Source organism: Micrasema longulum, unplaced genomic scaffold (assembly GCF_059751315.1).
Source record: "Micrasema longulum isolate JH-2025_06_02 unplaced genomic scaffold, ASM5975131v1 h1tg000212l, whole genome shotgun sequence".
Lineage (NCBI taxonomy): Eukaryota > Metazoa > Arthropoda > Insecta > Trichoptera > Brachycentridae > Micrasema > Micrasema longulum.
In genome coordinates this window covers 237,968-351,001 of record NW_028277417.1, presented here as the reverse complement: position 1 = coordinate 351,001, position 113,034 = coordinate 237,968, and the positions used below count along the sequence as shown (strand labels likewise).

The window sequence follows — 113,034 nt, the reverse complement described above, 5'->3', positions numbered from 1 at the left end:
CAGGACTCCATTGTGAACTGCCAATTTTTCCTCCTGCGACAAACATTTATTTGCCAATGTTTCGTGAATATTTAATTGTAAATCAATCCCGAGAGCATATAAGCAAAATCCACTGACTGAGTTTTAAATGCGACCTCTGATTGATCGAAAAACTGTCAAAGTGGGCTTTGCCACGAACTAGAACTCCGAGGGTAAAATTTGTGTGCGCGCTCTTACGGTGGATTTAGTCTAATAACAATAACTGCCACGGTGGATACCACGATGCCGCCCCTGAGTAGCGCCTTCTAACGCCGCTTAGCGAAAACATCCTCGTTTTTGTTACTGTATCTCGGCTTCGCCATTAATTTCCTTGCTATCACGCGGTCTCTTCTTGGTAGAGATGCAATAACCACGTAAAGAGTAATGAATTGACCAATCAGAAGTCGCATTCAAAACTCAACTCGTAGATTTCGCTCATATGCAACCCAGGACCCATATTCGAAAAATACCCGACGCGTTACCTGCTAGAGATGTTTCGGAGTCCACCCAAAGTTAGACGTTTCGGATGGAGATACCTGATGCGTTATCAACCCCAGTAATAACCGAAAACGACAAAATTCTTTAATGTGACATTTATGGCGTAGCTGAAATACTAGAGTAAAAAACGAGAATGCTTGTTTAGCGACCTTAGCAGGCGCTATTCAGGGGTTATTTTGTGGCGTTATGAAATTGAGCAGTGCTAATTAATAACGAGCACCCGAGTGATTCCGAAACATCCCGAATGGGAGACGTATTTCAGAGTGATACAGAAGCATCCCAACTGGATAACGCGTCGGGTATTTACGAATATGCACCCGTGCGTTTTACATGAAGGTGTCCAAACGTGTCAATACTTTGAAGCAGATAAACAATAGCTTGAAATTTTTAACAATCAAAAGTTTATATCCATTACTTGTTTAAATAACCTTGTTCGTACTCTGTTGTTTACATTTCGTAATATTTGTGGTAATATTATACTTTGATAATTTATTTTAAGTAGTAAAATAATATTTAACTTCAATTTCCCAGAAATACGATACACTACATTAAAATATACCTAATTAAAATTCTGAGAATGTAATTCATACTCTCCCATAGTCAGCCATTTGCCAATTTAATTGCGTTTCATTAATTTACTCGATATATACTATTTTAAATCATTGATTATTCACAGCTAATGTAATTTAAACCATTAAAAAACAGTTATTATTATTATAACCATGGAAAATTTATAAGGCGCCATTAAAAAAAATCACATCAATGTCATCGTATAATCAATATGCCGACAAATTTTGCGGCTACAGAGCACATGGACTGTTTAGATTCTAGTTACTTGATTTATTATGTTACTAATATTACAGCACGTCTTGCAGCTACACAGCGCATGGACGGTAATAAATCTAGCTCCGTTTACATTTAGATTTTTTTATTTATGACAAAATACAAGGTTTTTAAATTTTACATATTACATTACATTACATATTTTATTTGTACAAAATATTCCCAATCAGCAAAAGTGCTGGTATTAGGGGATATTTTATATAATAATACAAAAGTTTCGATAAAATAACCTCACATATCACTCGTCACACGGGCTTATTAATTAATTTTTTTATTGACCATGATGTGTTTTTATTTTTAAAATATCATTTACAAATGTGAGCTATTATAGATTACAACGCAACAGTTGGGATTCTGGATAGTGATGAAACGGATAGTGATTTGGCCGGATACCGGATACCGGATATACGGCGAGCCCCTAAGCCGGGTAGTCGGATATTCGCTCCCCGTATACCGAATTTCTCTCATTATTATAAAAAGGGTTTAAAATATTTTTATTATGTTCTGTACCACTGCCACAGAACGCCAGTTGCTAAGTTGCTTTCGATGCTTCGCCGAGGGTGGTTCGTTTGCTCGCGTTGTGAGCGTTAGCAAATGTTTTTTTAAAATGTTTTTTTACGATTATGTGTAAAATATTATCACTTTTAACTTCAAATCTAGTATATTATCACTTTGTATCCCGGAGCCGTGTAAACACGTAATTATATAACCACGCGTTGGGTTCCGGTTCCGTGTTTCCACGTGTTTTACCAGCTGTCTAAAAAAGTGCATTTTATTGACATCTAGTGACTTTTATTAGTATTTTTTCGCTGCTGGTAAACCACGTGAAAACACGGGACCGGGACACAACGCATGGTTATTTTAATCGTGTGTTTACACGGCTCCAGGATACAAAAAAAGCACAATAAAGGGAATGAGACCCTGTATATGTGCGAACATTGCAATGTGGCTCTCCATAAAGGCCAATGTTGGCAGTTGTTTCTACCTTGAGCGATCTGGGTGTTTTATTCGATTCAAAATTATTATTTCAAGAGCACATTATTAAAATATCTAACAAAGCTGTAAAATTATTAGGATTTATACTTAGAACCGGAAAAGATTTTGATAATATAAACACATTAAAATATCTTTACACATCTCTAGTTAGAAGCCAACTAGATTATAATTCTCCAATATGGTCACCTTATCAAATCACTTTTTCAGATTCTCTCCCTCAGGTGAGAAAATTTTAAGATGGGTTTTTCTACTAATCAATTAAATTGTAACAAAATTTTAGACTCTTTAAAATTAACTAAATTGCAAGAACGAAGAACATCGACCGATCTTACGACTTTATATAAAATAATAAAACCAATGTTTGATACCCCTGATCTACTGAAATTGATTTCATTCTATGTACCACCTAGGTTAAGCAGAACATCTACAATATTTTATTGCCAAAATTCTCGAACGGTAGCTCAATATAACTCACCTTTTAGTAGATTACAGAATACCGGGAATGAATATGCATCACATTTTGATATATTTAGTTTATCTCTGCCTAACTTAAAAAATAAAGTGACCAACATATTTTTTTTAAAAAGAGCAAATCATCTTCGGAAGATTGGGTTGGAATAGTTATAATTTAATTGATTAATGTATTTTGTCATTGTATAATTTCTTTAAAATATATATGTATTTCAGTAATTAATGGTTCGGCGGTGGTTCGGTCATGTGGAGCGAATGAATGATGAAAGAACGGCTAAAAAGATTTATGATGCGAATGTGTCTGGTTGTAGAAGTCGAGGAAGGCCGAGAAAGACATGGCATGATCAAGTACAACAAATTCTTGAAAGTGGTCATGTGAAAAGTCGGAATAATCGACGTGCGTGCATTAGAAGATGTATGAATGTGAAGGAAGCAAAGGAAGTGTGCCAGGACAGAGTGGTGTGGCGTTCTATCCTCTCTGCCTACCCCTCTGGGGAAATGGCGTGATGGTTAGTTAGTTAGTTAGTTAGTAATTAATAATGTGTACAGTACGAGTATTTTAATATTTCATACTCGATTTTTTAAATATTTTTATTTTTAAGCACTCTTTATACCACATATATGTAAATGGCAGAAATGCCGTATATAAATAAACAAATAAAAAAAAACTATCATACAAAAATGACTTATTAAGTTGTTTCAAATAAATATGAGAAGTTTCGATTGATTTTTCGATTGATTTTTGTATAATTATGACACTTTTAAGAAACCCCTCACAAAGCATAAAATTTCATAAAAATGGGCCGGGCACAGGGTAAATTCTATGTGTATTTCGCCGGTGCCAAAGTGTTAAAGGAGTTGCCTACAATTTTTTTTATTTTAATCTCTCATTTTTGCATGTGTAATGACTACACAGTACTGAAACGCTTAGATTTTATTAGCACGGAAAGGAAAGAGGGACGCCTTAATATGTAAAATCACATTTTTGATTGTTATGTAAGAGTTAATACAACTACGTATGTTTTTTTTTTTAGTTTGTTTTATTAATAATAAATCATAAATCGTTATGTGTACCTACACCGCAAGACAAATAAAATTACGAGTTTACCTGCTACCGCGCCCCTTGACTTTACTGAACCCTTTTTCTAAGAAATCCTTTATCGATACCTCTTTCTTTTGTTTAATAAATTAAGGACACTATGTGTCACCTTTCTACAATATTTACATTTTAAAATGTCTCAACAGTCTTGTTTTACCCGCGTTTGAGTGAACATAACACAACAATCATGGAAAGTGCAAAGCAAATGTCGATTGCGATAAAATCCAAAATAATCACATTGTCGCAAGAAAACATATCTAATTGTGAAATATCTCGTCGAGTTGGGTATTCAGAAGGTGCAGTGAGGTTTTTATTTAAAAAAATCCAAGAAACTGGATCCATAGAACGGAAAAAAGGAAGCGGACGGGGGCGCGTGACATCTGCCCGAGATGATCGCTTAATAAAAAAAATTGTTATGCGCGATCGATTTTTAACGGCACCTGAAATACACGCAGAGGTGCAGTCTACCAGCACATCAACATTTTCAGTAAAAACAGTGTCCAGGCGGCTGTTGGAGCATGGTTTCCAAGCACGGAGTCCCGCAAAGAAACCATTACTCACGGACAAAATGAAGAAGGCTAGACTGGATTGGGCGAAAGAGCACCAGAATTGGACCTTGGAAGATTGGCAAAATGTTGTTTTCTCTGATGAATCAAAATTCAACCTTTTTGGTCCAGACGGCAGAAAGATAGTTCGACGAAAACGTGGGGAAAGATATCATCCGTCGTGCGTCACTCGAACCGTTAAACATTCACCCTACGTGATGATTTGGGGGTGCATGACAGCATACGGTTTAGGACCTCTAAATTTTGTACAGGGTACGATGAATGCCATTCAGTACAAAAAAGTGTTAAAAAAACATATTATTCCAACAATCGAGGACATTACGCAGTATACCGCGGACCCAATTTTTCAGGACGATTCTGCGCCGTGCCATAGAGCCCGCACTGTGAGTACAAATATATATATTTTTAAATGCATTTTGTGACCACATGATAAATAATTTATTGTTTTTTTATAGATCAATGAATTCAAGGAGAAAATTGGCTTAAAATCGTTGACGTGGCCCGGGAATAGCCCTGATTTGAACCCGATAGAAAATTTATGGGCGATTATGAAAAAAAAAGTCGGGAAAAAAAAATCAAAAAACATTGAGGAATTAAAAAAAAACTTAATTCAAGTTTGGGAAGAAGAAATAACATCAGAAATTTTAGATTCGCTTTACGCTTCTCTAAATAATAGAATTTTACATGTTATAAAAAATAAAGGTGAATTCACTAAGTACTAAATATTTTTAAATGTTATAAATATGTTTAAATGTAAAATACTTTAATTTAAAATAAAGCGATAAGAACCTACTTCTTAAATATGAATTAAAAAATAACATGTCTTTTATTATTCCATCACAAACACTCGACCATAAATGAACCGTTATGGGTCTCTAAGGTTCGGGTAATCTGATACCTGATATATAATGGCAATTTCTAAGTACAATTCATGAGTAAGATTTTTTATTTTAACCTTGAAATAACGAGTAGTCATCACATATGTCAAACTATTGTGTAAAAAAACTAATTAAATATCAAGAATAATTCATTATATGTCAATTTTAGTTTTTTTTGAGAACTCGTAAATTTATTTGTCTTGCGGTGTACTTAAGAAACATTTTTGCGATGAATCGATGCTTTCAATATTTACCAACAAACACTTTTCGATAACACAATCAGGCAGATCTTTTAATATTAGATTCAAAGAACATAAAAGTGCGTTTATTAAACAAAAACCTTAAAAATCCCAATTTGCAAAACACCTCATAAATAAAAAACATAATTTGACAAACAAAAATAAACCTGAACCATTACACATAGAAAATAAAGGCTATAGACTCAATCTGTTAGAACAGCTAGAAATAATAAAAAATGACGATAACCCTGCTAATATACTTATAAATGAACAGTTACACCTAGTTAATTCATATTTACTTAATATTTTCAAAAAATAAAAACTTAATTATTTATAATTGTAATCTTGTAATTGTAAATTTGTTATTCCATACTATGTACGAGTATAATATTTTTTTAAATTATATACCCACTAAATATATAAATACTTGTCATGTTCCCAATAAATGAAATTAAAATGAAATAATATTATAAAATCTGAATGTATTTTTACCTTAGTTGACATTAAACATGAATGAAAGCCGTGTAAAACACCGATGTAGAGTTTCAACAATAATTTTCAAAATAAACCTGTATAAATGAAATCAATATTTTTATAATTATTATATTAATTTAAAAGTCATACCCTTACAAATATAATGGAAGGTTTTTCCCCAATATAACCAAAATATTCCTCAAATATACTCAGTATACCCTAATTTAATTTTAATAACTCTACTTATTTTGGCTTGTATAGAAATCCACAAACATAAAATAGCAATAATTTTTAGTATATAAAGAAACTTAGTAAATATTTAAATTAGTTTGTTTGAAAATGTCCTAACAAGACGAAACGCGTCACAATATACCCTTTGTTTATTTTATAAAAAATAAAGTAGAATCATAATCCAATAAACTTGTTTTATTTTGGATACATTACCAAATTAAACATTGTAAAACATCGATGATATTATTTCAATAAAATATTTTATTAGTTTACTAGAAAACTTTTCCGTTTTTGAAAAAAACGTTACGTCAAATAGTGTTTTATATTATTTTGAAAGTGCCAGAACCTCTGGAGTACCTACATATGTATTCATCTACCCTCTCGTTAAGGGGTTTGAAATATCAGCCTTCAGCCCGCGGGCTCAAAAAACACACATAGTAAAAAAATATGTCTTCCTTCCTTTAAAACGCTTCTTGACATTCTTCTGTTTGTCTTCCTGTCAACATTCCGTGCATCTGTGCGTACTCGTATAATATGTTCCAACTCTGAAAATATTCATACTATTTGCTGAAAATAGATTTCCCGTCGTAATTTCGAGATTTCAGTGTCTTGTTATCTGCACACCGTGATAGTTTAATGTATCTGTGTTGTGTCACTGTAAGGTATTTTTAGTTTTTTTTCCTACATCATTATGTAAACTTTATTTCTATGTATTTGTATTCGACCGTGTCTGATTTTATTTGTTTTTTTTCTCATAAAATACGTTTTTCAACTGCGAAGATTTCAACGTTATGTTTTTTTGTTCTACGTGCTGTATGTTAAGTTTATTTATGTTTGATTTACATTGTAAAAGACTTCTCTCGTACTTGTTTAGTTTTGGAAGGGATGCACGGTGAATAAATCATCCCTTTTAGAATGTGGTTGAATGACAAAAAGTATTTTTTTTTGTATAATTTCTTTGAGTTTTAGCTTTCATTTGTAATGTCGTGGTTTATACTGGTTCCGTATTTGACGCCGGTAAAATCATCATCATCATTCCCTTTCCGCACTTAATGGTGCATAGGGCACTGCATCGGTACACCAATCGCAGTGTATCTTGATATTTTTTTTGTTACGTGAGGGTAAAATGACCAGTCTTACGCTTCAAGTGCCAGTCCAAGGACTGTGGAATATTATTTATTCATATTTTTCGCTTACAAACTATAATTAATAATAAAAATAATGTGACCTCACTGGGGTTACCCGTGCCGAGGACACTTAACAATATACTTTTTTGAAATTACATTTAAAAATAAACAAAGAAGACTAACTTAAAAAATAAAGATAATTAACAAATATTCAGACAGTTTTAAAAACGAGGTATTTATTTACATCTACATTATTTATATTACACACAATGAAAATAACTAAAACCTAACATAAGCTATACACTTGTGGAGCAGTTGATTCAATGTTGGTATGGGCGAATGAGATAATCCATTTTACTTCTACCTAGCTCCACTATCCATTTTTTTATAGCCTTTTTAAATATTTTCTCGCTACTAATTGTTTTAATTATAGTGTGAAAACACCCTTTTAAATAAATATTTCATATCAACCATGTCGGGAATCGAACCCGAGACCTCTTGCATGGCAGGCAAACACGCTGACCATCTCACCACGAGGCCGACTAAGATCAGCGATAGTAATATAAAATTCATTACTCCATGTCCGCTCCCTAGTTGGAGCAAATGGTGTCGACGAAGACACTCCAAGCATCTATGTCGGCTGCCAGCCCCCGAGCATCATCCCAAGCCAGGTTCGCGTCCCGCAGTTCTGACTCGAACTGTCGACACACAGTCCGCAGTGGACGTCCAGGACGTCGAGAACCTGATGCCTTGTAAAGTAAGCAAGCGTGGTTAAGGCTCTCAGGAGGCATCTGTAGTACACGACCAAGCCAACCGTATCGCCTCCGCTTGATGACAGTTGTCCCTGGAGTTTGTTTGCTTCCCTTCTCGTATTACTTCATTATTTACCAAGTCAAACCACCGCACACTCAAGATTTTTCCGAGACATTTATTCTCGAAGCTCAGAATTTTGCCGTTTTGCCGTAGAGGAGAATAGGTTTTATGCAGGTATATAAAACTACGAAGTCGAAAATTTGGGAAGATTTGTTGACCTTTTTTACTGATTAGTCATTTGATATTTTATGTACCTACCTACCGGGCGCGAGCGGTGACTATAACTAAACTAATGCCCGTATTTAGAGACATAGCTGATGTCTAACTAGTACCAATGAATTTGTTGTCCTTCGAAAAGATTTTGCAAGTAGGTTTCTAATCTATGGATGTCTTCCCTTTTCAGAGCCGGGAGAGCTTGTCGTCCCATAACAGCGGCGGGGGCAGCGATGGCGACGCGGACGGCGACTGCGAGTGCGACAGCAGCGGGTCGGGCACGCCCGTCTCGGGGTCGGAGCGCGCGCCGTGCGACATCGGCCTCCTGGAGCGCCTGCTGAGAACACACCCCGTGTGGTTCCTGCCCGGCATACAGAGGGCGGGCGCCTTCCACCTGCTGCAGGGAAAAGAAGAAGGGGTAGGCATACAAAAAATTATATTATTCTACAAAATGTAGTGCAACTTAAAAATTACAAGAATGGATAATTTGAATGTAAAAAAAACAGACCTGCATTTTAGCTTCTAGAATATTTCTTTGCCATTTAGTATAATCGTGAAGTCCGCATTTTCATTAGTTTTTTTTAATGCCTAATAGTATCTAGTAAACTAATTTTCAAGGCACTCTCTTAATACCCATCCACAATTCCTATTTCTTCTCTAACTCATATTATAGTGTCCATCCATCAATTTCAGTTAGTCGTTTGTCATTAATTTATGTAAGCGGCTATTTTGTGCCATTTTTTTCTATATTCAAAATTGATTAAATTACCTTTTCTTTCATTAAGTGTAAATAAGTTTGTGTTTGTCCATTTAGTCAACATAGTGAGGTCTTTGTTTATGTCATTGTTAGTTAAAACGCCATTTTGATTTTTATAGAATAGTCAAATATTGTCGGCTTACTTTTTACTCACTTTGATGTCAATTCGCATGTTTTTATTTTTCCATATTATCTACCCAAACAAAACATTGTAGATTATCAAAACCTACCAAATTTTCTGGACAAGATTCTCATTTTATCATAATTTTATACTTCTCTTGTTCCAATACTGATTTGTTAATTTGATTTCAGAATTTCGTTGTTCGTCAATCGAGCCAAACAGACACGATGGCTCTCAGCGTGCGATTGCCCCTTCACGCAGGACCGTACATCGAACATTATCTCATTCACGCTTCCAGTGGAAGGATAGGCTTGGAGACCTCTCAAAATAAGTTCGACAACATACCTGACCTCGTGGCTCATTACTCCCAGTGCTGGTACGTACCAACATTCTCATCGAGGAAATTTAGAGGTTTAAAAAAAAAATTGTTAGCCTATTAAACGAGCCAAAGTTAAAAAAATAAATATTATGTATCGTATTATCATAGCTATGATTTTTCAAAGTTTTGTAATTTTGAAATTACTCCGCCCGTGACGTCACAACGCTGCCCTAGTTCTTGTATGTTCAATAGACCATTTTACAAAAGACATTTTATTTGTCTTTAAAGTCAAATAAGTCAAATCAGTAAGTGGAGATTGGCACTCAAAAAATTCTGAAAATATTATTTACTAAGGGAAAGAAGAATTATTATGTAGCTACATGGACGCGTAATAAGATAATGAAATAATAACTAAATTTTCTAAAAATAATCTATTGAACATACAAGAACTAGGGCAGCGACAAGTTGTCGTCGGTGAGTTGTGCTGCCATTTAAAAGTAAAGCCCCGTAGCTGTCAAAATACTCTAAACACTGAAAACAATCGATACCAAACCAGAAATCTATCACAACACATAACAAAGTTATAATTGATTGGTTGATTCACAAAAACCTGTCACGTAGTTCAAAATAGTTTATTTAATTATTTTTTTTCATATTTTTGAGAAACTTCGCCGTACAATTGAATGCTCTAATTTTCACTGCGTGTAAGATAATATTTTTATACTAAATTTCACGCAGCACTGAACTTCCTCATTCCTCAATGAAGAAGTTTAATTCTGAAATCTATCACAACAGATAGGGAAACATTAAAAAAAGGGAACCAGGGCCCGATTACAATGGGAACTATCGACTACCTATAAAGAAAAACCGATATTTGTGTACGAAAATGAGTACGTTTGCCTGAAAATTTTAAGTATTTTCGTCGGTAACCTATAATTGGACATGTTTAGAAGAAAAAGTAATATGGATATTCTGCTTTTCATACAGAAAACTTTATTTTACTTTGTAGATAAAATTAAAGATAAATGTTAACTTCCCATTGAAATCGGAGCCCTGGAAGTCTAGATATTTACAGGACTTATGAACTGCCATTGGCTGGTTTAAGTGGCCTCTTTACATACTGTGTAACATTCGCCATTCTTCGCCATTCTGCCTGCGTTTAAACATCCACATTTCCTAAACTATCTGTTGACTTTTGTGAAGTTAAAGAGCTGAAACCTTTATTGAACTTTATTTCACATACTAGGCCAGGGGTTGGTAAACTCATTAGTCAATATAGCCAAAGATCAGCATTACGACGATTAAGATTTCTTTAGGGAGCCAAATTTGTTTTCGTTAAACTGTTTCCTCTTCAAAGCCAACAAACCTTATTATGCAGTGAAAATCTCCGTATTTTCTCTCTGTTATCGAGTAAAAAAAAATTTTATTAGCGATGTATAGGATATTTTACGACAATTGTGTTGACAATCTTGATCACCAAATCCATTTCATTTGAAATTTTTCGCCTCTTGATGAATGGTGCAATGGTAAAAAAGTATCTCGTGATTAATTTTCGCTTCGAAAATAGAAAAAAGCCGTTCTCACTTCGGTCATAATTTTAGCTCCATATGTTTAAATTGAAATTATTTCATCAAGTTTAATATGACGCTTCTCCATGCATTCGATTACAGTATTTGCAATATCCTCAATAATTCAAAAGGCAATAGTTCTAGAAGTTCTTTTATAGAACCTGCAGAATAAATCATTTGAACAAAAAGTGTAACTTGCTCTAAATTTTCTTTCTATACCGGGTTTAAGATAGTAGTGTATTATTTATAAAAGCACATTAGAAACGGTTGCTTGCCAATAATCAAACCAACTTACTTTTTCCAATAAAGAATGTTCAGTAAATCGGGTGTAGATCAAAATTCGTTATTGCTTTTTCAATTAAATTCAATTCACTTTATTTAAAAAAATAACATGTACATAACAAACTAAAATATAAAGCTTACATATTATAACAAGAAAAAAAAATTCATTAAAGAGACTTCTGTCAAAGTAGTAGGAGAATGCTGCTCCGGAAAACCCTTATGGATACATGGAACAGATCAACATCCAGAGCGATGTTGCTCAGCATAGCTGTAGCCCTTCCAACAGGCATAACTATCGGCAGGTTATTAGGTAATTATCAGGAACATAAAAACCAATGCTTCTCATAATCTCAGGATTATCGACCATACCGCGCAACAATCGATAAAAATTTGTAGTCAAATACACATTCCTTCTAGTCTCTAAACTGTTGTAGCCAACCATATCCTGGAGAAACTCGGTCGGGTAGAGCCAAAGATAATACCTGCACTCACTCATGTAGAGATATCTCACAAGCTTAAGCTTACAAGAGTCTGAAATATTTTGAATTGCCTGTTTCAGTGACGAGCTTCCTGTACAACTTGTCTTGCCTCGAGCACTGAGGGAAGCTAAAAACAGGCAGCAGCTGTCATCCTTGGCACTTCTCGGTCAGGAGTTCTGGAGATACCCCATGGCCAACCCCAAGCCCAATGGATTGATGCCCGAGACTCCTGGACAGAGTAAGGTGGTTCCAACTAATCAGCTCTGTGCACCAACCCCTATGTCACAGACTCCATCAGACACCAGCTCTAGTTTCAGCAGCTTCAGTGCAGGTAAGCAAAACTACAATTTACAATTTATTACATAATACAATTTCTCTAAAATTTATATATATTGTGTATATACCTAAGACAATTTGAACCTTATTGAGGTGGTTTAGCATTAAATATGAATAAATTTCGCTACCGGTGACATCAACGCCCTTACGAGAGTTTCCCCAATGCTACGTATTGTGTCTACCTACCTAAGACAATTTGAACGTTATTAAAGTGATTTAGCATTGAATATTAATAAATTTCGCTAACGGTGACATCAACGTCCTCATTGCGAGAAAACTTAAATCTATATTTAATGTTTTTAAATTAATTTAGATTTGAACAAAAATAGAATAGAAAATATTTCGTGTCCAGGCGGTTGAAGAATACAGTTCTGAGTGTGAAGTAAAACCAGAACCTTGGACGACCGTTTTCTACTCGATAGCTTCTCTCAATTTAAAATCCTGAAAATTAAATCTAGTGGAGATTAGTCCGCCTCGTGGTGTAGTGGATGGCGCTTTCGCCTACCAAGCTTGAGGTTCCAGGTTTGATTCCCGGGAAGGTCAATGAAATATGTATCAATTTAGAAGGTCTGCAATATTTCATGTTCCCTGGATGCCTACCGTACGTATTAGACTAATCACTTAAGCTGCATGTAGACAGGCGTCGTGGCGCAGTTGGTTAGACGGCTGACTGTGAAACTGGCGTCGCGGGTTCAATTCCCGCCACTTGCAAGAAAAAAAAATCCATGAAAGATTTTTTCCTCAATTGGTCTGGGTGCTGTGGTGAATTTTTCATTACCTCCTTCCATATCCCCTCTTTCCCATCTGCTGACCAGCCTCTAAATTAGAGGCTTATCGGGTTATTCCTTTTTAAAAAAAAGAACATCAATGTACGCTGTATTAAGTATACAAATGCAGTGCCCTATGCACCATCAGGTGTGTACAGGGGTATTATGATGATGATATTATTTTAGTTACTTACAATAAGTACATTATAAAGTATGTATTATGCAATTTCTAAGTCTATTTATACCAGTGAATTAATATGTGTTGGTATTCCAACTGTGTTTTATTATTTTGTGTACAAATTGTTTTATTTTGAGAAGAAACCAAAAAATATATAATAAACACTAAAATATATTCCTACCTGCTAGTTAAACGATTAGAAATAAACAAAAAGAATTCAAAATAGTTTTTTTTTTTTTATTGAAAATTAGATATAACCAAAGAATTATGAACAGTCCAGAAGGAGCGAAATATCACATTTAAGTACATCGGACTGTGTCCAAAATCCGCCCGCTTTGCTCCACTTTCGCCGGACGCGTTCGTGAAGTCGCCGCGTAATGTTGCCAGATAGAAAATAATATAATCATAACACAAATGTAAGGTAAAAAAAAAGCAATTAGTTAATTTCTCTTAAATTTTATTGTGCACCCGGAAACATTGATTGACACAACGGAGTAGATAAGTAACGGGACATTTAATAAGAGTAATTTAATTCATTAACTTCGAACTTAAAATATAAAACAATTATTTTTTTTACATAAAACGGATATTTTTGTATCATGTTAAATAATATTTTATGTTTTAAAGATAATGTCGGTCAAATGTCCACCACGGCGTTGTTTTAATCCGTGGTCCAATTTTCATTAGTTCTCTGATTAGATGAGCAAAGTAGGGTAAAAAAAAATACTACCCTAGCAACACTTAAGAAATGTCCATTTTGTTTTCTTTGGCAATCTGGCAGATGGAAGAATAATTCAATTTTTAAGTAATGCATGTGCTACTTACATATGCATTTGCTAATTACACTTGAAATGTGATACCATCCTGTTTCTTCAAGAAACCAGCAGTATTTCTACACTTTAAAACGACACAACACGGCATAGTTGAATTTAAATCGGGAGTTGCGTACTGAGCGACGTTTACAAAGAAACTAATGGGTCAAAACGTAAACCTACTCTTTTGAGAGTAGTTTAGTCGTCCTCTGTTTGATGCGCGTATGTGGCTTCTGGACTATTCTTAATTCTATGGATAAAACACTCAAATGTCTATTAAAATTGGCTATTTGAATTTCAAACTGACCAGCTTGTAATTTGTGATTCCTTTCCTTCCAAAGGTGTTCCAAGGACGCCTCACTTGGCAGATGGCGGCGATTCAAACATTGTACTTAACCTCACTCCTGTGGACAACTCATGCGGCAATCAGACAGGAGGGTGTGTCATGTCGACCTTCAAAGGAAACTCTTCACCACCGAATCTGTCCGTGTCCCGGGTCATGGGATCCGCCCACAACGATGGAAGTGCTTTCGTCCGAGCTCCGAGACCCACACCGCCTAACACTCTCAATCTCCTGTCAAGCACGGTAAGACGGCATTTTGTTAATAATTGCTTTAAAAATTAACTTACCCGCTTATTTTTGTTTGATATATTTTTGCACATATTCTTGGATATTTTTTAGTGCGCTATCCATAACACTGAATTCCTTAACTAGATGACTTCCTTTATGATAATTGGATATGAAAATTTTATGCTAAACTGAATTTTCAAATGATATTGCTTATTTGAAGTACCCATAAAATCAAAGCCAATGAAGAAGTTCAATTTTTTAAATTATTTTTTTTATTTGTTGTCATTTAATCATCGCTACGATTTTTGAAAGTTTTGTAATTTTTAAATTACTCCGCGCCTGACGTCACTAGTTGTCTTCTGTGAGTTGTCCTGATTGGTGGGTTGGCTTCCCGGAAATCGGAAATCCATCAAAACACTCCATCATGGTTGATTCAAAAGAACTAGTGATTTTATTTAAAATAGTTAATTTTTATACATTTTTTCACACAGTTTAGAGAAACCTGTAAAATTAAATGCTTTAATTTTTACCGCGTGTAAGAAAACATTTTTAATATCAAATTTCCTGTACCACTGAACTTCTTCATTGCACGAATAGGGTATTCTCACAAATCGGGAATTACATTGAAAATATGTTAAATATTTTATTCATGATTTTTGGGTGTGAAACCAACACATGCAAAACAGCTCGCAGTTGGCGTCACATCACTTTGACGTCACGCGTCATGCCCGCCGAGCGCGTCTATAACAAACGTTGCGTACACGTATGGCGAGGAAACGTAATACGTGGCCGCGTAATTTTGCCAAACCGCGAAAAATATATTATCATAACAAATATAAGATAATTTTTATATTATGTTACGTTTTACCACAAAAAAATATTTTGCTGACTGTATTATTTAAAAAATTAGATAGTTTTATTAGGCAAACGTAAAAAAAATATAAAGTCATTATTTAGTCATTTAAATTAATTATTCATTTTAATTTATCAATTTAATTAATCATTTAGCGATTAAATTAGTTAAAAAAAACAGCTGCTATTTTTTTATATTTTAACATATTCATCATACACTTCCAGGCACCCTGAAGTTGATGAGAGATAACAGTTCTGGGCAAGCCTATATTGAATTTACAATTCTGAATAAGTTTAATAAGTCTAAAATTTTTCTTCGATCGTTAAGTTTTAACATATTTAATGTTTTTAAGAAATAATCGTAGTTCAAAAACAAATGATTAATTCCAAGTTTAAAATAGTAAATAGTAATAGGTTAGTACCTATTTCAAAAGATTTCATGTAACCTACTAACAACTAAGCATGATCAATGATCATATAAAACATTCAAGCACCTTGTTTAATACCATGGCACTTGCTTTCCAACAAACTAGCAAAATACAAGGATCTAATCAAATTTTGAGTTCAATAATTATTAGTTTTTTTGTACATAATAAACATTACTTTAATCTGTTTATCGCATGTTCCATGTTGTATGAATAATCTTTTATCAATATTTCTTCTTTCACATCGCGTCAGTGCAAACTTCGCTTTTAATGTTATCTTTTGATGTTTTAACGCTGCTTTGTTGCTTCCAGGCTCACATAACACATCAGTCAAGTTCTGGCTTTCCTCAAACCCCTCTTCTTTCTTCTCAAAGTGGCAAAAATCTTCCTCCACCACCACCTCCACGGTGGGCCAAACCACCTTTCAATAACAATAACACCCCATGTAACGAAATACAAGCATTCAGTCCGACGGGGGGTAAGACCCAGATGTCTGCGGGGGCAAATATAACAGTTACCACAACTGTGACATTTAGTGTACATAACCAAAACAATCCACCTCTTGAGGACCTTCTATCTCCTAATAATGAGAGCGTCAAAAGTGACAGTTCCACTAACAACAATAACAGCTTTGACGATGGACATAACAGCGTATCTAGTCATCTTGGACAGGTGATTATCTCATTACCATTTATTTGTATGGGGAATAAACAGCATGCATCAATATTTAATATTAATAATTTATCATATAATACAATTATTGTATATTCCACGTGTAATAGTTTTACTAAAAATATTACAACTGATATTTTAAAGGTGAAGTAAACTCATTGCTTACACAACATTTTTGTAACCAGTATAATCCAAAATTATTTTTTTCCTGATTATTGATGTACAAAACAACCATGTTTAAATTACGAAAATAGCTCACAGGCTTAAAACATCCGATACAAAAGTTTGTATATTTTGTCAGTTAGTTCACTTTATCTGAAATGATCTCATTTTTCTGTTTAACGTATTGACATTTTAATTATAATAACAAAAATACTTATGTTGTTTTATTCCACTTTTTTTGTAATTTTTACCAGTGACCGGGTTTCGTCGTGACCGACATCGTTAGACTGGTGGGAGACTAATAAAATTTGCATTGTATGTATTATGGGAATGAAAGAGTTTAAATTCAAAAAACTCTCTTATTCTCATAATTATATAAAATCATGTTTTTACAACCCCTGCTTGCACTTGTGTATAACGTAGAAATTTGTTTAGTCTCACACGGGTTTCGTCGTGACCGACATCGTTAGACTGGTGGGAGACTAATAAAATTTGCATTGTATGTATTATGGGAATGAAAGAGTTTAAATTTAAAAAACTCTCTTATTCTCATAATTATATAAAATCATGTTTTTACAACCCCTGCTTGCACTTGTGTATAACGTAGAAATTTGTTTAGTCTCACGACGAAACCCAAACCCGGTCGCTGGTTAAAATTATAAACAAAAGTGCCATAAACCTACATATTTATTTTTAATAATGATAATTGAAATGCAGTTCCACCAAGAAATGTCAGTAGAAAAACTGGTTTTATTAGTATCGACATTTATTTAAATTTCAGATCAAAATTTTAATGTGAGATGAAATATTCAATTTAATAAAACAATTTAACAGCATCTTATTGTGTATAATTTTGGGATTAACTATCTAACCGACAATTAATTAGAACTAATTGAGTACTCTTGTTGTCTTTATTAACCATTGATAGTTGTGCCGTGTGATTGTAAAATTAAATCCCCTTTTCAGACATCCAAGAGGCTGTCTCCAGAAGGCGAGTGTATTAACATCGTACCTTCTCCACTCCAAAGTAGTTTAAGAAGACGACAGAATCAAGAACTATCGGCGCCATTGATTTCTCCGAGTCCTCAAACGACTCCGTTTTCTCCAGAGCCTATATTAAGCAGTTTCAATTCAAAGGGGGTGTTTTCCCCTACAAATCAAGTCGCTTCACCGAATGGTTCAAACTCAGTCACAAGTGGAATATTTTCTCCTAGTCAAATAAATTCTCCACTCTCGAATGCGACCATCTCGTCGAAGAGCGGAATGTTCTCTCCAAGTCAAGTTACGAGTCCCGCTTTGAATAAGAGTGAACTATTTTCTCCAATGAGCCGAAGTTCTCCGATATCGGGGAAAAGTTCTGTTTTCTCTCCCGTCTCCAACCAAACCAGTTTCACAAATAATTCCGCTTTTAATTCTCCTTTAATGGGAAAGGAGAGAGACTCTAGAATTTTATCCCCAAATACAAATACTGTCAGTACCACTACGTCAGGAAGATCCAGAAAGAGCAAACATTCCCACAGAAAGGAATCCAGACACTATCAGGTCAGTGTTATGACGAGATGTGTTAGTTATTTTCATATGTTATCTCCTCGCATGTTCTAATTTTGTGATGTGTTTGGTAAACTAACAAGTTTTGCTAATTTAATCAACCATCCACTTCAATTTTTAATATATATTTTATTTTTCTACTCTATTCATAAAGTAAAGCCTTATGGAAATACATATCTATTATTAAAAATACAATGAGAAAGATCAGTGATTTTTTTTATTTGTTAATAAACTATCGAACTAAGCCAAAAAAAATATTTCTATGTAGCATATTATCATATATTACAATAGAGATGAAGAACATTTAAAAGAAAGTAATATAGAAGTCTAGGCATCTACAGGGCTTATGACCTGTCGATAGCTGGTTTAAGTTGCCACTTTACACACTGTGTAACAATCACCATTTTGCCCATATTTTAATATCTATATTCCTTCAATTCTTTCATCTGTTGATGTTTGTAAAGTTGAAGAGCTGAAACCTTTATTTATGCGGGTGAGATTTATCTAATAGTATTTTTTCACCTACATACTAGGCAACGCCTGAAAATCTTATTTTTTAAATTTCTATACTTCTTCATGGACCAGGTGGATTTATTAACATTATTTCTACATTACACAACTTCTATATTACCTTCTCTCAAATGTTCTTCATCTCTGCTGTAATATGTTAATATAAACAGCTCCCCAGGGAATTGAATCCAGTCCTTGTCTACAAAAATTTGGACAAACTCAAAATATCATAATTTTTTTTATTTATTTTTTATAAAAAAATATATATTAGCACTCTTATAATTTGCCCAAATATTTCAATTTTCAACGAGTTGTAAATAACTCACTATTAGAGGTAGAGTGGGGCTCGAACCTCGGACCTCTGATCCCGTGAGTCCACAACGCTAGCCACGGGACCACAACCCGACTCTATTGTTATTGCTGTGATTTTTTTAAAGTTTTGTAAATTTTTCAATACTCCGCGTGTGACTAGCTCTCTTTGGTGTGTTGACTTCCTAGAAACCGGAAATCTATAATTGGTTGATTTAGAAGAACATGTGACGTCACTTAAAGTAGTTGATTTTTGTTAATTTTTTCATACAATTTCAAGAAACTTCGCCGAACAATTTAATGCTCTAATTATTGTTACCATGCGTAAGAAAACATTTCCCGTAGCACTGAAAATCCTCATTTTTCATTCCCTTTAATTGAATAAATGTTATTTCTGCATCATTATGATCATAAACACGTGTTTAACATCAAAACTCCTGTAAAACAAATGAAGCTGTGTTATATAAACCATCATAAAAACAACCGTATTGCCATTTCAGTGATGAAAACACCCAAGTAAAAAATAACTAATATGTACATAATAATTTATTATGTAAGGAACTTTTTCTTCTGAAATTTGTGATATATCTTATCATTAATTAACTACAGGTTTCATATACCTAGCTAAATAAATGCTGTTATTACAGCGAAAATATGTATTTTTTGTTTTACAGTCAACCTAAGTTATTTTTTATAAAGTTTATATTTAAGGTACTAACTTTGTGGTTATTCATTATAATAAAATAAATAAAACAACTTTGTTTTTAACCACTAATTTTTATTTTTCACCGACCGGTTTCAAAGCAAGCAAGCTTCTTTGTCAAGGTTTACGTAACTAATGAATTGATTCCTTTTTATTTTATTTCTATCATGTTCACTAAATACTACATGTGGACCCAATAAATCAAGTGTTTTTTTTCCTTACACGGGTGGTAATCTGATATCATTATTTTCGAAGTAAGACAGAAGAGGACTAAAAGAAATATTTTTTATTTCGTTATTAATTATTGTTTTTTTTATTATGAATCGCTTTTTTAATTTCTAAGATTTAAATTAAGTTGTCTAAACACTTGATTTATTGGGTCCACGTGTAGTATTTAGTGAACATGATGGAAATAAAATAAAAAGGAATCAATTCATTAGTTACGTAAACCTTGACAAAGAACCTTGTTTGCTTTGAAACCGGTCGGTGAAAAATAAAAATTAGTGGTTAAAAACAAAGTTGTTTTATTTATTTTTATAAGTTATTTTTATTTCAACTACGATATTGTGGCTCAGTGCTTTTCACCACTAAGATTACGATATGTTGTCTTTATTTTAGTTTCAAAAGAAAATGTTTGTCATTGTAGGAGAGTGATATTTTGGAGTCCCCCGGAGTCTACTATCGGAGTTCTCTCGGAGACAAGGTGTCCGATTACGAAGACATTTGGGGACCAGAACATGGGGCCCCTCAGACTGGTACCGCTACCAACAGGTCAACCTTCAGACCAAACAGAGATGCCTTGGGAAGTGGAATGCTTATAAGCAAGAGACCAGACCTTCTACCAGATACTCTGCGTGAGTTACATTCATATTCCATAATTATTCTAACAAATTGAATCGGCGTTTCTTTCTCGGATAGAATACTGAGAAAAAATTACATTCTGCGTTATTATTATTTACTATCAGCAATATCTATATCATTAACCCTCTTATTAACGCAGGCCCTGTTATTGTCCACAATTATGTCACATATTTAAATGGTCCGTTTTTTGTATGTATTCTTCCAGTATCAACTTTTATTTGCTGATTCCAGATTTCTTACTTTCTCCCTAAAATACTTTCAGTTGCTTACAACTAACTGTTATTATTTTAAATTACAGATTCTTAATTTTATCCATATGTTTTCTGAGGTTTCCATAGCACAATTTTAAGTAAAAGATTATTTTTTATTACATTTTAATTGCTCCGAACAAAAAAAATTGTGAGGCCCGATAAGGCCAAATTTCTAGGTGCCTGAGATCCTATTCAACCGAGGGCCTATAAAACGAGGCCCGAGGGGGCAAATTTCCTAGTAACTAAGAATTATTTATTTATCCTAAATATATGCACATAAAACTACTACAAAAATGATTTGACTATCTTATTATGGTTAGTAACCCTGTTCAAAGACAGTCAAAAATATGTATTAACCAAATAGTAACATTTAATGTATCTTACCTTAGTTAGACAGTCAAAATAACATTATGTTAATGTGATAATTTCATGTAAATATATAATATATGTATGTAAGTAATTAGAAAAAGGTGGTTACATAATAAAACTAATAAAGAACTTCAAAAATTAATTAAAAAATAAATTACAATTCGAAAAAGAATATGTTTTGGCCATTTTATCAGCTATCATCAACCTTCCGAACTCTCCGCCACCAATTTCACTAAAGAAAGCATTCTCTCTTCTCTTTTGCTTGAAAAAACATTTCCACGTTCTGGCATTATATTATATATCTTTTCTCATATGTTAAAGTATCGTCCTTGTGTCAAAGAAGTTCTAAAAATTTAGCTCTTGTATCTAGCTATTCTAAATACTATTTATTATGCTTCCCATATAATAAATTGTTATACTATGGTGAAACATTAATTTCTTGATTACAGCTAAAGTCACATCACTCAATAGCAACGTACTCAGTCCCAGTTCACCTACAACGACCGACAATGACTCGGATAAGGAACACAATCAATTCATGGCCCTAAAGTTGGCTGCTCAGCAAAAACTTTCCCAAGGATCGACGGAACAAGTCAACATCATCATCGCCACTACTAACAGCAAAGGAGAACCAGTGCCTAAACGTCCTGATAAATTAAACCTTCTCAAAAATGCAAATGAACAGATGACCAACGATACAATTGAAAGACTGAAACAAAATGAATTCGAAGTAATTGTCCAGACGGACGAGGAAATAGAGAGAGAGAATCTTAATAAAAATATTATCACCGACGAGTGTTTGCTGTTGACTAGTGATTTTTGCAACAGTACAGATGAAGACTTACTGCCTGATAAACAAAACAGCCCTTTCTATGCCGATCCCGTAGATGCAATCAAAGAAGTATGTAGAATTTTAATTATTTGGGTTACTAACAATGAAAAATATTATTTAAAAAAAAAAAGAATTACTACAAAAACAAGATATTACAACTTTTTCATCAAAAACAAACTTTTTAAAAACAGATAAAAATATAAAATAATGTACTTCCATGTGTTTAAGAAAATTAATAATGTTGATAGTGAGGAAGTTCAGTGAAATTGGATATATTATTTTTTCTTACACGCGGTAAAAATTAAATTATTCAATTGTATACTGCAGTTTCTCAAAAATGTATGAAAATGATTTTAATAAAAACGGACTACTTTGACCAACCTCACTAGTTCTTCCGAATCAACCGATGATAGTTGTGATAGATTTTCAGTTTCCGGAAGCCAACTCACCAATCAGGAAAACTCTCCAAAGAGAACTAGTGGCGTCACATCCGGAGTAATTGAAAACTGATAAAACTTTAGAAAATCGTAACAATGATAATGTGATTATATAAAAATATTAATATTTTGGCTTAGTTTGATAATCTATTAAAAATATTTTTTTTATTTACATTACTCAAACCTCAACACTCTGCTGTCAATAATGTCAACATCCGTAATTTCAATACTATTCTATGATCTGTACATTCCTGAGATCGGATTTAAAAAACATACATTATTATTGAACAAATCTATGTGAAACATTTTTGGGTTCCTAAAATTATGGCCATTAGAACACTTATTTTGATATTACTCTTAACAGTGAGAGGTTTTTAATATACCGTTAAGATTGTATACATGTATAAAAGGTCATTTAATTTTCTTTTAGTCTAGAAATGAAGATACAGAAGTGTTTAACAATTGGTTAATCAAATTTCTGTGCTTCTCGGCAAAGGAAACAGTGAATAAATAACTGCTTGTAAAGCTTTTTCTCATTAAAAATACCTGTTTGCATTCACACATTGACATATAAAACATTTATTGTTTCAGCTGATTGTGCAAAAATTATCTGACCTCATTTTACTCAACTTCCTAGAATGTTCATTGTCGGTTTACGAAACATGTTAATCATTATTTGCACCAGCATTTTTAATAATGTCACATCAAGTTTCCAGAGTCAATTCTGTGTTTTCTGGAAAAATTTCTAATGGCTGAAGTTAGTTTTTTCTACTTTTGTTGTGTGCTTTTAGGCGGTTGCTCCTTTGGTACAACGGAGAAGAGTTGTACGTGGAATGCCAGGGATTGGTCCATCTCAGAGATATAGTGAGCCACCAACTCATGGACATCCATACTTGCCATTGCGAGATATGCATAGCATCGAGGAACTGTCACGTGAGTACATTTTCTCCTTTATATTGCTGACAAAAATATTAGGAGCGGTGGCAATTCATTATTTGCAAAACTCTGGCCTAACAAATATTGATATTTTGTCAGCTTTACATAATTTAAATCTCATTTTAAGTTAATGAACTACGTATAATTATTTAAGCATCCTTTTTTTTATGCCTTGAAACCAAGATTTTTTTAAATTTTTTATTTACATACATAAGTTTATTGTACATTATTTAAGAGATAAGTCCCAACTCCATGGGACTTAAAGCTTTGTTGAGGATGGGACGAGCAATTAGTTGACACAGACACATGAGTATATCACCACAAATATAGGATCAGAAACATAAAAAATAATTTTAAAAAAACATATATATGGCACATCAATATGGTAAACAGTAAACTCAAACATTCGTATAATCATCAAGTAGTTTCCTACTCAAATCCCTCCCACTAAGGTAAATCCAGTCCTTAACTCCTTTCTTGGAAGTGGTTTTTGTCCTTGAGAGCTTAATACGCTCTTCCAAAATATTGTAAGATGTAGAAAATGTAGTGTATATGTCGCCGCCAAAAATGAAATCAGCCACTAAATTGGGCAGCTGGGCTCTTTATAAAATGGCGGTATTCAATTATATGGCTAGGCCGTTTGATGAAAGCATTAAGATAACATAAATTTCGGCGTGTTAAATGACTGAAAGCTAGTCCTTTGGAATTGGCCAAACCAAAAACCACCGAGTTAGGTTAAGATAGGTTGGGTTAAGTCTAATAATTTTAAAAAAAAATATTTTTACTTAACTCATTAAGTTTACCTATCCTTACCTAACCTTACTTCACATACTTACTTCACGATTGTTTTTTTTGTATTCAAATTAAAGAGGCTAAGCAACGTTCAGCACTTTTATTAAATGTTGCTTTTATCATTTTGGCTAAGCGTCCCTTAGCCATTTAACTGAATGCCGCCGATTGAGTGGCCGATTTAACTATTTGGGGGTGACATATACATATTATATAGTTCTGGAGAATTTTTTGAAACAACTGTGTTTGTTTACAATATTTATGGGTCGTTTAAATTAATATTAAATATTAGGTAGGAATATAATTTTTTTACAGTTCAATATAGGTCTCTGATGAAATCAAACAATTGAAAAATGTCACCTTCTCAAATATTTTTTTTTTTCATAGTTTTAAATAATGTAGGCACCTACTGCATTTTTATATCTCAACTTACCCCGTCAATACATAATATTGAAAAAAAATCTAAATTTGAAAATTGAACAAAACAAAAAGCTATCATTTATTTCATATTTGATTCTAATGAATTCAGAGAATTCAGCTTTTAGCATGTGGTGTAAAAATGTAATTTACTGTTTATGTTACATCGAGTTAATTCAACAGTAATTTCATATTTTATTAAAATCTTTCAATGTTTCGTATTGCAGTAGTTATGAAGATAATAAAGGTGCATTTGTTTTAATGTTTGTGTTTGTTTATAGCATCATCCCCCAATACATCAAGTTCAGTTGATAATCTGGTGGGATTGAAGTCTGGTCGGCCTCGCGGTAAAGCGGTTCAACCTCCAAGGATAAAACCTGTTCCTGTCAAACAAGATCAAACGTGGACTGTCGACTCCAGCTGGGAGTTCATAAGTATGTAACCATAATATTTTTCAAGTAAATATATAATTATTTTTAATTCATATAACTTTTTATTTTATTAGAATTTTAACCAACTGGTTTTGGCCTCACTTGATTAGACAGATAAATAAGAATCCTCTGCTGAACTGCATACTTTCAATTCACATTTAAAAGTTTTTTTAACAAATACATTTTAAAAAAAAGTTCTTGAGAATCGAACATGGTATGCATGGGAGCCAATCGGTAATTTATCATTCAACACATTTGTATCTCTTATTTAGGAAATTATGACTATTGCCATCAGTTTATTAGACATTAGTAGTGAAAAGTCGACTATCTAGTAGGGGCAAATTATCCTTATAATCGATTATTATCGCAGCTTACCATTATATTTGACTATCAATAATAATGTTTTAAAGTAGTTTTAAGTATGGGAAAATAAATAAATAAATTTTTATTTATTATAAATTAATGTCACCATCATATAATTAAGAATAGTCCAGAAACCGCATATGAGCATCAAGCAGAAAGCGACTAAACTACTCTAAAAGAGTAGTTTTACGTTTTGACCCATTAGTTTCTTTGTAGACGTCGCTCAGTACGCAACTTCTGATTCGAATTCAACTATGCCATGCTGGGTCGTTTTAAAGTGTAGAAATACTGCTATGATCTTAAAGAAATAGGATGGGATCACATTTTATTCGTAATTAGCAAATGAATGTGTAAGCAGCAAATACATTATAATACGTCGAAGAAAAGAAAATGGACATTTCGTTAGTGTTGCCAGGATAGTAATTTTTTTTACCCTACTTTGCTCACCTAACAAGAGATCTAATGAAAATTGGACCTCGGATTCTGTGGTGGACATTTGACCGACATTATCTTTAAAACATCAAATATTATTTAACATGATATAAATGTATCCGTTGTATGTAAAATATAATTTGTTTTATATTTTAAGTTCAAAGTTCAATAATCTACTCTTATTAAATGAGCCTTTACTTATATACTCTGTTGTGTTGAATCAATATTTCCGCATGCACAATAAAATTTTAGAGAAATTAACAGATTGGTTTTTTTTACCTTACATTTGTGTTATGATTATATGTTTCCCACTGTGCAACATTACGCGGCGACATGACGAATGCGCGCGGCGAAAGTAGGGCATAGTGGGGGGATTTTTAGCACAGTCCGATGTATTCAAATATGATTCTACGCTCCTTCTGGACTATTCTTAATTCTATGGTCACCATTTATATCTTCCTCAAAAAATAAATATAAACATCTATAAGACGCTCAGCGCTCAGCCCGTTTATTTTTTCATGTCTTCTGTACGTATTTCTATTCTAGGCAAACAAGGTGATGGAACGCCCATCCAAGACAGCAGATGTCGAGAGGAGGCTGTGAATGGTAGCTCTAACTTAGTGGGAGGTGCGTTCCCCTCATTGGCTGAACAGTTGTCAAGACTGGACTGTGCTGTGCCTTCTACTGGAGACACTCTAACCATACATCAGGTTCTAGCCCAAAGGTAACTATTCCATTACAAATTTTAAGAATAAACTGCATCCAATGAATATTGCACACACAGCCAATTTAAAAGTACTCTTGCAAGTGCCCATCCGTACGCCCACAGAAGAAGTTTTAACAAGGTTCAGCGTAATGATAAAAAAACCCTTTTAAAAGTCACTGTTTCAAATCTTAAAAGATAAAACAAAACATACGCATACGCTAATGAAAATGAGGTTTTCGCGTCAAGATCTATTCAAAACAAACCTTCTCGCCGTTTCGCTGTAGGGGTAGGGAATGAGAGGATAGAACGCCTATCACTCTATCTCTGCATACAGACCTCGCTTCCTCTGCATTCATACATCTTCTCATGCACGCACGCCGATTATTCCTACTTTTGACATGTCCATCTTCAAGTATTTGATGGACTTGATCGTGCCATGTCTTTCTCGGCCTTCCTCGTTTTCTGCATCCATCAACATTTGCATCAAGATCCTTTTAGCCGTTCTTTCGCTGTCCATTCGCTCTACATGTCCAAACCAACGCAGCACCCCTTTCTTGATTCTGTCGATAATGCATATCTCAGCCTTACACAGTTCACGGATCTCGACATTTGTGCACCTGTTATACATCGTTTTACCACACATTTGCCTGAGGGATCGCATTTCGGCAGCATTTAATCTACTTTCATCATCATTTTTCCAATTCTGAGTACGGAAAATTCCTAACGGTGTACGGATAGCGAAGTCACATGTTCTTAGAACTGAGAGTTTTCAACGGCTTTCCGCAGAAGCTCAGGGAATCAAAAAATAAAAAACAGAAATGAAAAGGTGGATTATTGGAGCAGTTAATGGAAAACTTTATTTATAATATCGTCGCTGTCAAGGCAAAAATCAAGGAAAAATCTAATTTTGTACGTTTCGGAGGTTTTATGTACACAACATAGTTCATTCATGTCTTTTTAATAAATTCCATTAGTAACTTTTTCCTTCTGATACGTTAAAAAATATCTAGAAGGTTTTTAATGAGGCAAGATGGGTAAAATTTGGTTATGTGATTTTTGTTTGTTCTTAATCTGGACAATGCAAGCTATAAGAGTTAGTAAAAGGAAAGGAATATTAGAAATAATATTTTTTTTTGCATGAATTTTTGTATGTTTTCATAGAATACAAATTATCTTTTGTACACATAGTGGTTTTTAAATAGGTATGTTATATTCATTTCAAACAGAACCTACTACAAAATAAACACCTTGATTAAGAAAATAGCGCTATACAAGTTATCCATGGTAGTAATAAAATTATTCTTACCACAATAGTAATGTTACATTTACATTTACATTTTTTTTTTTTGCACCACAACAGGCCAGGAGGCCTAATTACAGTGGTGAATTACATCACAGAGCACCCAGGCTTGAGAAAAATCACATTTTAATTTTTGTGTTCTCACCGGGAATCGAACCCGGAACCTTCCGTGCGTGAGTCAAGCGTCTTGACCACTACACCACGGAGGCCGCCGTTAATGTGAGCGTGTCATTCAATAAATAAATGGTGAAACATAGCCTGGTAAGATGCAAAAATACTATGTTCCCCTACCTAATTTGTTTGTTGTAACATACCAATGCAAAAGATAAAACGGCTAGGCTAGCTAGCCACGCATGGAAGCTTACTTGATCAGCCAATCAAAGCTACAGCATTGATTTTGCATTGTAAGCGCGCATGATGACTAACGAAATTGTCCTATTTTAAGATATGTGAGGAGACACAAAATGCTAGCCAATCAAGATTGGCCAATGTATTAATTAATTGGTGTTTAATTTATGCTTTGGTAAAGAGAGACCGTCCATGTGTCTGGTAGTTTTGGCCAAGCGTATTCGAGTGAGGGGCACCTCTAGTTTCATGGTACAATGGGTGAAATTAGCATAGATATGTTATGTACGTGATGTGATTGCATGTAACATATCAAAGCTATTGACTGGTGTTCTGGTGCAGTTAAAAACTTCGCAGGGTGTGATCTAAAATCTTTGTAGGACTGGACAAATTGCCCTTTCACTATTTATGCACTTATGTAATAGCGGATGCACCCAGTATGTTTTTGAGAACAAGGGCACAAACACACGCTACTTCAGTAAAATCCGTATTTTCAATCGCACAATAAGATTTCTTGCATGCTTAGTCCTATTTCACTATTGGGTGATAATAATGGGCCAATGAAGTAAGCCTCCATATGCGGCTAGCCTTTTCATTAGAGCATATGATACAATAAAACTAGTCAGAACTGGCGTGCAGGAAGGTGATGCTCTAAACACATTATAATTCTCTTCAAAAGCCCCATAATATAGTGACAGATATTTGTGAAATTGTCGTCTTTGAGAGAATATGCAGAATGATTGTAAATTAAATTTAAATTTTATGTATTATCCAGGGAGCCTTATGTCTCTGGGTATGAACTGAACTAATATTTTGTGCTGTCCTTTCCAATTAACGAAAAGTAGTGTTGCTAACTCTAGGTGTAAATATTGTCAAACATAGTACCTACGTACTAACAATCTTTTCACCGTGACTTGATAAAATTGAAGTAGTTGATAGCCTTTAAATAAGCGGAGCTGCATGCATGATTGTGGGATTAATCTTTTGGTGACTTATATGAAGGGCGTCGGAGTTGAAAATTTTTTAAATAATAAATTCAGATAATTTTTTTTATTCAATTCAAAGGTTCCCCGAGCTGAATCTTTCTCCGTACCCTACATTGCTCAAAACAACAGGAGAAGTAGAAGCAACACACGAACCCTTAGAGGATACAAAAGGATATAGGATGTCCAGTTATGACAATGTAGAGGCGAGGCTAGCTGTAAGCTCACAGGTATATCAATGACTGTTTTATAATATTTTCTTACCTTAATAATATAAGCAATTATCCAAATAAAACACAAAAAATAACATTCAAATAGTTGATACAGATTTTAGTCCCGTGGCTAGTGTTGTGGGGACTCACGTTTCAGAGGTCTGAGGTTCGAATCCCACTCTACTCCTACTTGATTACTATTTCTAATAGTGAATTGAATTGTATTGAATGAAACTTTGAATGAAACTAATTGAATGAAACTAATTTTTTTGCCAAAAAAAAAAACCATTTTTTTTCCTTTTTTTAAAACTGTTTCATAATACTAGTTATGAATATTCAAAACTTACAAAAAATTAGTACATCAAAATTACTCAATAAATTATATTGCAGTTTTAGTATAAATACCTTTCTATAATTATTAGTAAAAATGAATGCTTCTAATTTTTCTCAAAAATGTAAGTAAAAGTTATTAATTGCTGTAAATGTTTTATAAGTTAAGCGTCAGACAAATGTTATCGTTATTAATTTCATAATAACTATAAGAGATAATTAATTGGCATATAATTTATTATTATTGGGTCAATGCCAATATCGTGAATCTGCATTTTGGCCAGTATTTCTCATAAATCTTGAAAGTTTTAGACATTACCCAAATAGAAGATAGGAAATTTTCTAATAAGGCCATTTTATTTTGAAGCAGCAATTTTGTTGACTTGATGTTATAGTCATATGAAGATGAACAACATTATGATAAAATGTTATTAAATATTTATATATAACAACCTACCGACTTTTCTTTGTCCACCGGTTTCGAGACGTACCCGTCTCTTTGTCAGGACAACAATCAAACCAACATGCAATACCTACTATACACCTTCACCATAGTTGTTGCACAAAAATATAAAACCAACACGACATGCATTTTAATAATAATGTTGTTAATAATCTTATTTACAAATATTTAATAACATTTAGTAAAATGTTTGGCCACAAAGTTAATGCTTTAAATATTAATAATAATATTATGATTATTTACAGGCTAGTGATGATGGAACGGTGTTCAGCGAACCTTGGGATTGCTCTCACTGGGATAGTTTCCTTCCACCAAACTCCAATGATGAACCACTATCTTTTCAATCATCTCAAATATATGATGCTGTAAGTTATTTCAACCTTTCTTTAATTTTCAAAATCCTATAAATTTTGTGTAAAAAGTAGTTTGTCTTTCAGAATTTAAAAAAAAAATCTGATTGTTTTACAGAGAATATCTAAAGTTTTATCATGATTAGTTGTATTATTGTATCTAACGGCATTGCTCGATGATTCTATTTATAATTTTTGCAAGGTAAATATCATAAAATCAGTTGTTTTTATATTACATATTATTTTGGAGCAGAGTTGCATTGAAAAAAAATGTAAATGTAAGGTTAAAGTTAAATAATTTTTGTTTAGTTTTTGACAAAATGTTTTTTTTATTAATTCGATGAAATGCTTGGCCACAAAGTTAATGCTTTAAATATTAAATAAAATGGAACAAGTATATTACTAGAATTATGGTTCGAATAAGTCGATAATTAACAATATTTTAATTATGTACAAATGTTTATTGGCATGGCTGGATTTTATTCCTCGGGGAGTTATTGGAACAGAGAGGGAAAACATTTCAAATAAGAGAATATGGAAGTCTAGGCATTTACAGGGCTTTTGATCTGTTATTGACTGGCTTAACTTTTTACAGAAAATATTTTTGGCAAGATGAAAAAATTTTTTCAACACATTTGAGAGTTGAAAAGGCTTCAGAAACCCAAACAATATATTTTTTTTTGTTTTACTTGAATTTTATCATGAATTCTGATAATGCAGAATAAAAAATGTGGTGAAGCAGTTTTAACTGAATGCTGTTTTATTCGTGTTTTAGTTCATGAGAAAAAATGAGATCACATGTATCCTATAAGATACATTTCCAAGAAAAGGGCTATGTCGCCACTTTACATAATGTGTAACATTCGCCATTCTGTCTATGTTTGAGCATTCGCATTTCTTCAACTCTTCCAACAAATTGACAGGATTAAATTGCCAAGCTTAGTGTTATTCCATTTCGGCTAACCAGTTCATTGTTGTACGTTGTTTGGATGCTTTTTTGAAGGAAGAGGAACGCAAACAAAAAGCAGATATAGAGGCGTATTAGCAAAGGCTGGTATAACCAATTTGAGTTTTTGGAATTACTTAGAATTGTTTTGTTATACTTAACAGGAAGATGATGATAGTTCTACTGCACGAGAGAGATCAGTGACTCCACCCCCTGGAGAAGCCCCTGTAAGGCTGGCTACTATCTCTAGAGCCAAGAGCTTTAGAGATAGGCTTGACCCTCTACTGGGTAAGTTGTATAAATTATGTAAATAGTGATAAATATAACATTTAAATATTTTTATAAACACTCATTTTCCTCGTTGAAATGGATACTTAACAATAAATTGTCGATAGGTATGTATGTACATATATGATTTATGCAGCTAGTTATTAATTGAAATTACCTTGTATATTTGTACCGACTGAAATGTGGTTATAATAGGCACAATATTCCTGGACTAGCTACATCTCAGGGTCGAATAGTATATATTATAAGCGATCATGCACAGCCTAACATTATATTTGACTTTTGAAATTTTTTGGTAACTTTATATATGGTAAACTAAATGTTATGTATTATGAATTACCGCCACCGTTTATATATTCTACATTTATTTTTCCTACAAAAAAATCTATAATGTGCCCAGCCCGTTCTCAGTGAACAATGAAACTAGCCGATTACTTCAGCTTACTCCTCCATAAAAAAAGTACACTATATTTTACATCTTTAACTCGGTTGCATTTTTTTCGTACAAGCTTGCAGATTTCCATTCCGGGATTGCCAGTTTTAGACGCTTCCTCTCTAACTTTGTATCATAGCGTGTATTAGTGACTTATTTGTCTTTGTTTTCCCATTGTTTATTTAGACCTTAATAATGTATTTTGCTTTTTTCATAGTGTTTATTTCGATACCTTATTATAAAATAATCCATGTGCATTGTAATTGCCAGTAATGCTGTATTGTACATTTAAATATATAAATAAACTAAATTTTACGTCATTGTTTTTACCTCTGTAAAATGCAATTGAAAATCTCATGATATTTTTTTGTTCCACACCTGGTTGTGGAAATACCTTTATACAGGAAGCGTCTTCAAATAATCCAGTTTGATAGTTTTTATTGATTGACACTCATAGTATAAAACCGCTTTCACTATCAACTTGTTGACAATGTTATCTTATTTGTTCAACTTCTGACTGAAATAATGTCTACCCGAGTATTCTGACCCACATGCATCACGGGATCAAAGGTTGTTTTTATTTAAATTACACAAGGCTACTGCGCATCAATTATTTGTGGACATAATTATTATATATTGTAATAAAACAAATAAAACAACTTTGTTTTTAACCACTAATTTTTTATTATTGTTTTTTTATTACGTAACTAACGTTTACGTAAACCTTGACGAAGAAGCTTGTTTGCTTTGAAACCGGTCGGTGGAAAAAAAATAATTTGTGGTTAAAAACAAAGTTTTATTTATTTTATTATAAAGAATAACCGCATAGTTAGTGCTTCAAATATAAACTTTATGTTATATTTTGTATTTATTATTTCACTTTTGTTACATTTCCTCAATAAAAAGATACCTTGGTGAAGGTAGTTGCAATGTCCAATGTTCAAAATTTCAGGGGTACACATTTAATATCAAATAATTTGTTTTCTTAGTGGATTTTATTTTTTGTAATGGTAGCTATTTCATCATTTTTCCACAAAGAGATGCTAATTCTGAACTGCTTAGTGAGTAGAAACGATTGCAGAATGTCTGTATACGTTATATCTCAAATCTTCGCAAATTCGACCACATTAACCAAATGTCGCACGCAACTACACTGGCTTCTGTATCGGGCATGGAAAAGACGTTCACATTCTATTACTTCTTCACAATATTTTGAACAATCTCACTTCACTCACGCTTGTTTCTCTGAGAGAGCTCTTCCAGCATCTCTCACAACATGGGCTATCTCTTTGTTCTAAAAACGGGAGAACCCTTTCAGTACCCATTCATTGCTCTCATATTTTTGCTCTCATATTTTTGCCTCCTCTTTCACAGTAGTAGCTGCTCGATTGTGGAATATTCTACCCACTAATTTTAGAGCGCACATTTAAATCAATGAAATGTCTCTATCTGAATATTTTACTTTACCTTTCCACTTCCTTCCCTCTCATTTTTACCCCCTCCTCTCCTCATAATATAGTGTAAATTTGTACGTAAATTAATTTTCATTTCTCTTTCAGAAAACTTAACATTAAACATTATTATGTATACTTACAAAACTTTATTTCATAGTGCTTTTATGTAACTATAGAAACAGGTTCGGTGTTCTTAAATAAAACCATTGACCTATTAGTACACATAGACGCACCTTGAGCCCACTAAAATTATGACACTTAACTCATGCCCGAACTCTCAGTCATCGCCAACGCGTATTTAGTCGTTTACTGAAAGATAGTGGGGGAATAAAAATGACAAAAAATTTCTAAAAAAATATAAAAATATTCTGCCTCTATACAAGGGAAAAGGCTCTAGGGTGGACTGCGGAAACTATAGAGCTATCAGCCTTTTGAGCGCTGTTGGAAAGATTTATGGCAGAATACTGATTGAGAGAGTAAGAAAAGTGACTAAAGATAGAGTTTGGGATATACAAAGTGGATTTATGAATGAAAGAGGATGTATGGATCAAATATTTGCTCTGCGAAATATGACAGAAAAGTTTCCGGCTAAACATCAGAAACTTTTCTTCGCATTTGTCGATCTGCAAAAGGCATTAGATAGAGATAGAGTTGACAGAGAGAAATTGTGGAAGGTTTTATCGGAGTATGGAGTAAATGGTAACCTGACAAGGGCTATTGCGTCACTGTATAAGGACAGCACAGCATGTGTGAAGGTGAATGGGTCATTCACATCGTGGTTTAATATTCCGAAAGGAGTCAAACAGGGTTGTGTAATGTCACCATGGTTGTTCAACATATACATCGATAACTGTATGAAAGAACTGAAAGGTTTAAGAATGGGAGCAAAAATGAGTGGTATAACTGTTAACTGTCTTCTGTATGCGGATGATGCCGTGCTTCTTGCTAGCAGCAAAGAAGACCTTCAATTCTTGGTAACAAAAGTCTACGATGTATGCAAGAAAAGCGATTTGCTTATGAATGTTGATAAATCGAAAGTGATGGTTTTTGAAAGGGATGAAAATATAACTAAATGTGAGATCAGCGTGAACGGAGATATTCTGAATCAGGTAGAAGAATTTGTGTACCTGGGAAGTATGTTTACTAGGGACGGAAAGGCCAAAAAGATATTGAAATTAGGGCGAGTGCCGGGAACAGGGTGAACGGTGCACTAAAATCTACTTTGGCAAACAAATGTTTATCGCAGGAGGCTAAACTAGCCGTTCACAATGGAGTTCTAGTTCCAACTCTAATGTATGGGAGCGAAGTATGGAATTTGAAAAATAATGATGAAAGTAGGTTGAACGCTGTCGAAATGCGATCCCTCAGGTGAATGTGTGGTAAAACGATGTATGATAGGTGCACAAATGTCGAGATCCGTGAAGTGTGTAAGGCTGAGACATGCATTATTGACAGAATCAAGATAGGGGTTCTGCGTTGGTTTGGACATGTAGAGCGAATGGACAGCGAAAAAACGACTAAAAGGATCTACGATGCAAATGTTGATGGATGCAGAAAACGAGGAAGACCGAGAAAGACATGGCACGATCAAGTCCATCAAATACTTGAAGATGGACATGTCAAAAGTAGGAATAATCGGCGTGCGTGCATAAGAAGATGTATGAATGTAGAGGAAGCGAGGTCTGTATGCCAAGATAGAGTGTTATGGCGTTCTATCCTCTCTGCCTACCCCTACGGGGAAACGGTGTGATGGTTTGTTGTTGTTGTTGTTGTTTAACCGTCAGCCAGTTTTGATGTGAGCTTGATATTTTATTTGAAACCCAAATGCCTGATTGTACGTTAAAGCTGTCAAAACTGTTCGGATAAAAGGGAAAAAGATGGTGTAACTTTTCACGGTAAGTAGGTAAATAGGTATTTATTTATGATTTAATCCTAAATCTAGAAATAATTAATATTTAAATATTGAATTTAAGTAAGTAACTAAGTACTTGTTTGTTTTAATTCCAAATCATGAAACTATACATTTTCAAACAAAGAATTACTCGTATTTTCCCAAATGTCAAACTCTGCTTTTTTCACCAACGGGGGTGCACTCTAAATAGAGCGGCGATTTAAAAAAAAATATTGAATGTCAGTCAATATTATTTTAGTATTACCGAAATCCAGTAAATAGAAATAAATGGGTAGAAATTATAAGGAATTTAAGGAGATAATCTGTCCATAAATAACGAATGTTTGTAAAAATTCAAAAACAATCTTTTAATATACACAAAAAAATTACATCCTCCCGATATTTTTGTAAATGCATTCTCGTCGAATGCAACCCTGGTGATGGATGAAAAAACATTTACTCTCCTAACTTTTTTTCTACGAAATAAATTGAAGATTTTTATAGCTATAAATATGCTCGTGGCAAATATCTACATTTCGCTGAAAACCGCACGTAAATCGGTCCAGTCCATCGCGGATACACATACGAACATCGCCTTTTATGTATATATATTACACACTTGAAGTTCACTGCTAGCTGGGTGAAATAAGTGTATTATGTATTAGATTGACCTAATATGACTCCGAGATGATTCACGGTCCTATGGCGCCTAATTTAATAATTTTATCTTTTATGAGTTTAATGTCTCCTAGATTGATTAGGTAAGAATTCTACGTAATATTTAAGATAACATTATGTACGCAACTGAATTAATGAATTTTTAAAACAAACTAAACGGACGAGCCGTCATGGCGATTCCTCGGAGGAGTGGGCAGACGATACCGAGTATAACGCTACACCAATCTTATGTTTACATAAAGACTACGCTTACTCTACATCCGAGCGTCTTATGAACAAAGACCGACATGTCCATTTTTAAGTAATTATTTAATCTATCAATGCCACGTTTTTTGGGCCTTTCTCGTTTTCTAAATTTACTATAATTCGCAGGTGTTCTTTCGCTGTCGGCACACCTACATTATTTTATTCAATGGTGATTGCCTAGGAATTTTGCATTTTTGAATTTTATTACATTCATCGAAAAGACGCATAATCCAAAACGGGGACTATTTTACTCATTCAGTATGCTCTTGTGGATATTGTGCAGAAATGTTTTCATGCATACAATTGTAACGTCAAGATTCGTGACGATGTTCTATTTTTATTTTAACGGTCACAAACGTAGTTCAAAATTTAACCGAATCGTGACGTATTAGGGGCGTGGCTAATGCAATGAACATTTTCGTGGAAATTTAAAATTTTAAAAAAATAATTTATTTAAGCTTCTAAAATAAGTATACAAAATTTATTTTTTTCTCGACAGTAATTTATAGATCTTTATTAATTTAAAATTGTAAAAAAAAGTAATATTTCCCCTTCGTTTTTTTTTAATGTCTCATGATAAAACAAAAAATAATTCTAAGGTTAATGTATTATTTTTAATTACTTACTATGTTAACAACATAAATATATCGTATGTAGGTAGATATAAAGATTGTACGAAACTACCTACATTTCTAACATATTATCAAACTAAGCCAAAAAAAAATTCGCATGTATCGTATTATCATTGCTATTATTTTTTGTAATTACTCCGAGCGTGACGTCACTAGTTCTCTTCGGTGAATTGTCCGATTGGTCGGTTGGCTTCCCTAAAAACCGAAAATCTATCACAACACTTTATCAATGGTTGATTTAGAAGAACTTGTGACGTCATTTAAACTAGATATTTTTTAAACATTAAAAAAAATATTCGCCTTACAATTAAAAGCTTTAATTGTTACTGTGTGTAAGAAATCATTTTTTTATCCAACTTCTTTTAGCACTGACACTTCCTCATTATAATTTAAACTTTACATATGTTTACTGTTGGACCTGCATGTCTGTGTTAAAATATAATTATTAATAGATCCACTCTATTTACAAAACATAATATATTGTACAGTCCTCAGAACATCTTATCTTAATGAGGAGAAGTATAAAGAGAGTATAAAATTATCTTCGTTAATAATTGTATTAATAAATAATTAAAATTACTTTTAAAAAAACGTTATTTTTTGTTTTCATGATTATTTCGTCAGCGGGTATAGGTGTAAAATTTCCGTTCCGTTTTCGTATTTTGTATCATTTTTGCATTTTGTTTGCCGTTTTCATAAATAACCCACTGCGAATTCATCAGGTACCTAAGCAGTTTGAACAATTATCATCATATCTATGAACTTTCCCAGGGGTTCAATGGGTTACCAGCCATATAATAACACATTTCCTCAACATTGTCATACATATCGTCAATTCAAACTTAATATTTTTTTGCTAACATGAAAAAGGGCAATGACCATATTACGAATAGTTTCTAGGTTATTATTCTTCGTTAATTATTTTTGCTACCCAATTATAAGCGTAATTATGTTTTTTATCATAAAGTAAAAGTAAAAGGCATATTAAAATTAAGTACAATTTTTACCTTCGCGTTGCGATGGATTATCTTTTTTCCCCGCAAAAAATAATTCAATTGCGCATTTTCACGTATTGCCTACTACCAATATGAGGGTTTTTCAAAGCTTTTCATAATAGTTTGTAAAATAATAGGATTCATTCTGAAATATAAAAGTACTAAAATAAATCTGTATTTAAATCTTTATTTATATATATACATATATATATAATTCCTCTGTACGTGTGATATCACCGTACTACTCCTAAACGGCTTAACCGATTTACGTGCGGTTTTCAGAGAAATATATATGCGTGTTTGTATACAATCTTCAATCGAATTTGCAAAAAAAGGTTAGGAGCATAAATGTTTTATTCATCGATCTACCAGGGTTGCATTCGAGGAGAATGCATTTGCAAAAAAAATGGAAAGATGTTGTTTTTTGTGTATAAAAAAAGTTTGTTTTTGAATGTTTACCAACAACATTTGTTTTTCTAGGATCTCAATCAGATTATTTCCTCAAATTCCTTATAATTTCTACCCATTTATTTCTTTTTATTAGATTTTAGATAACACTAAAATAATATTAAATTCAAAACATTTTTTTAATATCGTATTCCTACATAAGTACACCACTTTGTTGGTGAGACGACCGGAGTTTGACGTTTGTAAAAGAATGCCATATTTGAAAAAAAAATATTTTATGTTTTGAAATTCAACCATATATAAGTACCTACTTAAATTCAATATTTTTTTAATATCAACAATTTTTAGTTTTTGAATTTAATCACAAACAAGTACTTAGATGAAAAGTATTTTTCCAAGATGATAGCAGGCAAGCCAACGTTCGGGCAGGACAACGTCTGTTGGGTCCGCTAGTATATATATACATTTGTAATGTTTATAGAAACTTGAAACTCCTTCAAAAACTAAAACAAACAAAACAAATTTATTTGTTTTTCATTATTTTTATTTAAATCAATATACCACATAAAATGGTACTTACATAAAATGATGCGTGTTTTTTTTCTATTACAATCTACTTTTACATTTATTTAGTTATCGTAAAGCTGCAACTTTCCAAAAAAGAGACTGTATCTTGTGCTTGGAGAGTTACGCGGAGGCTTATACTGTTTCGGGGTTTTGTGCATTTGAAATTATGTAATTTCAAATTAGTAAAAAAATAATGTAAGAAATATAATTAAATAAAACAATTACCGCCCTCGATTTTTCGATAGTAATTTAAAATTACTACTTAGATCCTTATACTCTTGAAAATATTTGTTCTATGGCAATTTTACATGACAATAATTCATAATAATTGCTTTTATAAAAGCATCTTTTAATCATCAAATTAATATTCTTCATAACAAAATAAGTAAAACAACGTTGTTTGACTTATTTTATTATAATGAATATCCACAAAGTTAGTGCTTCAAATATAAAATTTATAATATTTTTCAAATTAAAAATGTCCCCTTTTCTAGTTCTAAGATAAGTTTAAAAATGAATTTTCTATTTATGTATTTATTTTATTTATTTATTTACATACATAAGTTTATTGTGTATTATTTGAGACATAAGTCCCAACTCCATGGGACTAAAAGTCCTGTGTTGAGATGGAACTAGCAAGACACATATACATGAGTATATCACCACAAATATAGGGTCAGAAACATATATATATATTTAATACATCGTGGTTATACAAGTAAAAGTGACCATTTGCAAAAATGACGAAATTGAAATTATTGACTTTTTGACATCGTATTAGATTAGCATAATGCTTGACTGATAAAAATGCAAAGTCGATCCGACACTCTAAAAAAACTTAATTTGTAAAATATGTGACCATTTGATAGAAGCTCACAGATTTTTGACAAGTAAAACTGACCAACACACATAGTCACTTTTATTAGTAAATTTAAGATTCAAAGAATTGACCAAGTAACAGTAAGTCAATTTTACTTGTAGGTAATGTCACCAGTAAAGAGTTAGTTAGAGTTAGTAACTTAGTATAAGTTTTGTATTTGACAGATACGGTTTTTTCAATAAAAAGTTCATTAATAAAATTTATACTTTAGATTATTACGTAACACTTCTTTGTTCTATTTAATTTATTTTGTATGCCTGTGTTTATTTAACCTTCATTAATACAAAAAAATGGATTATTGAAATAAAAAATCACAAAAACATAATTTATAGTTAGAAAATAAAATACTACCTCCCTCAATGAACGATACAAAAATGATTATCTGCAAAATTTCATGTCAAATTTTACAGGTAAAATTGACAATTGAAATTGATGTTTTTATTTTTTTTTTTTATATAAAAGTAATAATGTTTTTTAAATACGTTTATACTTTACATAAAAGTTGAAAGTACCGTACATATAATGTAAAATCACCAACCACCAACTTGAATAATCTGATCTTTGAGAACCAATTGAACTCTAGAAAAACACTAAAATGCCTCCCGTGAACATTATTGATTTTGTCACTTGGTCAATTTCTCTTGTATGCCCACGACATATATATAATATATGGCACATCAATATGGTAAACAGTAAACTCAAACATTCGGAAAATCATCAAGGAGTTTCCTACTCAAATCCCTCCCACTAAGGTTTATCCAATCCTTAACTACTTTCTTTAAAATAGTTTTTGTCCTCGAGAGCTTAATACGCTCTTCCAAAATATTGAACACTCGGTGCGATAAATGAGAGATGTCTCTGAGCAAAAGTCGTACGGGTTTTGGGTATGACATAATTCATGCTCTGGGAAAACCTCGTACGGACATTTTGCTGAGACCTCTTCTTATTGTTCGGCCAGAAGTGTGTAAGTGCTTCTATTAGGTACAGTTGTCTCATATCCAGCACCTTCATGTATTGGAACAACTGTTCTGACGGGTGTGTTGGAGGGCGCCAGAATATTATTCTCAATAATAATTTCTGTGAAATTATGAGAGGCTTTAAAATGGATGCCGCACATTACCCCCCCCCCCAGCCAGCTATTTCGGTAACTGAAAAATTATCCGATTATCAATCACGATCCTAGCTATATTTTGCAGCAAAACAATGGGCCGTAAGTACTTGGATCGAGAATCGCAAGCGCAGCGACAAAGCCGTCTGTTGCACGTTTGTTGTCAAATAAAAAAACCAAAACAAAAAATGTAACGCCTTTGTTCTATGCAATAGAGCGAAATGCCCTCCCTACGGCTGTAGCGCATCATTAGTCCGAGGATAAACCCCTCCAGATAACCGTTCGAGCGGATAACTGGCCTTGTGTGAAGTTTCTCTTCCTATAGTTGTATTCCCTCGGCAATGATCTTTGTTCTGTTTATTTACATAAAATATGTATATGATGTTATTTATCTATCTGTCATCATCGAACATTTGCGCAGTTATAATATTAAATGTATTAATCACCGTATTAATAATTTCTCGGTTTGTAACACAGAACTGGGATGGATTGCCAATCGATTTATTGACATTTGACTACTGTCCGGATAAAACCAGGACTAATTTTATTGTTTCATAATTTAGCGCGAACAATTATTTTAATTTTTAATAATTCCTCGTTTATTTACAAACCCAATATAAATTACTTCCTTCAAAATTATCTTGCTCCGCATAAAAATACAGAAATAAAAAATAAAAACTTTTTTTAATGTACAATTGTTATTTTTTACACTTAAGGCAATGTATAAAAGTATAAATGTATAAATATAAAAAAAATTAAAAAATGTATAAAAGAAATGACGTAAAACAAGCAAACGTGATATAGGTGCGAAGGTTTTCACGGTCACTGTTATCAATATGTTTCTTTTTTGGGTGATACCGTGTGTGTTGGATTTGTTCCGACGTTTCAGCTACCATTGCGGGAGACATGCAGAGCTGTATTTACACAGCTTACCCCGAAGATGGCTCCTGCAATGGTAGCCGAAACGTCGGAACAAATCCAACACGCGGTATCACCCAACAAAGAAACATATAAAACAAAATGTGTTTCAAAAATCGTTTTGTATACCTGAATAAAATAGTTTTTTTTTGTGATTTATCATAAATATTGCTGCAATTAAGAAAATGAGAAAACAAATATATATTTTAAATACACGCTTTATTTATTTATTTCATTTCATTTAAAAAAACATAGTCATTACACATTTTCTTCTGGACTTTATTCTAATTTAAGTCACTTTTTTCCAAAATCTCTGCCCTTTGACGAAGTTCAGTTAGTTTTCATAATTTTTAGGTAGGTAAGGCTTAAAACATAGCCTTTTTAAGTCCAAAGGTAATGACGATTGCTATTTTTTATAGTAAATATGTATTATGATAGGCGTCTTTTATCAGTTGGTGTTTTAAACTTCCTAAATGAATATTTATTTATCCAAAAATATTTAACAAAAGGATTCTTGTTTATTCACGTAACGTCAATACGTTAATCAATATTAATGATAAAATTCAGCAGGTACCAATATACTTCAACATTTTTTGGTGACTTTTTTCTCTCGAGGAAAACCGTGTTATTTTCACCAATGTATTTTTACAGGGGTACTTAGTTTAAAAAAACATAAATTTTTCAAAGGGAAACTGTTGACGAATGATTAATCGTCAGAGTTGATTTTGTTTTATTTATAGTATGCATGTTTATATGAAGAAGTTGATTGCAGTTTATCGCTTCACAGTAAGCGTGTATGACAATATTTTATAGCGTCGCAATTTGGAGATCGACAAAGAATTTGTTTGAAGAACTTTATGTAATCGATTCAGGGTTGGTGTGCATATTAAATCAATATTCCAAGCTCCGAAACAGTGACCTTTACACTGATTATCACGTCTGTCATTCGTGATTAGTTGCAGTTCCTCGGTAGGTACGTGTTCCGTCAACATTTCTATTTCATTTCTAAAATATTTTCCAAATAACTATTACAATACAATTATTATTTTTTTTATTATTAAAACGAATTGCTTTGAACGACGTCGCTAGTTCTTCCGAATCAACCGATGATAAGACAGTTGTGATAAATTTCCGATTCATGTTAAGTCAACTGACGAATCAGCAGAACTCATCGAGAAGAAGGGGAAGAGAACTTGAGACGTCACACGCGGAGTGATTTCAGAAACACAAAACTTTAAAGAAGCATAGCGCTGATAATACAAAACTTTTTTTTTTTTTTAAATTGGCCAAGTATTTAAAAAAAAAAACACTGAACTTCCCCATTAAATGCTCTAATTTTTCATATGTTGGGAAAAAAAACTTTAATAATCTTTTCGAAAATCTTAAATCAATAGCACATTTAAAAAAAATTAAATCTAAATAAAAAAAAAACACATGAGACCCACCCTATCCTGAACTCCATACAGTGGAAAATTGTGTATATTTTAGAATATGATACCTAATTTTACGAAATCTGTTCTATACAGTAAAAATAAAATGTAAATAAAATAAAATAAACATATGTATACATATAAATATAAAAATTAATGTAAAACAGACTCCCTCTCTAAACGCAAGTTTTTCACTTTATTAGAGAAGTAGAAACGTTATAATTAACTATGTATGTACAAAACATTCATAACTTTATAATTACTTTGTCAAAAAAACTTTTTCCATAAAAAAAATAGGCTGAAAGTACATGTTTTGAATACTTATGTTTACTCTAGTTATATACCTCATTGTTTTTTGTACCCATTTTCCCGCATCACCGTATTCCTCTAATTTATTGTAATTGCGTCTTTTCTTTAAATTATGATAAAATCATCCTTTTATCTACCCCCGCGACGGTGAATAAGTAAAGGAATACGTTTCCCAGATCAAATAAATGCAATACTTAAACAAGATAATTATCCAGATTAGTCCGGATTTCAACTTTTCCTTTTTTCATTGTGAATAGGATACCTACACATGCTGGTATGAACCTACGTATTATATAACTAATATCATCACCCCCCAACACGTACACCCACATGTTGAGATGACAATAATTTTTATGAGTGAATTTTAATTTGTAAAGTTAAATTTAAACTTAAAATAAGATAATTAAATATTTAAAAATGCGTACAGTGAATCCAAAAGTATGAAGTAAAATCATTTGTTTTTCTCCCTAAGAAGTTTTTCATATTCATAATTTAAATATGATCATTATTAAATATGCAAACTCCTTCGAAAGAAAATCCAGCCAGTCTGCAAGCATTTGGACATACTCAAAACATTGTTGAATTAACTACCTGGTAAAAGAAGAAATATAGAAAATTGGAAAATTGTTTTCAGGCGTTGCCTAGTAGGTGAATTGGTTCAACCGGATGAATCTCACCCACGCGATAAAGGTTTCAGCTCTTTTACTTCACAAAAGTCAACAGATGTAAGAGTTGAGGAAATTTGGATGTTCAAACACAGGCAGAATGTTGAATATTACACAGTGTGTAAAGTGGCCACTTAAACCAGCCAATGACAGGTCATAAGCCCCGTAAATGCCTAGACTACCATATTCCCTTCTCAAAATTGTTTTCCATCTCTGTTGCGACAAATTTAAATATGTACAATTATTGTATTTATTTTCCCATTCCGAGTAACATAGTTACTATAAGACATTACTATCGAAAGTCAAATATTATATAATGGTTAGCTGTGCATAATCGTTTATTCGGACAATTCGCCCCTGCTAGACTACCTATAATATAATATATGAAGACTGGACGGAAAAAACATGCTTTTTTTAATAGATTTTTTATATTTTTTTCTTGCTTTCACCTTTCTTATTGACTAATCCTGTTTCTTCCGCCTAATCCATAACTTTTTGACCACTGATGATTTATAATGTTTATAAAGTTTTTGAATGACACAACTGTGCGTACAGTTAAAATCATCAAATTGGCATACTAACCTCAAATTCATAAACAAACTGACTAAGCATGTTTCTACCCTCCAGTCTCTTCATTTGGTAAACTACTAAAATAGTTTCTACGCCTGAGGTATTTTAAGATTAAGTTTATTTTACTCTGTGTATTTTTTTTTGTCTGAAATAGAACCAGAACTCTCGATGAGTATTTTCGACTTGATGGCTGCTTTCAGGTAAAAATCCTGAAAAAGGAAATCGAGTGGAGATACGTCCGCCAAACTAAACGTTGCTCAAAATAAAATGTTGGCACCCGAAGCGTAAGGCTGATCACATTATTACGCTGCATTTAGTTTCTCAATGCAGTGCCCTATACACCACTGAGAGCGGGAAAAGGAATTATAATAAAGTTATTATTATTATTTTCAGCCATTTAAAGGGTTTAGAAAATTCCACATTTCATTTTTTCATGAAGAATTTGTTTTTGATTATGTAATGTCGCCGCCCAATAGTTAAATCTGCCGCTCAACTGGGCGGCTAGACTGTCCATTAAATGCTGTAATTCAACTGAATGGCTAGGCCTTTTGTTGAATTCCTGTTTAACGAAAGGGCCGAACGTCGCTTAGCTCTTTAATTTTTATACAACAGTAATAATTGTTTTATTTTTAAATTTATTTTGTTATGTTAAGTTAGGTTAGGTTAGGTTAGGTTGGGTTAAGTTTGATAAAAAAAACGTATTTTTGTTTAACTTAATCCTTAATTAAACTTAATAATTCATCCTTAACTTAACTTCATAAATAAACAACAATATGTTGAGTTTTTCCAAATTTTTGTAGACAAGGACTGGATTCAACTCCCTGGGGAGCTGTTTATATTAACATATTACAACAGAGATGAAGAACATTTAAGAGAAGGTAATATAGAAGTCTAGGCATCTACAGGGATTATGCCATGTCCATGAAGAAGTATAGAAATTGAAAAAATAACATTTTCAGGCGTTGCCTAGTATGTAGGTGAAATAATTCAATTAGATGAATCAGACCCGCATAAATAAAGGTTTCAGCTCTTTGACTTCACAAACATCAACAGATGAAAGAATTGAAGGTATATAGATTTTAAAATATGGGCAGAATGGTGAATGTTACACAGTGTGTAAAGTGGCCACTTAAAACCAGCCATTGACAGTTCATAAGCCCTGTGGATGCCTAGACTTCTATATTACCTTCTCCTAAATGTTCTTCATCTCTGTTGTAATATATTCATAAATAAGGTTAATTTTTTAATATTTTATTATTAAACTTAAACCGCCTAACCTAACGCAACCCCGCGGCTTTTGGTTTGGCTGTTTCCAAAGGGCTAGCTTTCAACTAGCCAATCCGCCGAATGTTGCGTTATCTTAATTGATTACTCAAACGGATAACCTCAAACGAGTTGTGGTCTTGTGGTAGTATTGTGGACTCACGGACCAAAGGTCCGAGGTTAAAATCCCACTCTACCCCAACTCGATTTCCATTTTTCCAGCACAAGTTATTTACGACTTTAGGAAATGGTCTGAAAATTTAAATATTTTAGTAAATAATATTCTTATTTATACAAGTATTTTTCTTTAAAAATAATTTGAAGAATCGTTAAACGAACGGTCTAGCCATTCAGTTAAATGTCGGCATTTAATAAATAGCCTGGCTTTTCAGTTGAGCGGCTGATTGAACTATTTGGCGGTGACATAATTATCATTTTATTTCAATTCGATTAGAAAACTTGTATGTAAATTTACTGACATTAAATTTTATATACGCCATTTCGTTGTTGTAATATTTTTAATTCTGCATTTCTATTAAATTAACGTTTTGTCGGTATTTTTTAAAACTGCGCTTTTCAACTAACGCTCTTTTTTATTTTAACTTTGATGAAAGAATAAGTCGTGTCCTTCGTACTTTACTGCAAGTTCGTATTTTTACATTTTTAGAAGGATGCTAAAAGTATCGAAGGTACATTTATTAGTAACACCCATTCATCTATTTCCAGGTAAGAAAGCATTAAAATGCTATTTTTCACTGCCAAAAATACATACAATAATTAGTGTTTACCTACGAACCGCATTGATTGATTTAAAGTTTAAACCAACCCCACTGTAAAGTCAATAAACATGCTTTTGTTGTTAATGTAAATTCCTATGTGCGTACGTATTTTTAATGTAGGTATCTTTTTGACCCGTTTCGGACAACACTGCAGTAAAAATCCACACGGCACGATAAAATTACACGGGTGGACTGATATTTATTGTATTATAATTTTGATTTATTTGATGGTAGGCAAACGCACTAACCAGTACACCATGAAAACGACGAATCTCCATTCGATTTCCTTTTGCAAGATATAAAATACCTAAAAGTAACCACTGATTTTTTTTATTTTAATGAAATAATATCAATTTCGATCTACTCTAATTTTCTCGCGCCGTTTGTATTTGGACGATACGTGTGAAATGGCATTTTGTAAGTACATTACTTTAATACACGGTGTCTCTTAGTTCCTAGTTTATGACTAACCTTCGGATATTTTCAGCAAATAAGTTTCTAATGTTAAGTAAGTTGATATTAGTATATAACCGCTTACCTGTTTTTTAGTGTCTACCGATTTCGGGACATGGCTTTCATATTTAAAAAATCATGAAAATCATGAATGACAGGGTGACACTTAATTGCAAGATGTTTAAACTATAAATATTTTGAAAATTAAAAAAAATATATAATGTTCTTATGATTTAGCGTTATATTTCAATTTCAACGAGTTGTTAATAACTCAACATTAGAAATGGGGAATTATGTTGTGGTAGAGCTGGATTCGAACCTCGAATATCTGATAAATGTGTCCGCGACACTAGCCACGGAACCATAGCCCGGTTGTATAATATAGATAAAAATAGGTTAATATATTACAACGGAGATAAAGAAAATATTTTTTTCCAACTGATTTGAATATTTTATTAATAATATGATTAAATTAAAAAATGTTAACAATCTATTTTATTTTTATCTATTTCAACACATTTCTTAAAATGTTATTATTTCAATATAACACATTTCTCTGCAACACAAACTGTAGGAAAAACAAAAAAAAATATTTGTAAATACATAGGTATATTTTTTACCCGAATATTTCATATGGGTATTTACGTTATTTTTTTCTGTAAGTATATTATAATTTGATAATAGTCTGCTATTCTGTTTTATTTATTTTTTTAATCTCCATATAATTTCGATTCTATTTTTTTTTTAAAGTATTAACCTAATTTCTATTTTTCTTCTATTTTTTATTTATGACCTGTCGTTGACTGGTTTAAGTGGCCACTTTGTACACTATGTACTGCACCATTCTGCCTATGTTTAAACATCCACATTTCCCTTACTCTTCCATCTGTTAACTTTTGTGAATTAAAGACCGGAAACCTTTTTTTTGTAGGTGAGATTAATCCGGGTCAACCATTTCACCTGCTAGGCAAAATAATTTTTAAACTTTTGTACCAGCTAGTTATAGACAGGCAAAAATTAATATCTATATAACTCCCAAAGGAGGAAATCCAGCCTGTCTACAAACATTTGGATATACTCAAAACATTGTTGAACCTTATTTTTTAGATTTTTATTCTTAATAAATAATTATTTATTTTAACTGGCAATATTTTTACCCCACGGTTATAATTATGGCTTAACACGGGCATAACCCAAAACGCCATAATAAATTCGTAAATATGTATACTGTAAATTAATTTTAAATAAAATAATGTTCACTTTACTAGCGGACCCGGCAGACGTTGTCCTTCCCGAACGTTGGAAAAAGACTTTTCATTGATACGTAGGTACCAAGGTACCTGTTTGATTAAATTTCAAAACAAAAATTGATAATATTCAAATATTGAATTTAAGTTGGTACCTAGGTACTTGTTTATGGTTGAATTCCAAAACATGAAATAAATATTTTTCAAATATGGCATTTTTTTTGCAAACGTCAAACTCCGGTCTTCTCACCAACAGATGGGTGTACTTATGTGGGAATACGATTTTTTTTTAATATATTGAATTTAATATTATTTGAGTATTACCAAAAATATAGTAAAAAGAATTAAATGCGTAGAAATTATTAGGAATTTAAGGAAAAAATCTGATTGAGATCCACAAAAAAACAAATGCCGTTTATAAACATTCAAAAACAAACTTTTTTTGTACATAAAATAACAACATCTTTCCATTTTTTTTTTCAAATGCATTCTTCTCGAATGCAACCCTAGTAAATCGACGGATAAAACATTTATGCTCCTTACTTATTTTTTACATATTAGATTGAAGATTTTAATATCTACGAACACGCACAGCGCAAAGATCTATATTTCTCTAAAAACCGCACGTAAATCGGTTAAGCCACTTAGGAGGAGTTCAGTGACATCACACGTACAGAGGAATTATATATATAAAGATTAATATTTTTGTATTTTAGCTAATGGGCTTTTATGTTTAGTGGTACCGTGTATATACATACATTTCCTGAACGTCGCAGATTTGCAAGTACCGAAGTACCTGTACATTTTGTTTTAATTACTTTATTGGCATACTTACCTCCGTATGTATATTATTACCCCAATGTCCCTAATTGATCTGGGTTTTTCTTGCTTTGTCGAAACTTTCCGAGATTAAATATTAAATTCTACCTGCATTTACGAAGTGAATATAAGACGTTATAATAAAAGTATCAGATCAGGTAATATGCTTGAAAGAAAAAAAAATGTAAATACCTACTCACATGTACGTTGTAATTGGTAATAAGTGTGCTGTTTTGTACGTTTAATATTGTATTTTTGCATTCATGCCTTATGCATATAAATATTTTTTTTATGCTGGACAACGAAGTTTTAGTCCCAACCTTAAAGTATTCACTCTAAGGTCTTTACATTGATGTATGGAAGTGAAACGTAAAGGAAGATGAAAGCAGAGTGAATACGGTCGAAATGCGATCTCTTTGACTAATATGTGGGAAATCAATATATATTAGGGTTACGAATGATGAAATCAAATCAAATCGAAAGTGGAAATCTGAGACAGGAATAATGAGGAACTTTAGTCCCTTTTTTATTTGTTTATATACTATTAAACTAAGCCAATGAATATATATATTTATATATATATATATCTATCGTAATATCAGCGCTTTGATTTTTTAATGTTTTGTATTTCTGACGTCAGAGGTTCTTCTCTGTCAGTTCTCCCGATTGGTTCGTTTAAGGTAGGCAAACCGGATATCCTTCACAGCTTTCATATCATTGGTTGATTCATATGAACCAGTGACGTCGTTCAAAGTAGAGTGGGTTTGTGTTAAAATAATTGCATTATTTTTTTCGTACATTTTCAAGAAACTTGCCGTACAATTTAATGCTATAATTTTTACCGCGCGCAAGAAAATATTTTTTGTATCTAATTTCCCGTTGGGCTGAAGTTCCTCGTTCATAAATGGGATCCACTCTCGTGTTTACGACCCTCTTTTACATCTAATGGACCCCTATTTTTTTTTTGCTTATATGGACCCCCTGCGGGTCGTGATAGACCCCTGTGGGTCCATGTCAGCGAAAATGTATTAATAGGTAGAGCTATTTTTTTTTTGTTGTAATTTAGTTCTTCAGGAAGCCAATTCCACTAGATCGAGAAATATCCATCTCCTCTCAAAAACTCTGTGGCCTAGAGTATGCCGATGATGCGGTTATAATTGACGATTCAGTCAGTCAGGGATCTTCACGCTACTATAGATAGCCTAAATAGACATGTGTTTACAAATCCTTAGAACAAAAACCCACGTACTGTGTAACACTTCGTGCCTTGATGTCCAAAATCCCCTGAATCTTATCAAACCAAGTCTTCGAAAGGGTCATTGCTGGCGCCACATTCAACAGTATGAAGGCTGTCTGGAGATCGGATATTTACTCAGTGAAAACCAAATGCCACCTATAAACGCCTGCATAACCCCTCTTCTCCTCTACGAATGCGAATAGTTGCACCTCACTAGGGCCGAAAACAGCAAAATTCTGAGTTTTGCGAATAGGTGTCTCAGAAGAATCTCGGACGTTCGGTGGATTAACTTTGTAAGGAATGGAGTAGTAAGAGAACGGACGCAGCAAACTCCGGTGACAACTGTCATAAAGCGGAGGCTATACGGTTGGCTTGGCCATGTCATGCAGATGCCTCCTGAGAGCCTTAACCACGCGTGCCTTTTTTCAAGGCATCAGGTTCTCGACGTCCTGGACGTCCGCTGCTGACTGTCCGTCGGCAGTTCGCGTCAGAACTACGGGACGCGAACCTGACTTGGGAGGATGCGCAAGAGCTGGCAGCCGACAGAGATGCTCGGAGGATCTTCGTCGACACCATATGCTCCAACTAGGGAGCGGACATGGAATGATGATGATGACGATGACTTCAAAATAATTTTAATCCTTGACTAAAGTAATTCCCGGGAAAAGCATAAAAAAGGTTGAATATGTTTTTTTTCAAACGCAAGGCCTCTTGGCATAGTAGGCAAAAAGTTTGACTACGAGACGAATATATTATTTTACTGCATTTGTATTATTGTTTCTTAGTCCTTACAAAAAATAAAAAAAAAATTTTTCACTATTGGATTTGTGTGTGTGCTTTACTAGGTAAGCGGTTACCTACATTTCATTTAATTATATTACGTTCAACCTACTAAACCCATTTTAAATCATTTACAAATAAAATTGTTGTTAATTGTATCTTACTCTAAGGAGGTCATGTTAGTAAAACAAATGGCGACTGCTCTTAAAATGGTGAATTATTGTGAATATTATGACCATTACAACACAAGGGAAAATGATGAAATATCTGGAATTATTTCACGATGCGTTTTGTTTTCAAAACTGCTTCCAATTTATCCAATATAAATATCAATAAATCCTATATTTTCGCAATAAACTTACCAACAGTATTTTTGTATTTAAAAAAAAAACTTTAATTAATTTAATTTAAACGTAGGTATATTGCTTTTTCTTAAAAATATAATTTTTTTACACTTTTAATTTTATATCATCGGTATATTGGTAAAAATCCTCTAAATGCATTATTTACTTTACTGAGAAAAAACAATTTGATGGTTTGACTCCGTGAAAGTTTTTTCAGCATATTTTGGACATCATACGTACTCATGAAACCATCTAAGTTCCTTTAAATTGTTTCAACGGATGGGATTTCGAAATAAAATAGAATTAACTGTTTTCACCAATACACGATACCTTTAAAACTAAACCTCGGAGGTTTAAGAGGATTTTATCAGTTAATAAAGCTCGAAAAATGCCATGTATCTGCATTTATAACTTGCTTTCTCAAATTTTGTCATTTAGCGAGTTTTACCCTCAGAGTGCGCCACCGGCTAATAATAGAGTCGCCCTAACGGACAAAAACCATTCTGTGATTATCAATCACGAAGTTAGCTACAGTAAAGTTTACTGCAATACAACGGGCCGTAGGTACTCAGGTCGATAATTGCAAGCGCAAACCGCAATCGTCTGTTACACATGTGTTGTTAAACCAAAAATTTGGAACCCAATTGTTCTATGCAAAAGAGCAAAAGGACATCTTTATAACTCAGAGCGAATTATTACTCTGAGGTTTTACCAGTATTATACAGACAATATTACCTAAATTAAATCAATATTATGGAATTTTACTAAGTAATTGCCACTTTAAACAAGTTAGTTTGGAGGTTTATTAACATTTTCTCTTGAATTTTTGTAGGTAGTGTCAACATAATTTAAACAAAAAATGTAAATATTAAACATTTTTCAGCTTAGGTCTTTATATTTTTGTTAACAATAGCAAATATGATATCTTGTTTTTTTCAATAATACTGTTCTTCGATACAATTTTTTATATTTTATATTTTAAAAATAAACGAAAATATGCAATCAACTTCAACATATGTCGACGTGTGGAAATTGGTAGGTAAAATATTTTTTTTCATATAAGGAATGCTTATCAAAGCATTTTTTTTATGTATTATGCATATGAGGATTCTTTAAAAAAATATAATAATGATAATAATCTGGTGTCTTTCCATAAAATGTATGTTAAGATTGAACCTTTTTATGTTCGGAAAGGGGGATTTAAAATACTATGAAATTAAAATCTATAACCTACTGACCATTAAAACAATAAGTATCGAGAAAATATTCAAAAATGCTATAAAAAAATGGATAAATGGAAGTGGGTAGAAGTCAAATGGATTGTTTTATTCGCCCGAACCAATATTTGAATCACCTACTCCACAAACGTATAGTTTATATTATATTTTTGTTTTTTTACTGTGCGTTTTATAATATAAATAATATAATTATACAAAAATTAAATATAAACATAAAGACGTAGTGTTTTACACTCTCATAACATTTTGTAATTTCCTTCTGTGTATTAATGCCCGTATGCAGAGACAAAACTTAAGGTGAGGAAAGTACATTCTAATTTCAAATGCAAAGAATAACCCGAAGGTGAAGACAATACCTCTCACCTTAAGGTTTGCTCTGCATAAGTCTTCTTCGTATATTCTCACATGTAAGAAAAAAAAGTATATTGCTAAGCGTCCTCGGCACGGGTAACCCGACCCCAGTGAGGTCACATTATTTTTATTATTTATTATGGTTTATAATGTGAAAAAGTAATAAATAACATACTCGTACATGCAATAACTAAATAATATTTCTCATACATAGATTTCTTAATTAGGTACCAATGCCAACTAAATTCTTTACAATTTTTTCACCTCTTTATATTAAGTTACTTTCGCCGCCAAAAATAATAACAAAAAAAAAACTTCGTGGGTAAATAATTATAAATAAATGGACCAAAGGATACTACGTTGTTCCAAGAGCCAAATGAAGTAGGTACTAGATATCTGTCTAAATATTCTTTCTTATTTTTTTTGTTTTTTTCGCAGCTTCGCTCGTGTGGTAATCAATTCGTTTTGTCGTTTAGAAATAAGAATTCTCCTGATGGAATGATATAGTTTTTCGCGACAGAAAGTAACTTGTATCGATTGCCAGTCCTCCATCTATCGCTATGAAAAAAATACGACAGTCCATTAGTTTGTGGCGACGTCGCATCGTTATTCTGTTCACAAATTCAAAATCCTACTACAAAACCAAAACGAAAAGCTAACCAAACTAACCATGGATAAAGCGATTCAAGTATATAAATTGAATTAATTCATATTTAAATTTGTTGCAACAGAGAACGAAAACATTTTTGAGGGGGAATATGGGAGTCTAGGCATTTACAGGGCTTATGACCTGTCATTGGCTGGTTTGGCCTAGACTCCCATATTCCCCCTCAAAAATGTTTTCCCTCTCTGTTGCAACAAATTTAAATATGAGCAACTCCAGCCAGTCTGCAAGCATTTGGACATACTCAAAACATTGTTGAAATAATTTATTTCAACAAATTAATTATTTCTGTCATCCCACAGTACCACCTACTTATTTTCAAATAACCTTGCTCATTCTTGATATAAATTTTTTTCAATATATTTTTTTAAATTCTGGTTAAAAAATAAGTATCATATATTACTTCTCGCCTCTCCGGCTATCCCTATGCAAAAAATATGTCAATCAAGTCAAGTTGCTCCGTTGAGACGTGAAAATAAGAATAAAATTACATAGGGTAAGTATGTAGATACATAATTAATAATAACCTCTCCATTTGAGTAAAAACTCGTGTTTAGAGAGGAAGTTCGTTTTAAATTATTTTTATTCAAGTTCCTTAAAATTAGATGTTATATTGTATGGAGTTCGGAATAGTGATCTAGGATGTTTTTTTTCATTTCGATTTAAATGTTTTAGTATTCGGTATTGATTTTAAGATTTCTGGAAGATTATAAATGTTTTTTTCCCCACATAGTACCTATATTTACGTTGTTAAATTTTAGATGCGCTTGGTAAAAAAGTTTTAGTAAAATAGTCGTGATATCTGCAAGCTTTAATTGTCTTATTTTATGTTTACAAAATATTATGTAAATATTTTGGTGCATCGTACATCCTGCTCTGCTGGCGCTACTGGCGGACTGATTCAAATACTTATACAAATAACTTGAGTGAACAAGACTATTTCCGAAAAGTCTATCTAATCTCTCGATGCCCATTATTGTACAGTAATCGTATTGTATTTTAATATAAATAAACAATAACACACTATTTTTATCAAAAAATATTAATATATATTTATTCTTACAATAATCCACAAATTTCTAAATATTTGTTAGTGTTTCAAATATTTTTACTGTTAGTAATATTATGTAGTGAGTATTTTACTACCTAAATCGTATTTTTAAAAAAACATTTTATGTTTGTCAAAAATATATATTTAGTTTTTATGTGGGTGGATAGTGTTTCAATGTATAACTACGTACTTTAAATACGATGAAATTAATAGGTTATTTATTTATTACACTTTTTTTCGCAATGCACAGAGGTTCTTTGTTTCAGGGCCCGACTAGCTAGGAATTTCATGTGTTTAGGCGGGACCTTTTTTTCGTTGGATAATGCTTAGTGAAATTTAAATTTATAATTAATTAAAAAATATATTTCCTTCAAATAAATTCATTACTTAAATTAAACAACGTAGCGCCAATGTCTAACGCGTGTATTCACCGAATAAAAGTCATCGATATAATTATAAATATCAACAATCAACACTGGCCACGCGTTACTACTATCGTTCCTTATCACTCCCCTCCACAAGTCTCTTGTTTGGTTTTGCCCTCCCACTACTGACGTCTTCTGCGCATTCCCTCTCTTTCGTCGACGGAATTTGAGAGCTAGGTCCTTAAACATTAAGTACCTAAATCTCTTTCCGCCCCATTCGGCCGCATCCAGTGCGTCTCTCTCCAACACCCGACGTCTCGGTCGCACAGTCCCGAGTACGAGCTAGAGCCGGATTGATAACAAACCACCCCGGCCGCAGACCTGCAGTCGGATTTCGGGAGCAGTCGCTATCGCATCGTATCGGTACTCGGTACTAGCTCAGGACCGCGTGCGTTTGTTATTGTTCCTCGACAGTAGCGGCGGCACTTGTGTTTTCCGCTTGCACGTACTTTAGGCGGGAACACCGCGACTTCTTAGTGTTTTTCGTGAAAGTCAACACACATTCGTAGCAATTAAGTGCGATATCAAACGTTTGCATGTGTCCTATTCGCTTCGAAGGGACGACTTTTAGTCGGCGGATTAGATAAACCGCCCCCGCATTGCAGTTCCATTAATATATCTTCCGGCCCCGTGTGAATGAGAAATTTCAGATTCAAAACCTTCATACATGCGGGAAGAAACCGCAAAGTCATTTATCATGAAGTGGTTCAAAAAATCGTCCAACGACGACCCCGCGAAAATCCGTGAATTGGATTCCCTGCCCCCCAGTGACACCCAGGACCGTCTAGCTAAGGAAGCTGACAAGCTCGAGAAGATCATCGACCCTGATCGCGAAACTCACGTGTTCGAAGTGCGCGACGCAACCCTCAACGGAGAAAAATATGTCGTTATAGACGAAATTCAGGAACCTGGCTGCTCGAACGCCATACATTACGCACAGACAGCGGCGGGAGAATTAGAGGATATACCGCCGCCCTTGGAAGCTCCTATTCTATCCGTGGTGGAACGTCCTGTTGGAGTTTCTCCGACGGGCCACTCGAAAACCGACGGCAGCTGTGATTCTAGCACGGAAGCATTCTCGGTCCAGCCGAAGAACCGACATGAACAATTGCGAATAAAGAGTTTTTTTAACTTCCGTTGGAACAATATAGTGATGGGTGTAAAAGATCAAGATCTGCCGCCCAGTTGTATCGCGTATACCGATAAGAAGATCGGCGACCGGACTCTTCAGGAGTATTACGGACTGTCGGACGACGAGGGAATAATAATCCGATTTAACGTCGTGGAATACAGACCGTTCAAGCGGGGACGCAAATTCGCCGCGGGAATCCCGTATCCCGGGAAACCTCCCAAACCGAACGAAACCAAGACTGATCTGGAGGGAATGGAGGTTCCGTTAATAATCGAAGAAAATGCCTACGAGAAAATTATTCTCTGGCTTTTATCAACCTTCAAAAACATCATGTACTGGTTGAGGACAAATTTTGGTATTTATATTTTTTATTCCTTCTAATTTTAATATTGAAATTTTCTGCGATGCATCCGACAGTATTACTTCTTAATAAAACATATCAAATAATATATAACGCCATTCGCGTAACGTAATGTGATATTTACTAGTTTCGCTTTGTATGTTATCAAAATGGTGTATTTCTAACATAAAATTACAAAATTCTGTTTATAAATTTACGTGGGTAGTTATGAAATACACACATGCATTATATTATAATATATACTCATATAGCATATGCGGTAAGATAAAAACGACATGTTGAGAATCGGAATAATTGCATACAAAAGATGCACGAACTTGAAAAAAATCATTTATATGCATATCTAAATAAAGCGTTTTATCCTATCTGGCTCCCTCTAAAAATTTTTAACAGTTTTTCTTAAAAATGGGAAATTTCGAGCATAGATTTCGATTCAGACTTTTGTATTATTTATCTGATTGTGTTTTTTGTGTTAGTATTTTCAGGCTACATTAGGTGAGATATCCGGAGTTTTTAAGTTCTGAGATGTCATTAAGCAGGTTTTATGTTATAAAGAGCCCTGGGCCCCGATTACAATGGGAAGAACAGAGTTATCTTCGACTTTCTATAAAGATAAACCGATATTTTTGTACGAAAATGAGTAAATTTGCATGAACATTTAAAGTATCTTCGTCGGTAACCTATATTTGAACATGTTTAGAAGAAAAAAATGTATGCATATTCTGCTTTTCATACAGAAAACTTAATTTTACTTTGTAGATAAAATTGAACATAAATGTTAACTTCCCATTGTAATCGGGGCCCTAGTTATTTAAAGCGAATAAGTTCGTTCGATACCAGTTTTACGTCGTTTTCCTTGTATATGAATCTAAAAACGATAAGTGCTATCTGTATTTTTTTTATTTACCGTGGTTTAACCATGCCTGCATTGACCCAGGCGGATATCTGACCCGAATCATTCCTATAATAATATGTCACTCGTTGATTCAACTCTTCTGTAACATAGATAAAGGAAAGCGGTTACCAACATACCTACTCACTTTCTACATAATTATGTTAACTTATTAATTTGTTAGGTCGGCGGATTTATTATGTTTTTATATCGAATATTACATGCATTGTTATTATAATTAATTATTCGCTCTGTTTGATTAAAATGTATAAATTAATGTACTGTTTCTCCGATAACATAATTATTGCGAGATTTATGAACTAGAATTTTAATTGTCCGAACATAATGGAGCATTATTATACACCAATCACAAGGATTGCAATTATTTGTTGCACATAAAGGCAAGGTGGTCTGTCTTACGACTTACCCGTCAGGGGCGCTATTCTAAATCTTCTCTACCCCCTCTAGTGGTTAATTGATAGATTTTTATTTTTTGCATGCGACTACACTTTGCTTCATATATTGCAACACCGATGATTAAACGTTTATAAAATACAAACACGTAAAACCAGACATGATGATTTTCATTTAGAACATTATTGCGACCTCGAGCATTACACAAAGCACTTAATTAGGTTGAATTGACCAAACCGTATTTTTTTTCCATTCGTTAAACAGTTTTATAAATCATTTGACGTTTAATCATCAGTGTGGCCATTGTATGGAGCAATGTTTCGTCGCATTAAAAAAATGAAATTCCCAAATTAACTACTCTCTAGGGGATAGAGGAGATTCAGAATACTACCCCAGGTTTTACTATCCAAGGATTATCGAATGTTGCGGTGTAAAAACGCCGCTTCAAATTAATATTTCATGTCGACCTTGTTGGGAATCGAACCTTACACTTTTTCACGATGCGGTCTTAATACGTATATACTATCCCTATCATATTGCATATCAAACAATTTTATTATACGGGCATGCATTTTGCATGTTTCCTTTGGTATAAAAAATTGACGATTTTATTCGTTTTTATAAATAAAATGTTATGATTTTGTTTATTTTAACAAAGTACCTACCTACTTATGTAAATAACTTAATCAAACCTCATTTAAATAAATATTTTTCATTGTAATACATTGAATATATTTATATTTGGATAATTTACACAGCGTCATTTTTGTGAAAATCACCGACACTGTACAAAGAATAAATATCCCAGCACGTATTGCAGCTACAGAGCGCATAGGCAGTAAGAAATCTAGCCCCTATTTACATTTTTTAAATATTTTATTTGACAATGAAGTTTAGAGTTTAAGTGATATTTTAAAAAAACTAAATAAAAAACAAATTCATAAATATAGAAGTTAGATTACAACAAGTCTTGCAGCTACTGAGCGCATGGACGGTTGGAATTCTAGACCCCATTTATTAAATTTAGATATTTGATGGTTCATAACATTTACCTATTGAAGCTAGATTACTAATCGTCTTGCAGCTACAAAGTGCATGGACGAATGAAATTCTAGCAACTTAAAATTATCAATAAATAATAATGTTTCATAAAGAGAGTGCTTTAAACATTAAAAATATTTTTTAACTAAAACACGATAATGGCCATTATAAACCCTGATTCCTCTACACTATGTTTTCCCCGAATTTGAAAATGACTAACTTTAACATAATCCGGGTTAACCACTACCCGATATTTTATTATAGGCTCCTTCCAAAAACTAATTATTTAGCGGTTAGCCGCCCCTATTTTAATGTACCTTTTGTTGTAATACCGGGACGTGGTAGGGAATACGTTAGAATTCAAAATAATACATCGTAACATTTTGAGTATTGTGTTTTTTAATGTACATAAACTTTAAAACCAGATACTCGCCGATCCAATTATAACCCTACAATTTTGAGTGGGTACACCTACCTTTCTACCAACTGGTTCACGCACTCCAAATAATTCATCAAAAATATTAATTTACTTACAGAGAAAGATATACCAATAAGCGTCATCAGATTGTCAGTGTTTTTTTTTGTGTAGGTATTTAATTAAGATAGTTTAGAAAATAGCATGAACGGGTTTATATGAGGGTACTGTATGCAAACCCGGCAAAATCCATCGTTCTTTATTTTGATCAAATCACAAAAAAACTTATACAATACTTAACTTCAAAATTTTTTTTTAAACTTCAATTTTTTTATTATAATCAGTAAATATTTTATACGTAAGCAGTGATGACATAAGCATGATTATGTCAAGAAACAGTAGTGAAATAATAAATTTAATTTTATACATTCCAACTTTACAATACTCAAATAGAGGTTGCCATGTTTGCAACAAACCCGATAATTTAAAAGTCAAGTTCTTACAAATAAAGCCATATTTTTAACTGACAATGTTATAATTATTGTAAAAAATTGTATTCTGAACGAGTTTCAATGAATATCTAACTTTTTTTAGATTTTGGATTTTGCCGGGTTTGCAAGTAGTACCCTCATATAAGAATGAACCTATTTTTTTTTACATGGAAAGCACTTTGAAATACAAAATCTATTTACACTAATTGTTTTGGTGTTTTTTCTTTAAAAAACTGACGCGAAATCTTTTTAAAAAATAAGCTAATGAAAAAAAACGCACTTGTAATTTTTTGGGTAAAGGTATTCGAGTGTCTGGGATCCGAGTAAGAATAACAATGATAAATGTACATAAATATTTTTTTATAACCACACGTTATACTAAACTTGATACGCGGTGATATAAACATATTTACTAACATTTCTATACATTTTTGACCACAAAGTCAACGATTTAAATATTGATAATTGTTTATTTGAATCACATTTATTACAATGTGCTATACCTATATTCATAGTATCAAGTTAACGTTAAGTTTATTATTACATCAGTTGTCGCCATTTACAGATTTAATATGTAAAAAAAGATAGATAGCGTTTTTTACCCTGGAAACCTGTTAACGAAAAGGCGGACTTGAAAAACAAATTTCTTTCAGTTTTGTGACAAAGAAATATTTGAATAAAGGATAGGAACATGAAATGGATACACCTACCTTTAATATGGTGTGAATGTTCTTCAATTTCGGGCACTGGATGATAAAATGTAACAATGTTTTCCACAACGCGCGACGATTCCAAGCACTTTTTATCCGATTTTATGTGAAGTCAATTTTTTTTTTTCTAAATCCTAATCTTCTAATTTTGAATATCTTCTATCTTGATGGGTCAAGGGAAAGATGGGAAAGAAAGGTAATCGGCCAGGAATAGTATCGATAAATGCTGTTATTTACTTAACAAGACCTACTAAATATGTATCAATATTAAATTTATAAAGCATGTATAAATAATATAAATACATTTTATTATGGCTTCTCAAAACCTAATTTTGTGACTCGTCTCATGACTCGAGAAACATAAATCTCACTAGCATTATTTTTATTTCTAGCTCCACCCCGCCTTCAGGCACTCCGCGGCTCTCGCGGACGCGCGTCCCCCGGCGGCGCGGTTAGGGCCTACGCCCTCCATCTCGCCAACGACAAGACAACCATATTCGCGCAGAACGTGGATAACTTCATCTCCTGCACGAAGGAAAGCAAGGAGACTTGCCCCCATGTGAGTTATGGACCGCAATTTACATTAATTAATCAATATGTTGGAGTCAAGAATCCAAGGAGTTTTATTGATTTACTCGTATATACCCTGTTTTTCAGGGCCAGACCGCGAAACTTCAGAGGAACATTCCTTATTGTAAGCTTTAAAAAAAATTCACTTAAAAATCCAAATCCATTCCAAAAAGTCATTAAAAAAAAAGAATGATCTCAAAATGGAGTAAATCTTCAATTTCTCGGACTAGCATCCCCTCCGCAAACCCCGACAAAAAATTGCGTTAACAACGTATTTGACCTACGAAGCGATACGCTCCAAGCGCGGACAGGGGAAGCGGCTGGGTAGGAGAGGGGTAGGGGTTTGTGGAGGGACTGCTTGTTCGAGAAATGAAAGATTTACTACATTCTGAGATTACATTTTCAAAAAATAAAAAATTTAAAGAATGACTTTTTGGAATAATTTCAGAAAGGATTTTTTTAAAGCTTACCATGGGAAATGTGTTTCTGAAGTTTCGCGGTTTGGCTCTGAAAAACCGTGTTGTAAAAATAATTAAATAAAAATTTATTTTTAATATGTTTGCCGCGATATTTTCATCCAATAATATAATCGTAAATATTTTTGTCTCGGTTTTTAATTCTTTAAGGATATTTATTTACCTTTCTTCATACTAAAGCAATTCATTAAATTATACATTTTTTTTCTAATTTTTTACGCTTTATTTTTTTATTTAAATATTTTAGGTTGTCATGAGAAATATGCGCCAGTTTATGTCTGGAATGAAGAACTACCTGGTAAAACATGGGGAAAGGGAATTTGAAAAAGAAGTAGAAAAGGAAAGGCTTAAGGTGAGTCAAACTTCAGTCTTTGTAACAATATTTTAAATAATATAATAATATTTTCTTCCGTTTTTTTCCCGCGGAGTATATTTCTTGTTAGTAATCTAATCATTAAATCTATATGTATGTGTAGGTTTCCTTATTCTATGTTCTTTTATCAAATGTCTTTAAAAATACGGTTCAGGTAAATGAACTTTTTTTGTATTACAGTTAAAGTCCAATGAGTTCCTCAACCTCGATGCTATTCTGGAAGGAGTATTACACGGCGCTGTAGTCTCCCCCCTGAGGTCACACGTCTACAACCTGCTGGCAGATAAGTTTGCCAGGAATGGTGATATTGCAAAACTAACGCAGGGAATGAGGATGGCCAAAGCGTTATCCACCCTGCGACTCGGAATCCGGGTAAGTGGCTTATTCATGCCCAAAGTGATTTAATTAATTCATCAACAGCTTGTAAAACGCAAACAAAAAGAAACCATTTTGCCAATCCGCTGTCTTTTTTCAAATGGATTTATTTATAATTTTAGCTAGGCCTGTGACATTATAGGTGATGTCACATGAGTGTACATATTATACAAGACTTGATAAATCTCCCTTATTTTCAAAAATAATGAAGTCGTATTTTGCTGTAATATACCTAAATTATATAATTATTTTTATAAATTATGAAATGTAAATCTACCTACTACCACAGTATATATATATATATATATATATCTATATATAAATATATATCTTTTTTTTTTTTTTTGTTTTTAAATACCTGTATTTCAAATCACTCCTCTTTTGCTGTACACGATGTTACAGCACGGTTTCCAGGTTTTTTTTTAACACAGTCTTTAAAGAGTTAAAAACCTATTCTCATTCACATACCCCAAGTATTCCGGCCTTTGACATGTCACCAAGTTTTTATTGAATTTGGTCATGCCATATCTTTCTGGTATTCCTAGTTTTCTGCATCCATCAACATTGGAATTGAAAATCTTTCTTTTTATTATTGTTTTTAAAATATCACTTTCTTATAATATCAACGTCAGTACGCGGTACTAAGACTCCATTGTGAACATCGTGATTTAAGTGCTCTGTTCACCTTGTTCCCGGTACTCACTCCCTTTTAATATCTTTCTCTGTGTTTTAATCACAAAGATGCCAAGACTACCAGATTACAGAGAGCTCCTTCAGGCAACATTTTTTCATTTGGCAACCAGCAGTTTTTCCTTGTATGTTGGCACCGCCAAGAAGACTTAAGTCCTCAGATGCGGTGTGCTAGCTTTTAAATTGTTCGCATCCTTTGTAAACATACATACTTATAAGATACATAAAATTTTCATAATAATTCACCGTCTCATTTTTTTGTCGAATAAACGTCACTATGCGGCACTCTGAAATATTTTTTTTTCCTTACGTCTAATAATGATCTGTATATTTTTCAGCCATCAGTACGAGTACCATCGGATTTAGAAATGGTTGTGATATCCCAATATTTTGTGAAGATGCAAGAGGCAGATTCTCCACTTGACAAGTTGGACAATCTTCTCTTGGCAATTTCATCCATTTTCAATGTGGTGAGTAATGTTTCTTTTAATAACTCGTAATATATTGTCAAACAAAATCATGCATCTTCTGTCTCGAAAGTTTTGTCTGGTTTTTAAAAATTAAATTACCGAAATAAGCATTACAGAAATTACATATGTATTTTAATTACCTTGCTTTTTAATATTGGAGTTACATATTCCAGAGTCACTTCCATTTTCACGTACGGCATCTTTCGATTCTTTCAAAAAGTAATATTCAAAACAGGTGATGAAAAAATGCCATACGTGACGGAAGTCAACTACCTATAGGCAGAATGGTGCATGTCATATTGTGTGTAAAGTAATTACTACTCAGCCTAGCCAATAACAGATCATAAGCTCTGTAAATGCTTATATTCTAAACAACTTCATTTATCACTATTTAAAAAATATGTTATATTTCATATCCATAATTTTTGTATAAAGATTTAGACTACCCAAAATAATTTTATTTTATAAGGTAATTCAACAAAAATGCATACTAGAAAACATGCAATTTGAAGGTAATCATCGATACAATTTCACATGCATATATATCTTCCAATTTAGAATTGCATAAAATAGATAAAATTACATTTGTTGTGTTTTTTTTATGTATCTATTTTTTTCAATTTCTTATACAGTATACAATACAATGAAAAATAAGTTGTACATTTTAACTAAGATTTATTCGCAAGAAAATATGGTCAATAATACATTTTTCGAACTGTTAACCCTTGATAAGAAACATATTTTGTGTTGATTTACATCTTGCAATCCTAATAAAACATGTTCTTTTTTAAGATTTATAACCTTTTGCATTTGAAAAAGCTGATCTATTAGTGTACGTCATTTCCATACTATTACAAGACTTATTATTAATATGAAATTTTAGACATTAAATACATCAATTTTGGTGGTATATTTATGTATCACTTTGCTCTAGGGATAGTGAATAAATATGTGATATTCTTCCAGATGAAGACGGGTCACGCAGGAGCGGGCAACTGCCCTCCCCTCGGTGCAGACGACTTCCTCCCTGTTCTGGTGCTGGTTCTAGCCCGCTGCAACATCGCAGGAGCGGAGCTGGAAGCCGAGCTGATGGCTGGTCTCCTCCCCCCGCCACTTCTGGCCGGAGAAGGAGGTTACTATCTGACAACACTCTTTGGCGCGGTGGCAGTCCTGAAAAAACTCGGATCTGGGGACGAGACTAATAAGTCTGCGGATGTGAGTATTCTTTTTTTTATTCAGCTTCATTAGCATACTTTGCATTCCTGGCGAAATTTTAATTTTTGAAAAGCTCTCACATTATTATTTTTATATTTATTTATACTGCATATTTAGATGTGAATATTTCATTTATAAGTTTGCAGTTTTTAAGGGTACAAAAATGTATTTATTCATGGGTTTATAAAATTGCAGAGATTATGTGGATAGAACTAAAAATGTACATAGTAAGCTTTACCACACCTATAGCAAGAAGAATGGAATGAAAAAAAAAAATAAAAACAAGATTTTTAACATATATTTTTTAATCCTATCCTACTTAACAATAAAAAAATTAAAAAAACTGAACCTGAAAACAACTAAAACTTTAAAAATAATTTTATGATATAACTCAAAGTGTAAATCATCTTTCTAGTGGCATACGGGATCCATCGGGTCTGGTCTCCTGGCGTCGACTAGTGCGGGAGGGGGCTGCAGTTCAGGGGGCGTGGCTCGGGTGCTTGTGCCTGATGAGAGTTCGGGAGCCCTGCGCTGTGTGGCACTACCGTGGCGGCCGGGCGCCCGCGCCCGGGACTTGTGTCGACAGCTTGCCCACCGCGCCAGAATCACAAACCCACAGGACTATGCCCTCTTTGCGCTGCGAGACGGTGAAGGTATGAACTTTTATTTAGCCTCTAAGTCTCTAAGATTTTTAGATAGATTGTTTTTAGGTTAGTTAAACTTAAGGATGCTGACCCCTTTCTTATTGCCCAATAATTTAAGGATCTGGGCTTGGAGTGCGAGAACTAATTTATAAGAATACATAGATAGTTTTTCAACTTACTACAAAACTGAGTTTATTATAAAATCACAAATATTTAAAAGGGTTTCGATTTCCAATATGTACCGTATTCTGGAAAATAATATTTATGCTCTAATGTTTTGTTTTTAACTGTGCCTATCAAATAAATAAATATAATACATAATAGGGACTTGAATAAGTTTCTCGCTGTTTCCTGACAGATGGTATTATCTAAACCAGGGGTGCTCAAACGGTCGATCGACCGAGTCGAAAGCTAATATCTATATATGCTACGGTACACCCTACCTAGGTAGGTAGGGTGTATCGTGTATGTACGACAACCCTGCATCACACATACTTGCAGCCTCTCAAGTCGATCGTAAGTAGTCTAAAAATATTGAGGTAGATCGCCAGCAGTTCAAGTTTGAGCACCCCTGATCTAAACCTTTTTACATCGCGCAATACTACAGCTAACTCCATCTTCACTTGAAGCTCACCATATTTTTTCATAGTGTTATACATGTAGAATTCTGTGTCAAAAGAGTATTAAATACTCTTATTTCCCCGCAAACTCTGCCAGGAATTTTACTGCATTACTTTTTTCTAAAAAAATCTGCTGTTGAAGCACATAAAATCCTTGTGGAGACTTACAGTGATCATGTTCTGTCGGAACATCTTATGATGATGCCCAAAAAAGGCTCGATTCGTGGGTAACCTCAAAAAATGAGTTATTCCGAGGTGGTTTAGCGATGGAGAATACTTTCAATGACATGTTCTTAAAACATTCAGAGCATTAATTTTCAGGAAAATACAGCGAGCAATTTATTCAAGTCCCCAATATATGAACTTTCATGCACATGTTCATGCTCACACATAAACCACAAATCCCCAGGGACACACATTACATAAATGTATTAGAACGTGGTCTTGTAGACATTTATGTCTTTAATGTTTTCAAAATATAGAATCGTATCATTTTCTTTCGGCCTAGTTTTCGTGTAAAATATTTCTTGCATAATCATCGATAAGTAAGGTAGATGGTAATTTTGTTTTCTTTCCAGAAACCCTAATGAACGACACGGATTATCCTCAGGATCTAGTGGAGAGTAACAAGACTAACTGTATGTTGGCCTACAAGAGGATCGATGCCAAAATAGCCTGGCCCAAGCAGGCGCTACAGTCGTATCCTTAATCCGACACGGCCTCTTGCCCACAGACCAAATAAATTGACAGACACTGACTGCCTCCGAATAGCAGTCGACAGTATGAAGTGATTATCGTGTGATTAATGGAGTGTTGTTTATTTTTATTCCCGAGTATTTCTGTAAACTACAATGCCTTTTTTCATACTTTATATAACAAGTATTTATCGTATTAACTTTCGATGGAATGAAATAGTCGTTTCATATAATTTTATGAATTGAAAATATTTTTACACTGATGAAATCATCTATCTATTACTATAATTATTAAAAAGTCTTATCGAGTATTGGAAACAAGCATAAATGCGTCGTTTATTAATAATAACAGTATTTTCTTTACTATTTAAGGCTTTTTTCATTGAAATGAATATCTCATTAATCTAGATGTATGTAATGTAATCTATATTTTAAATTTTATGACAATACTCATCTTCAGTATTTACTCGTAGACTTTTGATGTATCTAATCATTTAAAAAATACAACTATGTATTCACTCTCTTAATTTTGTATTTTTATAAATACATACAGTCTGTCAAAAACGAGTAAAAAATAATTGATGGTGCTGGTGTTCTTACAGCTTCCCTTTGAGAGTAACACTTTAACACGTTCGTAGATACTTTTTTCATATCAAATCCACTCGTGTGAACCCATATTATAACATTATTATTTTATGGAAAATTTTACTTCCAATTTAACTGTAGTCGATGGTTTGAAATCAATCTTATTTGGCTAACATACGGGGACACTTTTGTTGCCGACTGTTTTGTTTTCCAGGGACACAATATCTCTTCCTACCATGTAATTGCTTCAGTTTGGCGTACGCTATACCCGTCCTTTCTCTGCTCATGTCTTTTGGCTGACATTTCCTAAATGAGAGACACGATTTTGACGGCTATAGGCGGCTTAACCATTGCTAGCCCTACTGATTGTTCAGAAGATCTACCGATTTTCGGAAAAATCTACCAAATTCAATTGAAATTCTATTAATTTTCAAACACTTCTTCGTATTATAAAATTTGCATAACGAAATGGTTTTATTTTTATAATGAATCTGTCGAATTTCCCTTGGCTGGGCAAAACCGGGAATGTGTTAAATATACCAAGGCCCTGATTACAATGGGAAGTAAACAGAGTTATCTTTGACTATCTATAAAGAAAAACCGATATTTGTGTACGAAAATGAGTATATTTGCATGAACATTTAAAATATCTTCGTCGGTAACCTATAATTGAACATATTTAGAAGAAAAAGTTGTATGCATATTCTGCTTTTCATAAAGAAAACTTAATTTTACTTTGTAGATGAAATCAAAGATAAATTTTAACTTCCCATTGTAATCGGGGCCCAGTACTGAAATAGAGCATCGTGCCCTTGTCATGACCAATCACAAAACTTGCCATTTTAATTTGTTGCCAGCATAAGAATAAATTGTTGTTTGGATTTTAATGTTTTCTACTCTTTTGACAGACATGTGATTGAATATTTAATTTTTTGACATGACATAAGTATTTTAATATTTCACCGCTTTAAAATCTTGAAGTAAAACACATATCACACACCAGTATTATGCTGAATTTGTATTTCAAATGTTTTAAACGCTATCCGTATTCAAACAGTTATGTGTAACCTCTATTTTCTTATCAGTTTACAATTTGCAATGGGTTATTAATTGATAGAAATGAAAACATGACAAAAAGAGGTCAAGATTCATTAGAATCGTCTTGTGTAAGTTGTAAATTATGTTATGCATTTTGTTTTAACTGTTCTCTCATTGCATAATATAAATATTTCAAATTGGTTGAAAACTTAGCCTTTTTCATTTTATGAGTTGAATGTTTTAAATTATTGCTTGCTATTAACTATTTAATGTTACAAAATAATTATCCAGTTGGAAATTGGAAAAATTGTCATCGTTTTTTTTTATAATACATGATTAGTGCTTCTTTATGTTCGCGTAGTAAAATTGTACATTTTTATAATCATATAGCTGACAAAAAAATGTGAACATGAAAACTTCAAGTAACTAAAAAATCATGGTATTTAAATGACTTTTTAACTCATTATAAGCATGATTGTATTCTGGCCTTCTAATTTTTCTTAAAAAACTAAATTTTTAATATTTGCTCGATATTTGCATAATAAATTACTATAAAATAAGTAATCTAAATATCAAAGTATTGTATGTATGTTTTTCCAATATTATCATCTACCATTAAGTATTATCTGTAGAAGATTTTTATAACTCATTATTGACTATTTTTATAAAGTCTCGTAGAATGTCTTTCAAAATATTCTTTATTGAAATTTCTGTGTATTTTCTATAAACCCTTATTAATTACATAGTTCCTTGAATATGTAAGATACTGTATTATTGGATTTTCTGTGTTATTTTATTATTGTTTAAATATAAAAAAATGTACATAGCAACCATTTTGTAAAACCAGACTTTTCCGGTAGAATAAGTGTTAACACTAATGAAAAACATCTGAATCAGTATTAAAGGTAACAATAATATTTTAATGTACAATACAACATTAAAATATGTTTTGAAATTGCACTGATTTAAATCAATCTTTTATTTTCCTGGGCACTTTAAATAGTTTATATTATTCGTTAAAAATCATAAAATATTATTTTGTTATTTTGTTTACTTGAGTGCTGTGTTGTGATGTAAAAACCCTTAATTTATTTGCCTCTTCAAATAATTATATAAATCTAACATGTTAAGTATTTATTTTATCACTTGAAATAAGTATTTTATATACATACTTAATCGATGTTTCGTAAGATTGTACATTTTTGAGTTTGTAGTTTTAACATTACCAAAAAATAATTACGTTTAACTATTTAATATTTAGATTTTGTTTGCGCAAATCATTGTGTTATTTTGGTGCTTTCATTGGGAAAAGATCAAAGAATTTATTAACATTATTTGAAAAACTTGGTTCTCTCTTTTTGTGTATGTATGTATTGTTTTTGGGGAGTTAGTAACTTAACATTTTCACTAGTGATGAAACGGATAGTGGTTTGGCCATGTACCGGATATCCGGCAAGTCCCTGAAAGTCAGCCCATGGTCTAATAAAACAATAAAAACACCCCGTTACTTGAATATCTCACATAGTTTCATGATATTTTCAATGATCACTTATCGATCAATGGGTTGCACATCAATATGGTTTATAAATTTATTATTAAAAAAATTATAATGATTTAGGGTAGTTTCACCCCTTGCGCTTTATTTTTTTCATGCAAATATAATTTTTTTTAAATAAAAAATTATAAGCATATTTAATTTACCTGTTAATTTATTTTTTGAGTGTATAGTGAATACTGATGATCATTTTTATGACAATTTTTAAAATATCGAGGGTCACTTCCTTCGTCCATGTTAATTTAGTGGTATTGATTTTGTGAAATTTTTGCAGCTTTATGAATATTGGGTATCCCCCTATCCATTTCATCTCTAATTTTCACTGTAGCCAAAATGGCAGCTGCTCTTTATAAAACTGCCATGAATTGTATTTTAATTGCTTTAATTTAGTTTGTTTGTATTTAAAATTAATTTTGAATTTATCGGTTGATTTTGAAATTCTGCACTCTTTATGCGTTGTCATTTTTTAAATGAAATATAATCACATAATCATTAATTTAGACAACTTTCATCACATATAATTATGCTTTTTATATCATCAGCTACATATTTATCCACTGTCGATCAATAATATAAGCATTTTCATAATATTCATATATGATATCAATAATGACGTAATATGTTTATGAATTTTTACCACGCACTCACCTATTAGACGTAAGATAATAATTTGTTAATGAAGATTAATATTGTTTTCTAATTGTGTATGAAAATGTGTCGTTAATCTTTTTACTAGAATGTATTTAACTAGTCTTGAAGCTGTAATAATTCATGTAATCTTATATAATATGTATTCTCTGAATGAGTTCTTTACACACATATTTAACAGAAATGTCTTTTCTTGACGCAATTTAAAAATAAAAAACTTTTTATATTGCAAATGATGTTTTTTCTATCTTTATCTACTTATCCTAGATTCAACCCTTAACCCTTTAGGCGCCACAAGCGAAATATCTCGCGCATGGTAAAGTGTAACAAAAACATTTGCAAGTATCTGGAATGTGTATGTCTAGAATATGTTTACGGCCAATTTTACACACTACCTAAAATGAACTGGAACCATTCAAGTTTTGATTTTGCATATCGCACCCCCTCGTCAAGGAGACCAAGTAAATCAACTGTTTTAAGTTAAGTATGGCATTCAACAGAATTAGTGATGAATTTGTAATATTGTATCAAACTGCCATAACTAAAAAGTTCATTATAACTATACTACATACTATGATTATAAATGCGGAAGTGTGTTTGTTTGTTTCCTTCACATTTCAACGGAGCAACCGATTGACATAATTTTTTGCATAGCAATAGCCGGAGAGGTGAAAAGTAAAATAGGATACTTATTTGAAAAAAATATCTAATAAAATACAGTGGAAACATTATTTGAAAATGAGTAGGTGGTAATGTAAGATTTCAAAAATAATCAATTTAAAAATAAGTTGTTTAAATTTCTACAATTGGCTTGCTTTATCAATGGTAAGTTTGGTTTGCTTTTCATTTTGGTTTTGCAGTAGAAATTTTGGATATGTGAACAGAATAACGACGCTACGTCGCCATAGGATCATCGTATTTTTTTATGCGATAGTTGAAGGACCGGCAATCAATACGAGCTACTTTCTATCCCAAAACAATACATTGTTATATTCCATTGGGAAAATTCTTATTTCTAAACGACAAAACTAATTTCTTAATAATGCCATGCGAGCCAAACCGCGGGTAAAAGCTAGTCTTTTATATTCATCGAGACAGTCTTAATACGAAATGTGGCGGTCATAACAGATTTATTAAATGTCAAAATTAATAATTTATTTTTAAATTAACCTATTGTTGTTACACATTGAATTATACTACATCATTGGCCGAAATCTGTAATTCAATTCGGGAACAATCAGGGAGCCCTTAGTTTTTAATCTTGTGTTGTGAGTGTGGGAAACTCTTTTTTTATATTCCGGACCAGCAAAGTGATTTACAATCAATTTGTAGTCACAAAGCTGTTTTACCAGCAGGACATTACAGAATTTAAAATATACACCTTCGCCCATATGTTTCACCTTACGGATTATGCTATCCGGTACAAATCTCCTTTAATCTAGTTTTACAGGACTATGTTACATAATGGAAGAATGGTTAACGTTAAATTTATATATTCCAGTCAACAAATAACGACTTATGCAAAATAAGATTTGAACACTACACAGTCCTCCTTAGAACAGGTTACTCTTGTGAGGAAGGACTATTCTATATAATAATTTTTCATATACCTAGTAGATATAATATTAATTAAAAACAATTTTAAAGAAAAAACAGTCCATAATATTTCACAGCAGTGTTGGCAAAGTACAGTTTTATTTTGTGTATTAAAAAAGTTAAATATCAATCAGTGTTCATCCCGATAACCTATCAATACTAAATGTATGAACATAGTGGTGAGCGTATTGCGGCGCGGCGCGGGCGCGGTTAACTCAAACATATGGTATAAAAAAAATTATAACTTATAACAAGCTAAGAGTAATAATACGCCACTGGCTAATAGAGTCACCCATATGGATACAAACCGTTCTATAATTATCAACCACGAAGTTAGCTACAGTTTACAGCAATACAACGGGCTGTAGGTACTCGGGTCGAGAATAGGGTAATATCACATACGAAAATCGATAAAAACATGGATTTAGAAAAATTAATTGTATTTTCAAAATCAATATGAATACTTATTCTGGAGAAATATTTTCATTCATATTTTAAAAAATATGCCCTTCAAAAAGCGACATGTTTGGCCCTTACAATCGTGACGTCAAGATTCGTTCTGTTCTATTTGAATTTAAACGGTTCAAAAATCTTGACGTATTTGGTAGCGTGGCCAAGCAATGAACCGTTTTCGCGGGAATTTAATAGTATAAATTTAAAAAATATATTTTGCTTATTATAGTACAATTACTCGTCAGTATATCATAGACCCATATTGATCGAAAATTGTAAAAAAAAAAAATATTTCCCTATTGCTTGCACAAACTGAAACCGTCTGTTACACGTTTGTCATTTTAAACTAAAATTTAAATCAAAAGTTTTTAACCCTTTTGTTCTTAACAATAGTGCCAAAGGGCTGCTCTAGCGAATTATTACTCTGAGGTAACAAGCATGTTGTCCATAGTGATCCGCGCAGGCGCGGCAAGACGCCGCGTACCGCTTGCCCGCGCCGCGCCGCAAAACGCTCGCCACTATGGCTAGGCAGTAATAGTTTGTCATCGGGTGCACGACATTAGAAATCCACACATAATAGCCTACCGAGTAATCGCTAATATTGCCAATACTGCAGACGATTTTCCATTTTGACATAATGGTGTCTATGGGCATAGAATTAAGAATAGTCCAGAAGGAGCGTAGAATCATATTTAAATACATCGGACTGTGTCCAATAATTCCCCCACTATGCCCTCCTTTCGCCGGGCGCATTCGTGAGGTCGCAGCGTAATATTGCTTGATGGGAAAAAAAACATAACACAAATGTAAGGTTAAAAAAAAGCAATCTGTTCATTTCTCTAAAATTTTATTGTTCACGCGGAAATATTGATTGACACAACATAGTAGATAAGTAAAGGGACTATTCTTAATTCTGTGTCTATGGGTTATTTGTGGTTTAGAGTAAGTTATCGGTGTCGTCATGACGATAAACAATAACGATTTAATCGCAAACAATACATTAATCCAATTTAGTAATTGTAGAAAATTTCATTGTTTTTAACGCCGTAAAAAACGTGCCTTCCCATGTGATAACATCTTATTGTTTCCAATCATTAAGGACGTTTTGACATTGTTTTGTTACCAAAGTATCATTTTGGCATACCTACACAAAGGTGTTATTACATAATTAATCTAAAATGTATCACAAGAGACTTAGGAATAATATAAACAGCTGGGGAAGCGTGGAATATAATGTTCCATTGAGAATATCCGATAATGAGACCAGAACATCGTACAGCATAGGCCACAGGCATATACCCGCTCCGGAGAAGTACTTTGATTGCGTGAGTAACATTTTTTACATTTCCATTATGTTTTGCAATATTATGACAGTAATTTAAATTGCAACACGAGCTGTGAATGGCCATGATCATATTTTTTTTCTGAATCGAGATTATTTTTGATTAAATGCACGCCAGCAAAAATACACACACATTTCAAATCTGAAATAGGGCAATGTGTTATTGTTTTGTTATTTTCATGCTGGTAATATTTTTTAACAATTTGTTCGTGTCTAGGCTGATAAAGAATACATACATACATAAAAGAGACATTTTAAACTGCACATTGCATTTATACGGAAAATTTATTCATGTTGTTGATTATTTGGAATAGTTGCTTATATATCTTATATATCTTGAGTGGTTTATGATATGTATTTGTACCGCATGTAATATATGTGTGTGTGTATGTTTTATATATGCATGTAGATGTGTGTATGCATGTGTGTATATGTATGCGTTTATAAGTGTGCATAGATGACTCGGAGCGTGCATTCGGTATTTTTATTTTTTACAATTACCTCGATGGAAAACCTAAATGTTAACAATTATTCGTTTCTCACTCGAGTTTTTTATCTATTTTTTTTTGTCACAATTAATGTTTACATCTTTTACTTCATCATCATTCCCTTTCCGCACCTAATGGTGCATAGGGCACTTAATTTTTACACCAATCGCAGCGTTTATTGATCATTTCTGTTAAATGGAGGTAAGATGATCAGTCTTACGCTTCAGGTACCAGTCCAGGCACTATGAAATATTCTGGTTTGAAAACACCCTTTTAAATAAATATTTTATATCAACCATCTACATGGTTTCCATCTACATATCTACATATTCCATCTACATATTCCCTTCGGAATAGAACCCGAGACCTCTTGAATGGTAGGTAAACGCGCTGACCATTACACCACGAGGCCGAAAAATTAATTGGTCTTTTCATGTTAGAAAACCTTTGTTTTTAATACTTATTACGTATGACTGTGTGTTTTCTGAATAAAAAAAATTCAGTTCAGTGTGAGAAATAGAGCCAGAACTCTGGACGAGTTCTTGGACTCGATGGTTTTAAATTTAAAAAATGTTGATATTTGTAATTTTTTTTATATTTGAGGACAAATAATGTTAATTGAGTATCTTTTTTGATTTATAATATTTATGTACATTTTTTAACCTCTAAAGAAAGCTATTACCGTAATCGGGTTGTGGTCCTGTGGCTAATGTCTCGAACTCACGGACCAAAGGTCTGTGGTTCGAATCCTATTCTACCCCAACTTGATTCCCATTTTCTAATAGTGGGTTATTTACAACTCGTTGAAAATGGCCCTAAAAATTAAAAATTTGGGTAAATCATAAGACCGCGAATATTTTTTTTTTTTAAAAGAGGGTATTTTTTTTTAAATGCCAGGTATTTATGGCTAAATACCTCATAAATGTGTTATTAAGTAATTTGAATTATTTTATTAGGATACGCTTAGTCATAAGGAGTAAGTTTAAATTCTTAATGATAAAACAAAATAATTATGTACTGTGTTTTCCTTGCTAATTTACCCGATCCAGTAATTACGAAAAAAATTGATGTATTTTAGTTATGAACACAAATGTAATAAATTACCTTTAATATAAGGTGAAAATGTTTAAAAGGGCTATAAAAAATAGATAGTGGAGCTAGGTAGAAGTAAAATAGATTGTCTCATTCGCCCAAACCAATATTGAATCAACTGCTCCACAAGTGTATAGCTTATGTTAGGTTTTTGTTATTTTTATTGCGCGTTTTGTGATATTAATAATATAGATGTACGTATAAACCTAGTTTTTAAAACTGTCTGAATATTTTGTTGATTATCTCTGTTTATTAAGGTAGTATTCTTTGTTTATTCTCAAATGTAAAAACATTTAAAAAAAAGTATATTGTTAAGTGTCCTCGGCACGGGTAACCCTAGTGAGATCACATTATTTTTATTATTGATTATATAGTTTGAAAGAGTAAAATATGAAAAAATAAATAAATAAAAAATAATATAATAACCCTTATGTAAAGAGATCCGTATTTTACCGGAAAACCCCGTCATTATGAATATAAAGAGCAAAATCTTAATCTATCGTCATTGGAGAGACGTAGAACTGAGATGGACCTTATATGCATTTTCAAAATACTTAATGCTATAAGTGATGTCCCATCTCTGTCGCAATCAATTTCTTTTCATGTTCCCAACCGTGTCACCAGAAGTCAAAATCTGCTATTTATTAAATCTTCTAAGAGCAACTTTAGTTTTTATGCCCCAATGTCCAGAATGTGCAGATTAGTCAACTCATCACACGACTTGATCTCTTCGCGACTAATCAGTGTGGGATGAAGTTAGATTGGCATGGTTTAGCTCCAAGTCTTATGTCTTTCGTTTTTATGAATATATTGTATACCATTATTGTTTTATCCCTTGTTTGTCTTCGCTACATAGTTTAATGTTCTTTTTGTTCAGTTTCTTGCATTTATGTTTCTTCATGTAACTGTTGTAATTGGCTTAGGCCGTATATATAATAAATAAATAAACAAATAAGCATAGAGCATGGTTGTCAATTCGGACGTTTAAAAAGTACTGAACTTCTTGTGCATGTATTATGATAAATTATTATTAATACCTGAATAAGTCAATGTTTCAGATAAAATGCGACAAGGGTCTGACTCCTAAGATAGACTTGGAAAGGAAAGTTGACATCAAATATGAGTCGTACAAGACCACCTACCAAAACCATGAAAACTTCATGAAGACACTGGTGTCAAGTTCCAAGTGCACTGTCCCGGGGTTGGCCGAGAAAACGCGCTACATGACTTCTGTGGAGGCAATGGTAAACTAACCTTATCATAATACTTTCAATTAGATTGCCAATATAGAACGAATGGATGACGAAAGAATGGGATGACCTTAGAGTAATAACACGCCACTGGCTAGAGTCCCCCATACGGAGAAAAACCATTATATGATTGTTAACTTACGAAGTTAGCTACATATTACAGCAATACAACGGGACGTACTGGTGGTTTAACTTAACCTGGCGCGTTCAGAAAACTAACACTAACGCATTTAAAATCTACAGGATGTTGATTAAAAAAAAAAATTAAAATTTAACCAAATGTGCTATCTTTTTTTTCAAAATTCGGTGTAGGGTTAGAGGGTTGTGAATATGAAAAATAAATACAATGGGTTAAGAAAATGTAATATTAATTTACTAATATACTTTGTTTCATTATTTTATATTTTCAAATATTTTTTTTAAATGTTGCATTTTACCAATAATAGTCCTTCCAAGAACAAGGGGCAATATAAATTTGAAAAAATGTAATTTTTATATTCAATTACTCTAGAACTAGAATGCGAAATTGTGTAGATTGTTTTAAATATATAAATAACAAGATTTATTGTTTATCAATAAGTGTGTATGCATATTTTCTCCGATTTAATTTGAAATGTGCATTTTAATTAAATTCTATTACTTATTATTATGTTGAACACAAAATATTTAAAAAAAAAAAATTTAAGATGGAGAGTGGAGTAAAAGGAAAAAGAGGCCCCCTTTTATCTCTTTCCCATGCATCTTACAAAGGAGATGGACCACACCACTCCATCACGGTTTCAGTGCCTGGAATGAACTCAGATGTAAGTAGTTATTTTAAATCTTGCTCTACACGTATTTCGAATTTTCTAGACATTTTTAAAAACTAAAATTTTCACCGGGCGACTAGTAATATTAGGATATCTTCACAAATCGGAAAAAAACAAGTTATTAAAATAATTTATTTATTTTATGTTGTACGGTAATTCAACAAAGATACATACTCGTACTAGAAAACACAACATTTGAAGGTATTCGTCGATGCAATTTCACATGCATATGTCTTTATCTCAGAGTAATAATGCGTAACCTAGAGAGGAGCCTAAACGTAGGAAAACCATTCTATGACTATTGGATATTATGTTAGCTACAGTTCGCAGCAAAACAATGGGCCGTACTCGGGTCGAGAATTGCCAAATGGATATTAATTTACATTGTTATTACTTTTAAATATGCACCGGTGTATTTATCATTGCAGGGTTATTCCAATCTATTTTTCTCTAATTTGCCTAAATTTATTTTATAAAACGGAAAATACATGTTTGTGTTTATTTTTTATTTATTTATTCATTTTATTCGTAACATATTCATGTTATATTTATTGAGACATAAATCCCAACTCTATTGAACCAAAGTCCTGTGTTGAGTTTGTTTTTTTGTCCGTCACATCCCCGGAATGGCGAGTCGTAGCGGCCTGAATTTGACTCATTTAAGATGCGATTTCAAGGTTAACGTTGCTATTTTCAAGTAAAATTTTAATCGACCTCTACTCGATAAAAACTCAAGCTTTATATGGATGCCTAGTGCGGCCCTAACATATTGCCCATAATCAACTGTCATTATCAACAGTAAACATACTTTGATTCACAAATTTATCTCCTAAATTGAGAAAAAATAGTATCTGAAGTAAATATGTTGATATAAGGAAAGTTTTTAAGCAACATAATACACGTGTCGGGACAATAAATGCCAAAAATCAATGTAAATCATGGGAAAATATTCGGAATCAATTACCTGTGAAAACTGACTACTTTAACACATTTGACGCTCCTACTGCTGCAACCAAACATACTGCAATTCACCATAGTCGATTTTTATTTATTATAACGTAAATATCCAAGTTATTTACGAACAAAGCCAAGCAAAGCTACAAAAGCATCCGATCGAACCGTTATGTTTATGTTGTCAAATAAAACAAAATGGCCACCAATTGGTTGCTAACCAACATCGCTTGCGTTCTATGAAACATAGTGATAAGGGCTTCTCTTTAGGTTACGCATTATTACTCTGAGGTCTCTATATAAGGTATATTGTGGTGCCTCAAAAGTAGGTACCGTCAACCGTCAAGCATAGACAACAAACACGACAGGTTGGCAACCCAAAGGATTAGTGACGTCGGTAAGCACCGACGCAATACGAAAGCACCGACGCCGACGCACCGATCTGCTTATAAATTTGTGGCTGGCAGAACTGGCATACGTGCTGGCACATGCGCCGGTGCGCAATCCGCCTTTTATCGGTTTTTCAACACAGGTCAAAGGGCGCTTGCGGAACGGCGGTGAATGCGTCCATGCGTTGGCCCAGCCGAATAATGGAGAGACGCTCATTATTTTACAAAAAAATAGTCAATAATTTATTCTCCTTTATTCGCTCGATTAAACGCGAACAGAAGGACGTGTCGAAAATGCTTACTTTTGTCTACTTGACATTTCATTGTAAGGACTTTTAATAATAAAAAATAATACATGTAACGTAAAAGTACAATACCTTGTAGAGCAGAAAATTTTCTTTAACTTTAACCATTTAGTTAGACTTTTTTGTTATTTTTTTAATTTGAAAAAAACCGACAAAACTTATGTTGACACCTAATATTTTCCGTCTTTTTTTCAAGATACCAGCGGTGGCGACAGTAAACGAAGTTCGGATTCCTGCCGGATCCAAAGGAGTCATCAGACACCTGGACCCTTACCTGTCCACTTACTTGATGGAATATGGAATTTCTCCAGACGCCTCTTCCCCGCCTTCTACGAAGGACACAATCACCTTTTACACAGAACGAGCCAAACGAAAAGTTAGTTGACAATCTATTTTGACGAGTACTGCTTTTATACGTAGAAGTATGTAATAATTCAGTTAATACCATTGGTATATATTATACGTGTAGGATTTTGGTTGATGAGGGTTGATGGAGCTCCTACCCCTGTTAGATTTTGACAGAAGACACGAGGTTGCTGTTTAATGCGTATTTATTAAATGGTGAATAAATAATGAATGACTGACTGATTGACTGTGCGTTACCACGCCCTGTAGTCTCTTTATAGGCCACGTTCTTTTGTTCTTCATTTCTCCATGGGGTGAATGTACTACAGAACTTGGTATGTGCCACACTGTTAGACTTGCATAATATGTTGTATTGCATTCAATAGAAAACGCTGACTTGCTTAATCGGTCGTTGCACTGTAATTTCAGGCGAAATTATTTAGCACGTGTGTATGTCATCGATCGTGGACTGAACCCCACATATGTGTACACTAGATACTGCACTAAGCTTGTGTTCCATTCAACTGAGGTTCCGGAACTTATCTTGTATTTGGTGGGAAATTGTATTTTCCGCGCAGCGGTCAGTAAATGTGAAGCAGCGTAAAAAGGCGTGACATACAGCTTTGAATTCACAGTAAACTGGCATAGACAGTTAGGCTTTTTTACTCTACCACGGGTTTTGGTACGGCAATGTTGATGCAGCACGATGCGACAACGCTCATTTTTAGAACACAATTTGAACCTATCATTCTATGAACAATTATCTCTATTTAATTTTAAATCATCATAAATCCCTTTCCGCACGCACCTTATGGGCACTACATCGATACACCAATCGTAGGGTAACTAAATTTTTTTTTGTTACATGAAGGTAATATTATTAGTCTTAAGCTTCAGGTCCCGGTCCAAGGACTATTAAAGATTCTCGTGTAAAAACACCTTTTTAAATCAATATTTCATGTGGGGACTCACGTCTGTTACGTTAGTGATTAATACATTAATTTTTACCATGACAAGCCGGTTTCGTGGTTTAGGTTTCATTATTTTTCCTTTTATATTTTCTGTTCATGTTTACCTTCTTATGAGTATGTACTAAATGGTTTAAATTGTTATTCGTCTTGTTTGGTGCGAGTAATTAATTTATTTTTGTATAAAATGTCTGCCATGAATCTGTTTTTTTAAAATTTGTTAACAGACTAACAAACTACATTTTTTTTTCAAACTATTTTTATTTATCGTATTATCATCGCTGCTAGTTTTGTAAGTTTTCAATTCAGTTTTCAGTCATTAGTTCTCTTCTGTGAGTTGTCCTGATTGGTAGGTTGTCTTCTCATTAACCAGAAATCTATCACAACACTCTATCGTTGCTGGATTCACAAGCACTTGTGACGTTATTCAAAGTAGTCTATTTAAAAAAAAAACATTTTTATGTTTTTTTTCATACATTTTCGAGAAACTTCGCCGTTCAATTAAACGCTCTAATTTTTACCGCGTGTGAGAATACACTTTTTATATTCGATTTCCAGTAGCACTGAACTAGATAATAATTTTTTTTGTAATGATTACTTCTAAATTATTTTACCGTTAATCTCACTTTTGAAAAACAAATTAAAAACACAAAGCTTTCCAAAATAGGTACTTAAACTCAAATACGCTAGTAAATTTCGTCATTTCATGACCTGAGTAAAGGGTATTTTGCCCGGTTTCGGGAACTCGGGAATACCCGGGAAAATCATATATCCCGATCCCGGAATTTTTTTGTCGAGAATTTCCGTAATTCGAGAAAAAAACATCAACGCACGAAAAACTGACATAATCAGCCAAGCAGTCACTATTTTCGCGGTTATTTCCGTTGCAGACATAACCCGATTCCGACGGTTCTCAAAGGGGGGTTTAATTTAGAAGAAGGAAGCTATAAATAAAACTCTTAAGGAAGTTTCAAAAACGCGACCACGCTTATTAAAATTAAACAAAGATTTCAGATTTCCGGAAAACAAACTCCGTATTTGGAGTTGCTTTACAAAGCTTTGTTATCAGTGAAACCAACTCCCACAGAGACTGAAAGAGTTTTTTTAGTGGCAGCAATTTCGCTACTAAAATTTGACGTCGGCTTTCCGATTAGGCGTTAAATGATTTAACAAGACTAAATATTATGCGACATAATAAGCAAACGATTTCGTAGACTATTACTAGAGTTTTCTATGTTTTAAGTAATATTGTTTTTTTTTCCATCCGTACAACCTTTTGGGCGTCCGCGGGGCCTCTTTAAAAGGTCATAACTAAAAATGCAGTTTTCGTAGAATCTTGATTCCCAGGAAAGGCCAAAATTTCGTTTTTTCATTCCCGGGTCCCGGGATCGTAAAAGATCCGATAACTAAGAAACCCTACCTGAGTAGTTGAGTTATTTATTTTTTTATTTATTAATCTACCTACGATAATAATTATTATAACATACGACGCCGTTTGTTTAACCCAAATTATGTATTTAATCTAGATGAAAACTGGAGCCCAGAAAATGGATGTTGGAATACCGAAAATGTTACTCAAAGAACATATGGACAAGGTTGTTCGTAGGCCGTTTAAATGGTGCAAAAAGTAAGTTGGTTTGAGTTTATTAATGATTTTACAACAAATTAGTCAATAATTCATCGCATCTTCACCGTACACTACGCAAATATCTCGAGCAGCTTTGACTCCTTTAGTCTTTGATTGAACGCGAACTGAAGGGATGTCTAAATGCTCACTTTCTAAATCAAAATGTTCAGGGTAGCGAGTGTTATAGTCGGCATGTTTTGTATCAAAGAGTAGTTGATAATTTTATTATTTTATCACAGCAATGATTTAATTGTATGTATATATTTTAAAAATAAATATTTGGGTTCTTGTGATTGACCTAAATATTTTAATTTTTGCCAATTTTCGACGAGTTTTAAATAACTCACTATTAGAAAATGAGAATCAGGTTAAGGTAGAGTGGCGTTCGAACCTCGGACCTTTGATCCGCATGTCCGCAATACTAGCCACGCGATCGCAACCCTATTCAACCAACTTTACTTCAATTCGAGAAATTATAGTGGCATAATGATCACTATGCCATTGTTATTTCTGAAAACAATTGAAACTAGATGGCACATGTGAATGAACCTTTAAGTTGTGTCTTTGCATTTGTTTTTTGATAGCGCTGGCTGGCGTGTTTTTAATTGCTTTCCTGTAAAAATGAGTTTTTTGAGTTGTGCCACTATTATTACCGGAATGCGATATAAAAATATTATTTATCGATGGCCCAGTTCCGCGAGGCAATAAATAGAAATGACTATTTTTGTGAAATAACTGACCAAAGTTTTAACTTATCTAAATTTATTTGTTTCAACTAATTATTTACATCATCTTAAATGAAGTATACACTTATATATTTATGTGAAATATATACACAATGGTTACTTGTTTGGGAATAAAGTTGTTTTCGCAGATTATCACTCTGTTTTAATTAGTTACTGAGCCGAGAGTTTGTTAAGTTGATTTATATCCATGTGAAAATATCTGTCTAGTAAGAGAAAACCAATATTTTTTAAAGAGTTATACATTTTTTTGTAGAATTGAAAAGGAATCTTTTTTAATATAATGGTAATAGACTCAAAATATAAAGTTTTTGACTTGTCGTTCTATGGAACGAGCCATGGATATATTGTATTAGTTGAATTCAGTATTTTGTTTTTTTTTTCAGTTCACGTTTATCCGAATGTCAAAGAAAATATAGGATCCCCGATTTGATTTCCCGGATATCAAAAAAAGTCAACACAGCTGGAGTCGAATGGGATCCAAATCCTTCTCCATACAAAAAACTAAACATACTGTAGAAAAAATGTTTTCATAATAAATATGTTACTCAGACACAATTTAAATGGATAATATTTAATGTTGTTAATATTTGTTAGCTGTAAATATAAGGTCTGAGCGTTTTTTGCCAAATTAAAACATAATTACCAAAAGTATAACAAAATGGTAACGGTTATACGTCATTATATTGTGAGTTATTGTGTTTGCGTTTGTCCAAATGCTTGCAAACTGGCTGGATTTTCTCCCTAGGGAGTTGTTCATATTTAAATTCGTTGCAACAGAGATGAAAAACATTTTTAAGAAGGGACATGGTAGTCTAGGCATTTACAGGGCGTATGACCTGTCGTTGGCTGGTTTAATTTGCCACTTTACAAAATGTGTACCACTTAAACCAGCCAATTATAGGTCATAAGCCCTGTAAATGCCTATACTCCCATATCCCCTCCTCAAAAATGTTTTCCCTCTCTGTTGCAACAAATTTAAACATGAACAACTCCCTGGGGAGAAAATCCAGCCAGTCTACAAGCAATTGGACATACTCAAAACATTGTTGAATTAACTACCAGGTAAAAGAACAAGTATAAAAATTTGATTTTTTTTTTCAGGCGTTGCCTAGTCGGTTTATTAGTTCAGCCGGATGAATCTCACCCACATGATAAAGGTTTCAGCTCTTTTACTTCACAAAAGTCAACAAACGGAAGAGTTGAGGAAATGTAGATGTTCAAACATAGGCAGAATGGTGAATGATACACAGTGTGTAAAGTGGTCACTTAAACCAGCCAATGATAGGTCATAAGCCCTGTAAATGCCTAGACTCCCATATTCCCTTCTCAAAAATGTTTTCCCTCTCTGTTGCAACAAATTTAAATATTGTGTTTGCTTTTATATTTCAAAGGTGTGTTATTTTATTTTATTACAATTCTTCAAAATGGAATATCAGACAGACGAAAGTGAGCATTTTCGACATCTGTTCGCGTTTTCAAGCTGCCAAAGATTCTCGTGATATTTGCGCCGTGTGTTATGAATTAACAACTGATTTGTAGTCAAATAATTAAGGAGAATGCGTTATTGACTAATTTGTTATATATTTTTTTGTTTTGTCGTCTATTTCTCTGTATTTGGAAAAAAAAACGGACACAACTTATGTTAATACTCAATTTATCGTATTTTCGACGAGTCAACAATCAGTCTGCTAATTAATAATATAAATCTTCAGAATAAAATGCTTTTAAGTCTGAATTACCAATCAAAGGTATTAAATACAAGTAAAAGGAATTAAACTTGATGACCTTCGCTTCATTTAAAACCAGACGGAGATGACTTTACAAAAAGGTTTAAAAGGTGCATATAAACGGCTTTAATTGTATTTCACTGGAGCCTCTTTTTACCCGGGAGTTACTTTCCACCCAGTACCGTGTAAAAAAAGTATATCAAAAATTACAATGCTAGATAGGTATCCTTGTATAAAAATTAACTCGGGATTTAACAAAAATGAAATTATAAAGTTTATATTTGAAGCACTAACTTTGTGGTTATTCATTATTATAAAATAAATAAAACAACTTTGTTTTTAACCATTAATTAGTGGTTAAAAACAAAGTTGTCTAATTTATTTTATAAAAATGAAATTATTTACTGTTGATTGTAATTTATTTTAACTCTTAAAAGGCCATGCTGGAAAAATCTTTTACACTTGGTGATAGCCTTGGTATAACCTCAAGCAAAAGACAGAATATTATGCTGAAGCACTGACATTTGAAAAACAACATATACAATAATAATTAATAATAATTACAGACATTAACAAATTACAACAGGGATAGAGAATACCTTAAAGAAGGTAATATTGAAGTCTAGGCATTTACAGGGCTTATGACCTGTCAATGGCTGGTTTAAGTGGCCACTTTACACACTGTGTAACATTCACCACTTTCACCATCCTTCTTTAAGGTATTCTCCATCCCTGTTGTAATTTGTTAATCTTAACGACTCCCGAGGGGGAGAAATCTAGTATTTTGTCTACAAACATTAGGACAAACTCAAATATTGTAATTAAAGACATTATTATTATTGACAGGCGCCGTGGCGCAGTTGGTTAGACGGCTAACTGTGAAACTGGCGTCGCGGGTTCGATTCCCTCCAGTTGCAAGAAAAAAAATCCAAGAAAGATTTTTTCTCAATTGGTCTGGGTGTTGTGGTGTATTTTTCATTACCTCCTTCCATTTCCTTTATCCCACCTGCTGACAAGCCTCAAAATAGAGGCTTAGCCGGTTATTCCTTTTAAAAAAATCCTTTCCCATAATTTATAAAAATTATAATATAATTTACGCCTGTTAAAGCAAAATAAATAAAAAATATATAAATACGTCTGTAATTTAACTACCGTGCACTACTACTCACTGTAAATAACCGACCGATTAAACGAATATCTTCTTTTGTTTTGTCTCTTTAACGCAAACACCGGCCACAGAACAGCGTTTCTGTCTTCCTTGTTATGAGGTTCTATTTTCGTGCTCTTTCTTGTACAGTAAAACAGATGTAATGTTGTATTGGCATCACTTTCATTCGTGTAATTATTCTTGGCATAGCAAGGATAAATATTTTTTGTCCGTTTAAAGATTACCGAAAATACAACTTCATCATCTAAATAAATAAGATAGATATATCAAGTTTTGCATCCTGTGTAGACTCGTGTTACACCACAGTCACACAAGAATTTAATATATATAAAACGGGACATAAAAATTATTAAAATTAAAGCATTTAATTTTACGGCGAAGATTCTCTAAAGAGATTTTAATAAAACTGAATTACTTTAAATGACGTCACGAGGTCTTCTAAATCAACCAATGATGGAGTGCTGTGATAGATTTCTGGTTTCCGGGAAGCCAATCCACTAATCAGGACAATTAACTAGCGATGATAATACGATAAATAAAAATAAGATTTTCAATATTTTTGCTTAGTTTAATAAACAAATAAAAAAATTATAAAACCACTTGAATAAGTATTTACTCGCAGGTAATAATTTTTCAAAAGTAAAAAAAAGTAAGAGTGGAGATTAATCGGCTTCATGGTGTAGTGGTTAGTGCGTTTACCTGGTAATAAACAAATCCAATAGTTTAAAAATTAATTAATTATAAAACGATAAAAATCAATCCATCCTTTTTTATTTTATCGTGCCGGGTGCATTTTTACTGTGCCAGTGGTGTGAAAACGGCTTATCACAATATTATACGCCAAAGTAAAAGAGCGATGTTGGGCATTCCAATAACGAGTAGGTAGTATGTATTTAATATCTATACCTTAAAGGGCCTCCGTGGTGAAGTGGTTAAGACGCTTGACTCACACACGGAAGGTTACGGGTTCGATTCCTGATGAGAACAAAAAATCCGATGGGATTTTTCTCAAGCCTGGGTGTTCTGAAATGTAATTCACCGCTGTAATTGGGCTTCCGGTCTGTTGTGGTGCAAAAAAAAATATATGGTAGTCTACTTTTTACCGTTTTGAAGTTAAGTATGCAGAAATTATCGCAATACGCTACTTTATATGTGAATAAAACACCGAAGCCCACTTTCGACATATAAATGTTTTTTTTAAGTTAAAATAAAAATCTGAAGTCCACTTTGTTTCAATGCAAAAAACATCAATTGTCCCAGATAAGTTTTTTAAATATTTTATTTATCTATTTTATTTTATTTATTTTACAGAAACACACACTCAACAATGATTAAATGACATAATAAAAATAAGGTTGAAAGACAAACCAGCGAAATTTCTAAATAAAAATCACACATTTTAAATTATTTATGATACAACAAAAGGGTGCACTTGTATGAGAGTAGGTGTAGAGGTGTGTTTGTGTGAATTTGTATGAGCGTAATTGTTCAGGTGTGTGTAAGCGTGAACATCATAACAAAGCAAGTGGGAGCGTATCGCACCAAGATAGAATGATTCGTTTTTAAATAAATTAAAGAGGCGTGTTAAATATATCAACAGATCAACAATAATTTGAGTTTGTCCAAAGTCTGAAATGCTCTTCATCTCTGTTGTAATGTGTTAATATCAATAGATGAAATAAAAGAAGTATAGTTTGAGCGAGAACGATAGAGGAAAGAGTGTTGTGCATAGTTAGTTCTACAGATCGGCAGATGGAATAAATATTTATTTCGTGTCATGCTAAAGGGGAAAATAATTATTATTTTACATTAAATGTTCTTTGTAGATTGAAATTATCTCATTTGGTTAAAAAGTTATGAGGTTTTGGGAATCGCACGAGGACAAAAATTACATTTCGTTCAATGTGACTCCCGTGGTTTATCCTAAGGTACAATTACTATTGCGCATTATTAAATGAATGTAAAAAATGTTTAAAATTTCATTTTCGTACCGTGTTGTTTTAAAACCGTGTAAAAAAACCGCGTAAAAAGAGGTTCCGATGTATTTTTATTAAATGAAAGGTTAATTATGTACATGAGATAATAATTTATTTTAAGCAGGTATGTTCAATTCGTTTCCTATACGATTTTTACATGGCTACATACGAATTACCCACCAATAAATGACGCCAGATTTTACAAAAATAATGTACCTACACGATGCGTCACACAAAAAACAATAATCACAAATACTACTGAATAATGACATCATTTTGGATTAAAAAAGTTAGATTAATTAGAATAAAATAGATTTGAATATTATTTCCTAGCTTGCCGCGAGTCTTCGAATTAATTATTAGCAATCATTTTGTGGTCAAACATAGCAATAAATGTTATAAAATATATGTACACAATCACGTGCAGACTTTTCCATGTCTATCGGTTTCGAAACGTACCCGTCTCTTCGTCAGGACACTAACTAGACCATTCCAAATTCAACTAAACACCTTCACCATAGGAGTTGCAATAAGTGTTAAAATAGATTATTTTATCTTTTTTGTAACGTTGATTTTTACTTTTTTTTGTATTACAGCATGCTTTTTCGGCCTCGTGATGTAATGGTCAGCGCATTTGCCTACCATGCAAGAGGTCTCGGGTTCGATTCCCGACAGGGTTTATATGAAATATTTATTTAATAAGGGTGTTTTCACACTAAAATATTTCATTGTCCCTGGATTGGTACTTAAAGCGCAAAACTGATCATCTTACCTTCATGTAAGAAAAACTATCAAGATATGCTGCGATTGGTGCACCAATGCAGTGCCCTATGCACCATTAGGTGCGGATAGGGAATGATGATGATGATATTTTTGTAGTCGCACATTTTTTTTTTAAAACTACATTTTTTTGGAAAAATTATTATTACTCATTAAAAATATGTTAAATAATATTTACTAACACTGATTTATTAATACTTCAAGCATTTAAAATTACAATTTATTTTTATAATAAAAATCGGGTTGTGGTCCCGTGGCTTGTGTTTCGGACTCACAACTCCATTCAGCTTGACCATTGTCCGTGGTTCGAATCCCACTCTACCCCAACTTGATTTTCATTTTCTAATAGTGAGTTAGTAACAACTCGTTGAAAATGACCCTCAAAATTAAATATTTGTGTTAATCATAAGAACCCAAATATTTCTTTTTCCATAAAAAAATACAAAAAAATGCTTCATATTTAGTGGTCATTAATAAAAAATTCATTAATATCTGTCTCAGAAGAGAAACAAGTGATAGAACAAGATTCTAACCTCGGACATCTATTCCGTGAGTCCATAACGCTACCACGGAACAGCAAGCCGATTCAATTAAACATCGGTTTTTCGATTTCATTAAAATAAATAATAACATTTCTAATCACAAATTCGACCTTAATTGATGCATATTTTATACAGATGAAGAATCCTTTTGAGAAAGGAGCGTGTTTTCATATTCCTTATAATTTATGATTTATCAAGGCGTTTAAAGGGATTTTGTCCTGTCTTTGACCTGTTACTCCTTCTCAAAGGGATTCTCTATCCCTGTTAAAACTAATTAGAACCAATGTTGGATTACTTTCACACCTCTGCCAAGGATCCTCAGAACATTAAACAAAATCTCTTTGAACAGCATCGTCGATGTGTTTCTACAGCAAGGGAAAGCGTTCAAGAGGCAAGCGGTGTTATCACTCCTGCCTTAAAGATGAGACACTTGCCATGTTTGCCTAGATCATGGCTATTACCATAACCTAGATTAATTTTAAATAATTTTTATAATTAGATAAAGTTATAGTTATGTATAGATCAAGTTCAGACAATGTATATCCTATTTATTGTGTATGCAGACAAATGGTAAAATTCCGTATTAAATTTGGTAATGTATCCAAAATAAAACACGTTTACTGGATTTCAATTCTACTTTTTTTTTAATATACAAGAAGGTATATTGTGACGTGTTTCGTCTTGTTAGGACATTTTAAAACTAACTTAAATATTGACAAAGTTTCCTTTATTCTAAAAATAATTGCTGTTTAATCATTGAGGATTTCTATATAAGCCAAGATAAGTAAAGTAATGTTATTAAATTCAATTAGGGTATACTGAGTATATTTTATTAGGGACATTATGGGTATATTGGGGAAAGCCTTCTTTTATTAAAAATATTTGTGAGGGTATGACTTTAAAATTAATATAATTATTATAATAGTTTGATTTATTTTATACAGGTATTTTTTTTTAAATAAATTTTATTTTAAACTATATAAATGTAATATAAACTCTAGTATAAATGAAATAAATCGCTCCATTATAAAAATTATATTAATTTTAAAGTCATAATAAAAATTTTCAAATAATAGGAGGCTTTCCCCAATATCCCAAAATGTCCCTTATAAAATATACCCTAATTGATTTTTCATTACTTCCCTTTACTTATCTTAGCTTGTATAGAAATTCTCAGTGATTAAACATCAATTATTTTTATTATATAAGGATCCTTTGTAAATATTTCAGTTAGTTTGAAAATGTCCAAACAAGATGAAACGCGTCACAATAAATCATCTGGTATTTTAAAAAAATAAAGTAGAATTAAAATACAAAAAACGTGTTTCGTTTTGGATACATTTCCAAATCCAAATGTATATCTTTACTGCCAATCCATAAGAGCATTTGTAAGCCTGTCGAATAACTTTAAAAACAATTATATACATCCATCAATCTCTAGGGGTCAAATCTGATCCTAGCATACAATAGTCTATTTAGTTTATTTTTACGCAACCCTGCGGCAGTTCGCGTACAGCTTATAATTTTTAATCTCTGATGATTATCCTCACCGGAAATTCATTGATCAGATAGCCAACCATTTTCATATTCCACGCTCAGCATTAGACCACTTCCACCGGGTAACAGGTAGCCAAATGGTCCATCCACCATTCGCAAATCAGACACCAAAGAGATTGGTATTCGCTATACGGGAACCGGTTCAAATCTAACAAAATCATTTCTAATCGGTTTGCTTAAATAAAATAACAACTTTAATAATTAGAAATGGAAAATACCGCGTTTTTGAAATGAATAAATGCGCTATAGTTGTGATCAAATATGTTTGAAAATTTTTGAATATTTTGTTTTATCTCATTATGTCGAAACCACTTCACGCACAATAGCCTTTTGTCCTTTCATTACAGCTATGAGTTTTAGTTTATTTTTATGCTAAAATGGTTTGATTGTAGTGTTTATATGTAAATACGACGATTTCGCAATGAATTTGTTAAAGTTTCTAGTGTTTTTTGTTGTTGGCGTCAACTGTTGGCGAAATAATGGACACAGTCAAAAGGGTGAGTGTTTTTTCCTTTTTTTGTTCTTTTTAAAATATGCAATTTTATAAAACATGCTTAAAATTTAAACAAAAACTACATTAAACGAAACGAAATTACCAAACCACACTAAAAAATAGACGAGCTTGGTGATATAAATTTAATTGACGATTTTTTAATATTAATATTTAAAGCATTAACTTTGTGCTCAAACAATTAAGACAATATTATGATTTGGAGATAACCATTCACTGATTTTTCTATGCCTACCGGTTTCGATTCGTCAGGACACCGATTAAACCAACGTGCAAAACCCACGATACACCTTCATTATACAGCTTAGTTGTTGCAAAAAAAACATAAAACTAACACGACATGCATTTTAATAAGCAACCCTTACATGCATTGATTAGGTTAATAAAAAAATATTTTATTTGAGAGAAGAAATTGAAAAAAGAGGGAGGGGATTAAGGGAAAGGCGTGAGTTTAAAAGGTATAGGGTGACCCTTGATTTATTTATTCATTTCAAATTATATTTGTTTACATAATTATGGCTTTTTAGGCTGTGCCCGTGTTAAGCCATAATAATATACAGCAATTTAACATCTTATAACGGGCTATATTAAAAGGTTTTTTGGTTATTGATTAAAGGAACGTTGTTTTTTAAAGCTTTCCAAATGTGAACAATTTCATATTATTTACTTTCAACCCTTTATTATTTGTATGTAACATTTTAAGTCCTGGATCTTTATTGAAGTCGTGATTAAAATTGATTGGGTTATTTGCGAATTCGGAGAAATTGTAATTTATTTATTGTAAAGACTCCTCGTAATATAGTTTTTGAGACGAATATTTTTTTTTATGTTCTTCCAACGTAAAATGAAGGACAGCAATTGCATAACGATTTTTTAATCACTAAAATTAGCTTGCCTATTAATTATTTAATCATATTTAAAAAAAATTGTTTTAATTAAAATTTTAATTTTTAATAAATAAAAAATATACTCTGTGGTAGCGTAAAAAGTATTTTTTAATTCATAATATCGAATTCCTGCGAAAACGGCCATTGTACTGGCCACATTCTTAATACATCACGATTTATGTTAATTTTGAACTCCGTTTGTAACCGTTTAATTTTTTACAGAACATCGTCACAAATCTTGAAGTCAGATTTATCAATGCCAAACATGTCGCGTTTTCGACATATTTTTTCTTTTAAAATTGTGTATGAAAACATTCCTCCACAATATCCATATTGATTTCGAAAATACAATTAATTATTCTAAATCCATTTCATATATTTTTTATCGGTATTCGTAGTATGTGATATTTCCATATAATCAATATGAAATCTATATTATATTTCCATATAATCAATATCAATATGTATCCCAGTGTATGAAATCTAAAATCGTTCGTAATACTTGACATCGACGTGTAGGGCACGTACAAATTCACGCGTCTTTAGACGCTAATTTTGTATATCCCGCCCCCCTAGCAGGGAAACTGAAAGTGTGCTAACACGCTTATGGCACATAACAGGTTAAATAAATTTTATTGACTTTAAATTTAATCATCTTCTCATGATGATTGATGATGGTCATGGGGATAAGTCTCCCTTTCCGCCGCGCCCAGTGTTACATAAGTGCATAGGGCATAACATATTGGTGAACCAAATGCAGCATTGTTCGATCATATGTAAAATTAAGGTAAGATAATCAGTCTTTTAATTTAACATATTATCAGATTGGTTAAAAATTATATGCCAGTATACACGCTTTCATTTGCAAAAAGACACTACCGTATCATTTCATATACAAAATGATATAGGTAAATCAAATAGACAAAACCAGTTAGCAGTTTCTCTTAATGTTCTCATACTTACATTGATTTCAATTGTAATTATAGCATTTCAATCGGAATGCATACTAATTACGAAATAGTCAAATTTAAAAGTATCTATAAACATATGTCTTAGTTGATTATTAAATTTAATATCAATAAAATAAACATGAAAAAACAACTTATGGAAATTTTTGTTTTACATATTTTCTCTGTGCTCTGGGCGTCCTGCCCAATAAAGAATGCAGTTATGTGTGCAAAATCGAGCCAGAACCCCGGACGAGTGTTTTCGACTCGATGACTACTCTCGGGCAAAGATAAGGAGAAATCGACTGGAGATGTCCACCTCGTGGTGTAGTAGTTGGTGCGTTCGATCTCTGGCAGGAAGGATGAACAAAATTTTTATTTAAATGTTTTTAATTTTATTTTTCCCGGGCCCCGATTACAATGGGAAGTTATCAAAGTTATATTCGACTGTCTATAAAGAAAAACCTATATTTGTGTACGAAAATGAGTATATTTGCATGAACATCAAAAGTATCTTCGTCAGTTACCTATAATTGAACATGTTTAGTAGAAAAAAATGTGTGCATATTCTGCTTTTCATACAGAAATCTTAATATTACTTTGTAGATAAAATTGAAGATAAATGTTAACTTCCCATTGTAATCGGGGCCCTGGTCGCTTGAAGCGTAAGACTGATTATTTTACCTTAATTTTACATATTTATTTATTTATTTTGTTCATTAACGCCCAAAAGGCATTAACAAAAAATAAAAATGAAGTACATGCTAACATACTAAATAATAAACACAGAATATACAAAAAAAATATGTGAAATTAGTTAAAAAGGATATAATAAAAAGTTTTACGAAGTAAAAAAAAAAAACAATAATAACAAGAGCATGCAAGAAAAAACAGTAAGCATATAAACAAAAATGCAAAGATATAAGCTTATGAAATAAATTCTGTAAAGCAAACAATAAATAAAGTGTTACGGTAAGCAAGAAAGACATTTTAAAGTTAAATTAATAAACAAGCAAGCATATATTATCACGAAAAAATAAGAAATAAAAATTTGTATCTATGAAATGCGTATTACTATATGATCGAACAATGCTGCATTTGGATCACCAATATATTATGCCCTATGCACCTATGTAACACTGGGCGCGGCGGAAAGGGAGACTCAATAGACTATTTAACTAAGCCATTAGAAAAAAATATGCATCGTGTTATTAACGCTATGATTTTTTTAAAGTTTTGTATTTCTGAAATTACTCCGCGTGTGACGTTTCAAGTTCTCTTCCGCTTCTTCTCGGTCAGTTCTGCCGATTGATCCGTTGACGATAAGTAAACAGACAATCTTTCAAAACTCTCTTATCAATGGTTGATTCATATAAACTAGTGACGTCGTTCAAAGTAGTTCGTTTTTATTATTTTATTAAATTCATACATTTTCAACAAGAAAATTTGGGTACAACTTAATGCTATAATTCTTACCGCGCGTACGAGAACATTTTTTGTATCCAACTTCCCATGGGGCTTAAAATGCAGTTCCACCAAGAAATGTCAGTAGAAAAACTCAATCTATTATACATAATATTAATATAAAAAGTATAATTATTTTTATATGGACACTTGCGATATTTGATACTTGCCTCACTGAGATCCGTTTTATTTATTTATTTGACACTTTATATACATATAAGGGCGGGCATATTGCCTTAAGGCAATTTCTTCCTACCTACCCAAACCGTTCAGTTTGAGAAATTTATAAATACGTGGCTATATTGAATCCTACAATTTTATACAAAAATTAAAAACAAAGATTAACAACAACAAAAATATATATATAAAATAAAATTGACTCCATACTGTGAAGAGAGGAGAGGGAATGGGAAGGAAAGAAGAAGGATAAAATAACAATTTAAATATTTAGAAAGTGAAATTTCAATATTGACTTAAATGTAAATAAAGAAAGGGCGTCTCTAACATTAGTAGGTAGATTATTCCACAATCGAGCGGCTACTACTGTGAAAGAGGAGGCAAGAAAATTAGAGCGGTGACAGGGTATTAAAAGGGTTCTCTCGTTACTAGAACGAAGAGATAGTCCGTGATGTGAAAGAGGTTGGATGAGCTCTTTCAGATAAACAGGCGAAGTGGGATTATTTAAAATATTGTGAAGAAGTGATAGAATGAGAATGTTTCTTCCATGCCTGATACTGAGCCAGTGTAGTTGCGTGCGATACTCGATTATGTGGTAAAATTTGCGAAGATCAAAGATATAACGAATACAAATATTCTGCAATCGTTCTAACTTATCAAGTAATTCAGAATTAGCATCTGGATAACATACATCCGCATAGTCGTTTTCTAATCGGAGGTTAAAATTTATTCTCTATTTTACGAACAAAGTCAAATTAAGTTTTTTGAATTGAAAAAATAACATGTTTACAGTTTTTTTTCTAACCATGTTCAATTATAGGTTACTCGCAAAGATACTTTGAATTTTCCTACAAATATACGCACTTCCCTACACAAATACCTGTGAAGATTGCGTCCATAATTGCGGCGCAGGTGCTTGGTCTGCCAATGCAGCAATGCAACTCGTCACCAACAACTGTAAAACTAAATTCAAACTCTCTTCGCCCAGCGCTAATTTCGGTTGTTTCGACACGACGTTGATAACGACTTTCAACATTAACACAAACAAACCATCACGCCGTTTCCCCGTAGGAATAGGCAGAGAAGATAGAACGCCATATCACTCCATATTTGCATACAGACCTCGCTTCCTCTACATTCATACATCTTCTCATGCACGCACGCTGATTATTCTTTTGACATGTCCATTTACAAGTATTTGATAGACTTGATCTTGCCAGGCCTTCCTCATTTTCTGCATCCATCAACATTCGCATCGTAGATCCTTTTAGCCGTTCTTTCGTTGTCGTAGCACCCCTTTCTTGATTCTGTCGATAATGCATATCTCAGCCTTACACAGTTCACGGATCTCAACATTAATTTGTGCGCCTATCATACACCGTTTTACCACACATTTGCCTGAGGGATCGTATTTCGACAGCATTTAACCTACTTTCATCATCATTTTTCCAATTCCATACTTCGCTCCCTTACATTAGAGTTGGCACTAGAACTCTACTGTGAATTGCTAGTTTATCCTCCTGCGATAAACATTTGTTTGCCAAAGTAGATTTCAGTGCACCGTTCACCCTGTTCCCGGCACTCACCCTCCTTTCAATATCTTTCTCGGTCTTTCCATCCCTAGTAAACATACTTCCCAGATACACAAATTCTTCTACCTGATTCAGAATATCTCTGTTCACACTGATCTCACATTTAGTTATATTTTCATCCCTTTCAAAAACCATCACTTTCGATTTATCAACATTCATAAGCAAGTCGCTTTTCTTGCATACATCGTAGACTTTTGTTACCAAGAATTGCAGGTCTTCTTTGCTGCTAGCAAGAAGCACGGCATCATCCGCACACAGAAGACAGTTAACAGTTATACCACTCATTTTGGCTCCCATTCATAAATCTTTCAGTTCTTTTATACAGTTATCGATGTATATGTTGAACAACCATAGTAACATTGCACATCCCTGTTTGACTCCTTTAGGAATTAACATATTAAAACAGAGATGAAGACCATTTAACAGAAGGTAATATAGAGTTCAAGGCATCTACAGGGCTTATGACCTGTCAATGGCTGGTTTAAGTGGCCACTTTACACACTGTGTAACATTCACCATTCTGCCTATATTTGAACATCTATATTCCTTCAATTCTTTCATCTGTTGATGTTTGTGAAGTTAAAGAGCTGAAACCTTTATTTATGCAGGTGAGATTCAACTAATTGAATTATTTCACCTACATACTAGGCAACGCCTGAAAATATTTTTTTTCAATTTCTATACTTCTTCATGGACCAGGTAATTTATCAACAATATTTTGAGTTTGTCCAAATTTTTGAAGACAGTGGCCACTTAAACCAGCCATTGACAGGTCATAAGCCCTGTAGATGCCTGGAACTCTAGATTACCTTCTGTTAAATGGTCTTCATCTCTGTTGTAATATGTTAATATAAACAGCTCCCCAGGGAGTTGAATCCAGTCCTTGTCCTTTAGGAATGTTAAACATTTAAAGTAAATTAAATTCATATATCACGGTTAAGTTCAACCAGTATTATCGTTATCCATTATTTTTCCTTTGTTATAGTCAATTAAGTTAATAATAAACTCCCCATAAATTTTGTTAGTGAAATCATTCATTTATGCATGCTTCCCATACAACTTAACTTTCGGGTAGGTCGAAATTCCATATAATCATTCTTTATCGAAGCGGTTTCACTACAATTGCAATATTTAAAAAATAAGCGATCCTAATCAATAATTGGCAATTAAGAATTATTGTAGTTTCATCCTATCATAATTTCCTTATGATATCTAATACCGACGATTTTGGCATTACACAAAAAAAAAGTTTTAAGGTGGTAGATAATAATTCTTAATTATAAATTCAGCTCGATTTGTCGGTAAAATTTGTGCTTACAAGAATTTCATTAATCAGTATAATTATTGGTCTACAAATACAAATTATTACATCATCATCAAACTCTTATCCGCGCATGGACCTGGGCCGCGATTTTAAACGCTATCTTCATCGGTACATATCGAGACGGTATAAAGTAACATCGATATTTATCTACGAAAATGTGTATCTTTATATATATAATTCTTCCTTATGTACGTGTGATATCACAGAACAACTCCTAAACAGCTTAACCGATTTACGTGTGGTTTTCAGCGAAATGTATATCTTTGCACTGCGCGTGTTCGTAGATATTAAAGTTTTCAATCGAATCTATAAAAAGAAGTTATAAGCATAAATCTTTTTTTCATCGTCCTACCAGGGTTGCATTCGACGAGAATGCCCATACAAAAAAATGGAAGGATGTTTATTTGTGTTTAAAAATGTTTGTTTTTGAATGTTTACAAACAACATTCGCTTTTAATGGATCCCAATCAGATTCTTTCCTTACATTCCTTATACTTTTTTCCCATTTATTTATTTGTACTGGATTCTTGATAAAACTAGAATAACTGACATTCGACGCATTTTTGAAAATCGCATTCGTGAATACATTGCGTCCTTGTTGGTGAGAAGAGCCGAGTTTGACATTTACAAAAAGAATTCTTTATTTGAAAATGAATTATATTATGTTTTGGAATTCAACCATAAACAAGTATCTAGGTACCTGCTTAAATTCAAAATTTGAATATTAATAATTTTTAGTTTTGGAATTCAATCATAAACAATTACCTAGGTAACTACTGATCAATGAGAAATATTTTTCCAAGGTAATAGCAGGCAAGCCAACGTTCGGGCAGGACAACGTCTGTCGGGTCCGCTAGTATCTGTTTAAAAATTCAAAGTATCTTCGTCGGTAACCTGTCATTAAAAATGTTTTAAAAAAAATGTAAACATATTCTATTTTTCATACAGATAACTTGATTTTACTTTGGAGATTAAATTGAAAATAAATTTTAACTTCCCATTGCAATACGGGCCCTGATAGTGCATAGGACACCGAATCAGTACACCAAATGTTCATCCCGATCGTCTTTGCGTGAAGTTAAATTGATACAATAAGGTGCTCATATGAATCAAACGCCGCTCCAGTCCAGAAACAATGAAACATTCCAGTAAAAGATCAGCTTTCTAACCAATGTTTAATGTCGACCCTGCTAGGAATCTAACCCGGTACCTCAAACATGGTAAGTAAACGCGCCAACCTTTTACCTACGAGGTGGACTTTTCTCCACTCGATTATATTTTTCAGAATTTTTTACCTTTTTGCCATCGAGTCGAGAACACTGTCTGGAATTTTGGTTTTATTTCATAAACAGAAGTGTACTCTTCATACCCCTGGACACGAGCTTATAATATTACGCAGGTAGTTTTAATAATAATTTTATGGAAAACATTTGCTGCAAATTCGTTCGAGCAAAAAAAATACAACTAATATTTATGTCGACAAGATCATAAAGAATTATGGATGTTCGAATATAGGCAGAAGAATCAGTGTAATGTGATCACTTAAACCTGCCAATGACATGTCATAAGCAGTTTATATACTAAAACATACATTACTTCTAAATACCCGTTTTTAAAATGATTTGAATAGGTGAATGGGATGAGGTATTGTTAAAATTTTCAAAATCTCCCGCTTTCATCGAATGGACTAAATTCGAAAAGGTCATACAAAGCACTTGCAGATTTGGAAAAAAACTATTGTTCATAATTGCGGTGCGATGACCCTTTTTCCGCTTCAGGAAAATTTGCGTAATAATTCGTGTATAAACGGCAAATTCATGGTATGCAAATGTTAGGTTAGGCGAGGAACATTGTTTTACAATGCTACAGAAATGAACCGAGTGGGTAGTTTAAACATATTTTGTAATTTACATACCTACGGGTATGGGTTATGTTACGATGAATTGAGTGGGTAGGTAAGATATACCTATCGGTATAAAGTATTGTTTAAGAGTATTAGGTTACTTCATTATTTCTTTGGTTTTGGTGCAAATAAACAATACAATAATGTGTGTGAAATAGAGCCAGAAACCTAGATAAGTGTTTTCGACTTTTTGAAACGTTTTGAAATTGTTGGAAATTTCGAAAAAATCGTTTTTTTTTTTACATAATCAATTAAAACGATCTTTTAAGAACATTTTTGCGCTGAAAAACTTCGATATTCGCAAAATTGAGTTCAGGAGAGCCAAAAATGTAAGGCCGTGCAGAGTACTCGGAATCCTGTTCCAAAACTTTGACTGTGTTTATATTAAAACATCATTTTCCGCTAGTTTTGCTGCGATGACTCAAGAACAGCTAAAGATAACGACTTGATTTTTTTTTGAATTGAAGATAAAATTGTATTACATAAACTAAACCAATGTCTGCTTATGAAAAATATTTTTTTAATTTCGTTTTAACCACAAATAACTTTAATTTTTCGAAGTTTTTGATTTCTTGGCCGTTATTGCTCTAAATTTGATGATTCTTTATAGAATTTATGTTCGTTCTATAGAGGAAGGTCTCACCAATAAAATGGCGCTAAGAAAAAAAACTCCAACTCGTTCACCCGAAATCGCGGCAAGAAGAAAGCAGTTCGCGAGTTGCGCGGTCGCCTTCAGATATAAAGAAACCTCCCAATTATTGATGTTTTTGGAAATTTCTAAGCCTGTTTTGTTCATCAAAGATGCATAAAAATTGCAAAAATGAAAAATTGTTCATGTTTATGTGTTCGTCCGTCGCACACAGTTTTCAGCCGTTGAAACCTGTCAGGGCTGGTATTTCAAACGCTCTCGTGGACGTATTATCTCGTGTATTTACATACAAAATACGCGAGAATAACCGTTTTCTTGTGCCACGAGAGTGGTTCAGAATAGCACCCCTGGTCCCCTTAAATATGGCTACTCTCGGGTAAAAACCCTGACAAAGAAAATCGAGTGGAGATTGGAGATATGTCCGTTTTGTAGAGTAATGTTTGACGCGTTCGCCTACTGTGCTTGGGTCCCGGACTCGATTAATTATTTTTTTATTGGAACCTGAAGCATAAGACACGCTCCGATATTCACTACCGAGTGCAAATAAGGGCATTTATGATGATGATGCAGTGGATATGAGAAAATAATAAATTAATTGATAGGTCTTTCATATTCCCTTCTTTAAAAAAATCATATCTGTTGAAATAACAATCTGACATTAACATGTTGTGTACCTCTATAATATAATGAAGGCAACATAGACCAATTGTTCTTCCTGAATGCAGGACCAATTTACCGTTGATGATGCTAGTGGGGAAATTGATCTTTTCCATGCTGGGATTATCAGTTTTAGACTCTTCCTCTTAACTATATATCGTAATGTGTATTGGTGATTCAGTTGTCTTAGTTTTTTCTTGTTTTTATAAATTACACGTTTGTAAACATTTTTTCCGTAATGCAATCTTTAAAAACTTTCTTTTATAATACTCGTACACGTATTCATTGCAATTGGAAAGTAGGCTGTAATGTACGTGAATTTTTATATATAATAAATAAACTATTTCGATTTTCGTAGTGCAATAGTCAAACCTTCTAAAATTATTGTTTTTTTTTATTGGTAAAAACTTTGTCAAAAAAATAATGTTGTTATTTGAAATAAACGTATTATAACCACATAATATTGCTTTTGACTAAAAAAATATTTATTTTCGAAGTCGGTACTCGTATTATTGATTAACTACTGTTGAAAATTAATCACAGCAAGTCTTGCCTATTCATTAAAAATTAATGCCTAATATGTTAATTATCTTATTTAAAAATATTGATTCAGCATCAAATAATGTTGCTCAGCTTACACGTATTTTAAAACTCGACTCTATTGTTACAGCGTGTCCTTGCATGTGAAAAATAATACAAAAAAAAATATCACGGGATATGAATCAATGATTACCTATAATACTTATATAGACTTTTAATGATATCAATCATAATCCCACAATTATTGGGCTAATCTATGTTTTTATTTGCATACATTCCTATGTTTTTACACTTGTTTGGTTATTAATGTAAATATTATTATTATTATGCAAAAAGTGAAACTATCATTAGTTAATAATGAATTGTTGGGTAGGTAGGTACTGTATTTTGTAAGCATGTAAGAAGAGTTTGTCAAAAAGAGATGAAAATAATCGAGGGTGCCGGTGCCTAATAGATTTTTTTCTTATGGTAACACTTTGAAATCAACGGTACTGAAAAATTACGTCACGTTGTGACCTTGTCGTAACTCGTAACCGATTACAAAAAAAAACATCATTTAATGTTGCTAGAATAAAAATCAGCTGTGGTTCTGAGGTATATTAGTTATACTGTTTTTTATTATGACTGCGTTGATTATGCATTATATAATTATTTCAATTATGTAGAACAGTGCGTTTGAATGTATAATAAGCCGATGCTAATGTTTTAGTACCTGTCGGTAAACCAAGTAAAGATAAAGTTTCTGCTTGTGCGAGTCAGTACATTTGAGTGATTTATATGAAAACTTTTTGTTACGAAGCAAAGTTTACTAAGGTTTTAACAAACTGTACCAGCCTGACTGCCCAGTTTAATGTCATACGTGTCTTTTTGTATTATGAAAATAAAATACGAATGATACTTAAACCCATAAATTGGTAATAACCAATGACCGGTTTCATCGCTTTTATGACATCTTGGATACTATATAATTCAAAGTATAATATAGATACCAGTCATTTTAAAAATAAAATACAAAATGAACTACTATCGTTAATTTTCACTGACAAACTAAACTGTTTTTATATATGGCTATTTTATTTTATTTTAAGGTGCGCTCATAACGATAGAAGAGAGAGAGAGTGATCCAGCTAAAGCAGAGAATAGGCAATATGGTGATGTAAGTATTAACATTAATTATATAATGCATCAACAATGCTTTGAGTACGTTCAAATGTTTGTAGACAGACTAGATTTTATCTCTAGAGAGTTATTTAGATTTAATTTGTTGCAACGGAGAAATAATCCATAGTGAATGTTACACAGTGTGTATAGTGACCACTCAAACCAGCCAATGACAGGTCATAAGTCCTGTAAATTCCTAGATTTCAATATTCCCTTCTCAAAAATGTTTTCCTCTCTCTTGAAACAAATGTATCTACAGTAGATAAAATACATTTTAAACTCAAATGTTATTCTACACTGCACAGAATCTAGGCGATAAAATAACTGAAAAACATAGTTTGAAAAATCATCATTGTTTAGTTATAAAGTACGGTAATGTCTATTACTGGTAACGGTTGATGGATTCCAATTTTTTTACGGGTATTTTGTAACGAAAAAACAAATACGATACTGGCTAGAACATCCTAGAGTAGCGTGGTAAAAAAGCCAAAAAAAGAAGAAGAAGAAGAATATTGCCGGCGCCAGAGATAATGTAGAACTGTTTGGCCGGCGCCGGCGTTGCCGCTATTTTATTTGTTATCGTCAAATTTCGCAATTCAAAATAATTCATCAACTTCATTAGTTCATCATTATAAGAATGTATTTTTCTGGAAGACCGAGGATGCCCCGTAAATTAGTGTATAAAATTGACATTTCGCATATTTTTTATAATATTCAAATTATGGATGTGAATATAAATAGTGAAATGAATTATATATATCAAATTCTTAATCATGGCAATGCAATTGATCAAACCTAGTTATTTACTTTGTTTTGTGAATAAATACACCGCATGATCAATAGTACAGGTAAACCTCTGATTTTTCTTTATGCTATCAATTTAAAAAAAATATATTAAAAAAATCCATCATCAAAAGGTACGTTGTTCAAATTATCTTCACAATTAAAAAAAAAATGTAACATTACATTTATTGCCGGTGCAAGACGAAATGAAGAATATTACTCAACTAAAATTAATAGTACCCAGATCTTGTCAGATTCTCATTATATTCTATTTAGATTGTGTAATATCTATTCATGGACAAAAAAATCATGGACTTCTCATAAATCGAACAAAAACCCAAATTGTACTTGTTGGTAGTAAAAAAATGTATTCAAAAGTGAATTTTTCCACTTTTCCTCTTTTCAAATTAGATGGTACAGAAATTCCATTAATGACTTCAGTCAAAAACTTAGGTATTATCATTCATAAGCATTTAGGGTGGCACGATCAGGTTAACGAAGTTAGTCGTTAACTTTATAGCAGTTTGCACTCACTTTAAAGATTACAGAATTTCTTGCCAATTAATGTAAAGCAAACATTAGTCTAGAGCTTCTTCCGCTCCTTGACTATGCAGATGTATGTTATCCAGATGCTAACTCTGAATTACTTGATAAGTTGGAAAGATTGCAGAATGTTTGTTTACATTTAATCTTTGCAAATTCCACCACATAACCGAATATTGCACGCAACTACACTGGCTCAGTATCAGGCTTAGAAGAAACATTCACATTCTATAACTTCTTCACAATATTATAAATATTCCCATTTTGCCTGTTCATCCGAGAGAGCTCTTCCAACCTCTATCACAACATAGACTATCTTTTTGTTCTAGTAATGAGAGAACCCTTTTAATACCCTTACACCGCTTTAATTTTCTTGCCTCCTCTTTCAAAGTAGTAGCTGCTCGATTGTGGAATAATCTACCCAATAATGTTAGAGACGCCCCCTTCTTTATTTACATTTAAGTTGAAATTGAAATGTCACTATCTAAATATTTAAGTTGTTCCTTTATCCTTCTTCTTTACTTCCCATCCCCTCTCCTCTCTTAATGGGAAAGTGTTAATTTTTTATATTTTTTTATTTAGTTAATCTTTGTTTTTAATTTTGTATAAAACTGTAAGAATCAATATGTCCATGTACTTGTAATTTTCTCAAACTGAACGGTTTGGGTAGGTAGGAAGAAATTGCCTTAAGGCATTATGCCCGCCCTTATATGTATATGAATTGTATATGCATGTAAAGTGTTAAATAAATAAATAAATAATAATAATAAATATTTAATTTAAACCCTGGCGTGGTGAGTGCAAGCCTCTAGGGTTTATATAAAGAAAAAAAAATGTGTTTTGACAAAAATATAAAGAAATGATTAAATGAAAATAGGAACACATAATAAATATTAAAAATTTTACTTTGTTTTCAGGATGTATGCGACTCCCAATACTTGTGTGTTCCAATTTCTTCATGTCCTCTCTTGGAAGACTTACTCGATAAATCTTGCTTGGCGTCTGATAGGTAAATTGCAATATTTTATAAATTCACGATAATCATTTGTGTGTTTCCACCAAAATGTTCTGATTTATTGCTCCAGGGCCCCGATTACAATAGGAGGTTAATAGAGTTATCTTCCACTGTATATAAAGAAAAATCGATATTTGTGTACGAAAATGAGTATATTCGCATGAACATTTAAAGTATTTTCATCAGTAACCTATAAATTGAACATGTTTAAAAGAAAGCTTTTCATACAAAAGACTTAATTTTACTTTGTAGATAAAATTTAATATAAAATAATATTTTCTGTATGAAAAATAGAATATGTATACTTTTTTTTCTAAACATGTTCAATTACAGGTTACCAACAAAGATACTTTAATTTTTCATACAAATATACACATTTTCATCTACAAATTTTGATTGAACTTTATAGACTGACAAAGATAACTATTCAATTTGGTAATGTATCCAAAATAAAACACGTTTATTTGATTTTAATTCTGCTTTATTTAAAAAAATATTCAATAGGATATATCGTGATGCATTTCGTCTTTTATCTCTTTTGTGACATTTTCAAACTACTTCAAAGTTTGAAAATGTCCTAACAAGACGAAACAAGTCACAATATACCCTCTTGTATATTAGAAATAATGAAGTATAATTAAAATACAATAAACGTGTTTTATTTTGGATACTTTACAAAATTTAATATGGAATTCTACCAATTGTCTGCATACACAATAAATAAGATAACTATTAACTTTGCATTGTAATCGGGGCCCAGGTCAGTATTTTTTTTTTCATAATTTTAAACTTATATTTGTGTCTAATGACTTTCACCTGCTTTGCAACCTCATAATAATAATAATGTTTGGATAATTTATATAGCGCCATTTTTGTGAAAATCACCTCAAGGGCGCTGAATCACCTCAAGGGATATTAGATACATAGGTAAACTAAACGATCCAACATGGTCGTCGACATGAAACATTAAAAAAAGAGTTGAAATCTATCGCCTCAGACAGGAAAAATATTTATGAGAAGGGAATATGAAAGTCTAGATAATTTCCAGGGCTTATAAACTCTTATTGGATGATTAAAGTGGCCACTTTACACACTATAACATTCACCATTCTGCCTACATTTTAACACTCAAAAAGGAAAGGTGATAAGTCTTACACTTCAGGTATAAGTCCATAAATAATGAAATATTGCGTTGTTAAACCACCATTTAAACCAATATTTCACGCCCATCATGTCAGGAATTGAACCTAGGACTTCAAGCATGGTCAATGAACTTGTCAACCACTACACTACAATGCAGACTCACCAAAGTAACGGCATAATTACATAACCTCGTCCACAAAATTATAGACCTTATACCAAAAAAAGAAAAAATCATGATAGACAAAGCTTATGCTAAAGCAAATTGAGCTATATGATTGTCTTCTGGGGATCTTCTGGGTAAGAAGACAGACATAACAAGGATACAAAGAAAACAAAATAAAGTAATTAAGGTAACATACGACTCAATAAATTGCATTGGGAAACATACAAAATGATGAAATGAAATATAATACCAGACAACTACAACACTACCTCATTGAATAAGCAAAGACAGACGTAGGCCAGTCAAAAATATTATACAATGGACTTAAACACTTCAATGTCTTACCTTACTTCTTAAAAAATTAGATTGGAGACAAATTGAAAATTAACCTGAAAAAGCACATGATGACTATACTTATCAGACGGGACAATATGATTAGACACTATAATAATTCTAATACAACTCTGATGGGTTTAAAAAAAAAAAATAGTTTCGTCAATTTGTGATCAATCAAATACACATCATCAGCAATGTTTGCTCCTAGGGAGTTATTTATATTTAAATTTATTTCAACAGAGGGAAAACTTTTTTGAGAAGGGAATATGAATCTCACCCACGTGATAAAGGTTTCAGCTCTTTTACTTCACAAAAGTCAACAGATGGAAGAGTTGAAGAAATGTGGGTGTTGAGACATCTGCAGAATGGTGAATGTTACACAGTGTGTAAAGTGACACTTAAACCAGCCAATGACAGGTCATAAGCCCTGTAAATGCCTAGACTTCCATATTCCCTTCTCAAAAATGTTTTCCCTCTCTGTTAAAATAAATTTACATATCATCAATACAATCGCGTTATTCTAGTTTCCCAGTATGACAGTGAAAGAATACAGGTTTAGTTCCAAATTGAAACCGCGGCCACACGCCCCAGATCTGACTATCAGCTTTAAGTGTCTACACCGCTACCATTTCATCATGCACCACATCATTTGGCTCTTATTTCATCAGGTACTTCCGCAGGCTGACGGCCTTGACCTGTGGCTGGCGCGGGGGAGAGTCCCTCGTGTGCTGCCCCCCCGGGGGGCGGAACACTCTACAGGGGGGGTCGGGGGGGCAGGGGCCACCCCCCGGGGTTCAGGGCGACGACAGCGGTGCGCAGGGCACTGTCAACCAGCCGACCCAAGAGGACGCCACGTGCGGCACACCGATGGTTCAAGCCAAGAATTATAACGGCTTAGGATCTCATCCCTGGGTTGTGAGGATCGGATTTATGAGTAAGTTAAACTGATTTGTTCCTTTTTAATACAAATTAAATCAGTTTAGTACTACAGAGTGGCTTTTAGTTCTAAATCAAATCTCAAGATGTAAATATTTATATAATATGTAACTTCTCTGATTGACAAAATTAAACTTTTTGTATGTGACATGAACTAAAAAATGTGATTCTTCCTGAAAATTTTCTTGCTTATTCCAAATCGGCTTTCCAAACTTTTCCAGCACGTAAGAAGTTACAAATTTCAGAAATGTTATATTTTAAGAAATAAAGTTTGTACATAATCACATTGTGGCGAGCAACGCCACCAGCCATGAGGTTGGCAGGTCCGAACATTTATAGGACGGGTGCGCCTTAGTTGATTAGAGGTTAAATGAGAAAGATGGATTACAATTGAAGTTATTTATTGAGTAGTTACACACGAGTTACATCCTATTATCTTGTACCTAAAGTATTTACAATTGCGAGCACTGGCGGAGAACTGTGGGCATGCGACACGAAATGCCAAGATGAAATGTAGTGAGTTCTTCCGATGCACGGCGTTTAATATCTCGTCCGAGCTGACGTTGCAGCGGACTACGCGTTGCGGGCCAAAGCGGAGTTCGGTCCTGCCAACCTCACAGCTATTGGTGTGGCTCGCCACAACATGATTCATTTACAAAACATATTTTTATTTGATTTTGCCCATATTTTTTTGCTGAATTGTCTCTTTCAAGGTCTTAATATTTGCAAGAATCTTTTAGTTCCATTTTCCATTTGTAGATTGATTCAATATGGCTGATATCTTGGTGAAATCTCTCAACATATGTTAAACAGAAGACACCTAGGGCCCAAACCTTATTCTGATCTCTAACTTTACACCCAAAGTACAATTCATAACTTTTAAAAAATTGTACTTAGGTTTATATTTCTTTTTTGAGGCTTAAATCACCTGACTACACTCATAAAAAAAGTTGTCAGGATTCTTAACACCGTTGCGTGGCATTGCAATGTTCAAAAATATATTGTACATAGTTTGAATGGTTCTCAAATTTGATTAGTTAAATTGTGATACTAGTAATAATAGAGAAACAACTTATTCTTTACTAACAGTAAAACAATTAACATAGTGTGCGTCATTCTGAAGCAAGCTTGAAACCATGAAATTACTCATTGGTTTATAAAAATATATTTGTAATCCTTGTTTTTTTATTAGACAGACAATCTGGACAAGTAAGGTATCCGTGTGCTGGTTCTATAATTTCCCGGAAAGTAATTCTGACAGCTGCCCACTGCGCATTGGCCAAAGCTGAAGAATACAAATTGTAAGTGCTAATTGAAATGAAAATTATAGTTTTACAATTACAATTTTCTTATTAACAAATAGTGTCTTAAATATCAAAGCTGTAGATAAATAGTCAGATTTTGTAAATTTTGTTGAATGTTTAATGGATGCATATATTGAAAGTAACAGAAGCAACCAAATTTTATGTTATGTTACTCATTAACAGTTGATACTGTTGTTCCTTTTAGTATTCCGTCATGTGTTTTTAAAAATTTAATAAACCTATGAAGTCTGGCAATTACTATAAAATAATGTACTGAAATAATGGCTAATGGCTTCAAATTCTAGTTGAGAAATAAAAGTTTATATAATTATATTTGTGGGGGGGGGGGGTTCGGTAACATTGGATGGTGAGGAGTCCCCACATCAGTCAGAGAGTTGACAGAGAAACAGGTTGAATATTGAATTTACTGTTTAATTCTTCTTCATGTGCTGTCTCAGGTCAAGAATTATTTTTGGGATTGAGTAACCATTTAGGATCTGGTGTTTTTCTCAAAATCTTCTCTCTTTTGTGGTTCTATTAATGATGTAAAAGCTCAATCACAGATGTTTGTCCAGTCGGTAAAAAGTCCTTAACCAACTTGATGAAAACGCCAAACGTCAAAAGCAACGCGAGTCGAGTTTGTATGATCTGTGCGAATTCCAATTTTACCGTTTCTCTTTTGTTTCGCACATTGTAAGGTTTCCTTTTAAAATTACAACTACATCTATAAGTATTTTGTTGAATTACGAAAATGTTAAGCTTGTTTGTTTTGTCGTGATTAATTATTTATTAACAATCATATTATACATGAAATTGTCGTCGTAAGTTAGAATTTTAGTTGCACGTTTATGGATTTCTTCTATAGTAGGATCCTCATACAATTATAAAAATGCTCATTTGTTTCCAGATCATCAGTCATGGTGGGGGAATTCGACACAGCGACAGACCCCGACTGTGGAGACATGTTCTGCGCAACTCCCGTTCAGTCGATAGCAATCTCTCACATCATTGTCCACCCAGGGTACGACAAGAAGATCTACAGGCACGATGTAGCCCTCATTGTTCTCAAAGATGAAATCAAATACACAAGTAAGATAACGTCAGTTGACAAATGAATAAAAAAACGAAAAAGCAGTTTTATTTAAACTTAAAAAGCAACGAGGAGAAAGCACTGAAAATAATGAAATTTTGTGAAATAATCATTGTTTGATTTTATAAAAACAATGAAATTGACTTTGCCTAAAAGTTTTTGTTGAATTACTCTAAAAAAAACTTCTATGTGGAAATAATTCAATTATTTTAGTGACTAATTGATTCATGGCATTTTAGATGGATACTTAATTGTAGATTGTGACAAGTAAAGCCTTTTTATCAAAATACCTCATAAAGATAAATTAAACATTTGACAGGTGCCGTGGCGCAGTTGGTTAGACGGCCAACTGTGAAACTAGCGTCGCGGGTTAGATTCCCGCCAGTTGTAAAAAAAAAATCTGAGAAAGATTTTTTGCTATAAGCAGCATTTAAAATTTTTGCCAACAGTATTGATTATATAGGGCTATTAAAACGTTGATATTTACAAAAAAAGAATCAGACTGCGGCCCCGTGGGTAGTGTTGTGGACTCACAGATCAGAGGTTTGAATCTCACTCTACCCCAACTTGATTCCCATTTTCCAATAGTGAGTTATTTACAGCTCATTAAAAATACCCCCAAAATTGAAATATTAGGGTAAATTATAAGATTGCAAATATTTATTTTTTTTAATAAAAAGAAAGATGGTTCAACTCTAACTTTACAAAAATCAACAGAATTGAGGAAATATGGATGTTCAGACATAGGTAAAGTTGTGAATGTTACACAGTGTGTGAAGTGGCCACTTTAACGAGCCCTGGACTTTCATATTTCCTTTCCTAAAATGTTCTCCATCTCTGTTATCATATGTTAATCTTAATAACTCCACTCCCTAGGGGGTGAAACCTAGTCTTTGTCTACAAAAATTTGGACAGACTTAAAATGTTGTTGAGGACGTGATGTTAAGTGCATTATCCTTCCCCAGTGTCGAGTCTCCCCATCTGCCTGAGCGGGGCGCCCCTTCCCGAAGCCCCCATGCGCGCTCTCGTACTGGGGTGGGGCCGCCTGAGCGGCCAGGGCCCGGCCAGTGCCCGCCGCGCCCTGGCCGTGCCGCTCGTGCCGCTGGACGCGTGCCGCCGCGTGTACGCGCAGGCGGCGCCCCTGTCCCCGTCTCAGCTGTGCGCCGGGGGGGAGGAGGGTAAGGACGCCTGCTCCGGATTCGGGGGCGCACCCCTGGTTATAATGATCGACGGGAGGTACACTCAGGTAGGTGTTTTTTATTGGTACACTCAGGAGCCCTTCGATGAAAAGTGTTAGAACAACTTAGCAACTCAGAGATAGTGTCTTAAAAGAGGCAGCTTCGGTTTAGGTTCTCCTGAGGCATGCGCAGCGCATGCCCTAGCCAGGTTCACCACTGCACCCTAAAAATGCTTGTCATAGAAAACTACTATGTCCGTTCTCGGACTTCCATGTTAGTTATGAAATCCTGCCATATGCCTAATATTCTTCTCAAATACTTATTCTCAAAACTCTAGAGTTTTGGTGAGGTGCCAAGATTCGCACCCATAATGGAGTACTACTAGCATTATACAAGAGTTATATAATCGGTTCGCTTTGACCGAGTATAAACTTTCTGGATTTCTATAAATCAGGAATGTCCAAATAGTATTAAGATTGTATGTTAACACAGGAAATTCCCGCCTAGTCAGCTCCAGAAACCTAATTTGAGTAATAAATAAAATAAATAATAAATCTACATTCAGTCTTATCAAACAAAATTTAAAGGATTTACTTCCCTTACATAGGTATAATAATTTACATATTTGATTCTTTCAGATTGGAATAGTGTCATTTGGCTCAGAAAAATGTGGAAGTGTTGGCGTACCGAGTGTATACACAAATGTTTATAGTTACGCTAAATGGATAAGAGATAATTCTCCAGCTGCATAGAGTGTTTTGCGCAAACAGCAAGAGACATTACAATTAATTAGAAAGTAAGCGTTAGTTTTGTATTTATGTATTTTCGTGTAGAAATTTATGGAACACAAAAAACATTTTCTGAAAATAAATATTTCCCAAGTAAATGTTACCATTATATAAACCCATTAATGCATACATACTAACATTAATTTATGCATCCGTTCCGTTTTATTGTACTTCCACAAAAAGTGATAGGAGAAACCTTATTTGGATTATGCATATCGTTGTGATCTTAATGACGGAAGTGTGAAAAATGCAACATTGGCTTTTTTTCATATTTGATCATGAAAAGGTTTTATAAAGGCTTATATATGTATCAAAATGTGTATACAAGTTTATATTTTATTAGTCTGTGCTTTCTATTAACTTTGAAACCATTATCATGAATTAAAATGTTTGGAATGTTTGCCTAGCTTGGAACGGGGTATGTACCCTTGTTAGCTGGGCAAAGTGAACATAAAATTGTATTTATGATAAAATGTATAAATAAATAAATTTTAAAAAAATACAACTAACTCAAGTATCAATGGATGTACTTTTGTACTTATTATATGAGTGTCAAAAAATAAATTAAACCGCTCTCTGTTTACGCTCTCAACAATTCAAGGAAATCACATGCATCTTTGTTGTACGACCATGATGGTATACATTGACATGGATGCTTGAGATCATTTCAACTTAGCCTCGGCCGGTGTATGATAACGTTCCTAGGGAG

General features: G+C 33.0%; 3 protein-coding genes across 4 annotated transcripts; all 3 read left to right on the top strand.

The window, feature by feature from the left end:
- The first annotated feature begins 2,533 nt into the window (after positions 1–2,533).
- Positions 2,534–71,356, top strand: spri (Src homology 2 domain-containing protein sprint). The gene is made up of 23 exons (XM_088243456.1): positions 2,534–2,576; positions 8,035–8,111; positions 8,657–8,884; positions 9,536–9,720; positions 12,073–12,323; positions 14,427–14,671; positions 16,246–16,605; positions 17,734–18,309; positions 20,484–20,691; positions 21,768–22,219; positions 23,379–23,520; positions 25,011–25,163; positions 26,502–26,679; positions 29,372–29,519; positions 30,540–30,659; positions 31,755–31,878; positions 61,562–61,728; positions 62,463–62,567; positions 62,769–62,960; positions 63,992–64,123; positions 65,090–65,338; positions 65,754–65,991; positions 67,181–71,356. The coding sequence occupies exons 1-23, from the start codon at positions 2,534–2,536 to the stop codon at positions 67,309–67,311; spliced, it is 4,704 nt and encodes a 1,567-aa protein (XP_088099582.1). The 3' UTR covers positions 67,312–71,356.
- A 2,643-nt stretch (positions 71,357–73,999) lies between these two features.
- On the top strand, positions 74,000–84,045 carry LOC148283673 (uncharacterized). 2 transcript variants are annotated; one of them, XM_088243466.1, is made up of 6 exons: positions 74,000–74,497; positions 77,153–77,338; positions 78,031–78,147; positions 79,995–80,174; positions 82,638–82,738; positions 83,868–84,045. In XM_088243466.1, exons 1-6 carry the CDS (start codon positions 74,351–74,353, stop codon positions 83,998–84,000), a joined length of 864 nt encoding a protein of 287 aa, XP_088099592.1. In that variant the 5' UTR covers positions 74,000–74,350; the 3' UTR covers positions 84,001–84,045. The 2 variants fall into 2 exon arrangements, with proteins under 2 accessions (XP_088099592.1, XP_088099591.1); XM_088243465.1 differs by having other exon boundaries at positions 74,219–74,497; positions 77,141–77,338.
- A 7,239-nt stretch (positions 84,046–91,284) lies between these two features.
- Positions 91,285–112,423, top strand: LOC148283672 (chymotrypsin-like protease CTRL-1). The gene is made up of 8 exons (XM_088243464.1): positions 91,285–91,731; positions 102,974–103,041; positions 105,290–105,381; positions 107,698–107,963; positions 109,158–109,266; positions 110,177–110,358; positions 111,325–111,605; positions 112,176–112,423. The coding sequence occupies exons 1-8, from the start codon at positions 91,656–91,658 to the stop codon at positions 112,287–112,289; spliced, it is 1,188 nt and encodes a 395-aa protein (XP_088099590.1). The 5' UTR covers positions 91,285–91,655; the 3' UTR covers positions 112,290–112,423.
- Positions 112,424–113,034: the final 611 nt, after the last annotated feature.

What these genes read in the sequence shown, in the direction of transcription:
- spri (XM_088243456.1), top strand. Translation starts at nt 2,534, where the DNA reads ATGGTCACCTTATCAAATCACTTTTTCAGATTCTCTCCCTCAG. An exon ending in GCTCATTACTCCCAGTGCTG is followed by an intron (nt 9,721 to 12,072) that starts GTACGTACCAAC and finishes TGCCTGTTTCAG; the next exon opens with TGACGAGCTTCCTGTACAAC. An exon ending in CATCAGGTTCTAGCCCAAAG is followed by an intron (nt 26,680 to 29,371) that starts GTAACTATTCCA and finishes TTCAATTCAAAG; the next exon opens with GTTCCCCGAGCTGAATCTTT.
- LOC148283673 (XM_088243465.1), top strand. Translation starts at nt 74,351, where the DNA reads ATGTATCACAAGAGACTTAGGAATAATATAAACAGCTGGGGAAGCGTG. An exon ending in CAGAACGAGCCAAACGAAAA is followed by an intron (nt 80,175 to 82,637) that starts GTTAGTTGACAA and finishes TATTTAATCTAG; the next exon opens with ATGAAAACTGGAGCCCAGAA. An exon ending in CCGTTTAAATGGTGCAAAAA is followed by an intron (nt 82,739 to 83,867) that starts GTAAGTTGGTTT and finishes TTTTTTTTTCAG; the next exon opens with TTCACGTTTATCCGAATGTC.
- LOC148283672 (XM_088243464.1), top strand. Translation starts at nt 91,656, where the DNA reads ATGAATTTGTTAAAGTTTCTAGTGTTTTTTGTTGTTGGCGTCAACTGT. An exon ending in AGAATAGGCAATATGGTGAT is followed by an intron (nt 103,042 to 105,289) that starts GTAAGTATTAAC and finishes CTTTGTTTTCAG; the next exon opens with GATGTATGCGACTCCCAATA. An exon ending in AGATGAAATCAAATACACAA is followed by an intron (nt 110,359 to 111,324) that starts GTAAGATAACGT and finishes ATCCTTCCCCAG; the next exon opens with TGTCGAGTCTCCCCATCTGC.